Source organism: Crinia signifera, chromosome 1 (assembly GCF_055691185.1).
Source record: "Crinia signifera chromosome 1, ASM5569118v1, whole genome shotgun sequence".
In the NCBI taxonomy this organism is placed as follows: domain Eukaryota; kingdom Metazoa; phylum Chordata; class Amphibia; order Anura; family Myobatrachidae; genus Crinia; species Crinia signifera.
In genome coordinates, this window is record NC_139217.1 from 201,828,691 (window position 1) to 201,972,869 (window position 144,179).

At 45.1% G+C, this 144,179-nt stretch overlaps 2 protein-coding genes across 3 annotated transcripts in view; one reads left to right on the top strand and one right to left on the bottom strand.

Annotated features, from left to right (window-relative positions):
- Positions 1-41,968: 41,968 nt before the first annotated feature.
- Positions 41,969-109,887, top strand: LOC146067386 (excitatory amino acid transporter 1-like). Of its 2 annotated transcripts, XM_083179179.1 has the most exons (11): positions 41,971-42,105; positions 80,093-80,145; positions 80,504-80,759; positions 83,208-83,345; positions 84,972-85,176; positions 87,060-87,102; positions 95,737-96,071; positions 98,643-98,876; positions 101,093-101,287; positions 104,160-104,294; positions 105,549-109,887. In XM_083179179.1, exons 3-11 carry the CDS (start codon positions 80,540-80,542, stop codon positions 105,745-105,747), a joined length of 1,704 nt encoding a protein of 567 aa, XP_083035305.1. In that variant the 5' UTR covers positions 41,971-42,105; positions 80,093-80,145; positions 80,504-80,539; the 3' UTR covers positions 105,748-109,887. The 2 variants fall into 2 exon arrangements, with proteins under 2 accessions (XP_083035304.1, XP_083035305.1); XM_083179178.1 differs by lacking the exon at positions 80,093-80,145 and having other exon boundaries at positions 41,969-42,105.
- Positions 109,888-123,666: 13,779 nt separating this feature from the next.
- Positions 123,667-144,179, bottom strand: part of RFX2 (regulatory factor X2) — a 47,860-nt gene continuing 27,347 nt past the window's right edge. Inside the window, exons 8-18 of the mRNA XM_083176338.1 lie at positions 143,528-143,738; positions 143,300-143,415; positions 143,060-143,178; positions 140,884-140,993; positions 140,289-140,440; positions 137,435-137,532; positions 136,887-137,036; positions 129,563-129,771; positions 126,757-126,910; positions 125,132-125,174; positions 123,667-124,481 (exon numbers count right to left, since the gene is read on the bottom strand). Coding sequence (XP_083032464.1) covers positions 124,372-124,481; positions 125,132-125,174; positions 126,757-126,910; positions 129,563-129,771; positions 136,887-137,036; positions 137,435-137,532; positions 140,289-140,440; positions 140,884-140,993; positions 143,060-143,178; positions 143,300-143,415; positions 143,528-143,738 — 1,472 coding nt within the window. The 3' untranslated portion in view covers positions 123,667-124,371. The remainder of the gene's footprint in view (positions 124,482-125,131; positions 125,175-126,756; positions 126,911-129,562; positions 129,772-136,886; positions 137,037-137,434; positions 137,533-140,288; positions 140,441-140,883; positions 140,994-143,059; positions 143,179-143,299; positions 143,416-143,527; positions 143,739-144,179) is intronic.

Below are 144,179 nucleotides of genomic sequence, written 5' to 3' on the forward strand. Positions count from 1 at the left end.
GAACACCTAAATCCCTTCCAATGCACCAATGCTATTTTTTATTTACAAATATCAATGAAAATGCTAGCTGCGAATAAGAACTATTTCCATCATTGCTCATGCTGCTCTTGAAGAACCTAAAACTCCATTCATAGAACCTTGTAGTATTCATATGAATGTATAGGCTTTGTTTAGCACATACATGGGGAAATTTACTAAGATGTGTATACTACTTCACATGTGATGTTGCTATGGGCAACCAATTAGAATCTACTTCTTATTTATTTAGCACCCGTCTAGAAGATTCTAGACAGGATCTGATTGGTTGCCCATAGCAACTTCCCATGTGAAGTAGAATACACATCTTGGTAAATTTTCCCCGCAGTCTTGCCAACTCTCTCTGAAAATCAGGTAGACTCCCTAAAATAGTATGAATCTAACCGACGAGCCTAGAAATGTCACTGATTTATCCCATTATGCAGCTGTTTTATACTTAGACAAAAAAAAATCAGAGATATATTCAAGTGCCATTTGTCTGTACTCTGCATTGGTTAAGGCACAATAATGCATATGAAAAAATGGGTACTTATGTATTATCTGGGCTCCCATGTTAAACGCACCCCATTTTTTCATACCCCTACTATCCAACTACGCATGGAGTTTATTTTATATAGTGTGGCGAGCGCAGCGAGCCACCGTGCCCGAAGCGTGGCGAGCGGACACGGTCTCATAAGAAAAACGGGAGCCCAGATATTACATAAGTACCAAAAAATGCATTTCAAATAATTGTTCGGTACTTGTGTATTATGACGGCGCCCACGAAATCGGGCAAAAATCGCAAATCGCATGGAAAAATCGGATGCGATTTTGCGGCCGATTTTCGGCCGATTTTTCACTTTTTCCGCCCAATTTGCATGCTGTTCCATTATTGCACACCTTGCACACCCCCGATTTCCATCGTAGTGCATCGCATGCAATATAGTGGCATGTGATGCATGCCATGCGATGCATGTGAAGCGATTCGATTTGTAATTGTACAATCACCCTGATGGGTGCTTACAATGTTAAATGCACCGCCATTGTTAACGCCACCCCCACTATCAACGCCAACCCGAAGCGTGGCGAGCGCAGCGAGCCCGCGAGGGGCGGCGGTATGCGTCCTCCGACCTTTTCATACCCCCACTATCCACGTCGGCGTGGAGTTGATTTTAGATAGTGTGGCGAGCGCAGCGAGCCACCGAGCCCGAAGCGTGGCGAGCGCAGCGAGCCCCGCGAGGGGACGCGGAATACATGTAAAGTAATCCGGCTGCGCTCGCCACGCTTCGGGCTCGGTGGCTCGCTGCGCTCGCCACACTATCTAAAATCAACTCCACGCCGACGTGGATAGTGGGGGTATGAAAAGGTCGGAGGACGCGTACCGCCGCCCCTCGCGGGCTCGCTGCGCTCGCCACGCTTCGGGTTGGCGTTGATAGTGGGGGTGGCGTTAACAATGGGGGTGCATTTAACATTGCAAATCACATCGCATGCCACTTGCTGGCATGCGTTGCTATGCGATATTTAATTGTACAATCAGGGGCATTTTCCCGAAAATCACATCACATACCATCGCATAGTACCTGGGGGTGTGCAAGGATGGAATAACATGCAAATCATCAGGAAATGGCCGAAAATCGGCAAAAAATCGGCCAAAAATCGGCAGAAAATCGGCCGCAAATCGGCCGATAAATCGGATGCGATATCGGATGCGATTTGGATGAAATTGGGCGCCGTTATAATACACAAGTACCAATTGTTCTCTTAACTGAAACAACTCGTTACTAAAACAAGAATTAAAAATTAGCTGTATTTATGTCAACAAGTACAGTAGATCTTACTGAGTAACAACCCTCAGACAGTAGTATACTCACTTTGACACCGTGCAAATAGCTGTGGCTTTCACAATCACCCTGAGATGTAGGTAAGTATGGTTCTATCTATGCATCTATCTATCTACTGTATATAAAAATGAATGAAGAGGTGTGTGTGTGTGTGTGTGTATATTAAACATCATAGCATCTTACGTGTGTTCCTCTAGCATGTTCAACATTTCACATTTCTTAACTTACATAACAAAACCTGAAATAAAGACTTGGAGACGTTGCAGAAATTGTTAGCTTAAAGTTTGATAAATAAATCAGCTATCAGCCAACAACCCCCCCCCATAAGCAAACAGGGGAAGGGAGGGCGGGAAAACTCCACCGGAAAGAAAGGAAGACTCCTCCCTTTCCTGCCCAAATAGCTCAGCTACCTCTTCCATTCATTTTATCCTTATTGGATCCCTGAGTCACATGCTTCCCAAGGGTTATACACAGCCTTGGATGTTAAACCCACTCCACGCCTATTGCTGGCATTACGTTAATCTAAACATCCTTGCATATTATGTGTGTTCCTCTAGCATGTTCAACATTTCCCATTTCTTAACTTACATAACTAAACCTAAAATAAAGAGTCGAGACTTAGGTTTGGCAGAAATTGTAATTTGTCAAACTTTAAGCTAGATTAATTTCTTAAAACAAATTAAATAATGGTGGCCAAGAAAGAACGGCTACTTAACTAAACTCCACCCCAGGCCACGCAAACGTAATCAAAACTACCCTAACAAGCGTTATCCACTCAACCTACTGCATTGACTATCCACCCGTCCGGGTGGGGTCGCTGCCTCCGAGCGGGTGATCGAGCGAAAGGCCTAAGTCAATCATGGGCAATGCACCGAAAACAAGCTATATATGTTGCATAAACACATAATGAAGGCTAAAACAATTAACCTGCCGTTCTTTCCCGCCAAGGCGTGGACTCTGATCCCAGAGCCCCTGTCTCGCCACCAGCCGAAACCACCGTAGCTACTACCAGAAACAGATCCTCCAGAAACATAAACAAACCTTCCTTAACTAAATGAACCCCATCAGGCCGGAAGAGATGACGGCACTTAAACTTAATCCACGCATGCGGAACAACTGCACCACCGGCAGCAAGAACCCACCATGTAACAGTGGAATTAAGCTTCTGCCTGGCCTTGTCAATCGCCCTAGCATCTGTAGCTCCTCTCCAACAAATCCGGGGAACCACAAAGGACCAAACCAAAGTGCAGAATGGCCATGCTGCTTTAATGGCTGCCAGATCACTCAAGATCATGGCCCGCAGTTTCATCTTCCCAAGGTCATTGCCACCTAGATGAAGTACCAAGACCTCAGGCAAACCATACCTGCGGACGTTCACCATTAGGAATGCCTTCAAAGCACCCCAAGACATTCCCCGAACACCCAACCACCTAATGAATCGGTAGCAATCAAATCTAGGCCTTTCACCCGAGGTAGCTAACCTAGCAACCCAGTAAACAAAGGAGAGCCCGACTAGCCACACTCTGAACCTATCATTCCCCACACCTACAAAGGAGAGAAATGTAGAAGGCAATTAGTATGGAATTGAAAATGTAAGGGACACTGCATATATTAGGAGGATCTGCCAAAGGCAATGGGGCACACAGCCTCAGGAAGTGCTGGGCCCATGGACATCCACTTACCCCTGGCTCCCTGGTCAGTTTTGGAACACCTGATCCTAACCCACAGTGTGCTGCTGTCTTAGTGACCATCTGACTCCGGCAGCACCGCAGCTCGACTTTTCGAGGGAGCAACCAACTCAGAAACTCTAAAAGCTCTGTAAAAGGCCATGGAGAATCGAGGCGGAACACCAGGGCCTGGAATGCAGAGTCCGTGCAGTGACCCACCCAGTCCAGCAACAAAGGAAGGAGGGTGGCATCTATGGGGCACCGGCAATCAGGGGGGACGGGAACCACCACGGACCAGCCTTTTATCGCAATGCTTATTAAAAACCCTTTCCTAAAGTCGGGATAGCCCTTAAGCCTAGCAAATATGCACGCTAAATAACACGCCGCCACTGCCCTGGACTTGCCTGTGCTGAACAGCTTCCACAGAAAAGACAACAAAAGCCTTCACCCCTGCCTACCTGGCTGCACAGCCCCTCCAGAGAAAGATTCCCACTCAGTACATGCCTGCCGATAGGTCCTAAGAGTAGCAGGTTCCACAGAGGTCTCCGATAACCCCTACAATCCGGCCCGATCACCAGCCAAACAAAAGAGGGGCAGGGTACCCTGACATGGTCAGCATCAGGTGCTAGCTCCCTAAAGCGCCGCCACTGAAAACGGAAAAGCACATCAGCCACTTCATTCTCAACGCCTGGAACGTGCCACGCCTTAAACAGAATATTAAAATGCAGACATTAGAGGGACAGTTGTGCTAGTACTCGCAGAACCGTGAGTGACTTAGCCTTCTGATTATTGATGGCATACACAGCGCTAAAGTTATCGCACCAAAAAAGCAGGCTTCTGTTCGCCAAGCGCGGACAAGATTTCCATGGAAACCATAATGAGGAACAGCTCTAACAGCATCATATTCCTGGTGAGCCCCAACTCTACCCAATCAGCGGGCAAAGACTCGGCACACCAGCTGCCGGCTACAAAGCAACCAAAACCAGTAGATCCCGCAGCGTTGGTGTAAATCGACTAGCGTTATCGACTCCGGGAGCCAGCTAGATCCGCACACCGTTGAAATCCTCCAGGAACGAGGCCCATATCTCCAAGTCGCACCGGATTTCGGTTGATAGTCGGACCAGGTGATGCGATCTGACCACGCACGCAGTGGCACGCTCTAGTTCCTGCAGAAAAGCCTACCCTTAGGGATCACCTTACAAGCAAAGTTCAGCTGACCTAACACGGATTGAGCCTAGCGCATTGCGATCTTCCACGCATTCCTAAATAGCGCAATTGCCTTGCGGAGTTTGGACACCTTATCCTGTGGTAGGCTGCCGCAACCATGGACCGTGTCGATTTGAATCCCCAGGAAGGACAGGCAGGTGACTGGACCTTCCATTTTCTCCTCAGCAATCGGCACCCCAAAAAAGAGAACGGATGCTAAACAGGAGGTTGGCGCTTTGCTCAGAACCGGCCGGCCCGACGCACAAAAAAATCATTGAGGTAGTGACCAAGCCCACTCTCTCACGATGAATATTCCACACACTAGTGCAAAAAGGTGCTGAACTTCTCGAAAAACGCATAGGCTACCAAACACCTCATTGGCAAACATTTGTGGATTAACCCCTTCCCGCCGCAGCCTGTTTTTGCCTTCCTGACAGAGCCCTTTTTTTCAAATCTGACATGTATCACTTAAGTGGGGATAACCTTTTTTTTGCTTTTACTTATCCCAGTGATTTCGAGATTGTTTTCTCGTGACACATTGTACTTCAAGTTAGTGGTAAATTTTCGTCGATACAGTCTGTGTTTTTTTGTGAAAAATACCAAAATGTCGTAAAAAAATGGAAAATTTTGCAATTTTCAAAATGTTAAATTTTCTGCTTGTGAGACAAATAATCATACCACTCAAAATAGTTAATAACTAACATAGACCATATGTCTACTTTATGTTGCCATCATTATTTCAACCTCCTTTTAAATTTTTTGGACACTAGGAGGCTTAAAATATGAATAGCAAATTCTCAAATTTTCAAGAAAATTTCAAACACTGATTTTTTTAGGGACCAGTTCAGTTCTGATGTGACTTTGAGGGACTTGTATGTGAGACACCCCCATAAATGATGCCATTTCAAAAACTGCACCCCTCACAGTATTCAAAACAGCATTTTGGAAGTTTGTTAACCCTTTAGGTGTTTCACAGGAATTAAAACAAAGTGTAGGTGAAATTTCAAAATTTCATTTTTTTTGCAGATTTTCAATTTTAATACATTTTTCTAAGGAACACAGTACATTTTACTAGAGAAATGTGACTAAAAATTGATTCCCCCAATTCTTTTGTTTTCATAAATATCCTATATGTGGCCCTAGTGTGCACGTTGACCAAACCACAGGCTTCATAATAGAAGGAGCACCTACTTGATTTTGGAGCCTCCTTTTTATGAGATTATTTTTTAGGCACCATGTAGGTTTCTAGGCACCATAACATGCTAAAAGTTAGGAACCCCCCCACAAGTGACCCCATTTTGCAAACTACACCCCTCAGGGAATTCATCTAGGGGTATAATGTACATTTCAAACCCCCAGGGGTTTCACCAACTGTGGTACAACTGGGCAGTGAAAATGAAAAATTAAATTTTTTACACAAAAATGCAGTTCTGGCTCAAAATTTTTCATTTTCACAAGGAATGAAGGAGACAAAGCACCCCAAAATCTGTGCCCCAATTTCTCCCGAGTACGGCAATGCCTCACATGTGACCAAAAAATACCATTTGGGTGCATGGCAGGACTCAGAAGGGAAGGAGTGATTTTTGTATTTTGCAGCTCAGATTCTGGTGGAATTTTGGTGGGTGCTATGTCGCATTAGCAAGACCCCCAAAGCACCAATACAGTGGAAGCCCCCCACAAGTGACCCCATTTTGCAAACTACACCCCTCAGGGAATTCATCTAGGGGTATAGTGTACATTTCAAACCCCCAGGGGTTTCACCAATTTTGATACAACTGGGCTGTGCAAATGAAAAATTAAATTTTTTTACACAAAAATGCAGTTCTGGCTCAAAATTTTTCATTTTCATAAGGTATGAAGGAGAAAAAGCACCCCAAAATCTGTGCACCAATTTCTCCCGAGTATGGCAATGCCTCACATGTGACCAAAAAATACCATTTGGGTGCATGGCAGGACTCAGAAGGGAAGGAGTGATTTTTGTATTTTGCAGCTCAGATTCTGGTGGAATTTTGGTGGGTGCTATGTCGCATTAGCAAGACCCCCAAAGCACCAATACAGTGGAAGCCCCCCACAAGTGACCCCATTTTGCAAACTACACCCCTCAGGGAATTCATCTAGGGGTATAGTGTACATTTCAAACCCCCAGGGGTTTCACCAATTTTGATACAACTGGGCTGTGCAAATGAAAAATTACATTTTTTTACACAAAAATGCAGTTCTGGCTCAAAATTTTTCATTTTCATAAGGTATGAAGGAGAAAAAGCACCCCAAAATCTGTGCACCAATTTCTCCCGAGTATGGCAATGCCTCACATGTGACCAAAAAATACCATTTGGGTGCATGGCAGGACTCAGAAGGGAAGGAGTGATTTTTGTATTTTGCAGCTCAGATTCTGGTGGAATTTTGGTGGGTGCTATGTCGCATTAGCAAGACCCCCGAAGCACCAATACAATGGAAGCCCCCCACAAGTGACCCCATTTTGCAAACTACACCCCTCAGGGAATTCATCTAGGGGTATAATGTACATTTCAAACCCCCCGGGGTTTCACCAATTGTGGTACAACTGGGCAGTGAAAATGAAAAATTAAATTTTTTACACAAAAATGCAGTTCTGGCTCAAAATTTTTCATTTTCACAAGGAATGAAGGAGACAAAGCACCCCAATATCTGTGCCCCAATTTCTCCCGAGTACGGCAATGCCTCATATGTGACCAAAAAATACCATTTGGGTGCATGGCAGGACTCAGAAGGGAAGGAGTGATTTTTGTATTTTGCAGCTCAGATTCTGGTGGAATTTTGGTGGGTGCTATGTCGCATTATCAAGACCCCCAAAGCACCAATACAGTGGAAGCCCCCCACAAGTGACCCCATTTTGCAAACTACACCCCTCAGGGAATTCATCTAGGGGTATAGTGTACATTTCAAACCCCCAGGGGTTTCACCAATTTTGATACAACTGGGCTGTGCAAATGAAAAATTACATTTTTTTACACAAAAATGCAGTTCTGGCTCAAAATTTTTCATTTTCATAAGGTATGAAGGAGAAAAAGCACCCCAAAATCTGTGCACCAATTTCTCCCGAGTATGGCAATGCCTCACATGTGACCAAAAAATACCATTTGGGTGCATGGCAGGACTCAGAAGGGAAGGAGTGATTTTTGTATTTTGCAGCTCAGATTCTGGTGGAATTTTGGTGGGTGCTATGTCGCATTAGCAAGACCCCCAAAGCACCAATACAGTGGAAGCCCCCCACAAGTGACCCCATTTTGCAAACTACACCCCTTAGGGAATTCATCTAGGGGTATAGTGTACATTTCAAACCCCCAGGGGTTTCACCAATTTTGATACAACTGGGCTGTGCAAATGAAAAATTACATTTTTTTACACAAAAATGCAGTTCTGGCTCAAAATTTTTCATTTTCATAAGGTATGAAGGAGAAAAAGCACCCCAAAATCTGTGCACCAATTTCTCCCGAGTATGGCAATGCCTCACATGTGACCAAAAAATACCATTTGGGTGCATGGCAGGACTCAGAAGGGAAGGAGTGATTTTTGTATTTTGCAGCTCAGATTCTGGTGGAATTTTGGTGGGTGCTATGTCGCATTAGCAAGACCCCCGAAGCACCAATACAGTGGAAGCCCCCCACAAGTGACCCCATTTTGCAAACTACACCCCTCAGGGAATTCATCTAGGGGTATAATGTACATTTCAAACCCCCCGGGGTTTCACCAATTGTGGTACAACTGGGCAGTGAAAATGAAAAATTAATTTTTTTACACAAAAATGCAGTTCTGGCTCAAAATTTTTCATTTTCACAAGGAATGAAGGAGACAAAGCACCCCAATATCTGTGCCCCAATTTCTCCCGAGTACGGCAATGCCTCATATGTGACCAAAAAATACCATTTGGGTGCATGGCAGGACTCAGAAGGGAAGGAGTGATTTTTGTATTTTGCAGCTCAGATTCTGGTGGAATTTTGGTGGGTGCTATGTCGCATTAGCAAGACCCCCAAAGCACCAATACAGTGGAACCCCCCACAAGTGACCCCAATTTTGCAAACTACACCCCTCAGGGAATTCATCTAGGGGTATAGTGTACATTTCAAACCCCCAGAGGTTTCACCAATTTTGATACAACTGGGCTGTGCAAATGAAAAATTACATTTTTTTACACAAAAATGCAGTTCTGGCTCACAATTTTTCATTTTCATAAGGTATGAAGGAGAAAAAGCACCCCAAAATCTGTGCCCCAATTTCTCCCGAGTACGGCAATGCCTCACATGTGACCAAAAAATACCAGTTGGGTGCATGGCAGGACTCAGAAGGGAAGGAGTGATTTTTGGATTTTGCGGCTCAGATTCTGGTGGAATGAATGGTGGGTGCTATGTGGCATTAGCAAGACCCCCGAAGCACGGTGAAATGATGAACCTAATAATCCATAGATGTGTGGTATATTTTAAAACACTCCTTTATACATAGGCCGGGTTTGTCGGGGCAAGTGTCACACTGGAAAATAGTTTGCTTTCTTATTCCCTTTTTATAGCAAACTTTGCACCTTTTTTGTGTCCTGCCCTTTTTTCCAGTGGAGGGGATTTCATCAGGAAAATGCTGCCCTGGTACAATACGGGGGCCAGTACTAGAAGTACTGGGGCCCTCTGCCTGCTGGTTCCCAAATATTAGGCCCTTTATGACTTCCTCTTGAAAGTGCATAAATGTCCCCCTCTGGCTGGTAGAACGGAATAGCACGTAAGCGTTATACAGTGCCATATGGATGATATACACGGCCAGCTTCTTGTACCAGATTTTTGTTTTCCGCAGGGCACTGTACGGCTTCAGTACCTGATCTGAAAGATCCACTCCGCCCATGTACCTATTGTAATCCAGGATACAATTAGGTTTTGAGGTGTGGGTACTGGTACCTCGTACAGGGACGGAGGTGGTACTGTCTCCGTGAATTGTTGTCAGTATAAGGACATCCCTCTTGTCCTTATATTTGACCAACAACATATTTTCGGTGGATTGTGCCCTGCTTTCACCCTTTCTCATTACTTGGGCAATGTGCGTTTTTGGGAGGCCTCTTTGGTTCTTGCGCACAGTACCGCAAGCTGCTGTACCTCTTGAACCAAGGGCCTTAAACAGGGGGATGCTAGTGTAAAAGTTATCCACATAGAGGTGATAACCTTTATCCAGGAAGGGGTGCACTAAATCCCAGACAATTTTTCCACTAACACCTACGAGGGAGGGGGGGCATTCTGGCGGTTCAATTCTTGAATCCTTCCCTTCATATACCCTAAACCTGTGGGTGTACCCTGAGGTTCTTTCACACAGCTTATACATTTTTATGCCATACCTTGCCCTCTTATTGGGAAGGTACTGGCGGAATTTAACCCTTCCTTTAAAATGTATAAGGGACTCGTCTATGCAAATGAATTTATCTGGGATGTACATCTCTGCAAATTTGGCACTGAAATGATCAATGACCGGCCTGACTTTGAATAGCCGGTCAAAGGTGGGATCATCTCTGGGTGGGCACTGTGCATTATCGTTGTAATGCAAAAATTTAAGGATTAACTCAAAACGAGTCCGGGTCATGGCCATACGGTAAAGTGGGGTGCTGTACAGAACATCTGTACTCCAATATTGCCTAATTTCTGGCTTTTTTACTATGCCCATATGAAACACCAGACCCCAAAACGTCATCATCTCTACTGCATCTACAGGGGTCCACCTAGCAAATGATGACGTGGGGTTTTGAGCAATAAACTGCTGGGCATATAAATTAGTTTGGTCCTCCATTAAATTTATAAAATCATCAGAGAAAAATAATTTGAAAAAGTCAATTTCTCTGAGACCTGTGGAATCAAATTGGATTCCTGAGATGGCCAAAAACTCAGGAACCTGGGGCTCAAAATTGTCTGGTGGTGGGGTCCATACGAGATCAATTATTGGGGGGGGGGTCTCAGCTGCTCTACGGGGGCGTCTTTGAGGGGGTCCCTCATCACTAGAGGAGGAAGAGGAGCTTAAGATGAATCCTTCAAATTCCCTGCTTGCATCACTGGCTGTGTCAGTGTCAGAGTCAGAGGCAAGCATGGCATATGCCTCCTCCGCTGAATACATTCTTCTGGATGACTGGGATGACATTTGGGATGACATTTGGGATGCCATTTTTATTTTTGTGTTTCTGGTAGTGAAATGTTTCAACACGTGTATAGTGTAGGGGGGGTACAAACTTTATTTCAACCCGGGGGGGGGTATGTAGTGTGTAGTGTGTAGTGTGTAGTGTGTAGTGTGTATGTAGTGCAGAAAAAAAAAAAAAAAAAAAAAGGTCCTGCGCCAAAAATTAAGCACAGATGTTGGTCAGTAACATCCGTCACTGAACAGCGCTCAAAGGCAACAGGAATTTGATAAAAAAAAAAAAAAAAATAGATCAACCCTGTGCCGAAAAAGCTGATCAGTGATGTACGTCACTGATCAGCGCACAGTGGCCACAGGACACCCACAAAATCACAGTGTGTGTAAAAAATTTTTTTAAAAAGACCCCACAGCACCCTCAAAAAAAAAAAAAAGGTGATCACTGATGCGACACTGATTACCAGTGAGGGGCAGCAGGTGCACAACCTTTGGTGCAACTGACAGTGCAACTGGCAGCAACTGACAGGTATCTATAAAAAAAAAAAAACCCTGCACCCCCAAAAAGTTGCTGATCAGCACAGATATACTGATCAGCACAAAAGGGGGGGGCAGCAGACACAAAATATAGCACTCTCTATCACTCTCTGTCACTATCTCTCTCTATCTCTCTATCTCTCACTATCTATCACTCTATGACACTGCAGCAGCAGCACTGACAGGTATATATATAAAAAAAAACTCTGCACCCCCAAAAAGTTGCTGATCAGCACAGATATACTGATCAGCACAAAAGGGGGGGCAGCAGACACAAAATATAGCACTCTCTATCACTCTCTGTCACTATCTCTCTCTATCTCTCTATCTATCACTATCTATCACTCTATGACACTGCAGCAGCAGCACTGACAGGTATATATATATAAAAAAAAAAACTCTGCACCCCCAAAAAGTTGCTGATCAGTTAATTTATACTGATCAGCACAAAAGGGGGGGCAGCAGTCAGTTGCACACGCAGCACAGCTGTATATATATTTAAAAAAAAACAGCACCCCCAAAAAGTTGCTGATCAGCACAGATATACTGATCAGCACAACAGGGGGGGGGGGGGCAGCAGACACAAAATATAGCACTCTCTGTCACTATCTCTCTCTATCTCTCTCTATCTCTCTCTATCTCTCTCTATCTATAACTCTATCACACTGCAGCAGCACAACACAGGAAGTCACAAGAAGTCACAAGAAGTCACAAGATCCAGGAAGCATCCAGCACGCTACAAGCAGTGATCAGGTAAGTATTTGCAAGGATCAGGTCAGTATATCACGGCAGATAGGCACGGTGACCGCACTGCACGCAATTCCAGACCGGAATGGCGTCTGCAGTGCAGTCACCGTTAGTTTAAATCACCCTCCATGGCTGTGATTGGTCCGTCGGTCCGACGGACCAATCACGGCCTTTGGGGGCGGGTGGGGTGAGGTGGGGTGACACCAGTATCACCCTTACACCCCGTGGTGATTGGTGCTGTACTTTACAGCACCAATTACCACCGATCCCTGTGTCACCGGCGAACGTTATTCGCCGGTACACAGAAAACGCTGTAATTGGCTGTTCACATTTGAACAGCCAATCACAGCGATCGCCGACGGGGGGGAGGCATCGCCGCCCCCCCTGGACATGCTGGGACATGTCTGCTGTCAGGGACAGCAGACATCTCCAAACTGTCACCGCGTCTATAGACGCGGTGACAGTTTAAAGCCATGACGTACATTTATGCCATGCGTCGGGAAGTACATCCCGGCCATGACGTAAATGTACGTCAAATGTCGGGAAGGGGTTAAATACTCCTCACCTATGCGGAAGCCCATGAACCTGAAAGCATCAGGGTGAAGCGTAAGTAACCTGAAGGCAGATTCTACATCGATCATAGCCATAAGGGCCCCCGTCCCAAAAGACCGAACCATTGCCAAGGCATCATCGAATGACAACGAACAACACTCCACGGGAATGGTGTCACTGACAGAAAGCCCTGTTGGATAAGAAAGATGTTGAATTAAGCAGAACTTCCCCGGAGCTTTCTTCGGGACAACCCCCAACGGAGAAATGACCAGGTCCGCCACTGGGGGCTGTGGGAAAGGCCCTGCCATGCGCCCTAATTGAACCTCCTTGTCCACCTTATCCCTCAAGAGGGGAGACCGTAGGTTCTGAAAGGAACCCCCTCTAACTTCACCCTAAACTGGCAACTGAAACCCTTGAACAAAAAATTGGCGATGTCCCTGTCCGGGCACCGGTGAAGCCATCTGGCCATGGCTTCCATGTGCACCGGAGTATGCACTCTAGCGAGTGAGCCCAGCGCCGGTGAGTTTCTGGGTAGATCCCGCCCCTCTAGTGGGACGGCCACCTCAAAAGCAGTTAGACGCCAGGTGATTACCTGAGCAGTATATGCAAATATCCTTGAATCTGCAGCGCTGTCCCAGCTGACAAGAGGAGTTGTTGAAAGCATAACATTTTCCTTTTGACGAGCCAGGAGCCAGCGCACGACCCCCCACAGTGCCTGAGGAGCTTCTGGCACTGCTCGCTGTGGAGTGTAGGTCCGGCGCAGCGGCAGTACTGGCACCTTCCACCACATCTAAGAGCACCCTGGCAACCTCCAGATCCAATATATGCAAACAGTCCTGCTTGTGCCGGAACGGTTTGTCGTATGTACGCCAAGCCATGCCGCCGTACTTGCGCTGCATGTTATGCACCATGTGAATGTATCTTATGATGTTCATATGTTCGTCGGGTCTGTCCTCCAAGTAACAGGCCACGAACACACAAAAAAGTCAGCCAGCCAATTATCATAAGACCTATATGCCTCGGCGTCAATGTCACCTTTCGCCTTGGCGTCCTTGAAAGCCTTATTGGATTCTTTGGTCAAGCTAAATACATCCACAAAATCCCCCTTTTCTATCTTCACCCTACAGCTCTCGTGCAACTCCCTTAGAACGGCCATATAGTTGCAGTGAACCACCCCTGGGAGATTGAGCCTCTTCCTCTCTCTACGCAACACTTTCCTATGCTTGGCATGCCGCGCCTGCCTCCCCACCTCCTTTCTAGCATACTTCGCTGCCCGTTTGTGAGCCTTAGTGACGCTGCCCACATTGGACCCACCGGCTGAGGAGGACGAAGAAGTGGTAGAATGGCTAACCTGAGAACTTGCAAGGGAGGAACCCATATCAGACCCCTCCGTCACACCAGAAACCTCACCTGACAACTCAGGCTGCGCAGCCAAGTATCATCATCATCATCATCATCATCGTCGTCCGTGTCAGCACTGTTGATGTCACAGTCATCTGTGAGGTAATCATCGCCTGTGGGGATAGGTAAAGGGGGGCCCGAGAACCGGTTACCCGGCCCACGAGACCTCGCACGCCTCCATGCTTTGCCAGCATCACCTTCATCCGGGTTAGATCTCCCCTCCATGACAGGCACCGCTGCACCCATATCCCTAAACGCCCTTAAAAATTGGGAGCAACCAGGGGCAGGATCCCCTGTGGCCCTCGAGGACCTCATCCTCCATGACCCGGAACCCCCAGCATCCAGGGGTATGTTCTGCACCAGCGACGCCAGGGCCCCAGCGACAGAGGAGAGCGCATCGGAGAGTACTGAAGGGTCAAAGGCGGGAGCGGTATCCCCCACTGCAGGGCCCCTCCTGGATCCAGCAGTGGACCCTGTGCAACCCCCACGGCTGGTGGCCATCTGCCTCCCACAGCCAGTACCCCCAGCAGCCCCCACTGTCTCATCCTCCTCATGCTGTGAGGACACCCTGTGGGGCCAGCTAGGCTCATAGCCTGCCATGGCATGTGGGTAAGCTTCCCACCACCACCCCTGACCTGTACAGCCCCTTGCCTCCCTCACATCTCCCGCTGTAACCATGTCCCCTACGTCTGCCAGTGTTCGCCAAGAAATAGGATGCACTACTGGAGCCTCTGGGGCATCTCCGGATGCCACCCTCGCACTCCCATACCTCCAGCGAGCAGGGACTGAAGTGCTGACCTGCGGCACGGCACCTGCACTGGTGCGACCAGATGACCTGCTACCCAACTCGCGGCACCGATCCCCTCTGGTCCACTGTCACTCTGGAGGTAGCCGGCACTGCCGCCACAGCCCTGGAGCCGGGATCCCCCGGCACAGCCCCTCTTGAGTGACGACCAGGAGCGGGCTGAGTGTAAGCGGACGCCGCAGGCACCATGTCAGCGGGAGCTAGTGGACTGTCCAGGCCCCCGTCAGCCGTGAACCTGGCAGGCGGCCAGGCAGATCGCCTCGGACACGGAAAGGGGGTGACCGGAGACCTGGGCATAATCAGCCAGGGGGGCAGAACTAAAATCGCTAAATTGAAATGCAAAACAAAACAAATAGCTGACAAGGGGGAGTTCAGGTAAAAAACAGCCACTCACCAAAACTCCACAGGAAAGAGAGGAAGACTCCTTCCTTTCCTGCCCTAATAGCTCAGCTACCTCTGCCATTCCCTTTATCCTTATTGGATCCCTGAGTCACATGCTTCCCAAGGGTTAAGCTGGCCATACATCTACAGATCGATTGTCAGATTGGGCTGGTGAACAAAATCCTGGTAATGGGAGCAAATGACAGTTGACCATTTGCTTTGAAATGCTGAAAAACTGCCAAAAACTGTCATTCAGATATGGCCAGGTCTTTGTTCCAACCAGCCCGATCCGAAAATCGATCTGTAGATGTATGGGCACCTTTACACACAGCCTTGGATTTTTAACCCACTCTACGCCTATTGCTGGCATTACGTTAATCGTATGTTCCAGGATAACTCTGGAATGCCTGGAGAAATTGACACCAAATTTAGTACACATATGACAATCTGTAAAAAAAATACTGTAGGGGTAAGACACTCCTAGCACCCCTGTGGGGGTCCCGGGACCCAAAAAGGGGTCCGGCCACTACACAAAGTGGGTTAGGGAAGCAAGATATGGCAAAGTTGCATAACATAGAGGGTAGGTTGGCCAATCCCGGGATCAAGATCGGCGGGATCCCAGGATTTGGCCCCCAAAACAGCGGGATTTCGGAATTAGACTGGGCATGCGCAGTCTAATGCCAGTCAGCGTCTGAGCACCGCTCAGACACTGCCCAGCATCCCCTGTACCCGGCAGTGCGGCCCTGCGCAGCGTGACAAGGTCATAGGTCACGCTGCGCAGGCCACACAGGCGCACAGACAGCCTAAGCCACCTTGACCTACATTGTCCTGGCCACATCCTGCCCGGCTTTCGGAAACTCAGTCTACTCACCCAGCTCCTGGAGAACTCGCCTAGTACCCACCCAGCTCCCGAAGAACTCTCTCACCCACCTGGCTCCCTGCTCCCGATGTCCACGCCCACCCGCCCAGCTCCCGGCAACATCACCATGCCCAGCCACCTGCCATGCGCCTGCCCGCACCTGCCATGCCCTGTAAGTAAACATGCGGGGCATTTTTTTTAGGGAAGCCAATCCCGGGATCCCGGGAATCTCGGGATTGAGCATTTTTCAATCCCGAATCTCGGGATTGAAAAAATGCCCCGGGATTGGCTTCCCTAATAGAGGGGGTAGAGGACATTGATTGAGTTCAGTTTAGGTTCACAGTCACTAACATCCGCAATCCCGACACCGCCGGGGACCCAAAAATGGTTTCTTTCCACTACACAAAGTGGGTCAGGGATGCAAAATTTGGAAGAGTTATGAAACATAAAGGGGGTAGAGGACATGGGGTTTAAGAAAAAAAAACTCAGCTTGTAGAAGAATTAACTGCATACACATTAGACAACAATGCAAATGATGCAATGTCATTAGGCATGGCGGTACTTGTGTATTTTGGCGGCGCCCATCGCATCGCATACCATAAGGCATACGATGGTATGCGATATCGCGCAATATTGTACAATGGCATACAATTTTAAAATTGTATGCCATTGTATATGGCATACAATGCAATGCGATGTGATTAAACATTGTATAAGCTTTTTGAAATGTAAATGCTTTTCTTTAAAAATAATAAAATTACTCTATTGAAAAAAAAAAACATTGTATAAGCACCCTAAATGGGTGCTTACAATGTTAAATGCACCCCCACGCCACCCCCCCCCACTATAAACGTGAACCCGAAGCGTGGCGAGCGCAGCAAGCCCGCGAGGGGCGGCGGTACGCGTCCTCCGACCTTTTCATACCCCCACTATCCACGTCGGCGTGGAGTTGAGAATAGAAAGTGTGGCGAGCGCAGCGAGCCACCGAGCCCGAAGCGTGGCGAGCGCCACGAATAGGGGGCAAAAATCGCGTCGCATCGCATGCCATCGGGTGCATGGCATGCGATATGACGCGATGTACTCATTGCGCGATGGAGATCGGGGGCGCCGCCAAAATACACAAGTACCGGGATGGCCATCAACGCATCTTCCATAGATGGTTCCCAGAACCATATAAACCATTCTATCTGCAGCCCTCAATGGTTCCCACCATCGTCTACTTGCGCATGCGGCCCGGATGCGCGCGCGGCGCGCGCATGCACAGAAGAAACCTCATTATCCAGCGCGTTGGGTATAGTTCTATCGCGCATGCGCACACCTCCCGGTGGCGGCCGCCCCGTTCTTCCTCTGCGCATGCGCAAGTAGACGATTGTGGGAACCATCGACCACCCGGCTCCTGATTTACAGTCTAGGACTCGGAGAGGGTAGTATAGCCGGGCAGCTGGCCAGCAGCCAGCAGGGGGGGGGAATCGCCATCGGATGCCATCCCTAACGATGCATTCATTCACAAAATAATGCTTGCACACTAGGCGATATGAGCAGAAATGTGGTTATGACTTGTCGTTATCGAGCATATGGTTTAGAATATTGACTAATGTGTACACAGCTTAGGATCAACCTGCATGCACAGATGACTAACACTACCTAGGGAGGGCGCTCATACAGTGTGATGTACAGAATATGTGTTAAGGAAAACCTGAAGTCTGTAAGTTCAGTGCTTCCCTGTGTTGTGACATACAGTAAAGCTAGTGCTGTATAAACGGTGTCATTTAATCCCCTGTGCTGCTAGCTCTGAGCTAGAGTGCAGTCACAGTGACTAGAACTACGTGTATCACTAAGGATTGCATGGAACAGTTGATTTTGCAAATACTAATATTTAAAGTAGATCAGATACGTAGTTTGGCGGCAAGAGGGTTTCTTCCCACCCCCATTCACACTCCTCCACCCTTTTGCTTCCAGCCATACAAGTTCGCTTTCTTTTCTCAAACCATATGGTTTGTGCTCCCACTATACTGTAAGTATACGGCTTTGTTTTTCCTGTACGATGGAATTTTGTTCATGTGTTTCCTGTATATGTATTTATTTACACTATGTTGTGTGGTTTGTGCATTCAGAGAGAGTATTTGATGTATGTTAATTACTATCGTACCAAGAATATATATACTGCTGGTCCGGAGGATTGCACAAACTCACTTATTATTCATTTTAACACTTTCACTGCTGATTTTCTGTGACAAAGTGCTGCATGGCTGCCGCAGCTGTTACTACCCAGCCAGCTATGTATAAGCACTCAGATGGTAACTTGCAATTTTCAGCTCTCTTAGGGCCGCATTTATCAACTAATATTTGCGGCTAAATCCCGCAAATATTAAGTATCCCCCTAATAATCACAGGGGACCGCAGCAGGAAGTATAGCCTATTGTAGCCTATGGCTACACATGGCACTGCCCGAGCGGCAATGCGGTCAGCAGGGTCGCGGGGGTCAGTGCGTAACCACGCATGCGCAGACCCCCCGGCTTCCGGCTCCGGGCATCGCAGTGAGGGGCATTTTTCGGAGCCCTGTCCCAGCCCCCTAGCAGGTGATACATTCGGGTGAAATGATCGCATTTTACAATGCGATCCTGGGCGGTAATATTCCGCCCAGATCGCATTATAAATGCGATCAATGGTAAATGGGGGCCTTATACGGCATCTAACTAATCTAAATGAATGGTTGTGCAAAGTAAAAGTAATGAAGTAATTGTGATGATGAGGTGTAATTGAAGGGATCAACTTGGAGCCAGCATTTGAAAGATAGTTTGTTTCATGAAACATACCTCCCAACATGACCCTCTCCAGGAGGGACAGAATGCTCTATTTCTGGGCTTTCCTTTTAATTTAGGATTAGCAGCACTTGTGTTGAAACACTTTTCTGAGCAATTTACCTGTTTAAAAGAGGTGATGGCAATCATACATTAATACCCCTTTCACACCAGAAATGCAGAGACAAACCCGGGAATTACATTCCTGGGACAACCAGGGACATTCCCGGGTTGGGACCCATTCGCATATGCTTTTGAAGCAGGGACAACCCGGGTCGGCACCTTTCACACTGAACCCGGGATGACCCTGCATTTCTATGAGAATAGCATTGAAAATGGGCTTTTTTAGGCTCACATTAGATTATTGATTATTAATAATTAAGACACAAAACATTTGTAGTGTTTCAGCCTTTGTTTACTTGTATAAAACAAATTAAAAGGCATATGAAAGCATCTTCCCCTCTAATGATTAATAGCTCTCTTACCTCCTCATTTGTCCAAGACATGGCACACATTGCAGGCTTTCAGGGGTTAAAATGCACTTCTGGGGTCTGTGGTGCTACAGAACATGCACAGTGTCTCCCTGCAAGCTGAATTCTGTCTCTGGGCGTGTCTGAGTGTCCACCACAACAGGAAGTTGCCCTGCTAGCAAATCGGCACTAGCAGAGGCAACTCGGGAAGCAGGGACATGTCCCTGCACCTTTCACACCAGCCAGTAACCCTGGAAGGACCCGATGGCATCCCTGCTACCTAGCAGGGTTGAATTGCCGGCAAATTAACCTGGAATTTGTCCCTGGAACCTTTCACACCAGAGCTAGTCCTGGGTTGTTCCCGGACCCAACCCGGGAATTTAGGCTGGTGTGAAAGGGGTATAAGAGAGAAGTCCAGAAACAGAGCATTTTGTCATGTTGGTAGGTATGCATGAAACTTGCATACATCGCATGAATGCATGCACCCGTGAATTGTGCATTGCAATTAGAAATAACCATGACTAGGTTGCACAATGTCCCTACAAAAGTAAAATGGGAAAAGTGCACAACCCATTAGATTACTTTAGTTTTGCAACTGTAACCATTTAAAACTGTTGGATACTGACTATAGAGATGCAGTGGTGTAGCTAGGTGCCACGGCGCCCGGAGCAAGGGCATGTTTCGCGCCCCCTCAATTTGTAGTAGGTGAGGCTCCTGCGCAGTGAAAAGTGGGCACAGACCAACATTATACCACACACCGTAATGCCCATTGCACATTTTAGCGAACTTTGTAATTCCAATTACACATAAGCCCACACATGATGCCCATGACATACTATATAACACTCTGCAATGCCCATGACATACTATATAACACTCAGCAATGCCCATAACATACTATATAACACACCGCATTACCCATGACATACTATATAACACACCATACACATTTGACACATAAGTGCCACTTACCTACATGCTCAATGCCAGGGGCTTCATGCTCGATGCCAAGGGGGACTGAATTTGCTCGTTGCCAAGGGGAACAGAACTGTGCAGTGGCCCACTCCTGGCTCCCCGACGCTATTTTCAATTTAATGCACTGCCAGTAGTGTGTAGCAGGGAGGGAGCAGTAGTGTGCAGCAGGGAAGGAGGGTGGGAGCAGTAGTGTGCAGCAGGGAGGGAGGGTGGGAGCAGTAGTGTGCAGCAGGGAGGGAGGGTGCAGCAGGGTGGATTGCAGTAGTGTGCAGCAGGGTGGGTGCAGTAGGGTGGGAGGGTAGCTGCAGTAGGGTGGGAGGGTGGCTGCAGGAGGGTGGGTGGCTGCAGGAGGGTGGGTGCCTGGCTGCAGGAGGGTGGCTGCAGGAGGGTGGGTGGCTGGCTGCAGGAGGATGGGAGTACACGATGGTTACGCACCCCCCCCCCTCCCCTTTGGGCTCTGATTACTTTGAGGTTTTGGGTTCTAATGGGTTTTGGCAAAACACCTCCTAAGTGTTTTGTGTTTGGATTTTTTGGGTTCTGATTTTTTTTTTTTGCTCCTACGCTATATAAACCTCAATAACATTAATTTCCACTAATTTCCAGTCTATTCTGAACACCTCACAATATTGTTTTTAGGGTAAAAGGTTGCACCGAGGTAGCTGGATAACTATAGCTGGTTTCTGCACCAGCAGAATTTATAATAATTAATTTTATTATTAGGTACTGCTTGGCACTCAGTGGCACACGTCATTGCACCAGCAGCATGGAATTATTTTTTACAGTGCCACACAGCACAAGTATTATTTTTTAATTAAATTAGATATAGCAGCCTAGTATGTAGTTGTACTACTAGGTAGGTACACTTAGGCAGTAACACTGCCAATGGAAACAGTGGACTGAGTAAATAATACTGGCAACCTCTATTCACAGTATTCAGTGCAGGCAGCACCAGTGGACTATATTTAATTCAATTAATTAAGTATTAATAATATAGAAGCCTAGTAGGTAGAGAAAATAAACTACTAGGTAGGTAGGCAGGCAAGCAGGCAGTAGCACTGCCAGTGGTCACCACAAAAGGTATTATTCATATAATATATATTACAGCACAGCACCAGAGGGAGGCCCCAGCACAGAGGAGACAGTAGTACTACAGGTACACAGTTAAGGCCCCCATACACTATGCGATTTGGGCACGATTTTACCAGATTCGGATGAATCGGGCCGTGAAATCGGCCCAAATCGCACTTGCAGACACCCCGTCCGATCCGATGCACGGTCCCGTGCACATCGGATCGGGGTCGGGAGGTCGGACGGGCTGCACATAAGATTTGCTAAATCTTATGTGCAGCCCAGCCCCGGAGCCATGCGGGGGATGACAGTGGGCGGGGGATGCCGGCTATTGAGAGCCGAGCAGGGGGAGGCTGCATAGGGAGCCGGGCAGGAGGCACTTGAAGCTGTTGTGTTGGGGTGACAGCGGGAGCAGGGCGCCGGGCAGGGAGGATGACGCTGGCTTCAGCGGGAGCCGGGAGGAACAGATAACTTGAAAAAAAAGCCCATACAGATGACTAGCAAGCCATTGATTGGCTGAGACCCCTCTCAGCCAATCGCTGATTGGCTGAGAGAGGTCTCAGCCAATCAATGACTTGCTAGTCATCTGTATGGGTTTTTTTTTTTTCTTCAAGTTATCTGTTCCTCCCGGGACGGCTCCCGCCGCTTCCCGGCAGCCAGCGTCATCCTCCCTGCCCGGCGCTCTGCTCCCGCTGTCACCCCACCGCAACAGCCTCCTCCTGCCCGGCTCCCTATACAGCCTCCCCCTGCTCAGCTCTCTATTAGCCGGCATCCCCCGCCCGCTGATGGCTCCCTCCTCCTGCAGCTCCCCGGGGACTGCATATGATAAATCCATGCGATTTATCATATGCAAACCTTGGCACATCAAGTGCCTAATCGTGTCTCCCCCTCTCGGGGAGCTGTAGGGTGAAATCAGGTCCGACTTGTCCCTAGGACAAGTCGGACTAATGTATGGGGGCCTTTAGACTGTCCTCCTTGCTAGGGAGAGCCCACCCTAAGCAGAGAGGAGAACAGAGTACACAGCAGCACTGAGGGAGACAGCCCCAGCGAATAAAATAATTACAGCACAGCACACCAGAGGTAGACCGCACAGAGGAGACAATAGTACTACAAGTACACATTTAGACTACAGAGCAGCACTGAGAGACAGCCCCAGCGAATAAAAAAATATTGCGTTCAAGGTCAAGCTCAATTTTAAGCCCCAGCAGCAGCACCAACACACCCTCTCCCAACCCACTACTAGACTGGAGTGAAGATGGCGGGCGCAGCAGCCGCTATTTAAAGCCTCGCGAAATCCGGCGCCGGGAGATGACGTCCTGACCACGCGGACGGACCCGAGTCAGGCGGGAAACTCAGAGCGCTGCTCGGAACCGGGCTCGGAATGATGACGTCCGTGGGGGCTCGGATCTCTGGAATCCGAGTCTGCACATCTCTAGTAAAAACTAGGGATGTGCACCGGCCACTTTTCGGTTTTTGGGTTCTAATGGGTTTTGGCAAAACACCTCCTAAGGGTTTTGTGTTTGGATTTTTTGGGTTTTGGGTTCTGATTTTTTTGTTAAAAAAAGCATAAAAACGGCTAAAATCGCAGAATTTGGGTTTGGGTTGCCAGTGGTCACCACAAAAGGTAGTTACGCACCACCAGTAGCTTTATGCAGTGCACCAGCAAAATTTATAATAATTAATTCTATTATATTAGGTACTGCTAGGCAGTGGCACTCAGTGGCACACGTCAGTGCACCAGCAGCATGGAATTATTTTTTACAGTCACACGAAGCACAGGTATTATTTTTAAATTGTACCTACCTAGTATCAAAAAAAAAAAAATGTAAATCAATTGAGGAAAAACATAAGTTTGCCAATATGCCATTTACGGCTAAGGCCCTGGCCTATGTTCATGAATAGTGGTTCAGCTTCACACGACGATCTAAGCCTCCCAAACCCCCCCCCCCCCCCGCTAGAAATTTTAAGAGAGTTAAGGGTACTTATGTAATATCTGGGCTCCCGTTTTTCTTATGAGACCGCGTCTGCTCGCCACGCTTCAGGCACGGTGGCTCGCTGCGCTCGCCACATTATATAAAATCAACTCCATGCGTAGTTGGATAGTAGGGGTATGAAAAAATGGGGTGCATTTAACATGGGAGCCCAGATAATACATAAGTACCGAGTTAAGCTGTCATCAAAAACACAGCAAACAACTGTGCCTTCTAAAGACATGGTATCACAAATCCGCAAGGAGAGTCCAAGGGTGTTGGTGGTTGTGATGCCTGACCTTCCCATCACTGTACAGTGACTTCTTCCACCATTTGCAGCATGCCCTCTGCATATGCTGGAAGGATCACCCACAGTCCAGTTCCTGATTTTGAAGGTGTCAATGTTGTACACCAGGAGGAGGATATTGATGTAGCTGGCGCTGTGGAGGAAGTGGACGAGGAGGATGCTACTGAAGGTGATGTGGTTTGCTTAAATGAGACAGTTTTTGATTGTGGGATGCAAAAGGCCATCACCATGCCTGGGCGGGTGCCGGACGGGTTCCCAACAGTCGGGATCCCGACAGTCATTTACCCGAGGTCAGGATCCCGACTGTCAAAAAGCCGACAGCCGGGTGCCCGACGGCCACCCACCAAAAAAATTCACCTCTTTGGTCTGGAATTATTTTTATCCAATTGTCTTGCCATATGTAGCTTATGTAAAGCTGCAACAAGCAGGGGTAAGGCCGTTGGCCGCTTAGGGACATCCTCACTTATGCGTCACCTGAAGTTAGTTCAACTCTTTAGTCCAGAAACTGTGGCTAGGACCGTAAACAGTCCAGGGACACCTAAATCACTTGATCCTGTTGTATCCAAGCACCTAAAAACCACACCAGCAAGTCACTCCATCAATTTCCTCCTCGATCCGGATTGGAGGTAGTCCTGCAGGCCATGTCACAGGCATGACTGACTCCTCTTCCATCTGGGATTCCTCCGGAGGATCCTGCAGCACTACAATATGCCTGCTGCTGCTGGGAGTCGTTCATTATCCCAGAAGGGAAGTCGGAACACTGCTACATCTTTCACTAAGCAATTGGCCATCCAACAGTCATTTGCTATGAAGATGAAGTAAGACAGCGGTCATCCTATAGCAAAGCGGATAACTGCGGCCTTGACAGCTACAGTATGTGGGTGTTAGACGTGCATCCGGTGTCCACCATCAGTGTGTGGGATTTAAAGAATTGATGGAGGTATTGGGGGAAATTTACTAAAGGGTGTATTTGTATTCAGAAATTCACTTATTTTTGACATTTACTATCCCGAAAATACAGCAATTCGTATTCGTATTGATAGCACATCATTACGAATACAAATTGCCGTATTTTCGGCATAGTAAATGTCAAAATTAAGTGTATTTCTGGATACAAATACACCAATTTTTTTTACAAATTTCCTTTAGTAAATTTCCCCCATTGTGTCCCCAGTACCAAATAGCATCTAGATTCGACTTCACTAGGCAGGTGATACCCAGGATGAACAGAGGACTCAGAAAAAGTGTCCTCAGTGTGGTTGTACCCAGTGTCCACAAGTGGTTCAGGGCAAACTAATGACTATATGACTGTGACAAAACACTGGGTAGATGCATCACCTCCTGCAGCAACAGCAACACCTCCAAAACGCCAGCTCCTTCCAAGGCAGGCTACGCTGTATATCACCAGTTTCAGTAAGAGGCACAACACTGAAAACCTCTTAGAGAAACTGAGGAAAATCCTCTCGCAGATACAGATCCAAAACACTTTTTCAGAACACACTAAAATCAGTGACCACGCCCTAACGCGTTTCGTCAGAGACTTCGTCAGAGGGCGAAGTCTCTGACGAAACGCGTTAGGACGTGGTCAGTGATACCCGTACTGACTGTGTCCCGGCGCTGTCTCCTGCCTGCGTTTCCCTAACTCCCGGCTTCCAAGTCCGGCCAGCGCAACCCAGCGCCTGATTGTTCCTGTGGATCGGATGTCAGTGGAGCGGCGGTTGGAGCAGTTTGCCGTGGTATTTGTTTTATATCATGTGGTAACCAGCCCACAGTGTCTTTTATTTCGGTACGAGTACCAGCTTTTATCTGTCTTCTTTTACATGCACCATGGAGCGCCCCTCTATTCTTTGTAAAAAAAAATATATATATATATCATTTAAAAGAAGTAGCGTCATGCCAGGTGCTTGGAAAAATAATTTACTGTGCGATGTCTACAGTATTTCGGGCCGGAGCCCGTCTTCAGGACAAGAACTTGAAGACGGGCTCTGGCCCGAAACACTGTAGACATCGCACAGTAAATTATTTTTCCCAAGCACCTGGCGTGACGCTACCTCTTTTAAATGGTATACATGCATTGGAGTTCTCCCAGTGATCAGCGGGCACCCAGGCTAAGGTGAAATAGTGGAGCAGGAGCCAGCGTGGAGTGCCGGACCTTTTTGTAATTATATATATATATATATATGTATGGAGGGACACATTGCACTGCTGCTGCACTTCGCTCTTAATTAGTAATTGCCATCACCTTTGTTAAAGCACTTTTCTTGTACAGCAATGTACAGGTGCCCATACACGCACCGATTTTGTGTGCTGTGCGTTTTGAACTTCAAGCTGCCATGCGATTTTGACACTTGAAGTGGATGCGATGAACTGTATTTTACTATTTTGCGGGTGCGATGCGATGAATTTCAGCCTCTTTTTTTTAAGTTAATAGTTACAAATGTACATCGCATCGCATGTACTACTAAAGTGATGCGATGCGATGCAATGTAGCACTAAAAGTACTGCCTGCAGATACTTTTTGTGCTGTACAATATTGTACCCACGGGGACGCACATTGCAGCGCATCGCATCCCTGCAGGTACATGGTGCGATTATTGCACATGCGATGTGTTTTGAACTTTAAATTTCAAAACGCATGCGATAATCGTAGCATGTACGGGCAACAAAGATGATAGCAATCATACAGTAAGACAGTGGTTCCCAAACTTTTGGAATCACGGCACCCTAAAGTATCAGAATATTTTTCACTGCACCCCTAGGCCAAAAGTTAATTACTAATTTCAGGAAATATATTAAATTAGTTGTGATTTAAATGTTTTCCTTAGGTCCATTTATGTGGTGAGAAACATGATTCACTTCTGTTTACCCACATATTCTTGACAGGGTATTGTCTAATCGCTGTGCCCAATTATCCCCCCACAAATGACATAACTCTCTTGTTGGATAAAATTGGCCACAGCAGCCATCTTTATTGAAACAATACAAAATTAACAATAATCAAAAACATTCCCCACGGAAGGTGGTCCCCGAGGCCCTCAATAAATCAATCCACACCTCTAAGCACTTCCAGGAGTTGTTACCCCCAGCCGATAGCGATTGGCTCGAGGGCACCAATTGTCAACACCCAGTGCTCATTAATTAGCCTCACCCAGGGGAGTCCAGCCCCCTCATGGGGCCCTCCCCGCCGCATAATTAAGCCTCAATGCCACTAACCTCGAGGACCCCCCTCCGCACAGGCCACTGTGACAAAAGACAACCTATCAATAATTCTTCCTAAAATTTATAAAATTAGGGAGGTGGGTGGGAGCTGTTCAGAAAAATCTCCCAGTGACCCCTATTTCCTGCCTGCATCATGCTTATATACCCTTACTACACCCCGTTAAGCCCCTCCCCCTATGACCCTCTCCTTAGACACCCCTTCTATGACTGTCCAGCTAGTCAGCTCCCTACAAACCCTGTCAGGGGAGCCTACCCCCAGGCTTTGCCTCCAGTCCGGCTCCTACATGACAGGGTATTGTCTAATCGCTGTGCCCAATTATCCCCCCACAAATGACATAACTCTCTTGTTGGATAAAATTGGCCACAGCAGCCATCTTTATTGAAACAATACAAAATTAACAATAATCAAAAACATTCCCCACGGAAGGTGGTCCCCGAGGCCCTCAATAAATCAATCCACACCTCTAAGCACTTCCAGGAGTTGTTACCCCCAGCCGATAGCGATTGGCTCGAGGGCACAAATTGTCAACACCCAGTGCTCATTAATTAGCCTCACCCAGGGGAGTCCAGCCCCCTCATGGGGCCCTCCCCGCCGCATAATTAAGCCTCAATGCCACTAACCTCGAGGACCCCCCTCCGCCACCAAGCACGGGGTTAAACCCTTGACCCCGAGCGACCCCCCCACATCCGGAACGCTGTTTCTATTCCTTCCTGTAGTCCCAAGGACCAAACATCGATCCCTACAGCGTTCAAATGCACACCGTCTCCTCTCCAAAAAGCACCGGCACCAGACTCAAGTTCCTTGTGCCTCACCACCACCGCGCCGTTTCTAGCCATAAAACGCCCAATTGCCCTGTTGACTTTTATCCGTGCCTTATTGATCTTGTCAGCCGACCTTGCATCCCTCCAATAACGGCGCGGCACAATATCCGACCAAACTGTGATCACCTCTGGAAACATTGCCCATAACCGTAAGAGATCAAACTTGATATCCCGTATCAACTCCCTAAATGGTCTGCTCCCAAGGTCATTCCCTCCCACGTGCAAAACTAATATGTCGGGAGCCCTATCCAGCCGCACAAAACGGTGAAATTCCTGTAACACTCCACTCCATACCATACCGCGCTTCCCCAGCCAGCGAACCACTGCCTCCTCTCTATCCAAACCCAGCTGGCGGCCGTTCGGTCTGACATCAGCCCGCAACGCTCCCCAAAAGACATATGAATGTCCTAAAATCCAAATCAGGCACGGGGAATGCCCTAAAATTAGAAAGCACACCATCAGTCTCAACAATCCCCTAAACGAACATATGAACGAAAACGAGACGATTCCCATCGCCCAATGCGCTTAATCAGCTCATCTCCCAAACCCAACCTAGCAGCCTCAGTTGCGGCCCCGATGCGGAAAGAGTGACCCGCGTATTCCTCCCCCTTTAGGCCCAACGTCCGCAGGACTGCTCTAAACACGCTAGTGAACTGGAACCGTGATAAAAAGGACCCATTCGCATGCATCAGCAAAGGATCACTTTCTCTGCCCACTCTGACTTCCTTAAATAACCTTAGCCGTGCCACCGGGCACATATCCGAGCCTAGTACAGAGAAAAGAACCACCTTCTTCCCCCTCCCTAATTGATCCGTCTTAGACCTCCTCACCACTAGCTCCACCCTATCCGAGTATAAATCCACATCCTCCCCTAACAAACCTCCCGGCCTGGAGACGCTTGGACTCACGAGTTCACCAATCCGCAGTGCCCCGAAGAAGGCAAGCGAAAAGGCTACCCCGAACAACCTTTCCTCGAAATTGGAACTACAGACCTCACCCAACTTCCTGCCCATATTCTGCAACAACTGGAAGGACACCGGCCTTCTCTGATCCTGTACTACATGGCCTTTTCTCCAGCCTTTTAAAGCCTGCGCAATCAGGAAATTCTTTGTGACATCAGGCCTCCCACCTGCACGAAACCCAAAAGCTAAGCCCGCCATACAGCGCGTGATCTTTGCCACTGACCAACCAATCTCCTTACAATGGCCTATGTATAGCAAGACAGCCAACTCGTCATCATCCTCCTTCAAACCTACTACCTCACGCCATTCTAACCAGCTCCGCCATTCCTGATTGTATGCCGACCATGTATTTGGGGCCAAGGATTCCCTGATGAGCTGATCGACTACCCGTCCAGCAGAGCCCAGAGCCGACTCGGGAACCCGGTCCCCTCCCTGTCCGCCTCTGGTGCCAACTCCCGGAATCGTTCCCACTGTGAACGAGATAAAGAATCCGCAATGCCGTTAGAGACACCGGGAACGTGCCTAGCCACAACCCACAAATTCAAAGCCAGACATTCCAATACCAACTGCTGCAAAATAGTAACCACCGGCGGTGAAGATGCCGACAATTGATTAATAGCCATGACCACCCCCAAATTATCGCAGTAAAAACAAATCTTCCTATCGCGGAACAGCTCACCCCAAACAACCACAGCAATCAAAATAGGAAACAATTCCAACAATGCTAAATTTTTAACCAAGCCTCTCTGCACCCAAGACTCCGGCCACCGGCCCACACACCAATGTCCCTGGCAATAAGCCCCAAAACCGCCACTCCCAGCGGCGTCTGTAAAAAGGTCTATCTCTGTGGCCACGCAAGTGTCTGACATCCACAAAGCCCTGCCATTAAAGGTTTCCAGAAAAGATGCCCACACCCGCAAGTCCCCTTTCAACTCACTACCTAATCTGACAAAATGATGAGGAAGAACCACCCCTGCTGTCGCTGCTGCCAGCCTCCTGCTGAAAATGCGGCCCATCGGCATAATGCGACACGCAAAATTCAACTTACCCAGCAAGGACTGTAATTCCCTCAATCTGATTTTCTTCAACAGCAACGCCCTCCCTACCTCGGCCTTCAAACCCAGTAATTTTTCTTCAGGCAAGCGACACTTCATATTCACAGTATCAATGACAATACCCAAAAAACTGATCACAGTCGCAGGGCCCTCCGTCTTTCCCGGAGCAAGCGGGACCCCAAAGTCTGCCGACACCCTTTCAACAGTCCTCAACAATAAATCACACACACCGGTCCCCCCGGGACCAATACATAAGAAATCATCTAGGTAATGAATAACTGAACTGCACCCAGAGACATCCTTAACCACCCACTCCAAAAAGGAACTAAAGGCCTCAAAATAAGCACACGACAAGGAGCACCCCATCGGTAAACAACGATCAACAAAAAACTCCCCATCCCAACAACATCCCAACAACCGCAAACTGGTTGGATGAACAGGCAGCAACCGGAATGCCGATTCAATATCAGTCTTTGCCAACATGGCCCCTTTCCCAAACCGCTTCACCCACTTAACAGCCGCATCAAAGGATGTATAAACCACCGAGCAGATGTCGGGGTCAATGCCATCATTGACCGACGCCCCTTTTGGGAAGGATAAATGGTGTATCAGACGAAACTTGTTCGCCTCCTTTTTTGGCACCACCCCCAACGGAGAGACTATCAAATCTGGCCACGGTGCCGCCCTAAACGGTCCAGCCATACGACCCAGCTGCACCTCCTTAAACAGTTTTTCCTGCACCACTTCAGGATGCTCCCTAGCAGACTTCAAATTCCTCCTAAAACTTCCTGACACCTGCACGTCAGAAGGTATCTTAAAACCTTCCCTAAACCCCTCCTCCAACAAGGCGGCTGTCTGCTGGTCAGGATACCTACGCAGATAACCCAGCATCCTTTCCAGCCGAACTGGTGTCGCCCCCTTTTGAACTACTGTCTCGGGACTTCCCTCTGAAGCATTTATTTGCCCCATGGTTCCCTCCACATGATGAACATTCATGCTTGAATTTGCATTTTGCTCCAAACCGGCATGACCCGTCGTTGAAGGCAAAGCAGAGTCCCTTCTGCATGGCCGTCCCGCTTGTGGCCTCTCTCGGCCCCCCCCCCATCCCCACGAAAGGGCTGCCCACTTTTTATGGGGGCCGTTACCTTTAACCATAAAGCAATATCCTTATGATCCCAACGAATGTTGGGGCGAACCGCCTTCCTCTGCCTAAACTGCTCATCATACCTGAGCCAAGCCATGCCCCCGTACACACGGTATGCCTCTCCTATCGCATCCATGTAACAGAATAAGCCTGAACAATTGTCAGGTGCCTTCTCCCCAATCACACTAGCTAAAATAGCAAAAGCTTGTAACCAATTTGTGAATGACCGCGGTATCAGCCGATACCGCCGCCGTTCCTCCTCCTCCTTTTTCTCCTCCTTGCGGGGCCTATCCAGGTTAAAACGCTCTAAGGGTAGTAATGAAAATATATCCACATATTCCCCTTTCCAAATCTTCTCCCTCACCTCCTGCTTCAGGTGGGCCCCCAATGGCCCCTCAAAACATACATACACCTCCCCTTTCGCAGTGTCACTAAGCCTCCCACTCTCATCCTGCGTCACCACACTGCCCCCTTCAGCCCCTGCCCTGCTGCTGCTTTGCTCCCCGCCGGATACCAGCACCACGCTGCTCCCCGGCACCCCACTGCTAACCGGCACCCCACTGCTAACCGTCACCCCACTGCTAACCGGCACCCCACTGCTAACAGGCACACTATTACTGACCGGCACACTAATGCTAGCTGGTGTGCCCGAATTCTGCGGTGCCCATGCTGCCGCCGGGGACGGCCCCGCCCCCTGCCGCAAACCCACCAGCCAATCTGCAAAACCACTCAATAATTCGGTAAAGCCCCTACTCATTTTCCCCTGGGGGGCTAACCCTCCCCCCCCCTGACTTTGTGCTAAAGCATTAATAGACATAGAGACAGACTCACCAGGCTGCCTGGGGGCTGTGAACCCAGCAGCCGCAGGTCCAGTGTCCTGACGGGTCCCAGATGAAGAAGGACCAGGTATCTCTCCATCGTCTGCTGACGCTGCCATCTCTCTTCTCCTGTCATCCCCACCTTCAGGTATAGCACCAGCCGGCGTGACCTCATTGGAGGCGGAGCCAGCTGTGCGTCTCTCGCTCCGTGTACCAGGCCTGCGGTCCGCAGCCTGTACTTCTGCCCCCCTGGCACGACTCACCCCGCGCTGGGCAGCAGCATGCCCCGCCGCTCCAGGTCCAGACCCACGCAACGCCGGATCTTCTTGCACGTGGGGGGGGTTCCCCCGCGCGGAGGGTTCCGCCTGCATGTTGGATTCCTCCCAGACCTGGTCCTGCGGGCGGAAGGTGCCCGGCCCGCAGCCTGGCCTGGAGGGTCCCTGACGGGGCTCCTAGAACGGCGCTGAACCCTGGGGGACACAGATGGGCTGAAGCGCTCCGGAGGCCTGGACCTCCGAGGCCGTGCGCCCGCTGGAGCAGCCTCCTGCGTTGCTGCTCCCAGTCCCCCCAGCAGACCTGACATCTGCTGCTGCAGCCACTCTGTCCCTCTGGTGCCTGCTGCCTCCCTGAGGGCAGCCAGCGCTGCAGATACCTCAGCATCAGCGTTTGGGGAAGCCATGGGAGATGCAGTGCTGCTTAGCTGTTCAGAAAAATCTCCCAGTGACCCCTATTTCCTGCCTGCATCCTGCTTATATACCCTTACTACACCCCGTTAAGCCCCTCCCCCTATGACCCTCTCCTTAGACACCCCTTCTATGACTGTCCAGCTAGTCAGCTCCCTACAAACCCTGTCAGGGGAGCCTACCCCCAGGCTTTGCCTCCAGTCCGGCTCCTACATAACTGGAAGCCACAAGCACTGATTTTGCCTATTTCATTGACCATAAATAACTTGAATTGGTTCTGGACCACCAACCTGAGGCACCCCTGCAAGTGCTCCATGGCACCCCAGGGAGCCTCGGCACACAGTTTGGGAACCACTGCAGTAAGAGGAAAGTCCAGGAGCAGTGCATTGTGTCCCTCCTGGAGAGTAGATAGATAGATAGATAGATAGATAGATAGATAGATAGATAGATAGATAGATATTGGGTTGCATAGATAGATAGCATATTTGGCAGGGCAGCTCAAATGGAGGGAGCGCCGGTCATTTAAAAATGGGGTGTGGCCTTGAGGGGGATAGGCCACCCCCATATTTGCATAGTATCGTCTCTATATCTTACCATAAAAAATTTTGACTGATTGCCTCTGATTGGTTGGCCACCCCTGATATAGATGGATAGATAAAAAAAACTGCACACCAGGGGCATAACTAATTACTTGTATGCCCCATAGCAAAAGTTTGAAAAGGGCCCCTATTTAGCAACTGATGGTGATAAATGTATGTAAAACATATTACTTTAATAGACAGTAAAGTAGTTACCCTTCAGCTCTGGGCTCCATAGCAGCTGCACCCCATGCACCTATGATAGTTACGCCCTTGCCGCACACCACTTCAATGATTGCTGGTGGGTGCTGAATCACGTAATCCAGATTATATGTAACTTTTCCAACAAAGGCAAAAAGATTTGCACACCAAGATAGTACTTGTATCAAAAATGATATTGCATGCTTCCAAGCAACAAAGGTAATAACACATGGCAACATATTGGGGGAAAAAGCTACCTGTTACTTATCAGGTGATAATGTTGATTTGGGCACTGGAAGTCTGTATGCCCACTGAATTTCTTCTTGGTAAGTGCTCATAGAGGAGAAAAAAGACAAAGAAAAGGGAAAGATCACTATGGATTCAGGAGAGTGATTTTCAGGGATGATAAAAGAGGGGATACCAGCAGCAGAGTATCCTCACTTACACTATCCTCACCACTGGTACATGACCGGGAATCTCCCTGTACTCCTATAGGATTACCACTTGTCGTGAAACAGGGAGGGGTATCCTTTCCTCCATCAAATAAATATGATATTGTACCATACTCACAGTATTGAGAGATGGTAATTTCTTCTTTACATGAAAGTCCCGTCTTTCAATACTGTGAGTACGGTACGATGGGCTCAAATATAAGTCAGTCTCCACTGTTTTGTATTTGAGTGGCCTGAAGAAATCATTCGATAGTTGGCGACCAACAAATGATGTCCAGTAGGACATGCAAGGTGATGTGTCTTTGTGACACATCCCCTTGCATGGTTGCGGGGGGATAAGACAGCTGGGGGGGTGATTCGGCCGGGTGTGCCTTGTGGGAAGCTCACAGTTTACCGAGTCAACCAGAATCAGGGCCTATGGGGGGCATGAATCCCGGGTCACGACTATCGATCCGTCCCGACAGCCATGACCCTGGCCCATTTTTGTTTTGCTCTACAGCATATCGCCAGGTGGGATTCAATGTCCTGCTTGCGATCGTAGAAAAGTGCCATGGATTGTTGAGATTCGTCTGTGATCACGACAATTCACGGTCGTTATCAGCAAAATGGGCCTGACAGTTTTTAAAGTCGGGCCCGTTCAGTCTATCTACCTCTTCAATGCTGTTGGGAAAGACAGCATTGAATAGGGGCCCGCCTCTATTTCCCCCGTTGAAAATAGCGGCGGGGATTGAATACCCCCTATATGTGATACAAAACTCAAGGAAATTATTTTTAAAATTATTTATAAATAAAGTACAAAAAAGTTTAATAATTTATTCTGTGGAGGGAAGAGTGCGTCCCCTTTGAGTTGGTTTCCCTTGCTTTCTGTTTATTAATTTTGTACATTTGAAACCATTGTACTGCACCAATTGCAACTTGTTTCGTTATTAAAATGCATCTATAAAATATTTATCTCTCCTTACTACTATAACTTGGAAACATGACCCTGGTTCGATAATCCTTTATCTCATAACTCTTGTAGACTACCCAGATCAGCCTATTTAGGGGATATTCATTTAGACATGTAAGGGAAGCAACATTTTGTTGCATCGACAAAATGGGTCATATACTGGGTAATTCTAGTTCACTCTTTCTGACAAAATCCTTCTTAGATGGACAAAACCATGTGCACTGCAGGGGGGCAGATGTAACATGTGCAGAGAGAATTAGATTTGGGTGAGTTATTTTGTTTCTGTGCAGGGTAATACTGGCTGCTTTATTTTTACAATGCAATATAGATCTCACTTTGAAATAAAACCCCACCCAAATCTAATTCTCTCTGCACAAGTTGCATCTGCCCCACCTGCAGTGCACATGGTTTTGTCCATCTAAGAAGGATTTTGTCAGAAAGAGTGAACCAGAATAAGGCCCATAGTACCTTACAAAATCATTGTAGACTTAAGATGCCCATACACGGTGCGATTGCACCGTGCGATGCGATGCGCGCTCCCGTGGGCATCTCATCGCACAGTACAAAAAGTATGTGCTGCACATAGTTTTAGTACTGCCTATGGATCACATAGCACGCAAATCACATGTGATTTGATCGCGTGCAATTCGATGCCATTTAGTACAAAACGCACGGGAAAAATCTCACCATGTATGGGCACCTTTATAGAATATATTGTATAAACCTTTTTTAACAACAATTTTGTAGCACAAAATAAAGTTTATTTTCAAAGCTTTAACTGACATTTTTGCATGTATATAATATTGCAGATGTCAATGTAATGACCTATAATGGCATATAGTGAGTAAATTGGTTTTATTTGATAGTTTTCCCAAATGCTCATTTATCACTTTCTTGGTAACGCTCTAGAACTGAGCAGATTTTAGTAGTGGTAGGGTACATCGCATGTGTATTACCGTCTCTGGCACCCTTAATAGAACAGATGGAGCCTTAAAGGGAAATTATCAAGAAATATCTTTTTGTATGGCAGTATCATGGGATACATTGTGATGACCAGTGGTGGGGAGGCCAGTGCTCAGTATACCGAAGCTGGCATCCCAAGGGAGGGAATCCTGGCAGGTGTTAGGTAAGTATACTCACCTTCTCTCTACACCCCCCCCCCCCCCTTACCCTAATCATACCTCCCCCAACCCTACCCTAACACCATACACTTAATGTTATCAACTCGGGGATTGCCCCAACTTCAACCCTTGCCTTGGATGCCGAGGAGGGGCCCTTTATTGGGTCCCATTGTCCACCCCCTCTAACCCCGCCCCCCAAAGCTGGTATATTGTTTTGTTTTTTGTTTTTACTTTTGTTAAGGTTTTAGGTGGTATGTGTGTAATCAGGAGTGTAAATAGATATTCGTGGGCCCCATAGCAAAAGTTTGTAAAGGTTCACCATTTAGCAACTGATGGTGATAAATGTTTGTAAAATATATTACTTCTTAGACAGTAAAGATGGGCCTCCTTCAGCTCTGGGCCCCATAACAGCTGCACCCCTTGCACCTATGGTAGTTACGCCCTTGTGTGTAATGTCAAATTAGCTGGATGCGAATTTTGCCAGTGTAAGTTTTGGGATTGCAGGAAACATGCGAGTTTGCATGTTTCCACACCCTCTTACAATTGCGATTTTGCCAAAACATGCAAATTTACAGCTAAACTCGCATTTTTGTCTGATATCCCACTCCATTACATGTGGCCCGTGGTGTTATTTATTTTAGTTGCGATACTGAGGATACTGAGTAAGCTGGGTACACACTATAAGATTTTCTTAACCGCCGATATTGTTAGCTCTTGGGGGAACAATCTAGTGCATACACAATGAACAATATGGGTGATGATATCGTTCAGTGACGACACCCAGCCTCATGCAGTCTTTGATGATATAGTAAAAATTTGACTGCATGTTCAGAAGATGGAGCATATCGTTAATGAACCACGAGAGCGTGCATCGTTAATGATAGGGTATTATTCAGACCTGATCTCTGTTGTGTGAATTTGCAAGCCAATCGTATATCAAACGTACGGATCGTAGCGTGCATGCATGAGGCCAAACAGTGTAAAAAAAACAGTGATTACTTTTTCACAATCCCCTCTCAACCTGACTGAAAGGAAGCCGCCATTTGGGGGTGGTAACCGTCCATATTCTGAGAGTGTGAGAAAAAAATCGCAGGTCTGTCTATGTGTTTTCAGGGAGGGTGTGTGACTTCAGCTCCGGCCTCGATCAGCCTGTCTCGGTCATGAAGTTGTGGAAGGGTCAGAGTTCCGCACACTTGCATAGACTGGGAAAATCATTTGATGGCGAGTTGTGAATGGATTTGCAGATGCCTGCGATCAGCAATCTATTCGCAAGTAATTTGCAGACATGCATGCAGTATGATTTCACTCTGTCTGGGCAGCAGTTATCTGATCGCAGGGCTCTGAACATTTGCCCAGCAGCAATGAAAGTCTGATTCAGGCCCATAGTGCGTACACACTTAACAATATGCACGATATATCATTAACAATATTATCACTGTGTATATCAGTCATGATATATTATTTACTGTGTAATCAATAGCAAAATATCGGGTACTTGTGCAGTTTCATGGGTTCTACGCTCGCCACAAACTATGTAAAATAAAGTAACTTAACTCCATGCCAACATGGATAGTTCATACCCCCACTATCCATGTTGGCATGGAGTTGATTTTAGATAGCGTGGCGAGCGTAGAAAGCCACCTATCCTGCAGCGTGGGTGAGCTAAGCGAGCCCCGCTTCGCTCCGTGAATCTACACAAGTACCAAATATTGTATAGTGTGTGTGTACCTTTAGGATTACCTAAATAATGTAAGGTGTTGAGTCTAACACATTCATATCATGTAATTAAGTGGTCAGGAAAAGGTTAAATACCCGATAATAAATATGCAAACATAGTATAACCAGTAGCAGTGAAAAATTAGTTTTATAAGCACTCAAATTACTTGACAAATGCTAGTGTCAGGGCATAACCTCCACAATGGAGTGTCCTGGGTTCCAAGCCCTGAAGGGGCACCTGCATATGCAGCAGCACCTGTGTGGTTCACAGCAGGATCCAAGGATGACCACTGCCCTTCCAATGAAGCTCTGTGGCACACTTGCTGCAGAGTTAATTGTCTCTGTCCCACAATCAATGGTAACACCTGCGATAGGGGACAGGACTACTCTTACCTGGTACAGCTAAGCCTGCACTGCAGCAAGAAATGGTGCACCCATTGCTGCTGCTGGAATGTTTTATATTGCATCAATGAATGTTGATTCTGTAGACAGCTGAAAGAGCTTAAGGGGGGCAACTGGGATAAACTTATGCCCCTGGCTAGAGTTGGTCTACAGCATGTCCAAACTATGGCCCTCCAGCTGTTGTGAAACTACACATCCCAGTATGCTTTTCCAGAGTTTTTGCATCCCCTAATAGCAATACTGGCATGATGGGACTTCACAACAGCTGGAGGGCCATAGTTTGGACATGCATGGTCTACACACTACAATTATCTGGCAGGTCCACCATCAGCTGATCTGCTAGATAAGTGTAGAGAGTGTATTGATGTGACCAATCTGCGCTGATCGGTTGGCCGGCTATACTGAGATCTTCCAACATACCCAACTGATTTGATCAGCACTGGCCAGGAATTTTGAGCATTGTGCAGTGTGTGGTGTTTTTTTCTCACAGTCCAACATCTGCACAAATACACAAGTCATATTAGTAGGCCTGTGTATACAGGTGCTAGCGGGAAGTCTGGCTCTGTTGTCCTGCCCTTCTGGCCACTGCTGATGCCCGAGCACTTCAACCCCACTCACCCCACAAATGCTACCTTATCATTGCCCCATTCACTTATCAGAAAAGCCATAACCGACCACCTGTGTGCAAAGTTGGAGGCATGATGTCATAAAGGCACATTTGAGCCTAGTTATGGCTCTGGGACCATGTATCAATAATTGCATTTGCAGTGCAATGTGGGCATGATTTCAGTACCCAAAATGACATTACAATATGAGATGATACCATTAGAATGAACACACTCAGGGACTCGTGTGCATTTGCAGTCTGCGGACCATGGAAGTGCAGCAGTTTTTCTAGAGGAGGGTTCAGAGGAACCCGCTCCTGATTATTCGCAAATTGTAGCCTGTAGTACACAGTCAGTACCTTCCTTTGTTCTTATGGTGACCTGCCCATTATTTCAAAACACTTCTGACTGGAATAAAACTGCAGACATTGTAGTCTGATAATTGGTTGATGGGAAGATAAATATCTGTCAATGTATGGCCAAAATATCTTACGGTGCATACACTTGACCTAGGGGTAACGATGTGCAAGATAACAACCATTGTTAACAATATTTTTGTGCATATTGTCAAGTGTGTAACCTCTAAATTGTTAATGATGTGCCCTCCAGTGAGTTCTAAGCGATATCCTCCATTGTCTCCACATGCAATAATGCTAGCATGGAACATATCGCTACCGAGAGCCATGTAGCATGGTTCCCGCTGATCATCATCAGATTGTACCCAGGTCCCAGCATAACCATTGTTCATGTCAAAGAATTGGTTTATCAATCTGAGTGTATGCCCACCTTTACTCACAGCGGATTGGTTGCTATGGGCAACTTCTCCATGCTTTTCACTATTTAATGCATCATCCCATTGGTAAGAAAAACTGCTGTCTCTGGACATGCATAGTGGCTCCAGGGTGCCGGACGGGTTCCCGACAGTCGGGATCCCAACATTCGTTTACCCGACGTAGGGATCCCGACTGTCAAAACGCCGACAGCCGGGTGCCCGACGGCCACCCGCTATTTTCCCTCGTGGGGGTCCACGAACCCCATAGAGGGAGAATAGAATAGGTGGCTCGTGTAGCGAGCCACCGTGCCCGCAAGGGGCTTTTTGCGCTCGCCATGCTGTCTGACTCCGGGCAGTTGGGATCCCGACTGTCGGCGTCCCATACCACACCCGTGGCTCCATTCATCCCTCATACTGCATGTTTTGGCTGGCTGGTAGTATAATAATATTATATACTACAATGAGGCAATTCAGAGCAAATCGCATCCTCACTCTGCCCATTAGCGGGTGGCAGGGCCGGCGACAGGGGGGGTCTAGGGGGACAAGTGTGACGGGCCCCAGAGATCTGAAGGGCCCCATAGCTTCTATGCCCTGGCACAGCCGCCAATGTACTAGCTGGCCTGTCAGTGACCCTTAGTGACCCTCTCAGCCCTGCCATCTACTGTGCACCATCTGTGTGTGTGCGCGCGCACGGCCTGGGGCCACAGGCGCACCAGTGCCGTCTTTCCCATTGGGCACGATGGGCAGTTGCCCGGGGGCCCTAGGACCTAGGGGCCCCCGGCCCAGCCCAATGGGAAAGATGGTGGCCGGGGTCCGGGAATCCGCTCACCCTCGCTGGGGGATCCGGGCAGGGGGATCAGGGCGGTGGCGGCAGAGGCGTAGCGAGGGCGGTGCCGGTGGAGCACCAGCTCCGGGCGATGGAAGCTATCCTGGCGCCGGAGCCGTCCCAGCACCGCCAGCTCGCCCGCTCCATCTCCCCCGCTAGCTCCCACCGCGGCTCGCTGTGTGCGGGAGATGTGATGCTATTTAAAATTCACGTCTCCCTCTGGACCGCCAGCCAATAGGCGTTTGCGGTCCAGCAGTCAATCAACTGGTGGCTGCTGGACCGCGAGCGCCTATTGGCTAGCGCGGTCCAGCGGGATATGTGAATCTTAAATAGCAGGCGCAGCAGCACACACTAGTGCACTGTTACAGCGGGGACTGGGAGCGCCTGGGCAGCGGACAGCTGGGGGGTACCCACTGTCAGATGTCGCGCGCAGGGGCGATCCGCGGCACTGCTCCCCTCTCGTGACAGCCATCACAGCCGCCGCAGCTAACATCATCATCCCGCCCACCCGGCTCCCAATGTGCTGGTAAGTTGTGGCCATCAGAAGGGGGACCATGCTCGAGCTCCAGTATAACAAACCTAAAAGAGGTCCAGACTCACCACCCTGGTGTTGGATGGTATGGGTATGTTGGGGACAGTGAAAGAGTAGGGTGTGTAATTGGGAGTGGTGTAGAGGAATAGGGAGTGAATGTGGCACAAACAGGGGGACTAGGGTGTATATGTGAGTAAAGCTTTATAGGGGGTCTCTGGGTGGAACAGGGTGTTTGTGGTGGGGATAGAGGGTTATGGGGTGTATGTTGGGGGACAGGGTGTTTGTGGTGGGGATAGAGGGACGTGGCAATAAGTTCTCTCCTCTTATATGGAATCAGTATGGGAATTCTGTAAGGGGCAGTAATATGGGCAATGTTTAAGGGGCACTACAAGGGGAATTATGTGTAAGGGACATTACGCCGGAAGCTGACTGGCTGCCGCACGGAGCCAGAGAGGTGAGGGTTGGGGAGGTGACTGTGGGCTCCTGGGCAAACTAATTTGGGGGGGGGTCCAGTGAACTAGGTTGCCCAGGGGCCCTTCCTAATGTTAAGACGGCCCTGAGGCGCACAGCCGTACTTGTCGCTGCTGCTGTGGGCTCCGGCTCCTGTACTTTTACTGCGCATGCGCGGGTCATCTGTTCTGCACTCTGCGAACAACCTGCCATGCCTGCTCTTAGTGCTTGGCATTCTTTTGTAACAGGCCAGCAGGATGCAGCAGCTAGGAGCGAAGTCCGCACCTGAAAGCAGCGAAAGTTTAAATGAGGCTCAAGCAGAAGAGGGTTGTGTGGATTTGGAATTAGGTGGGGGGCCCCATAAATACAGTATCATTGTACAGGGTCCCAAGAATTCTGTTGCCGACCCTGGCGGGTGGCTGCATATATACACACACCAACCAGTCCGATCTAACTGCTGTCTCGTGCTGGAGCGTCACAGGGTGCCTACAACCACTACCCTAAACCAAACTTGTATGTGGGGTCCAAAGGAAATGGTGGCAACTGTGGTGTTCCTGTATTTTGGATGATGGTGTTTATGCAGTGGCCACAGGTATTTGAATTAGATATAAGTAATCAATATATGGAGTGTTAACCTGTTCTGTGCACATTTTGTATTTTGTTTGCATTTTGAAAAAGATTGGTAATAAATATCCCCCCCCCCCCCCATTTAGCAGTACCCTGGTTACCTCAATTATTTTAGTATAGAATAATCTTGTAATGCACACACTATTATATTTTCATTATTTGTATTATATAGATTATACTATACTATATTCCCATTCCCTGTTATTTTATCCCACTCCTATAATGCTTAATGCTTTCCTCTTTTTTTTTTCTATCACCCACACACTTTGTTCCTCCCCTCCTCTGAGACAGACTCTCTCTGTAACACCCCCTCCCACGTAAGCAGCCCTTGCTCTCCCTCCTTCACACATCTCTGTATTATTTCTTTTCCAGCTTCAGAAAGTCGCAGACCCTTCTGGTGACACAAGTGGAGAGCAATACGAAGATCATCTTTGGAAAAGGTATTTGTTGAACACTATTTAATACAAGATGTATTGTTATAGACAAACACAGACCTCTCTTCCAAATTTGAAACTGGCATCCATGTGCATACCTGTGACATTATCATACATAGGCTTTAGGGCATGTACTTTGTGTTACTATCATCCTTCTAATTCACAGAAGTCAGGACATGTAGCTCTGTAGTTGCCCAACACACAGCTATTATTTCCTTCCACAAGGGAAAGGACAGAACAGAACTCTTATCTCTGCTCCATACATCACACCTCTGACTATGACCTTTTCCTAATACACTGACATGGGAACACGTAGCTCTCACCTCCTCCTAATACTTACACATTAGAACATATACTGTAGTGCACAAACAAACAAACAAAAGCACATACAAACATAAAATCACAAAATATATTTATATATTCATGGTTGCCTACCTGACCCTCTCCTTCAGGGAGAAAATGCTCTGTTCCTGGACTTCTCTGGTAATGTATGATTGAAATCACCTGTGGTGAAACTCCTTTCTTATCAATTACCTAGTTCACCAGAGGTGATAGCAATTATACATTACCAGGGAAGACCAGGAACAGAGCATTTTTTCCCTGAAGGAGAGGGTCAGGTGGGCAACCATGATAAATATCTCACCTCTGCATGTGCCACTCACCTCACACATGGATCTCAAAACAATCCTCTTGCCTTCCTATTAATATACACATTGCAAGAACTCCGTACACCATCCTATAACCTTCTCCTAATACGCAAACCTCAATCAGGATGTACCTATAGGCTATATTATGTTACAGTGTGTATGTATGTATGTGTATATATATATATATATATATATATATATAATTATATAGGCCTTAGAGGTACTCTCTGAAGACTAGCATTAATACTGCTATATACATTCTCTTCATTTCTTTGCCAGTTGATCCATGTCAGCTGTCCAGTCACTACTGGACACTGCACAACTACTAGCAGTAGCTAACTACTGAGCAGTGCTAGGATTGCGTGCAGGCCAGAAAGACTAGTCCAGGGTGTTTTTATATCCGGTATCCTAACATAACACTGCCTACAGGAGCTGTAGTGTAAGCAGTATATTGGGACACCTGACTGCAGGACACTAAGCAATCTTTTAAGAGTGTGTTTTATTTAACAGGAGATTCGACCTAAAACTGAATTTCCAAACTGAATTTTATATGGGACCATCATTTGAAATTTCCAAGTATACCAAGAAAGTGAACGAAAATCAAAAAGTTATTTTTATATATTCCTAGTACACATACAAGATCTATACAAGCCCTCTTGTCTTTAAACTTGTTAATTAGATTCAAATATATTGCTGTTTTATTTTACCTATTGAATAAATCTTTAGTGACTAATTTTGGCAATTAAGAAGCTAATACTGCTTAATTAGGTCTTGTGACAAATGCCTAATACATGTATTCTGCTGAGAGAACCAAATACCATTCTAAGAACAATACAAGTGTGTGTGTGTGTCAATTTAACTCTTGTGTTTTTATGAGATTATCCAGACTTGCCTACCTAACCCTCTCCATGAGGGAGAAAATGCTCTGTTCCTGGACTTCCCTGGTAATGTATGATTGCCGTCACCTGTGGTAAAACACCTTTCTTATCAATTACCTAGCTCACCACAGGTGATGGCAATCATACAGATGGAGCCAGCTTCATGCTTGCAGGGGCTGTCGATTCCATCGGCATCCCACGGAAGCCGTTGGAAATGGGCGCACGCACAAGGCGCCCAACTAACATATAAGTACCGAAAATGTTCTGTTCCTGGACTTCCCTGGTAATGTTTGACTGCCATCCCCTGTGGGGAGCTAGGTAATTGATAAGAAAGGTGTTTCGCCACAGGTGATGGTAATCATACATTATCAGGGAAGCCCAGGAACAGAGTATTTTGTCCCTGAAGGAGAGGGTCAGGTAGGCAACTATGTTTTTCATGGGATAACAACAAGATAAGATATATATACAGTATATATATATATATATATTTTTTTTTTTCTTCAGATCACTGATTAGTGGAGATTGGGAGCATATCTAGTGCTGTCTGCCTGCACATGGTGTTATTCAGTCTCCTGTGACACCTGATTCTCACTTGGTTGTATAATGCCCCTTTCAGACCGCACTAAAAAAATGGTATTTTGCCGATTTTTAACCGTTTTAAAACGGTAATACTGTATGTGCGGTCTGAAAGGGACAGAGTGATTTTACCGTTTCCAAAAAAACGCAGGGTTCTACCCCTTTTCAGACACTTTTTTTTGGTCTGAAACTGTATTTTGGACCCCACACAGGTCCCCCCCTCCCCTGGTACCTGGGCAGCTTGGTCCAGCATGCCTCGCTGTGGACAGGGGAGCCGGGATCAGATGCTGTAGCAGGGCTGCAGGGGCAGACACTCCTCCAGTCCCCAGTGCCACATAGTGTATGGTCCCTTCGGGGAATGGGAAATGAGCGGCGGGGTCCCTGGGGCGGATGGGAACTAGCGCCGCAGGGACCCCGCCGCTCATTTCACATTCCCTGAAGGGACCCTGCACTGTGTGTTGCCCGAATTTTCATACAGCGCAGCCCGTACCCCCGGCCCGTCCCTGGGCGGTGGAGGCTGCTGCGGGTCGTGGCCGCCGCCACCGGGTCTGTGCGGCCGGAAGATGGGGGGCAGGATGCTGGATCCCCGGGTCGCCTCGTCGGAGCTGAGCTTTGCGCAGTCCAGCAGCAGCATCCCCAGCACCGGCAGCGGGGAGAGGGGGAGCGGGGCTGCGGTGGTTATGCCGGGAGCTGCCAGCGGGGACACCGCACTCCGCAATGGTCTCTGCCCTCTGCAAGTGTCTGTGTACAGGGCACCGGGGCATATGTATTACCAGGGGGGAACGCACTGGCAAGACCCTGTATTTGAATAGTGTACAAAAACGGGTCTGCCAGGTAAAAAAACGGCACTTAAACGGTAATATACTGTTTAAGAGATGCAGTGTGAAAGGGGTTTTACCTGGCAGACCCGTTTTTGGAAACGTTTTCAAATACAGGGTCAAAGCCAGTTATGCGGTCTGAAAGCAGCATAAGTGATGTGAAGTGGTCCCAGCTGTATAAGTACATCCTATCTGGGTTATCAAAGACAGAGCTATAGGTGAGTGACAGTCAGCTGTAAATATTGAGGACAGAGTGAAATCAACTTGATGATATAATATGATTTGGTACTTCTGTAGTTTCACGGCGCCGCCGCGCGCACACTCTGGCTCAGAAACTTGGCAGACTGCCAGAGGCTCTGAGGCTCTGATTAACCGTGCGCGTGCCGCTCTAGCAGCTCAGACAGAGTGTGCTCGCGCCGCTCTAGCTGTACTGACAGCTACGTAAACAGCGTGGCGGCCGGGCAGCAGCAGCAGCGCGCTGCCCAGGCGCTGGCAGGTCACTGTGGTACTTGTAGTTCCACAGTGAAATAGGTAGCGCCTGGGCAGCGCTGACAACAGCGGGGGCAAGTGGACACACCCCGGGCACAACGCTGACGTGCCGGGGCTTGTAAAGTACTCACCCCGGCACAGCGCAGTATCCCCCATGTACACGCTAAATCCAATGGCTTGCAGCCTAGATCTAGGCGCTAATGCCCCTGGATTCACACTCCCTGCAAGCCGCTAAGAAGGAGGGGGGCGCCTGGATTTAGGCGCAAAAGCCAGGCTCCCTGGGAGCCGCAAAGGTGGTTTAGCATCTAAATTTAGACGCTAAAGCGCCTGGATTTAGTTGGGTGGAGGGGTACATCTAAATTTAGACGCAAAAGCATCTAAATTTAGCTGGGTTTAGGGGTACACTATTAAAGCCCGTCCACAGTGGCAGTAGTCGACGCAACAGCTGTCGACTGTGTAAATCCCACTATCCACGCCCACCCGAAGCGTGGCGAGCGCAGCGGTACGCGTCCTACGACCTTTTCATACCCCCACTATCCACGTCGGCGTGGAGTTGAGAATAGAATAGTGTGGCGAGCGGACGCGGATACCTTCACAGGTAAACGCGTCCCCTCGCGGGCTTCACAGGTGTCCGCGTCGCTGCGGACACCTGTGAAGCCCGCGAGGGGACGCGTTTACCTGTGAAGGTATCCGCGTCCCCTCGCGGGGCTCGCTGCGCTCGCCACGCTTCGGGCTCGGTGGCTCGCTGCGCTCGCCACACTATTCTATTCTCAACTCCACGCCGACGTGGATAGTGGGGGTATGAAAAGGTCGTAGGACGCGTACCGCCGCCCCTCGCGGGGCTCGCTGCGCTCGCCACGCTTCGGGTGGGCGTGGATAGTGGGATTTACACAGTCGACAGCTGTTGCGTCGACTACTGCCACTGTGGACGGGCTTTAATAGTGTACCCCTAAACCCAGCTAAATTTAGATGCTTTTGCGTCTAAATTTAGATGTACCCCTCCACCCAACTAAATCCAGGCGCTTTAGCGTCTAAATTTAGATGCTAAACCACCTTTGCGGCTCCCAGGGAGCCTGGCTTTTGCGCCTAAATCCAGGCGCCCCCCTCCTTCGGCTTTTGCGCCTAAATCCAGGCGCCCCCCTCCTTCTTAGCGGCTCGCAAGGCGCCTGGATTCAGAGGGTTTTGCGCCTAAATCCAGGCGCCCCCCTCCTTCTTAGCGGCTTGCAGGGAGTGTGAATCCAGGGGCATTAGCGCCTAGATCTAGGCTGCAAGCCATTGGATTTAGCGTGTACATGGGGGATACTGCGCTGTGCCGGGGTGAGTACTTTACAAGCCCCGGCACGTCAGCGTTGTGCCCGGGGTGTGTCCACTTGCCCCCGCTGTTGTCAGCGCTGCCCAGGCGCTGCCTATTTCACTGTGGAACTACAAGTACCACAGTGACCTGCCAGCGCCTGGGCAGCGCGCTGCTGCTGCTGCCCGGCCGCCACGCTGTTTACGTAGCTGTCAGTACAGCTAGAGCGGCGCGAGCACACTCTGTCTGAGCTGCTAGAGCGGCACGCGCACGGTTAATCAGAGCCTCTGGCAGTCTGCCAAGTTTCTGAGCCAGAGTGTGCGCGCGGCGGCGCCGTGAAACTACAGAAGTACCTATGATTTTTACCTGCAGCAAAACCACAATGCATTCTGCAAGTGACACAATGATGCCTATTTTGCAAATACACATAGTACATAATATTAGATGGTTAAGTAAGGAAAGTACATTCCGTAATAGAGACATGGGGCGAAATGTAATAGGGTGAGATTTTTAGACATGTGCGATTTTTGGGCAAAAACGGCCAAAATCGTACATTTTCCGAAAATCGCACATTTAATAGGTTGAAAATCGCTGTAAAAATCGCACTTTTTACCGCGAAATCGCACTTTTGAAAGTGGCGATTTTTAGTCACATTTCAAATCGCATCCAGATGTTTTCCCATTATAAAGTATACAACTCGCAAATGTAATAGGGTGCGATTTTTGGTAAATGTTACCAAAAATCGCAAAAAAAATAGACCAGGTTCTGACAAGCGAATTTGACAGAACCATGCACAGATCATTGAGATCTGTGCATGGTCCTGTTTATAAAAATGTGTAAAAGTGTTTTTATAAAAAAAAAACGGCGTGGGGTCCCCCCTCCTAAGCATAACCAGCCCCGGGCTCATTGAGCCGGACCTGGTTCCAAAAATACGGGGGACCCCCAAATTTTTTGTCCCCCGTATTTTTGGAACCAGGACCGGTCCAAGAGCTCGGGGCTGGTTTCAGAATTACGGGGGACCCCTATGCTTTTTGTCCCCCCGTATTTTTGGAACCAGGTCCGGCTCAATGAGCCCGGGGCTGGTTATGCTTAGGAGGGGGGACCCCACGCCGTTTTTTTAAAAACTTTTTTTTTTAGCACAAAATCACATTTATGAAAATGCACACATTTTCATGACTGAAAATCGCCCGAAATCGCGGCAAATTGCATTTTTGCCGCAAATTCGCATCTCATTACATATGCGAATTCGCGGCAAAAAATGCGATTTTTAAAGGTGCGATTTGGTGCGACTTTTTTTTTTGTCTAAAAAATCGCACCCTATTACATTTCACCCATGGTCTATATAGGAATATATGGTGATGAAAAAACATTTCCTGTCGATGCTTTTCTTGCAACAGTAGAAAGTGTTTTGTTACAGCAATATCTGAATAAAAGTTTGCTAGAACAGTTTACCATCACCCAACGATACTGACTGGCAAAGATCAGCAGACTCCTATTACTATGCCAGACAGTCCTGGGGCCTTCTGCCGGTGTGGATTATTAGATAGACCATGTCTAGATACACAGTTAATAGGTCTACCCCAAATGGTCCTCATGGTCAAAAGAGTGACATAGACAAAATGTCAAAATGAAAAATGTAGACAAGTGAACAAGGTAGACTGTCAACATGGACTCCCAGTTAGTATTATGCATACCCTTGTATGGGTTGCTGCACTCGCCATGTATCAGGATCTGTCGACTTATTGAATCAACCTTTTGGGGTTTGTCTATCTAGACCAGGCATGCCCAAACTATGGCCCTCCAGTGGTTGTGAGACTACACATCCCAGCATGCCTTGCCATAGTTTTAGCATTCCCTTATAGCAAAACTGTGGCAAGGCATGATGGTACTTGTAGTTTCACAACCGCTGGAGGGCCATAGTTTGGACATGCCTGATCTAGCCACTGTCGATCTATCAACCAGAACCACTTTGGCACAGCATATTAGTCGGATGTCAATTTGCCCATGTGCAGTGCAACTGTTAGTATACCTTCCAACATGACTGTTTCCAGGAGAGACAAAATGCTCTGTTCTTAGACTTCCCACTTACTATGTGATTGGCATCAGCTGTGTAGAACTATTTCATTGATAACAAAGGTGGTTCACCACAGGTGATGGCAATCATACATTAAGAGAGAAGTCCAGAAACAGAGCATTGTGTCCCTCATGTTGGGAGGAATGGCGTGAGGTAGCTATTGCTGGCTGGGTTCTTTATAAATAGGGAAAATCCTTCTCTCCTAAAAACGTGTTCGGACATCATTTTGGGCTTTTTTTTATCATAAATGTGTTCACAGAGAAAAGCAGATGAAACAAACTGTAAGGCAGTGGTAGCCAACCCTAGCCTACGAGAGCTACCAACAGTTCACATTTTCCAGACAACCTAGCTGCTGCACAGCTGCACTCATTAATCACTGACACATTTTAAAAGATACACAGATGGAGCTAATTAGCTCACTTGTGATTCTGTGAGGAGACCTGTTGGTAGCTCTCGAGGACTAGTGTTGGCTACCCCAGCTGTAAGGGGATCATCAAAAAAAACCTCTTATTTCTTGACTGAAAATTTAGCAGTGGCACAGTGTGTTTTATGGAAAGTATGTTTTACATTTTCAGTGGGTTCTAAAGAAAGATTTTGCAGCAAATATATAACTTTCAAGATGCATCCACAAAAACTGTATAGAAGCAATAAAAGAGGGAGGTGCACACCTGATAATATTTCTATGTATAATAAAGTGTGACAAATTATACAAAAACTGGCAAGATTGTGGGTGGCATGCAGAAAAGCAAAAATGTGGTGAAAACCCTGTTTTTGCGGTTTTTACCACATTTTTGAATACTATTGTACTAAAGTCCGCATGCTGGGGCTTCGCTGCGGAGGGAATCTTCAGGAACAGCTGTCGATACCATACACTAGCCCATGGGCTTCTTTCTGCAGCACTATTTGAGGGATCTGTCATCGTCACAGCATGCCCCACAGCGGTACTCCCGGGGCTCAGACCTGGACGTCCGCACCGGAGCTACTTCGCAAGGGACAGCTCTTATTGGAAGAGCTGTCCTTTGCATTAATAATCACATATGTCAGTGTATATGCAATTGTTAACAATGCGGTAGCCGTCGATGTGGGGCGGCAAATGTTGTGGTATAAGCAGGGCCGGTGTAAGCTGTACCCTAAACAAAACTTTAACCTACTGTGCCCCCCCTCCCTTTCAAGCCCCACATTGCCACCAATAACCACTTCCAGTTCCTGTGCGGAGGTGGCATCTTAGAAGTTCAACAGCAGCCACCTGTATTATGTACAACAAGGATGTCTTCCTCATGGATATCCTTAAGTTTGTGATAGGCAGACTCACTGCAGCCCCTCCCAGAGCCCGGCACCCCAGGCAGTTCCATTGGCATCTTGAGTTCTGCAAATTATTGTGACCTTCTTTTTTCAGTTCTAGTGTTAAATTACTGATATTCCCCTGTCCCATTTTATTTTATGCTGTGGATAATTTGTTCTCCTGTTCTGTTTCTATTTCTACAACATCTGTACATCTCATTAGAAACTGACATAAAATAACGTTCATACAAATGCATAATATAAGAATACATGATTCATTAAAATGGTGGAAAAAGCACATCGCTCACCTCTGCTTTTGGCCTAGTTATTAATAATGTGTGAATATAATCCTTATTGCTGCATTTTGGAATGCTTTAAATTTCCTATCATCAATCCAAGTTTCCTCATGGAATAGCCCTGGTCCTAACTTAAGTGGCGTTTTCATCCTCCTCGCCAGCAGACATTGAAAAGGTCAACGAGGTTAAAAGGTTGACGTGGTCAAAATGTCAACATGAGTTTTTCTTTTTGTGTGTGTCAGTGTTGACATGGACCATCAATTAGTGTAATGCTTAACGTCGCATGGCTCGCTTCGCTCGACATGCTTCGGGTTCGGGGCCTCGCTACCGATACGCTCAGCACACTATTATATTCTCCCTCTATGTCAACATGAATGGTGAAGCATGATAAAGTGAAAAAAAAAATGTTTAAATTGAGGAAAAATCATGTCGACATTTTGAATGGGAACCTTTTGACGTTGTTGACATTTTGACCCTGTCGACCATTTGATTGTTTTTGCTTTCGACCTACTGACTGTATATATAGACCCCGTAGATCTATCAACTAGATACCACAGGGAACATGGCTTTTTTTGTTACCAAATGGAGAATGTGGCAGTTATTATAGTTTAATTATGTTCATGCCCCAGCTGGTATTATATGGAGGATATGTGCACACTTGCTTACCTGTTATTACTGTGTGGCTGAGGATATGACACATACTTTCACATCCCAGCTAGTGATACGTAGAGGATTTGGCACAAACCTAAAAATAGAATAGGCACCAAACAGGATGTTAAGTAAATAAAAATCCATGAAATAATTGTAGGAGCACAAACCATAAACTGAATAACCCCCACATATATCCCTTTATACACAGCACACACACACGGAGAACATGCACACACATGCAGTATTTAACATCTATAAAAATCATCTTTACACCTATAAAGGTACCAGCCCTCTTCATTGCTTATGTGTGCAAAATAAGTAAGCTAGGTTTGATTTATTTTACTTTAAATGCATATTAAATGTAGACGCACACAATCTGGGTTCTGTTCTCACAGTTATGTTTCACTTTTTACCACATGTTGACTAATCTCCTGTTTCTTTGTGTTTCTTGTGCCAGATTATTATTAGATATAGTTTGGGGTACTGTACAGCATAGCTGCCTACCCTCCTGCATTCTGCAGGAGACTCCCTGAAATAGCAGCAATCTCCCTCATTAGTCTAGCAATCTCCCTCATTTCACCTAACCCACATAATACTAGAGATGTGCGGCGGCCACTTTTTCGGGTTTTGGATCTCCCTTTGTGTTTTGGATCTGGATTGGTTTTGGCAAAACCACTCTTGCAGGTTTTGGATCTGGATTTTTATGAAAAAATGCTAAAAATGGCTAAAATAACAGAATTTGGGCCTGTTTTTGCCCCTAAAGTATTATTGACCTCAATAACATTAGTTTCCACTCATTTCTAGTAAATTTTGATCACTTCACAGCTCACAAAATTGTTTTCATTTACTGTAGTTGGGCCAAAAGGGTATACCGAAGTAGCTGGATGACTAAGTTAAGTGACAGCAGTAGGCATCACATACATGTGGACCTTACACTTCCAACCTGGCACATCTTGGAAGCAGAGCGGCACTGCAGGGGCAGGCAGGGTGGCAGTTTAATAAACTACCCCAAAAAAAGAGAAATGCTCCAAAGAGCAAAAAATACAAAGAGGTATCGGCCTTGTCATGACTGGTGGTAGCAGCTTCAGCACTTCTATCAGGTTGCTGATCTCCCACTATTTTCTCCTCCATCATCCTCCAAAAATGTGTTTTTATTTTATTTATTACTTTTATTTATTTTTCTTACTTTACACTGGACACAGCCTGTCACACTGGACACAGCCCCTGGACACTGGTCACTGCCCCTGGACACAGCCCCTGGACAATGGACACTGCCTCTGGACACAGCTCCTGTACACTGGACACAGCCGTCACACTGGACACTGCCCCTGGACACAGGACACAGCCCGTCACCCAGGACACAGCCTCTGGACACCGCCCCTGAACACAGCTCCTGGACAATGGACACAGCCTCTGGACACAGCTGTCACACTGGACACTGCCCCTGGACACAGGCCGTCACACTGGATACAGCCCGTCACCCTGGACACAGCCCCTGGACAAAGGACACAGCCCCTGGGCTCAGCTCCTGTACACTGGACACAGCCGTCACACTGGAAACTGCCCATGGACACTGGACACAGCCCGTCACCCTGGACACAGCCCCTGGACAATGGACACAGCCCGTCACCCTGGACACAGCCCCTGAACACCGCCCCGGGACACAGCTCCTGTACACTGGACACAGCTGCCCCTGGACACAGCCCGTCACCCTGGACACAGCCCCTGGACAATGGACACAGCCCCTGGGCACAGCTCCTGTGCACTGGACACAGCCGTCACACTGGACACCGCCCCTGGACAGAGGCCATCACACTGGACACTAGATACAGCCCCTGGACAATGGACACAGCCCCTGTACACTGGACACAGCCCCTGGACAATGGACACAGCCCCTTGTATTATGGACACTGCAGCCCCTGTACACTGAGTGTACAGTCAGCAGCACTGCATCCCCTGCGTGTGAGCACTGCTGCACCTAGTTTACAACAAAATAAAAAATCGGTCACTAAATAAATCGGAGCACGGATCCCAACCACCCTCTTCCCTCTCCTATAATGGAGTGAAGATGGCAGGGCGCGCGTGCGTCTTATATGGAATCCGACAGCGCGATGATGACGTTTTGCCTCATTTTCGGTCCGGAATTCAGGCGGGAATTCCCGAGCCGGCTCGGATCCTGACTCGGATCACCATATTCGGATCCGGACCTGCTCATCTCTACATAATACAGTTACATTTTTTGGGGAAAAAAAGGAATGAGAGATAGATACATTTACATTGAATCATCAGCACAATTTACCAGCACTTTACCAAGTATAGTAGGTCTTGCCAACTGCTTTGGGGCTCATCTACATTTGGATATAAGTCATTTTAAAAGATTCCTCTCAGATGTAGTAGTACGCACCTACAATTTATTTTCATAATCTCTCCATATATGGAACTAGACACGCCCTTCAATTGGAGCATGGCATGCCCCCTCAATGGGGAGCTGTTCAAAATTCTGCTGCCAACTATAATCTCCCTGAAACTAAGTTTCTGTACAGCCATGGTCATCCTATAAATATCTGCGCTATAGATAGAGATAGATATATATATATTCTGAATAATAATCTCTGTAGGAAGGAAGCTCTGTGACAGATTACAAAAGGATTAGTAAAGCTAGAGACCTATAAACAAAATGCAGAGAATAAGGACGAGATCATTCTTGGACTGGTAATTTTCTAACAGAATGTGGGCCATCTGTAATAGTTTGACATAAGCTATGACCTCTGTAAGGAACCAGCGCTGGAGATTATAGAAGATTAGAGGTTTGGGATTGTCCCAAATTGAATGGGTTAATTTGATATATGTTTGTAGTATATGTGTGTGTGTGTGTGTGTGTGTGTGTGTGTGTGTGTTTATATAAATAACTAGTGGGGCAGCACAGATGGTGTAATGGTTAGCATTACTGCCTCACAGCACTGAGGTCATGGGTTTGATTCCTACCATCGCACTAACTGTGTGGAGTTTGTATATTCTCCCAGTGCTTGTGTGAATTTACTCCGGTTTCCTCCCACAATCCAAAAATATAATGGCAGGTCAATTGGCTCCCAACAAATTAGCCCTAGAATGAATGTCTGTGCCTGTATATGTGGTAAGGAATATAGGGTGAAATGTAATTGGATGAGAGAATCAGAAAGTGAGACATTTGGTAAGAAATCACCAGTTTTTTTTAAAGCGGCGATCATTTACAGTTAAACATCAAGATCAAACTGGTTTTGCAGTAAATGATTGCTGCTTTAAAAAACCCCTGGAGATTTCTTACCAAATCTCTCACTTTCTGAATATCTCATCCTATTACATTTCCCCCATTGATTGTAAACTCCACTGGGGCAGTTCTGATGGATGTGAATATTCAAATATTCTCTGTAAAGTGCTGCAGGATATACAGTGTTGGTGGGATGTATTAAAATACATCGCCGCCCATCGCGGCCCCCCCGCCGCGATGCCGCCGCATATGTACTAACATATGCGGCTGGCATCGCGATGCGGTGACGGAGGCCCCCCGCGATACCTGGAATGTGGTGTGCGGGGGGTCTCCGTCACCTCTCTGCCCCCTTCTGCATCCCTCACGCCGGGGACAGCTAAGCAAGCTGTCCCCGGCGCCTCCTCCTCCCCCCTGCAGCCGGAAGGACGTCCGGCTGCGTCACTAGGGGGAGGAAGGTGTTACCTTCCGGGTCCAGGAGGACCTGAACCAGTTAAGAGAGGGAGGGGGAGAGGTTGGTCGGCGGGTTTTTCGGCGGAGGCGTCGGGCGGCGAAAAGAAGCCCATAGGCTTCTATAGGGTATTGCCACCCAAAGGTGGCGATACCCTACACTGCGGTGACGTGGCGGTCGGGTAATAGTACATAGGAAAATGCGGTAAAACGGGGGTTTTACCGCATTTTCCCTTTAGTACATCTCGCCCTATGTGTGATATATAAGAAATATACATTTTTTGTTAATAAACTAGTTAAAAGCCCATGACAATATGGATCTGCAATGTACTTTCACTTTGAGCTGTGACCTTCTTAAACTGGGTTGCAAATTCCTTGAATTAAGTCAGTGTCCTATAGATCTAGAGGCTGCTTTTACTATTTTGCTTCAGGATTGGCAAAAATAGTTGGGTACCACAGGCAGCCAGTGGTTTGGATACATTTCATAATCTATATACAGATTGAGCCATGCTCATACTGTACATTTTGCCAGCGTGCCTAGGCGAGAGTTTTGGCACACCACTTTTGTAGCGTGCTCCGACGCATTAAGGTGAGTGCAATATGCGTGCAATACACATCTCCACCACTGGGTGGATAATGCTCCACTAAACCAGCAGTGGATTGATATACTGTACAGATGAAGCCGTGACATTCGCTGAGAATGAGACACGCTTGCACGTCTCATTCTCGGACAATGGAGCTGCAGCTCCATCAGTACAGTACAATACAAGCTCTGGCAAATGGGATGTGTAATGCAGTGCCAGAATAAGCCTTCGGGGGGCCCGGGGCACTTTAGACAATCAGAGCTCAGCACACCTCTAAGCAGAGGTTTAGCTAGGGCGGAGCGGATGGAGTGTGGGCTCCGGGTGCCGACATGTCACCGGGCGCCGGAGCCGTGCACTTTGCCGCCCGCTCCCCCAGCACGCCCGCCTGCTTCCCCAGCACGCCCGCACAGTGGCGGAAGTATGCTGCCTGCAGGGACTGGGAGCACCAGAGGAAAAATCCCACAGTGCAGCCAGTGCAGGGATTCGGGACGACAAATTCTGCGGCGCCGACCACTTTAACCGCTCCCGAACTCCCATCTGCACACACAGCTACACAGGTAGAGCAACCCAGCGCCCAGTGATGTCATCAAGCGGCACACCGGCCACTGGGCAGCTGCACGCTGTTGTAGGACCCCAGCAAGCCTCTGGTAGTAGGAAGATGCTACGAGGGACCAATTCTGCAGCGTGGGACCACGCCAGGAGAACTGGTCTCCCGCAATACACACTGAGGTAATAGCAGGGGTCTGTGCACTGCAGGGAGTCGGGACACCAGCTCCTTGCACCACAGTTCCCCTAAAATGCAGCCACTTGCCACATTGACTATGGTGAATGGCATATAGTGTAAGGTGCATTATGGAGGGGGGGGTGTAAGTGGCACTTATGTGTCCAATGTGTAATGGACATTATGGTTTATTATATAGTATGTAATGGGGGGTTGGGATCATTTGGTCTATTGCATTATGGTCGAAAGTCATTAGGTCGAATCCATTAGGTCGACATGCTAAAAGGTCGACATGACTCTAGGTCGACATGGGAAAAGGTCGACATGATTCTAGGTCGAAAGGTCATTAGTTCGACAGGTCATTAGTTCGACAAGGTCATTAGTTCGACATTGTCTATGTCGACATTCACAAGGTCGACATGGGGTTTTTCACTGTTTTTTTACCTGAATGTCAACACAGTCGACATCGACACAGTTTAAAGTGCACTGCATCCCCTCGCATCGCTCGCTGCGCTCGCAATGCGTCGGGCACGGTGCCTCGCTACGCTCGGCACACTATTTTATTCTCCCACCACGCCCTAGTGGATGGTAGGGCATGAAATACCGCCTGTCGGCACATGTTGGCTCAAAAAACTGTGAAAAACTCCATGTCGACCTTGTGAATGTCGACATAGACAATGTCGAATTAATGACCTTGTCGAACTAATGACCTGTCGAACTAATGACCTTTCGAACTAGACTCATGTCGACCTTTTCCCATGTCGACCTAGAGTCATGTCAACCTTTTAGCATGTCGACCTAGTGGATTCGACCTAATGACTGTCGACCATAATGCAGTAGACCAAATGACCGCATCCCGTAATGGGCATTGGGGTGTGTTATATAGTATGTTATAGTATGTAAAGTTCATACAATATCGCATCTCATAGCATATCGGTTTTGCGATGAGATCAGATGAGATGAGATCTAGTTAAAAAAGTATGTGCTTTTTGTACTAGATCTCATCTCATCTGATCTCATCGCAAAACCGATATGCTATGAGATGCGATATTGTATACAATAATTGTAACGTGTATGGGCACCTTTAGATGGACAAAACCATGTGCACTGCAGGTGAGGCAGGTGTTACTTGTGCAGAGATAATTAGATTTTGGTGGGGTTTTACAGCTGCCTCACCTGCAGTGCACATGGTTTTGTCCATCTAAGAAACACGTGTCAGAAAGAGTGAACTAGAATAAGGGCCTCAGTTCCTGCTGGAGCCTGCTGAAAAATAGCCCTGGTTACCAGAATATGTGTTCTTCCAGGATTTCTCCTGATTGGATCCTGTCCACATCATGACTTGGTCAAGCTAACTGCTCCTGAAAAGAGAGGAGGGAGGTGGCTTTTGAAACTTTTAATGCAAGCAACGTATAAGTGAGTTTGTGTCATGGAACTTGTCGCTTTTTTCAGTAAGTGTTTTACTCCTTATTTACGTTGTCAAAGATAGATGGATTTCTGCTAAGAACTAGTATAGCAGTTGCACTCTTTTCAGTTTCCTAAATATTGATTACTTTTTGTCTTAATTTTGACCATGATTATTGTTAGAATTTTCTCCTTCATCCACTGGGGGACACTGGAGAAAGCTTGGGTATAAATGCTGGCATGTAGAGTCTGGCACCATAAATCTTTAAATGATTTAAACATGGCTCCTCCTCCTCTATACCTTGTGATGTCACGCTGGCAAATACCCCCCCCCCCCCCATCCCCCATGCCATTTCCCCTTGTGAATGGCCCAGAAGCAACATTGTAAATTTCTGAGGCCGTTCGCAGTTGGGGTATGCACATGCGCATTCCCCGACCATTGAGGCAGGGGCTCTGTGTCCAAGCTCCCTTAGTGCTGCTCCAATCTCACACTGGAGTAGAGACAGCAGCAGTGTCTTTCATCTTTTGGGCTATTGGGGGACATGACATCATTGTAAGAAAAGAATGGTGGCATGGCTAAATGTTGGCTACCCAACATTTCTGTATGTCATTTGCCGCACTTTTGTTCTTTCTATATTCATAAATGCAGCCTGCATTGTGCTGTGTCCATTTCATTATTGTGTTACATAACCTTTTACAATTCTATCTGTAAAGGGCAATGCTGCATGGTGCTCCCAAGAAAGTGTGTCACGGTCCAATAAGTTTTTTCGGTACTTTTGTATTATCACGGCGCCAGCCTACGCTACATTTTCAGCATAGGCTAAGCTACGTTGTCAGCGTAGGCCAACGGCTGCCTAGTGTAGTCAGCGTAGTGTCCCCGCGGCAGCCCTGCGTAGTCAGCATATTGTCCCCGTCAGGCAGCGTAGTCACCGTACTGTCCACGCGAGCTGCAGCTCTGTCCCCAGCATCCCTGGCAAGCCTAGTGAGCGCCTCTCACACAACACCAGCTCCCCTTCGCTGGCAGACGCCGGCAGAGAGTCGATCATGCGGGCGCCGGCAGAGAGGCACTCCATCTGCCTTAGACGCACAAGCATCTCAGATGCTTGTGCATCTCAGTAATTCATGCAGCAGGGTACGGCAACCCTGCCAGTGTCTGCTTCAGGGAGACGGGGTTAGGGGTTTGGTAGCACATGCGTCTCGTGCACAAAGGGGGGTGCGGGCTCAAGTGCGTCTCTTGCACAATAAAGGACGTGCTCCATGTTACATACTGGCAAATGCCTCCTTTTCAAAACCCCACTATCCACGCCAGCCCGAAACATGGTGAGGAGACGCGTTACACGTCCTCCCATCTTGTTCATACCCTCACTATCCACATCGGCATGGAGTTGATTTTATAAAGCGTGATGCATAAAATGAGCCCGAAGCGTGGCGAGCGCAGCGGATTAAGGGTGAGATTTACTAAAGGAAGTTTGTAAAAAATAGGTGTATTTGTATCCAGAAATACACTTATTTTTTACATTTACTATCCCGAAAATACGGCCATTCGTATTCGTATTGATAGCACATCAATATGACTACAAATTGCCGTATTTTCGGGACAGTAAATGTCAAAAATAAGATTATTTCTGGATACAAATACACCTATTTTTTTACAAATTTCCTTTAGTAAATTTCCCCCTAAATGTCAAGTTATGCACTTGCCACGCTTCGTGCTTGGTGGCTCGCTGCACTTACCACTGTTTATGAAATAAACTCCAAGCCAACATGGATAGTGGGGGTATGAACAGGCAGGGAGGACACGTAACGCGGGGCTCACTGTGCTCGCAACTCTTCGGGCTGGTGTGGAAAGTGGGGGTGTTTCAAGAAAACATTCACACCTGGCATATCATCCATCTGAAACAGTAATGGCGACATGTGTTAACTGGCAACTGGATTATATTGAACAATAAAGAAGAAAACCGATGAGCAATGTTCAATAATAGCATATAACAAGTCCAAGAAACTCTAAAAACAGTCATTCTACACTTTCTGCATTCCCTTCAAATGCAGCGGATGTTGACGCAGCTGCGTCAACATTTGTGTCGGTTGGTTTGTCGGCCATTGGGACCAGAGTTAGTGGGTGTAAAATGCACAGGAAAGCGTTATTTTGTGCCATATAAACTCCTGCAGGTAGGAGTCAAGGTAAGTGCGCGCAGTGCCCCTCTGTCTCTTGTTCCTCCACTTGCATGAGCCCCAGAGCCTTTCATTATTTGGGGTATGAACCCCAGTGTCTGGGTCAACGAAATTGTAGAGGTGGTTGACGTGCGCATGATGGTACCCCGCCTGCTCAAGTTGTTGTGTGTTGTATGTACGCCAACAGTCTGAGTATATGGTGGTACCCGGTTTAGTATGCTTCTGGATGCCATACATCAGGATGTTGGCATCACGGCTGGCCACTGGTGTTATGAAACATTCACCTGTCTCACGGGATATGCCACCAAAGAGCCACTGCTGATGTAGGATGCGTCCAACATGATTCTTGCGCTGGACAAATAGACTTTCGTCCACCTCTACAACTTTGCCGGATTCGCCAATCCGTCGTTGGTGCTGGGACATCAAATCATGGGTGCAGGCCTCACGCATCAAATTGTTATACAAAATGGTGGTTTTGTTTGATAACTTAAGGTGTCGCTCACAAAATGAAATACTTGTAAACTCCTCTGCCCACAAAAAAATAAAACGCAGAAGGGTCAGAAACGTGATGCGACAGCCGTGAAATGTGTCACACGGAGACTGACCTTCTCTCTGCATGTTTTAATGTGGCAGCGCCACATACACTCCCTTTATGCTCAACGAATTGAGTGGCCATTGAGACAGGTTTGCGTCTGTGGCAGCAAGTGGTGTTCTTGAAAAAATACCACCGACTCCTCCTCCGTAGGTCACAATCGCTTCACCTCTAACTGACTACGCTGACTGCGTAAGTGTTCTGACTGAGTACGCTGAGTGCGTAAAGGTCCGCTAGCTCCGCTTCGAAGCAACAGAATACAGTCACAATCGCATCACCTGACTGACTACGCTGACCCGCTAGAGGGACACTACGCTGACTACCTAACTAGACAGTGCAACTACGCTGACACTATGGGCGCCGTGCTAATACACAAGTATCTGCCGCCGTGCTGAAGGGACACTGCGCTGACTACGCTGAATAGGACAGTACGTAAACTACTTAACGGGCGCCGTGATAACACACAAGTACCGTTTTTTCTTGTGCCATTTCCACTAGGACAGTCTGGGGAACAGTTTGCGACTCAGATTTTGAGTGGTACAGTGTCTTCAAATGGTCTAATGCAGTAGTTTTCAATCTCTGTCCTCAGGACCCCCCAACAGTTCATGTTTTCCAGGTCACCAGGTGCACTCATTATTCACTGAGACATTTCAAAAGATCCACAGGTGGGGCTAATTACTTCACTTGGGATTTTTTGTGGAGACCTGGAAAACGTGAAGTGTTGGGGGGGTCCTGAAGACGGAGGTTGAGAACCACTGGTCTAATTGATACTCTGACTTGGGTGCGGATGCTGGCCCAGGGCAGTGCCAGAGCTGTCTGAACAATTTGCTTCTTACCAGCATGTGGGGGCATTCACACTTAATGGTCTGGTACTTCTACTGCCCTTATACTGTTGTGACCTTCAGAAGGGCCATTTTCAGAGGTTGCTCTGATGGTCAATCCAATTTTCAAGTCTTAATTCACCTGTTTCAGTCTGTTGATTCACCATCAAAATTTGGTATGGCTGAAGCTTCAGTGATGGATGTGAGGAGTCTGAGCAGGTCACGCGCAGTTTTATTTTTTTATAAAAATTACTCAAAAAGCTATCTTTGCTCTCTGCCTATGTTTGAGCTTGGTTAAACTAAACTAAACTAATGTCAGGTGAGGTATGGGTGTGGGGGGTTAAGCCATGCTCAAATCATTAAGGGGTCCATTTTATTATGGATCACGTATTCAGTGCGATGGTGGGATTTTACCAGCCATGATTGCATTACAATACACAATCCCAGCAGGGGCATGCATAGATGGGAACCCTTAGGGACAGGGTCTCAAAAAGGGGGCTGAGGGGAGCCAGACGCTCTGCAGAACAGCAACTTCCAGGGAGGGTTCCAAATGTTGAATGATAAATGAGCTAGGCTCCATGCATCACCACCAGTGTGGTGCCGTTGCCAGTATTTCCGCTCCATTGCACCCAGTGAGACTGGACTAGATTACAATTTACACATGTCTCACCCCTAAAAAACTGGAAGTTACTGAGAAATTCAATTTCAAATCAAATTCTTAGAGCCCTCTAAGCAGAAACTTTATTGTTTGTTTTGGTTGGTGGTTAATCGCATGCACAATCTGACATACTTTCCTGGCATAGTTTAGCATCATACAGTACAGACAGGGCATGATTAAAGGTACCAGGTGCCTTAGGCTCATACACATGTAGCATCCCTTGTAATGCGGTTAAACATGTGTGTGGGTGCTCAGGGACTCGCCAGTCATCCTGCCCATGTGCATGCTGCCCAGCTAGCACCGAAGCACTGTGTACATAAAGTATTGGCTTCATCAGCAAGTTACATTGGCGCAGTCACCTTAAGAATCTTACCCCTCACAGTACATCTGACAGGTAATAGCTATAAGAAGCATTAAATAAGTAAGCCCCCCAAAGTCCTGGTGTCCTAGGCTGCAACCTTAATAGCCTAATGGTTAATTAGGCTATGAGTATAGAACTGAAATATTGTTCCAAAATTTTATAAAACTTACCTGGTTTTAAAATCCATGGACAATATGAACTCCCTGGAAAGGACCTGAAACAATCTCTCCGCACCTAACTTTTGAGATTTGAGAGCTCTCTCCCTCATTCAATACATTGTATGCAAAAGGACGGCATACAATGTATTATATCTGATCCTGCCGCATGCAATACCTTGCCCTAGTGGATGGGGGCCTTAAGTCACATTCAACACTGCTCAGCACATGCTCATGGCAGTAAAGAAAAGGGATTGTGGTAGGGTCCGTAGGATTAGTGATGGGCATGCAGGGCCGGTGCAAGGTATCTAGGCGCCCTAGGCAAACATACAGGATACCCCCTCCCCCCCCAGCTTCTCACAATTGACTTTTTTTTTTACATTTCAGAACGCTCCCCGCAGATCCTGCAGCGCTTGCCACCGCGGGGTCTGCCGCACTGGAGGTACAGTGCAGCGGGCACACATAGAAATGTATTGACAGTCAGTGATTGGCTAAGAGCTCTCTCACTGGCTGTCCATTCATTTCTATGTGCAGGGAGCATGATGCCACACATTTATACTGGGCAGCCAGTGGGCACACAGCTAGTCCCCACCCACCAGCAGCTGCCTACAGACTGATTATATATTATAAATTAAGTACAGGCAGAGTAGCTGGAGATTTACTGTGTGACTCAGTCAGTGACTGTGACCTAGTGTGTCCAGTGCACCGGGGGGGGGGGGGCAGTGGATTGCGGCCAGGCTGACTAGCTTGGGGGGCTGGGGCGGCCACCGCCCGCTGCTGAAGATTTTGACGCTTGCTGCTGAGGACAGCCAGGGAGGCAGCCAGGGATGAGCATGACTGACTGCTGTCAGGCGGCAGCAAGTTACACGGGCGGGCTCCGGCCGGGGGGAAATATCTCACCAAATAGCTGCTGGCTGTAAGTGTAAGTTGTTGCTGTTGGAAGATGATGATCGCTGCAGCTTCCAGTCCAAGTTCCTCCTGCTGCTCTCCTCTGCGGTAGCTTCCTGCTGCTGCTGGCCGGCTGCAGCTCACTACCGACCTCCAGTGGGCCTAGTGGTGGCGCCGGCCCTGTGGGCATGTCACTTTGACATGTGACCACACCACTTTCCTGTGTGTGTGAAGCATGCACTATTGCTCTTCCCCAGCCGTCACAAATGCTGGGAGGCATGAAAGTCCCACATGAAGGCATTCACGACACATTCACAGAATATAATTAATGTTTCAGTTTTTTCCTTTTTTTTTTTTTCTACCCGTGATGAGTTTCCAGATGCATGACATATTTTTCAGTAATAATGTTACAATCACTTATAGCAACAGAAAGACACCCACATAGCAACAGATTGGGTTTCTATAGCAATGTCATGGCAACTGTGTGTCTTCCTTATATTTACTATAGTGTCTTCACATAGTAGATCCACAGATGGAGGTTATATTTTTAGCAACAATGTTCGTTTGCAGCCACAATTTTAATCTGGATTGCATAATTTAATTTGTATAATACAATAATTTGTTTTAAATTGTTTTTTATGTCCTCTTACAGGAACTTTTTACACAATGATTAATCATTAAAATATGAAGTGTACTATGGCCCTTATTCTGATCGGTGCGGATATTCCCGCTTGCGTACGGGCCGCCGATGTTTATCGTCTGCGCATGTGCAGAGGTCACTCTGCGCATGTGCAGGCGATTTCGCCGCATGGATGCTTTATACGCCGCACAGGGGGCGTAGAGGGGCGTGAGGGGCTACTTAGCCTCATTACCCTATGCATACGCCCCGCGTTTCATGGGCGTTCCCATGCAAACGTGGGGCGTATGCATGGTAATGAGGCCGTGACGCGTGGGTACGGGGCAGGCATCTGACATCGCCGGATGTCAGCTGCCCGCCCCCATACAAGATTTCACACGGACAAGTGTCCGTGTGGTCTTGTGTTGCGGGACCTGGTGGAGCGTGCGGCCCTGCATTCGATGTTCAGCGACCATCGAATGCAGGGGCTGCTCCCACCATGGAGGAGGCGTATCCCCGTCCACATTCATGCGGACCGCCACATATCCGCATACGGACGGAGGTGGCGATCCGTATGGAAGGCGGGGATTCGCCAAGACGGACATCACCGCATATTTCTGATCGGGCCGCACCGATCAGAATAAGGGCCTATATTCTAATTCATTTTATTATTAAGATAATACAGATCCAGAAAAGGATTGATGTCTAAATTTGCATACAATTATATATGCAGAATAGTTTATTCTTATAAAGTGGTGATTTCACTTTTGTTTCATTATTACACCTTGGTGTTTAAAGGTCTCAAACAACTTTAACAAAGCCTAGTAAAGCATATAGTGGAAAAAAATGAATAGAACATATTTCTGATTTAAAACTTAAATCCCCAGCATTTTATACTGCTGCTATGTGCAATGCCTACATATACTCTAGGCAGGCCCTGCGACAAAGGGACAGCCTCCTCAGGCCCTAACGAAGCCCCAAACACAGCTGCTCAGACCCCACGCTGCCGCCCAGACACTCATACCTCCCAACTGTCCCGCTAAACGCGGGAACGTCCCGGTTTTTGGGGATGTTCCCGCGTCCCTCCCGCGGCCTTTAGTGTCCCGCCGCGGGAGGGGCAGTTGGGAGTTCCCCCAATCTGAGAGAATAGATGGACAGAATGCGCATGTGCACAGCGTCTATTCAGCGGAGCAGTGGTCGAAAACTGGGGGGGGGGGGTAATTTGCGTGAGCCACGCCCTTATTTGCATACAACATGCCCCCTTTTCGGGCGAAGCCTCGCGAGTGTCCCTATTCTTCAAATGGAAAAGTTTCGAGGTATGGCTCCACTAGTGCACACAGGGGCTTTTATGGATGTACATAGATTTAAAAATGAACCTTTATTACAATAGATGTAAAAGAAAATGTATATCTCATGGGCAACTGTGACATAAAAGAATAGAAGTGATAAGGTTAGAAAAGTGTTTTAAAATCACACTGCACTGTGTGGATAGATTAAGGTAATGGGGTATTAGTGGATTGAATATAATGCTCCTTGGACTGCAGTACTTCATTTAGTTCTAACAATTTAGTTAGCTACATTAAACTCTACGCTGCAGAGCATGAAAGCCGAACTTAAGGTCTGATTCAGACCTGTTCACTAGACTGCGTATGTTCACAGCTTAGCGAACAGGTAAACGCCGCCCTGCCGAACACCCACCCCCCTGCTGCGCAAATTTCCACATTTGCATGTTAGTGGATGTGTACATTTACATAACCACTTGCATGCAGCCGTACTGGCGAAAAATCATTATATAGTCGCTCACCAATGCTTTTTTTTTTTTTCTCGTTTACAGATAAAAGTCAATCTAGACTGACTGTTATCTTGGCCGAAGATGGCTGAATTCGGGGCAGGTGCTGACGTCATGTGATGTCAGCCACCTACCCCAAGCAGGCATCGCCCTCCTGCGCTCGCAGGAGAACGATCAGCATTTCTACGGGGGTTCTCCTACTTCTGGAGCAACTGAGGACTGGAGAGGCTAATAGGGAATGAAAGCAAAAGAACTAAGGAAGCTCTCTCCATGCACAAATAGGCCCTTGGTGAGGGCACCTGTCCCCTACCCCTCCCTAGGTCACCAGGAATCGCACACTAGGCCAGTGAGTGCATTTAGACTGTCACATATTAGTCTGGCACTAGGCCTGTGGGCTCAGTCATTAGGAGGTGGGCTCCTGCAGATCTTCCTAGGTGCATACCTCCCAACTTTTTCATGTTGAGAAGAGGGACAGAGGGAAGAGCATCCGAAAAGGGGGATGTGGCCTATGTATATTAGGGCACTGTATATGCAAATGAGGGTCACGCCCCCATTTTCATCCACTGTGCCGCTGAATAGACGCTGTGCGCATCTATTCTGTCATACTGGGGGACTCCCAACTGAGCAAAATGCTGTGGTCACAAAAGACTGCTGTAGCTGCGGTCAGTGGCCTGGGTGCAAGTGGGGTGACTGGTCAGTTCCACAGGCATGTCGGTCATCCAGCCAGAATCTGATCGGCAGGGCCGGTGCAAGGTTTATAGACACCCTAGGCAAAGCTACGCAATACCACCCCTGCTCCCCCAAATACCCTCTTCCCACCTTATGAGCAAAAAAAAAAAAAAAAAAATTAAAACTAATACTGTTTGCAGGACCACCATGTAATAATAAGAGCATGTATAAAAAAAACTGCTAATAAATAATACAGCTGTCAGGCTATTGGAAGAGAAGAGATACTATGCAGCAGGCCTGCTCCTCTTTTTATGTCCTCCAGCCTGACCCCCCCCCCCCCACCTTCACTGTATATATGTGTGTATATATATATATATATATATATATATATATATATATATACATACTCTCTCATATATACATAAACTGCCTGTTTCAGATACTGTAGTGTATACATAGAGTGTATGTAATGTCATCTGTCTACTAAGTACTGTATTCCTGTGATTTCCTTGTGGGGGGTAAAATGAGCAAATGTTTTATAAGAAAGGAAGGAAGTTATTTTCCCTTTTTAAATGGAAGTGTATAACACCCGCAGTGCCTTGCTTCTTAATAATTCAGAGCTTTTCCTATAAACAGTTCATGAAAACAAGATTATTTATAAACAATAGATCATGTCATTACCAAATGGTATAGTTTAAAATAGGAATTTTAGTTGTCAACAAAATGCCACAATTTGATATTTTGGGTGACCTTTGTTCTCCCTCTAAGGGTATGAAAGCAGATGGTACTGGAGGTATTGTACCTTTTTAATAGGTTATATAAAGTATATTGAAAACTAGTTTGTGCCTTTAGCAAGGCGTACGCAAATTTGATATCTATTCAATCCCAATTTGCAGTCCTGTCCTGTGGCATCAAATTCAAATAGAAAAATAGACTGTGTAGGCAAGACTGTATAGTACAGATCTGTGCTATATAGTCCACATCAAATTAGTTTTGTTTGCAGTTCGATTAGATCCCAATTGAATCGGGATTAAAATTTGCACCATTTTACATAATTTCACCCAATCCTATTGAGTCCTAAGAAAACCACAAGGAAAGCAGCTTTGCAGAATTGGTACAGAGGTGTTTCCTGTTCAAGGACAAACTTTTAACCTTGATTGTTCAGAAATAAATAAGAAAACCATAGGAAGGCTTTCGGTACCACAGACTATACCATCACAGTCATAGGCGAATCTAGGGGGTGGTCCGGGGGTGCACAGGACCACCCATTACTCAATTTTGTAGCTGAGGGATGGGGCATTCCAACGAGCCCACAGCCCCCTGGGAACCGCAGATACGGACAGGCAAAGCTGGAACATTTTCCCTATAGGATAACATGGAACCCGCTAATTACGACCCCCACCCAGTTCAACCGCTGCCAGTTCCCCCTTCGGCATCACTGAAGCTCGAGGTTGATCTCAGTCGAACCCAAATCGCTGGGCTTTCAATCTGATACCAGGCTGGATCCATATGGGTTAATTGGTTCCAGGGATATTGAGGTTAAACCGTTTTTTTTTTTTTTTCATTTCTTAAATGTAATTTAATGACTGTTTATGTTCTTTGAGGGCAGATTTCTCTGGAACCAAACAGCCCAGTTTCACGGGACCAAAATCATTCGAAGCCAACTCAAAAGTTCTTCAATATGATACTGGTCTCATGTAAATGGGTCAGTTGGTTCCGAAGATATAGCTGGTTGGTTAAAGGGGTGTAGGGAGAGGGGAGTGGTTGTCTCTCCCCCTCACACCAGAAAATAAGGGGTCAGCCTGGGAATGTCCCTGCATGATCCTGGGACCATATTCCCGGGTAAATCCCTGCATTTTCTGTTGTGAAAGGGGTATTATTTAATCATGTGGTGCCGGCGCCCGGCGTGCTCCCCCGACGTCATGCACAACAACAGCGCGCACAATATTTCAAATGTCCACTCGGCTAGAGGGGACACCAGGAGGGGAGTGGGAGTGTGCTCTGCCCTGCGCTCTGCTTCTCTCCCCATAGAAGCAGCTGCACAGCTCTCCATCTCTCCCTGCAGCAGCAGCGAAGGATCATATAAAAATTTACAGTAATTGGCACTTTTGGGGGCATCGCTTAAGGGACAAGTGGCGGTATGTAGGGGCATTACGCATAATGTGTGGCTTAATGTGTAAGGGACATTACGGTGTGCAGCATCATGTGTAAGCGGCATTATGTGTGCAGCATCATGTGTAAGGCACATTATGTGTGCAGCATCATGGTGCGCGGCATCATGTGTAATGGGTACTATGGTGTGCGGCATCATGTGTAATGGGTACTATGGTGTGCGGCATCATGTGTAATCGGTACTATGGTGTGTGGCGTCATGTGTAATGGGTACTATGGTGCCATAAAGCAAGAACCCCCTAGCAATGAGCACGTAGGTAAGCAGCACTTATGTGGCAAATATGTAATGGGCATTACGGTTTGTTATATAGTATGTAATGGGCATCATGATGTGTGGCACAATGTGTAATGGGCATTATGGTGTGTGGCCTTATGTGTAATTGGCATGTGGCTTTATGTGTAATGGGTATTACGGAGTTTGCTAAAATGTGTAATGGGCATTACTGTGTATGGTCTAAAGTGTAATACCACACCCCTTTTTGTAAAGCCACGCCTCCTTCCCATGAGGCCACGCCCCCTTTTTGTTGCGCGGCTCTGCCGCGCAAAGGTCTCCCTGCTATTATGTCTAGGTCTGGGACCAACCATTACCATAATTCTAGATTCGCCTATGATCACAGTCACTTTATAACTTATGTTGTGTGACAAGGATCACATTCATGGGGACTCAGAGGAAGAATTTGATGTTTATTTTGAACAGCAGGTCACAGACTACGAGATTAATTCCATATGCAAGTGTAGTTACAGGCAGCAGCATACAGGTAAACCCAGCATGAAAAGACTCTTGCAAATGATCCACTTGGACAATTAATCCACCACCAAGAGCAAGAGCACTCTGCCCTGGAAAAACTTATATCATGCAATCACTGTTGATTACACACCTGGCTTCTGCTACTGCTCCAAAACTTGGTCTGGATCCTCCACAATACTCTCATGGGGAATTATGCTGTCTCTGACACAGTAGATCTTTTGAGAGAAGTGGCATAATTATAAATCTTGCTTCCCCAGCCAAAAAAGTTTGCTTGCTTGTGAAGGCATAATTGTGACAGGAGCCCCCTGTGAGTGCGGTCGGTATCACCACGTACCTGGATCTGGTAATGGCAGGGAATTCGGGTTTCTTCGCGGCCTTTGTTAGTCAGTGATAGACACTGGAGGCAAGAGATGGGACACCCCGGAAAAGACCCACAAAGAAATGATGGCAACCAAGATTAGCAGCAATAAGTATTTATTAATAAAAGTCATAGTGCGGTACCTGCGATACCTTTCAAGTAACTGTGCAAACATCAAATGAAAAGAAAGACATTTAAATTTTCATATCTGAATCTAGTGAACAAATGAACACCTCAGCAAAGTCAAAAGCCAGTCTGCGATGCTCATTTATGATTTTCTTAGCAAAGACAGTAGCATTCACCAGTAGTATACGCAATGACATAACATAATGACTTCAGAAAGATATTACCATAGGACGTAATTAAAAAAAGACACTCTGAGAAAAATGATGTCAAGAAAAATAGGACTAGCACTTAGCCACACTACTGTAATTAAACCCTGACACCTCTAAATGTCTGCCAGGTGGCGCTATACCTTACACAAGTGTATGTTAACACTGTAGTCCCAGCTACAATACACAGTCACTGAGTTCAAGCAAAGGTCCCCCGAAGATAAATCCTCAGGGGGAAGAGTGGGCCCTGCCTTAGTGTGCACACTACTATGAATCTGGCCAGAACAAATTAACAGTCCCCTTTTTAAAGAGGTACAGGCAAGTCCCCGTTATATAGGTTAACTCCTTGCTGGGAATGCAATAGTCTTCCAAGGTGACTTAAACTGAACAACAACCTCTGAGGAGGGACAAGGGAGCTCCCGTTACCGGGGGCAGCTCCTTGTAATAAATGCGCCAGACTGACAGTAAGGAAGTCTTGCTCTACAATGAACCCTGCGATGGGGTCAAGGATCCTGCTGGTACTCTATAGAAACAATGAGATCCCTCAATGGCCTCTCTTTGACTAGGTGTGTGAAGCCCCTTATGCCTTGGGGTCTGTGAGGCTGCGACTAAGGGCGAAAGGCCCGCTTCAATAAATGGCTGGTGCTGAGGTAGTGATAGGGCAGTCTCTGCTTAACAAGGGGGTGAGGCGGAACAGCCTGCTCCCTGTCCCGTTCCCTGGGTATAGCACACTGTCCTGCATAAGGGCTGGGTAATGGAACAGGTGGGCCGGTGGCCTAATGAGGTGCCCTGGGAGGCCTTAGGCTACTTTGTGTGGGGTTGAACCCTGGGTACCTGCTGCGTCTGCTACAGATGCCGACTCCGGACGGTAACGATTCTCCCAACTCTCGCATAGCTACTGGATCCTGCTGTGACACTTCTCTGCGCCCGGGTCCCGTCCTGCGGCTCTGCTGCCTATGGCCGCCTCCTAGATCGGTGTGCGGTCAGCGTCTCCTTCTCCTCTCTGCTCAGCTACGCTGCCCGACTCTCTCCACCCGCTGTCAATCACCAGCCCGGACTTCGCGATGGTGGTCGCTCTTCTCCCTGCTGTCTCTGGCTGCACGCTGCTCCTCTCCAGATGCCCGCTGTGCACAGCTCTGCAAAAACAGGTTAGCCGCGCTCCTCTTCTTCCTCTCAGCACGCTTCCTCCTTCACCCTGCTCAGCTCTGCCATCCCCTTCACCTCTGACCTCCTCTTCTCCGCGCTCTGTAGCCGGCCAATCAGGAGCAAGACATGCTCCTTGCATGTGAAAGAGAGCTGGGGCGCTTGCTGGCCTGGTTAACCCCCTCAGTACTGGACAGTAGGAACAGAGTCCCACCAGCAGCATTGGCCACCATTGCTGAGCTCCATTTGGGGTGCAGGGGTAGTTCAGGGGCACCACTGCAGTGGGGTGCCACGTAATTACCCCCATTTCCAGCAAATTATATATCTCCTCCTAGTGCTACTGCTTCATGCAGAGTAGGCATAGTCTGCAATGTCATGAAAATCTTGAATACCTCTAGCTGCTGATTGTAGAGGTTGGTATAAAACGACACCTTAAGTAACATCAATTATTCTAATTACCACTGTTTGAATACAAATAATTTAATTGCATAGCTGTCTACTTTTCAAATCTCCTATCAGAGATAATTCATGTAGTGACTTTGTCAAGGGGGGCATGCTCCGCTCCTTTCAGCATGTCTAGTGCCAGTCAGCGATGCTTTCAGCATCCCAAAGTTGAACCTATAAACTCCAGCAGTGGCAAGGACAGCAAAGATACAGCCAGAGCTCCACCATGCGTACTCCACATAGGCAAACGGTGGGGCTTCAGCGATGGCGGAAACAGAAGCTGGGCACACCCCATGTGGGTGCCTGGCGGGGGGGGGGGGGTAAGCTGGTTCCAGCAGAGATATAAATAAACCCAGTGCTGTACTTCCTGGTATATTCTGTGCTCCCTGCAGACCCCGCTGGCAATGGCTCGCCCAAGCCATTGAGAAGTCTGCAGCAATATTGTTTTACCACTGGTGTTTTTTTATGGCTATGTTCTTCAGATGAAATTATGAGGATTTGTTAGTGGCTGATAATTGAGATTAAACACATTTAGGGGTGTATTCAGTGTTGGTCGTTAGGTCCATTCTGTCTAAAACAGCATATTTTCCGCCTGAAAAAAAAGTCTAGATGAATTGGAGTATTCACTATAATTTTTTCTAGACAGTCTAAAGCATTTCACCTGTCAACTCTTTTCGTTTGCCTCGCCTGTCTAAATGTATCATTTAGACTTTTTGTTTCACTTTGTCTAAACTCAGTCATGTTAATCTGATTTAGTCTATTCAGTGTCTGATTGTCTAAATGGATTCTACAGTTTTCAGTCAGGCTTTAGACAAAGTGAACTAGACAATTTCTTCTGTCGGGACTGCTCTACAAAACCTTAAATATTATTTATTTGTGTCATTTTTGACATGAATCAATGTAATTTATTTGGTACTTATGAGTTATCCGGGCGTCCGATTTTTAAATCGGGTCGGATCGGGACATCGCATCGCATCGCATGCGACCATCGGATGCGATGCGATGCGATGACCCGATTTTTCCAGAGGAATCAATGTTAAAATGGACTGAGTCCATTTTAACATGGAATTCAATGGGAAAAAGGGGTCCTTTTCATACCCCTACTATCCAAGTGGGCATGGAGTTGGATATAAACCTGTGGCGAGCGTAGCGAGCCACCGAGCCCGAAGCGTGGCGAGCGTAGCGAGCCCCGCGAGGGGACACGGAATACCGTCCCCTCGCGGGGCTCGCTTCGCTCGCCACGCTTCGGGCTCGGTGGCTCGCTACGCTCGCCACAGGTTTATATCCAACTCCATGCCCACTTGGATAGTAGGGGTATGAAAAGGACCCCTTTTTCCCATTGAATTCCATGTTAAAATGGACTCAGTCCATTTTAACATTGATTCCTATGGAAAAATCGGGTCATCGCATCCGATGGTCGCATGCGATGCGATGCGATGCGATATCGCATCGCATCGCATCTGATTGTATGCCTTAACTTAAGGCATACAATCAAAAAATCGGCAGCCCGGATAACTCACAAGTACCATTTATTTTCATTTTGTTTGTAAATATATTTTGTATGTTTACTATTGCCCATATGAATATATTTTGATTTTTCTAATTTTTTTTTTTTTTACTCTACCCAGTCTGGCCAGAGGACAGCAGGTGGGCAATAGGAGAGTGCAGGTGGGCATTACATGGGCTGTAGGAGAGTGCAGGTGGGCAGTACATGGGCTGTAGGAGAGTGCAGGTGGGCAGTCAGAGGTTGCAGGTGGGATGTAGGAGAGTGCAAGTGGGCAGCAGGGGGAAACAAAGGGTACAGAAAATAAAGTCTTGTTGGCCTAAAAAAGTAGAAAATGACCTGCCTGTTTAACGCGTCCCGATGACATCACATCACTGAATGGTGACGTTCAGCCAACCACAGTGGGATGTGGGGTGGACAGTGGAAGCGGTGGGGCACGGGAACGCCCAACGTTTCATGGGCATTCCCATGCTAATGCTGGGGGTTCCCATGCAAATGGCAGCTTGACGCGGGTGCCGGGGACAGGCGTCTGACGTCACATGACATGACATCAGCCGCCCTGTCTTTGGCAGAATGACCGCAAATATAAGTCAGTCTACACTGACATATTTGCATGAACTGCAAAAATCATTCCATGGTCGCCGACCATGAAATGATTTTTTCTACCAGCAGAACATGGTTGCCAGGGGAAAGGACCGCGCGGGAAGGGGGGGGGGGGATTCGGCGGGACATCGGGGAGTGTCCTCTGGGACACGGTAAGCTGTGAGCTTTGCAACTTACAGAGTCAACCAGAATGAGGGCCAAAGTGTGTAAATCATGGATATGGTAATTGTATATTAGGTTGACAATGTCTAGGTCAATCCAAAAAGGTCGACGTAATTAAAGTTGACACAGGAACAAAGTTTCAGGGGGATGCAGTCCATAGGCCAACAGTAAATAGGTCGACCACTTTTGGTCAACAGTCAAAATGTCAATGCATGAAGATGGTTGACATGCATTAGGTTGACACAAACAATATGTCGACACAAGCAATATATCAACATGAAAAAGGTATCGTGACCGAAGCATGGCAAGCGGACATGGTACACTTATATGGTGTCCATGTTGACTTTTGCCAACATAAACACGATAAAAATGCATGTTGACCTGTTTACATGTCGACAATTTTTACAAGTCGACCGAATGTATGTAAACCTTTTGACTCTAAACTAATCACGGTCGACCTATTATGGGACATTTAATAAGGCAAATATCCATAACAAAATTGTATTTGTATTAGAAAATAAGAATTTTTTAGACATACTCGTATTTTTTCAATACAGCCGGTAATTATCGTCAATTAGCGGTATCCAGCCGCTAATTAATGGTAAAATACGCATGGAAAATACACTTCATTTTCCAGGCGTATTTGTCAGAAGCCTGCACGGATTAGCCAGATCCGCGCAGGCTTCAGTGTAAAAAATATAGAAAAATAAATAATTTATAAAAACAGCGTGGGATCCCCTACACGGCCGTAACCAGCCCCAGACTCACAGAGCCGGTCCTGGTTTTAAAAATAGGGAAAAAAAAAACAAATAAGGTTCCTCTTATATTTTTAAAACCAGCACCAGGCCCAAGGGCCCGTCCTGGATCCCAAAATACAGGGGGACAAAATTAATAGGTGTCCCCCGTATTTGAAGAACCAGCACCAGGCCCAACCAGCCAGCATTGTAATGTCACAGCCGGGGGACACTTATTATATAAGGTCCCATGGCCAAAACATTATCCCCCCTGACTGATCAGCCTGGGCAGGGGTCCTGGGGGAGTGGGGACCACCCCAAGGAAGGGGTCCCCCCCCTCCAGAATTTACCTGCCCAGGCTGAAGACTGGGGCTGTCCCCGGTACCCCTGGGCGGTGGGTACCAGGCTGATAAATGGTGTAGAAATAGAAGAAACTATTGTATATTGCTGTGGAACTATAAGTCCCAGCAAGCCTCCCCCGCATGCAGGTACTTGGAGAACCACATCAATACAAATAGTAAAATAAACACACACTGACACCAGAATAATAAAACTTTAATACACACGGAGCTCACACATACTGATACTTACCTATGTTGATCATCCGCCGGGGGGGGGGGGGGGGAGCAGGGCAGGGTGAATGTGGGAGGCAGGTGAACAGCATATAGATGCAGGTGGGCAGCAGGGGGTGAAGGTGGGAGGCAGGTGGGCAGCATATAGATGCAGGTGGGCAGCAGGGGGGTGAAGTTAGGCAGCAGGGGGGTGAAGGAGGGGGCAGCGGGAGGGGAGGTGAAGGTGGGCAGCAGGGGGGAGTGAAGGTGGGCAGCAGGGGGGTGAAGGTGGGAGGCAGGTGGGCAGCATATAGATGCAGGTGGGCAGCAGGGGGGGTGAAGGAGGGTAGCGGGAGGGGGTGAAGGAGGGCAGCAGGGGGGGTGAAGGTGGGCAGCAGGGGGGGTGAAGGAGGGCAGCTGGAGGGGGGTGAAGGTGGGCAGCAGAGGGGTGGTGAAGGAGGGCAGCAGGGGGGGTGAAGGTGGGCAACATATAGATGCAGGTGGGCAGCAGGGGGGGTGAAGGAGTGCAGCGGGAGGGGGGGTGAAGGTGGGCAGCAGAGGGGGGTGAAGGTGGGAGGCAGGTGGGCAGCATATAGAGGCAGGTGGGCAGCAGGGGGGTGAAGGTGGCAGGCAGGTGGGCAGCATATAGATGCAGGTGGGCAGCAGGGGGGGTGAAGGAGGGTAGCGGGAGGGGGTGAAGGTGGGCAGCAGGGGTGGTGAAGGAGGGTAGCGGGAGGGGGTGAAGGTGGGCCGCAGGGGGGGTGAAGGTGGGCAGCAGGGGGGTGAAGGTGGGCAACATATAGATGCAGGTGGGCAACATATAGATGCAGGTAGGCAGCAGGGGGGGTGAAGGAGGGCAGCGGGAGGGGGGGTGAAGGTGGGAAGCAGGGGGGTGGTGAAGAAGGGCAGCAGGGGGGGTGAAGGTGGGCAACATATAGATGCAGGTGGACAGCAGGGGGGTGAAGGTGGGCAGCATGGGGGATGAAGGAGGGCAGCGGGGGGTGAAGGTGGGCAGCAGGGGGGTGAAGGAGGGCACTGGGGGGTGAAGGTGGGCAGCAGGGGGGTGAAGGTGGGTAGCAGGGGGAGTGAAGGTGGGCAGTGAGGTGGGAGTGCAGGTGGGCAGCATGGGGGAGGCAGGTGGGCAGCATATAGAGTGCAGCAGGGGCCAGGCAGGGATGCAGGCAGAGATGGCATAAATAATTGCTGGCGGGGTGGATGCGCTCCGCTCACATCCCCCGGCGGCCGGGCAGCGGACGGACATGGGAGCACCGCAGGACAGCTCCAGGGGGACTCAAAGGTTGCTGGCTGGCGGGGTGGACGGCGCCCTGAAAGAACCCCCCCGGCGACCGGGCAGCGGGTGGGGGCAGGCGGCTGGGCAGCGGGCGGGCGGGCGGACATGGGAGCACCGCAGGGTGGCTCCAGGGGGACTCCATGGTGGCTGGCGTGGTGGACGGCGCCATGAAAGAACCCCCCCGGCGACCGGGCAGCGGGCGGACATGGGAGCACCGCAGGATGGCTCCAGGGGGACTCCATGGTGGCTGGCAGGGTGGACGGCGCCATGAAAGAACCCCCTCGGCGGCCGGGCGGACATGGGAGCACCCAGGACGGCTCCCGGGGGACAAGACAGCTGGCTGGATGATTGTATAACAATTAGTTTATTTATTGTGCCATGTGTTATCCGCGGGCGGACGGGGCAGGAGGCGTAGTGGGAGCCGGAGGTACACAGGGGACAGGTAGCCTTGCTGAGGGAGAGAAGGAAGGAGGACACAGACGCCAGCATGAAATGGGAGCGGGGGGTGTTCAGCTAACTCCCCTGCTCGTGGATAATAGCAGGGGAGTTAGAATAAAGCACTAAAAGTTTACTCACCCTGCAAAAGTACCTCTGCAGTGCAAAATGCTAATGGAGGCGGAGTGTGACTGCACTGGACTACAGGCAAATTGGACATCCCCCCTTTCGCCTAGAACAGGCGGAACTGGACGTCCTAACGACGGACACTGAATACACCCCTTAATGTTTTGTGGTTCTGAATCCCCAAGCCTAAAGCTGGCCATACAGCTACAGATTTAGGAGGTGATTCTGGTTGACAGGTAGTGCGGTAAAGTTTGCAGCGCTGGGTGTCTTTTTAAGACCGCCCGCGGTCCCCAGGGAAGTCCGCCCACCCCTTGCATGCCATAATCCCTGCAAAGCTGCAACCATTGAATGATGTGATGACTACACGCAAAACTAAGACACTCTCAGGTGTCTTAGTTTTGCGTGTGTCCTGTGGGAGGACAGGGCAGGCAGCTGACATCCAGCCCCTGGAACCCGCATCATTTGCATGAGAACGTTTCTTACATTAGAAGATCATTCAGCACACATACCAGGACTGTTTTGGTGCTATGTCTTCTCGTTACTCACAACTAGAATGGATCATAAATATCATAAGCTGACAGCAGGGCTTAAAGTGGTCCTGGAGAGTGGTAGAACGTATTTCCCTCTGCCACCTAATCCCCTCTCGGTTCATTCTTTGATAACAATCGTTACATTTGACTAAAAAGATCATGTGAAATATATTTTTTGAGCTATTGTCTTGAATATTTTGTGCGAAGTCAGGGCCGGCGCCACCACTAGGCAGCTCTAGGCATTTGCCTAGGGCGCCGGCACCTGGAGGGTGGCAGTTCGCCCCTCACCCCCAGCGAACTGTGTAAAAAAATTGCTGCCCCGGCGTCCCTGCAGTGCTGGGGCGGTCAGGGGTGTCCGTGCCGTAGGGGTACCTGCGGCGCCGTCATGTGTGTAAAGCTGGCTGCGGCCGGCGGGGTCCCTGTAGTGAATAGCAAATAACTAGCACTATGCGCGCGGCGGCGCGGGAAGCGCTAGTTATTTGCTATTCACTACAGGGACCTCGCCGGCCGCAGCCAGCTTTATACACATGACGGTGCCGCAGGTACCCCTACGGCACGGACACCCCTGACCGCCCCAGCACTGCAGGGACGCCGGGGCAGTAATTTTTTTACACAGGTACCACCCCCCCTCCCTCCCCCCGGCACCGGGGCGCCCCCACCCCGACTCGCCTGGGGCGCTCCGGTGCCTTGCACCGGCCCTGTGCGAAGTAAATGTTGTTTGTGTGGTACATGATATGCTTTTATTTTGATGCAAAGCTTGTCATGGAAACTGGCAACAAACGTTACATGAAAAGACCATTTTCATGGAATGACCCTCCCCCATTAGCCAGGGCCATATGTGGACTTAGAAGTTTGGCTGCCTCTAGGCACAACATTATTAGCCCCTCCCAATAAAAATAATACTTTTTTGTCTTTTTGCTCCCCCTCCATAGAATAGAATGTACCTCCTTATGGTATAGAGTATAATGTGCCTCCCCCTCCCCATAGTATAGAAAATTATGAGCCTCCATTAGTTAAAATTGGAACCCCCAGCAGCTGCCACCCCTAGACACATGCCTCATGTGCCTAGCAGAAATTCCAACACTGGCCAGGTCCAGGTTTTTCGCACCCACCTGAAAACTATAATACTTTTCTGTTAGAATTACTGTGCAGGACCAAGGCATTACAGGTGCCCTCCTTCACACACACCCTGGTTGACAGGCAGGTTTCTAGTTGAGTTGCAACCACTTTCTTAACAACCTTTTCTAGAAAAGGTTTTTTTAAAATTGGTCATAAAAAAAAATGTCTGTTTGCAAAGAGCATTGAACTATTTTTTTGCAAATACAGAGCCAATTATTTCCTACACATTATTACAGTAGAAGCTTGGTTGCAAGTTTGTTGGTGATCGTTGATTTGATATTATCCAATATGTTTGATTAGTTTAACTTCTCCTCTAATAGAGCCTTAAGAGATTAACAAATACTCCTAATGTTTTTCTAGTGAAAATTCATATACTGCTTATGCAGCTCATCAACCTGTTGTAGCTGAACTTGTCTTGCTGCTGAATATTGACCTGTTTGCACTTAGGTTTTGTATTACAATGTCATACCTCCCAACTTTGTAAACATTTGAAGTGGGACTCCTGCGGTGCTCACAAAATGAATGGGCGTGGCATCTGTTAAAAGGGGTGTGATCTCACAGGAATGCCGTGAACATGAGCTGCTCCCCTGTTTTCATCACTATGGGGTCATGCTCAGCATCTTTGAGCTGCTGGCCATGCCACCAATTCCTTTGTCTTCCGCAAATACACTGGGTGCATAGGCACAGCAACCATTCACTGTTGCTCTGCTAAGCAGACAAGGATACTCCCAACTGCCCCCCGGGACCCTGCTGCCAATGCCAAACAGGACTGTCCCATGAAAATCGGAACATTTTGGAGGTATGCATAATCATATTAACTCCGTTTTCCCTCCATGCACCAGACATGTCTGACTTCTTCTCTTTGCATATTGTTGTGTCTGACTTCTTTTTCATACTCTTATCATATTTTCACTAGTTTTTTATACAGCAGGGATGGTGTAATGGTTAGCATTACTGAGTCACAGCACTGAGGTCATGGGTTCTATTCCCACCATGACCATATCTATGCAGAGTTTGTATATTCTCTCCGTGCTTGCATATGTTTCCTCCGGGTACTCCTGTTTCCTCCCACAGTCCAAATATATACTGGTAGGCTAATTGGTTCCCAAGAAATTAACCCTAGAATGTCTGTGTGCGTGCACATGTGGTAGGGAATATACTGGCCAATCAGCTCCTATTTAAACCCAGCCTGTAACTTAACAGTCAGAAGCTGATTGGCCAGTGATAAAGTACCAGGCACTTTATCACTTCTCCTACCTTATCACTTCTTCATATATCTACACCATAGATTGTAAGCTCCACTGGGGCAGGGGACTGATGTACATGTTCAAATATTCTCTGTAAAGCGCTGCAGAATTGGTGTGCGCTATATAAGTAACTGATATTACATTTTTGCAGCACCCATAGTAAGTACATAGGGTCAGCAGCCCTTTAAGATAGTAGGTGGCTATTAAAAATCACTCATGCATTTCCCAAGCTATTGTAAACTGTGAGTTTCAGGTTCCTGCCACGTGTACACGCATTCATTGTTAGACACATGAAATTCGTTTTGCCATTATAACAAGGGACACCAATTTTGTGATTGTTTACCAGCTCTGTTTTTTGTAATCATTCTTCAGTGTCTTTATAAGAAAGCAACATTCAACCAGACGGACCGAGAAGCTAAGTATCTGTATGTGTGCGTGCCAAGCTGCTGACATATCAAGGAACAAACTGTATTTCTGTAGTTATGCCCCCTACGAGGAAAGGATTGTTTTTGTTATTTAATAATGTAACTGGTCAAAAATCTGCAAAATGGACTTTCAGTTGTTTGCGTTATCCCTTGCAGAGATAGCAATGCAATCCTGGTGTAATAGCCCACACTAAGAGCAGAATAGAAACACATTTCTCCATTGTAATTGGAAGTTACAAATGTTTATTCAGCTATATGACATCACACTGGAACCTCTTTATTGCCATAAAGTAACTTTTTATCCATTTATAGAATCTATTAAGTTTTTAATCTGATCTATTTTCTCATTTTTCCACAGCCATACTGTATTTCCTAGATCAAGCGTCACAATTCCATGATGAGTGATAAAGACGGTAATGCTGACAACCTGTTCCTAAAAGAGGACTCTGCTACTGGGGTAAAAGAAGACGGATGCGTGCACAGCTGGCAACATGCCATGCAGAAGAGAGCATCGCGCGCCGGGAAGCGAATGCCTAGAGTGACACTGGCAAGTGTCCGTGGATTTCTGTGTCGGAATGCCTTTGTTATACTCACCATCGCAGCTGTAGTGCTGGGTATGATATTTTGTGCTGTTGTATTTATGATTATTCACAATTGTACCAATGTGCTTTTGGTCATAATGGGACAGTTCTGAAAAGCTGTGTCTTCATGTCATCCAATGTCCGTTTATAAAATAACACTCAGTGGGCCTAATTCAGCATGGATCGTTAATTAAAGAATATACAATCCAATCACATGACTGCCGGTGTGCATGTTTGCATTGCGTATGTGCGACCGCAGTTTGCTAATAAATATCCATAGAGATAGCATTCTCATTGAAGTTATATTTTGATTGACAGGAAAGCCGTGTTTAGTGGAGGAAACATGCCGTTTTCTGGGTGTGTTGTGAAAAGATGTGAACCAGGTGTTTTATGGGTGGGTCTCTGATGTCAGCGATGATCACTTCCAGCCTGGTTCTGTAGTGATGAGGAGGGGGAATGCCTTGCCGCCCCAAGCAGGTGCCGCCCATAGGGGAAATCCGGCCCTGGTGGTGGGATACAACAGTTGGGCAATTTAAGCTATGTCTTTTTATATCCATTTGGTCAGAGTATTTGAATAAAAGTGTTTTACATTGGCAAGTTTGGTAGATTGGTACTATTCTCCTCTCTGGGAGAAACCAAATGTTGGCAACAGATATACGTATACAGATATAAATGCCGACTGCCTGTCACGCGAACAGTGCATCCAACTAGGTGAGCCGCTAAATGTGCCTGTGCTGGTGTCACATAGCACTGAAGATATTTTACATATTGAGATATTTGATGAGATGGTTTTAAATAAAACTTTACCCCTAATTGTCATTTTACAGAAGGCAGTCATTGAAAAATTACAGTAAAGGGCTGATAGGTTGCTACTGTGGGCCAGATGTACTAAGATTGAAAAGTGATAAAATGGAGAGTGTTAAACCACCAGCCAATCAGCTCCTACCTGGCATGCTACAGACTTTGTTTGAAAAATGACAGGAGCTGATTGGTTGGTGGTTTATCTCTCTCCATTTTATCACTTGTCAAGGCTTAGTACATCTCGTCCTTTATCTCTCCACTTTATCGCTCTCCAAACATTAAAGGATCTTCACTTGTGTCTTTAAAAGGAGTCTTGGGGCAGATATATTAAGCTCGGTGAAGTGATAAAGTGTCTGGTTTTTATCACCGGCCAATCAGCACCTAACTGTGAAGTTACAGGCTTGGTTTGAAAAATTACAGGTAGGAGCTGATTTGCCAGTGATAAAAACCAGACACTTTATCACTTCACCGAGCTTAATGAATCAACCCCTTTATATGGCAAGTTGCAAAATTTGGGTAATGCCCCGCCTCTCTTCACAACTTGGAACAATACAGGCCTGTATAGAGTAGGACAGCTGATGGACTCCAAAACTCACAAACCACTTACTTTTCTAGAAGCCTCCAAAGACTACCCTATAATAACTACTCTTAACTTGAATTTTATCAAAGCCCAATCGTACACAGACAAAATTTTTAAACTTATCCCGGAAAGGGATTGGAATAATGATCTCGACAATGTACTTTTAGCCCCCCCCCCCCCCCCCCCCCTTTGCCTAAAAAAGCGATCTCTACTTATTATAAATTTCTCAGAAAGACTATAGATTATTCATCACAACGATCAGGTCTCAACCAATGGCTAGAACACTTCCCCTCCTTGACAATGGACCCATTGTTAAAAACTTTACAGACTTCAATCACTATTTTCCCAATGGCCAAATTCGCGGAAATGTATTTAAACATTTTTCACCGATCATACATATCTCACTCACGAGGGTTTCAGATGCACATTTTAGACTCTCCCAAATGTCCCAAGTGCAACCACCCTCAAGCAGACCTATACCATTGCTTTTGGGCTTGCCCGTTGGTTAAGAGGTTCTGGGTAGAGGTCCAAGACTTTGCCAACGAAAATCTGGTAAATGTCACCCCACTCACCCCGGAGTGGGCCATATTTGGCATCCTCCCGGAGGAGACCAGAGCCCCCAGACCCATAAAAAAGTTTATGCTGGCAATCTCATCTGCTGCCCGCAAAACGATTCTCCAAGTATGGATCCAAAACTCCCCTCCAGTCTTGGCATTTTTCACATGGACTGGTTGGAGGCCTCCCTCCAAAAGGACTCGCGTACCAAACAGTTCTTTGCAACCTGGAACACCTATATGGAAACCTTACCCATGTCGACTAAACAAACTCTTCATCAGTGTTTTCAAAATACCCGCTGGTATGAAGAACAGATGTTACTCAATGACCCTCCGCTAGTCCTGGAATAACCGGCTCCCTTTTCTTGTTAAGATCATAATATTGTATGCTTGTTTCTTAGAGTGTGAAACCTATCACCACTATGTAACCCCATTACATATATTCTGACTTTTGTACTTGGCTTTGACTTAATAAAAAGTTGTTTAAAAAAAGTAGCAAAATCTGATGCTAAATGTCTTGTAAAACGGGATTTTATGATTTTCCAGGTATTGTACTAGCCTTTGCACTAAGGCCATATAAGATGACTTATCGTCAGATCAAATATTTTTCCTTCCCTGGTGAGCTGCTTATGAGGATGCTACAGATGCTTGTTATGCCGCTTATTGTGTCCAGTTTAGTTACCGGTAAGAGACTGTCTTGTATTTATTGTCCACCAATAAAGACCTGGATTAACAGGTCCTGTGATTGCATCTTAGAAACGTAAATGGCAGGCCGAGGTATTCCCTTGGAGGGATGGGACGGAGACAGTCAGGACCCCCCCCCCCCCCCCATTTCCTGGACATGGTGAGACCAAGGACTGTGTCATGTATGCAGTTATCTTGGCGTCACAAACTGCGGCGGCTCTTACCTTATTGGGGAGGGGGACTGCCTCTGGCCGAAGTGGGGGTGCGGCGATTCAGGCACCCCCTCCCCCTGTTGCCGCCGCTGCTGCTGCCCCCTCTTCGAACTGGCACATGCTCAGTACACACGTGTACCGCACATGCAGCCAATTTCTCTGGGCTGCCTGGGCAACAGCCCATAGAAGCAATCTTGGTCCCGGCGCTTGTACAATGTAAGTTACAGGCACCGGGACCAGCGCATGCGCAGAACCTATATGGGTACTGCGCATACGCATCTGCCATTTTTGCACGGCAGCCCGCACAAAGGCGTCCCGGAGGGAACACCTCCCAATGGGACTGCCTTTGTGACTGGCAGGTCAGACTTCCAATTGGAAGTCACTGCCAGTCATAGTGAAGCCAGAGCAGTCTCACAGACTGCATCTGGCTTCACTACAGTGGCAGAGTTTACCTGGGGGGGCTGCAGCCCATAGGTAAAAACCACCACTGGTCACAATGCTACTGCACGCCCTATGGAGACTTTTAGTCGTACATAAACATAACAACCGATGGTCACAATCCCGAACTGCAATCGCATCCCAATTTTAGAAATTATAAATACAGGAGGGAAGGTAGTATGCACCTTCTCTCCTGTATTTATAAGGTGGTATGCAGGAACTTAGGGCCTGATTCAGACCTGTTCGCTAGGCTGCATATGTTTGCAGCTTAGCAAACATGTAAACGCCGCCTGCCTCCTCATGAACACTCTCCTAAATTCTGACCATTTTCCAAATGTGATTCTATGTTACAAGTGGGACCAATGTTTACTAAATCTTTTTTTATTTTTCAAGAGTTTATCAATTATTTAGCTTGGTTCTCTTTGTGAATATGAGTAGAATCCCGCTCACACCACAGGCTGAACCTGGGTTATTGCCGGGGCTTCTCATCTGGCGGCACTTTAAGACCACATGCTTTCCATGAGCCTAATTTACATACAGTTTGAATGGTACCAGGTTCGGATGACCTGGGTTTACCCGTTCACACTGATATGTAACCCGAGTTGATTTGCCGGGTCACTAGACCAGGGTTTTTTTTTTCTTTCAACCTAGCAATAACCCGTCAAAAGTTTGGTGTGAAAGAGGTAAAATGTGTATTTTACCTAATGTCTATTTTAGTATCACTTGTGCTTTGTATTGTAATTAAAATAGACTTACATACATACATACATACATACATCCACACAATTAGAAAACTCACAATATTTATATATTTTGTTATGTAAGCCATAAAATTGGCGTTGTCACTAGTTTAGCATGAACTGCATGTATTTTTGTTTACCTTTTCTGACTGTTACCTTTAGCCAGATTTACTGTATAAGATTGCCATTGATTTACTTGCTGTGTTCATTTGTTACAATTAACTTATCTGTTACAGGCATGGCATCTCTGGACAGCAAAGCGTCTGGTAAAATGGGCCTTCGTGCAGTGGTATATTACACTGTAACCACCTTCATAGCTGTTTTCATTGGTATTGTCATGGTGATTATTATTCATCCAGGCAAAGGCACCAAGGAAAACATGAAGTCCCAAGGGAAAATTGAGAGAGTACAAGCAACAGATGCCATTTTGGATTTAATACGGTAGGGATTCTGAAACATAACACAATAGGAGAGGCTTCTGCTGTTACTAACTGCTAGCTCAGTGGAATTCCTGAAAATTAGTAGTTTGGGCTGTCACTTGCTGTGTTTTTAATTTTTCTACATGGTGGGTCAGTCCAGAACCTCTTCTGTTACAAGACTTTTTCAACTTGGACATATATTAATATTGGGTATAGATTAGCTAACAGGCAATGTCTAGATAGACAGTCAATAGGACAACAACTTGAAATGGTTGACACATGAAAGGTTGACATGAGTTTTTAAATTTTTGGGGGGTGTAAGTGTTGACACCTTAGCACATTACCCCCAATTAGTGGCACTTTGCTTCCCATGATTGAGGCCAATTTACTGTTCCCAATGGGAGTCCACGTGGATGGTAAAGCATAAAAAAATGCACAAAAATTGAAAGAATTTTTATAAACTCATGTCGGCATTTTCATGTGTTGACCATTACCATGTCTATTTTATGACCTTTTGTCAATGTTGACCTTTTGGTGTCGACATATTGCCTGTCTTTCTAGTCTGTGAGCCATCAGGGTACCATTTATTTTAAGGCATACTGAATACACAACATATCGAATAAAACAACATTATATTCCAATGTTTTCATGTTCACCCTATGATCTGCAATAACATGTCAATATAAAGACGAGGCATTGTCCAGCTCCTATGACTTGTAGTCTTGTAGCGAGAGCAACATTCAAGGGTCTAAACAGTCAGTGGTTTGATTTTTCTGCTCCATATAAATGTAATCAGATTTTTAACCCTGTTTTTGGGTGTGAGAAATAAGGGATTACTTCATTGGTAATACCAACAATGACAATAAGTGAAACAAATCTGTCCTCAGCAGTCCCAGTTCTTCTCTGAAGCAGACCTTGGGGGTCCCCTAAGGCACCAAGATTTATTAGGCCCTGAAATATACAGTATGAGTAATATGTCACTTATTTACATACCTCCCAACTTTCGTCCGGAGGAAATAGGGACACTCGCGCGGCGAAGCCGCGCGAGCGCCCGAAAAGTGGGCGGGGCGTATGCAAATGAGGGCGCGGCTTATGCTAATTAGCCGCGACCTCATTTTCATACGAGAATAGACGCTGTGCGCATGCGCACAGCGTCTATTCTACTAGATTGGGGGGTCTCCCAACTGCCACCCCCCGCAGCGGGACAATGCCTGCCGCGGGTGGGACGTCGGGACAGGACCCGAAAATCGGGACTGTCCCGACGGAATCGTGACAGTTGGGAGGTATGTATTTATTTGTTTTTATTTTCCTTTATGTAAGCCCACCCTAGCATCAAATATTTTACCATCCCCCATGAATCCATACATCATTCCCCAAAGGGCCCTCAAATACTTATTTGGGCATATACTATGAAGTAATAGATAATATCAATGTAAATTAAACACACCATATTTTAGCATCTGTGCAGCTAAACATATTGCACTTCTTAGCAGCATCCACTACACATCCAAGAGAAATAAACATTTTCACAATTACAGGGTAGTGTGCACAAATCAAATGTAATTTGTTGGCAAGGGCAAGAACAGCTGACTTTAATACCACCAACTAAATGTTAAATGAATCAATAGCTTGACTTGACTTCCCCCTGCTGTGCTCCTGCAGAGAGACACCAAGCCAATGAACACATTAATCTGCATTCATCATTAACTGTTACAGTGCTGTAATCATACTGTACTGCGTGTCATTCATCTGGCTCTTCTCCAGTAATTCATGCTCTTCTCCAGTAATTCATAGGTTCTATGTGCTGGCTTAGAGGGGAGGGAGCAAGCTGGGTGGTTCGTAGGCTGGGTATGTCACCATGGGTTTACTTTATTTAGCTTGTAACTATCTTTTCTTTTCTTCAAGAAATATGTTCCCTCCCAATTTAGTGGAAGCTTGCTTCAAACAGGTATGTATTTAGTAAGAGATGTGGTTTTCAGTATGTCATTTCCTTGATGTCACAAACCTTCAATAAATAAATATTTCCTTATTACTGGTTATATAGAACGTCTTCTATTAGTCTCTGAGCGCTAAATGTGACTTGCCTTCTGTATTTATATATGTAATATTTTTATAAAACTGTTGAACAAAAGCACACGTTTTTCTCTCTGAATCCTTTTATTGCATTCTCTATATTGGTTCACATTTTTTTTTTTTACATCTCTATACTTCCACAGTATGTTGTACAATCCATTGGGTTCTCTGCATCATCTCCAGAAGCCCAGTTATAGCATAATGCTTTCATATATATCATACTTGCCTACCCTCGCGGATAAGTTTCCAAAAATTGTGTTCCCCTCCCAGTCCCCCACGGGAAGGTGGGCAAGTCTTACTCATGTTCCCCAAAGCCCCCGCCTACCCCGTACCCGCTGAAACAAATTCCAGAATTTGCCGGTCCGCGGGAGGGGGTGGGACTAAAATGAAGCATTTCGCTGCTTTTTAGCCCTACCCCTCCCCGTGGACCCGTGAATTGCGGAGTTTGTGTGGCTTGGGGTTTGGGCTTTGTGACATCAGCCCTATCCCTGCAGGAAAAAGGGAGTGCATTTAAAGTCCTTTAAAATGTATAATTGAAACCTATGAGCTATATAGGTAACGTCACACTTTTTTTTAGTAACGAATGTATTGTTTGCAAGCAAATTATTGTGCCTAATTATTTAGTTCTAATGTTTGGTGTAGTTGTATGCAGCAGGTTACAGAGAAAATACTGCTGCATATAAATTCCAAGAATTGTTTACATGAAATGCAGGGGCATAAATAAATTCCCACTGTTACTTTTTCAAACAGCCTGGTGAGTGCTGCTGCATGTGGTTGCCTTTTTGAGAGAGAGAAAGAGAATTAGTTTTACTCGCTGCCAACAGATGGCATTGTTTCAGAGATACATAGAGACTATATATATATATATATATATATATATATATATATATATATATATATATATATATATATATATATATATATATATATATATATATATTTATATTATACTCACGCTGCCCAATCAGCAGCAACAGCAGCACACGGCAATCCAAATGTAAAGGAACACGCAGGAGTCAGCAACGTTTCGATTTTATTACAAAATCGTCATCAGGCACAAACATACAGAGAAAATGCTCACCTTATATCCCCAGACTCACAGTGCACGCTGGCCTCCGTTTCCCGCGCCCCGGGGCGTACGTGACACCCACGCGTCATCCAAAGCGTCCCGCTGCCCGGCAACCAAGCCTATCCACGTCACGCCAGCGTCCATGGAAACCGTCTCACTCCCATGACGCGGTGCGCACAAGCCGCCGGCGGCCAATGGACGTCCGCATCCCGTGCCCCCGTCATCATAGAGATGACGCGGTGTGCACATGACGCTGAACAACCAATGGACGCCAATGACGTGCGACCCACGACACCACAGGGACTGTAACCAAGACAACCAGGGACATAAGACAAGCCCGTCGCCTTGGCAACCCAGGCACAGCGGGCGACATAAACAATGTATTCAGCAGGGGGAACGGAGCAGCGAAATGAACATATATAAACATATTAAAAAGGCTGAAATGTGATTCTAATCTGGCGGTGGATACCCCAAATAATAGCAACTGGTAACGAAGTACACACATATTAAAGCACTTTCAAAGTGAGCAGTAAATATCACATGCATAATGTACTATGTATAATGTACAGTCTCCAATACAGAGTCTCATAATACACAAAAAGGAGTATAGTATCATGTCATGTAGCCAAGAAAAAGCATACATAAAAAACATCTGTCAAGATTACATATGAAAATACAAAAAATACAGAAAAGATTCAAAGGAACGCATGAAACCCCAGATGATCATTAAGACCAAATGGGGTCATGGTTCTTAGTCTGTGAATCCAACGGGATTGACACTGTAAAAGGGACAATGACCTATTGCCCCCCCCGAAGTTTCTGGGGGATATGGTAAATGATAATATATTGTAGATTGGCCATATTATGACCAGCCTGCGCAAAATGCCTTGCGACAGGCTGGTCACTGGTCCCAGAAATTAGAGCTGCCCGGATAGCCGCCCTGTGTCCTGCCATCCTTTCACGGAGGTTACGATCAGATTTACCAACATAGTGTTTCCCACAGGGGCATGAGATCAAATACACTATATAGCGGGTGGTACAGGTAACCCTATGTCTAATCAAATATCGTTTGCCACTGTAGGGATGACGGAAGCTGTCACCCACCGTCAAGCTCCTACAGGTGATACAATTGAGACATCGGAAGCAACCGTTGCGCCTCCCCAAAAACCCAGGGGCCGAAACATTACATGTAGTTGTAGTAATATCTGTTCGGACAACCCAGTCACGAACATTCTTACCGCGGGTATAGCATGGCATAAGTGACACATTGGCCAAACCCAGTTCTTTATCAGAGTCCAACATACGCCAATGTTTTTTGGCCACACCTCTAATGACATTACTGGACAGATTGTAATGATTAACCCAAGGCATTTTCTTATTAGTGGAGGTATCTTTCTTGTCTTTGGTCTTTAACAATGCAGACCTAGGGATAGATAAAGCCTTGCTCTTAGCCCTTACCAAAAGATCCAGATCGTAGCCTCTAACCAAAAATTTATTAATCATGGTATCAATTTGGGCAGAAGCATCAATACGGTTGCTACAAATGCGACATGCACGTAAAAACTGAGAAAAGGGGAGACCAAATTTAAGCGGTCTTGGATGAAAACTATCAGAATGTAAGATGGTATTTCTGTCCGTCTCCTTCCTGAAAAGTGAAGTGGAAAGCACTCCTTTGTCCAAACTTACAGCTACATCAAGAAAGTTGACCTTTACAGGGTCAATAATGTATGTAAATTTCAAGGGGGAGACAGATGCATTATGACAACCAATAAATTCCTCAAACTCTTTTTTAGTGCCGGTCCAAATGATAAAGATATCGTCGATGTATCTGGCATAGAAATAAATCTTGCCAGATACATCGAACCTATCGAAGAAAATCGCCTGCTCTTCCACAAACATGTACGCATTGGCGTACGATGGGGCCACATTGGACCCCATCGCACATCCAGAGCGTTGCAGAAAAAATCTGCCATTGTGGATAAAAAAATTGTGGGTGAGCAGCATGTACAGCAAATCGCATACAAAATTGGCAGATGGACCCTTGTATAAAGGGTTATTGCTAATGAGGTCTCGAACAACCTGTACACCGGCATCGTTGGGGATGACAGTGTACAGGCTGGAGACATCCACAGTACACAAAAAGCTATCGACAGGGATGTTGGTAATCGCCAATAGCCTGTTAATGAATGACGTGGTATCTAACAAGTACCTAACATGATGAACAATGCATGGCTGTAAGAGAGCATCCAGGTACACAGAGCAATTTTGGAACAAGGAGCCATTGGCCGCAATAATGGGCCTGCCGGGGGACACAGTAGAATTCTTGTGAATCTTTGGGAGGGTGTACATTACGGGAGTTATAGGAAACTTAGGTATCAGCGCCTCTCCTAAAGGTTCACCAATCAGACCATCACCAACAGCCCCAGACACTAATGTTTTAAGCAGAGTTGAATAATTACCTGTGGGGTCATGATCAAGCTGTTCATATACCAAAGGGTCTGAAAGTTGGCGGTCTATCTCATTTACATAATCAGAAAGGTTCTGTATCACCACCGCCCCACCTTTGTCGGCAGGGCGGATGATGATATCAAAAAACTCAGATAAATGCTTCAATGCATGAAATTCATCAGTAGGTAAATTACCACGATACTTATTGACATGCTGTAATTTTAACGCTTTAAGCGTTAAAATTACAGCATGTCAATAAGTAGCGTTAAAATTACAGCATGTCAATAAGTATCGTGGTAATTTACCTACTGATGAATTTCATGCATTTTTTAGAATAAAGGGTTCTTCAACTGGAAATTAAGAAATTAAGAAATTTTATTGTATCATAATCACAATCTGTTGGAAATTGTGTGTCACACATGAAATTTATCCCACTAGATCCATGATTAAGTATGTTTTATGTCATTTTATGAAATAATTTTTTTAAGAAAATCTGTCATTATATATTCGTGTGCACACACAATCGGTGAAACTATCAGCGCACCTCTATACCCTTTTCTTGTCTTCATATATATATATATATATATATATTATAGGGGTTACTCATTATCACATATACATATGGAGTTATTGCTGACCGATTTTGTCAACCATCAACCATAACCTTAAAATCCCTACCTAATAATGTATAGGTCCCCCACCAAAACAGCTCTAACTTATCTAGACATGGGCTCCATAAGACCCTTAAAGGTGTCCTGTGGTATATGCCACCAATACATTAGCAGCAGATCCTAGTAAGTTGTGAGGTCGGGCCTTAATGGCTCAGACATATTTACCTAGCACATTCTACAGATACTGAGTGCTGAGAAATTTAGAGGCCAAGTCAACACCATGATCTTTTTGCCATGTTCCTTAAACCATTCTTGAACAATGTTTGTTGTGTAGCAGGATGCATTATACCGACGTACATTTCATTGTCGTTCGCGCCAGTCGGGTAAGCTTGCAGGCAATGTGACAACTAATTACTGGATGCCACAGGCATCAGTTTATTGGGTCTTGCTTGGCATCATCAATATGGAAGTGCAATGGTTGAAGGTCTTGGGCAATGTTTTTTGCCATGTTCTCTTTGGCGCATCATGTGCTATTTTCCATCCATCAAAGCAGTGTTATTTAGACACAGTTCTGCAGACATGATTCAATTGTGGGTTGATCTTCGCATAGATTTTGGATGTTTTCATTTCACCAGCAGACTTGTACGGTTCCTAAAGCACCTCATTTGGAAATGTTTCAACCTTGTTAGCTCATTTTCACAGATTGTACATGATTCTGAACTATAAAATAATATGGTTCTAACCAATATGTTGAATACTTTAATTGTTGTGGCAATAGAAATTTCCTGTTTTTTGTTCCAGATGTCATTTTTCATATATGCCAGTGGTTCACAAACTTTTTTGAATTACGGCTCCCTACAGTATCAGAAATTGTCGTGACACCCCTAGGCCAAATAAATCTTATGAAGTAATTTAGAAATCTATATTAAATTAAGTAAACTGTGCTTATATGTCATCTTTAGGGTCAGTTGTGTGGTGAGTGACAGGATTTGCTTCTGTTTGTCCGCATATTTTATGATTGGAAGCCACGAGCACTGGTTTTGCCTATTACATTGACCATATTGACCATATTATTCACCATTGATGAACAGACATCAATATTAAAACTATTATCAATCCGTGTGAGGTCATGATTGCTAACCAGAGATGATTCATGGCCATTGCCATAGCCTAGAAGCATGGGTCTTCAAACTGTGGCCCTCCAGATGTTGTGAAACTACAAATCCCAGCATGCCTTGCTACAGTTTTGCTATAAGGGTGTGTTAAAACTGTGGCAAGGCATGCTGGGATTTGTAGTTTCACAACATCTGGAGGGCCACAGTTTGAAGACCCATGGCCTAGAGTAAACTGTGCTACTATTTATCTGAGGTAATGAGGTAACCACTAGATGGCGCTAATAAATTAAATAAATGATGCTGAATAACACTTGCTTTTGGAGGCTGGTTAAGAACACATTGCAGACTAACTAAGACCACTTCAAGCAAAAGTTTCGAAAGCTAGTCTGCTACTTTGTGATTGCCACTGTGTTTATGCATATGTGAAAGAGAAAGAGATGTAGTTTTACTAGTTGCCAGCAGATGGAAATGTTTCGGTCACACATATATAAAACATAAGATAGTCTATGGGCAGTATTCAATGGGCGGTATTCAATGAGGCTGATTCGCCAGGTTTTTATGGCGATTTTGTGCTGTAAGGCGAATTTCTGACTAAAACGGTGAATCACCCTATTCAATGACCAGATGGCGAATACATTTCAAGGTTTTTTTCGCCATGATTCACCGAGTAGCAATCGCTATCTTTTTATGGTGAAGTGGAAGGTGAACTTTTAAAATAAAGTGGAATTTTATTCTGAGGAGGGGCATGTTATTTTTATTCATGTGCTGTAAGCACATGAATATATATTTAATTTGAATTTTTTTTTTTATTTTTACACAGACCAGCCAGCAGGGGGCCGGAGCCGAGCCGCTCATTAGATATTCATGTATTCACTTCACCCGATCATTACATATGCATGATCGGGTGTAGTGAATATACCCGGTCCCCTGCTGGCACCCCCGGGGGGCAGCCTGTGTTGCCTGGCTCCCGGGGAGCCCACCTCCCCCCCACAAACGTTCTGGGGCAGGCAGGGAGACTTCCATCTCCCTGCCTGCCACCGTCCTCAGGCTCCCTGCGGCGTCCGGAACGCAGCGAGCAGTGGCGAATGTGCAGCGAATCCTAAACAGGATTCGCTGCACGTCGCCAGTATTCACATTGAATACTGCCTAATGTAGGGGCGAGTGGCCGGTGAGGGGTTTAACCCCGCGCCGGCCGCTCACTCTATTCAATGATGCGGGGAATCCTTGCTGTCACAGGACAGCGAGGATTCCCCCAAACAGCGAGGCTCATGGCTAATGAAGGAAGACTGTTGCATTTAGCTGCGAAACTCTCTGCTTCTGCAGCCGCATACGCTGATTCCCCCTTGCTCCAAAAATGGAGCGAGGGGGAATTGGCATATGCGGGGGGGGGTCAGTTGAATATTGACCAGCCGAGCGGTGACCGCTTTTGCTTTTGTTGCAGTTAGCACTTTACACCTTCATAGGTTTTCCCGATGAAGGGGTGTATACCCCGAAACTGTCAATGTTAAGTATCTTCATTAATCCGGAGAGTGCCGGCTCGTGATTACCGTGAGTGATCTACTCCTACTATATATATATATATATATATATATATATATATATATATATATATATTGGATAAATAATAAAAGGAGCAGGTAACTTTGTTTCTGCTGATTTTCTAGATACTGCAGGTGCAGCCAGGTGCCTTCCATTCCAGCTGCTTCTGACTGCCTGTGGCTCCACTCACTTTATTTACAGTTCCACCCTCCCTATTCCCGACAGCCCTGCTAATCGCAGTAAATGACAACGAGTGGGCAAGGCCTAAACCGGAAAGTGAGCCGTTGATCAGCAAAAAAACACCATTTTGCCCATCGGGTGGTTTCTGGGTACACAGAAACCCCCCTGTGTACGCTACTGCTAGTGTGTGCTTGTACATGGGCAGGTTATTATGGCTAATTCTTATCTGCAGTCAAATTCTATGTTTCTTGATACAGTTTGAAGGATGTTTTTGTTCCATGCTTTATGTAGTGTACACACCAGAAAGACCATGATCGTGAAACCATCGTACGATGGTCGCACGATCTATTGGACCACACGATCTGCACACGATCTGTTTCCAATCTAATGATGATGTCATCTTAGATTGTACCCAATCTAAGATGACGAAACTTTAGTGCAGCAGGTAAAATCTCCAAAGTGGACAAACAACTGGCGGGGACGCGCATCGGATCAGAATCCCTTTGAAAACATGCCCAATTCTGCTATATTTACATACAATTGGTTGAAATTACTTGGAAATTGGGGGAATTGAGCCCAAATTGTTCTGGTGTGTACCCAGCATTAAAAAGCGGAGCATCTCCCAACCGCCACATGCTATACCACCCTCAATACCACCTATAACTCTAACGCCAACTAGTGGAATGCTGTGGAATCTCCCAAGTGGCATACCTACAGGATAATGCTGCATGTGCGTGCAGCTTACACTAATCATTTAATCTTCCGAATTTATTTCAAAACTTTTTCGTTTTATGTTATTATTGATAAAAATCTGCTCTCTCCTAGACATAATATAAAAGGTCCTGTTGACTTGTTTTCACAGTTCAAGAGGTTGTGTTTTGTGAATGCTCCCTGCTGATGGTCTTTTCAGGACACAGTACCAGAAGCCATATGGTGCTGCAATGACATCCATATCCCCCAGTCTCCTTTTTTTCTTAGAATTCACCTATCAGAGGAAGGTTATAAGCAGCAGAAACCAATCTGTGTATCCTACCATTTCAGTCATCCCTGACTTTACCTTCACTAGTTGCTCTTTTTTATTCTTGTTTGCAAGAATCTCTGTATTATAAACTGTCTAATGCAGGGCTGGGCAACACCGGCCCTCCAGATGTTGATTAACTACACATCCCAGCATGCCTTGCATCAGTTTCAGCATGGCCACATAGCAAAACTAATGCAAAGCATCCTGGGATGTGTAGTTCACGATCATCTGGAGGGCCGGTGTTGCCCAGCCCTGGTCTAATGTGTACAGTCAGTATGGTTAATGATGGGAGCTTCTATGCATCGATTATGATCCTTACTGTCTGCTGGACATGAAGGTCGATTTGGCTATATAGCCAATGACCTGCATGTTCAGTGGGTCCCGCTGACATCACTGAAAGATGAGTGGCAGGATGCAAATGTCAGCTGGTCTGATGCAGTGTATGGTCATTTGTTGACTTATAGAGGATGAAGGAAAATAGATGGTCCTCATGATTAAAACTGAATTTATTCCGTTGTTGTTTCAGTATAAAACACATTACAACACAAGAGTTTACCAACTGCCTGTCCCACCAGACCATAACCTCACAGTACCCACAGAACAACCCACTGAAGCAGTCAACATCAGTAACATTGTTGAGAATGTGACCCGAGCAATAGGAAATCTGCAGGAAATGATGAATATGGAGGAGGTGATACCTGTGGCAGGCTCAGCAAATGGAGTGAATGCATTGGGTCTGGTGGTTTTCTCAGTGTGCTTTGGGCTAGTGATCGGGAAGATGAAAGAACAAGGAAGAGCTCTGAGAGAATTCTTTGATTGCCTTAATGAGGCAATCATGAGGCTGGTGGCGATCATTATATGGTAAGGACTATATCTTATAACAATGATATTAAAAATATATAATTTAAGGATACATGCAACATCATTGACTAGTGCATCTACTTGATATATGTATTTGCTCATAAATTATACATAGTCATGTCATATTACCAATATTTCAGTTAAGAGTAAAGCATGTGTGGGGTTGAATTGTCCCGGGAGTGAATTATAATCAGAGTATTTTAGCTGGTAGACCTGGCCCAGTGCTATACAGCTCAGTGTTCCTCATACCAGAGAAAACTGTACTGCAATGCTTATATATTAGAAACAGTAAGGTTATGTCAAATCTTTAGCCTGTGTACAGTATGTTCCAATGACGCTGGTTATGTACTTGCTGTATATTGTAATTTAACATGCGGTATGATATCAACTTTAATACAGTTCGGATGAAGGGCCTCAAAAGAATACATGGGTTTTTCAGTAGTAATAAGGGATATTTTTAGTAAGTGTCAGGCTTTCCAAGCTGATGAATTTCTACCGTTTTACCAAATTTTTAAAATCGCAGTTTTATGTTTTATTGCTGCTTTTGAAAGTCATCGTCTTTAAAAAGCTGCCACTTATATTGTTGAGTTTAAGGTCTATAATTACTATTTATATGGTCGTAATGTTGACATTCAGCATGATGACATTGACTGAGCCAACACTGACTAAAGTGTATATATTGTGCATGGATATAATCAATTACTTTAAGGGGGCACATTACATGCATGTGCACCTCACAATCATGCAGCCAAGTTTAAACCTACAGTAGTTAAAGGCAGAAAAAAGTCACACTTCAAAAATCGCACACTGACATTACCAAAAATAGCAGTCTCCATGGAGATGGATACATCCAATCATGTGGGAAACCCTCTGAAGGTTAGCCCTGATTGGCAGAGAGGAGTCCCAGTGACTGACATCACTGGGATTCCCTCAGCAGCGGGGTAGAGCTGCACTGTAGCCACCCGAAAATGGTGCTGCCGCAGACCCTCCTCTGCAGAATTATAAATGCCACTTGGGGTGGGTGTTGTATTGGGCACATTGAGGCTCGTTCATTGGGCTGATACACACAACTACATAATGTATATAGATAGGGCAAGGTAAGACTTTACATTGACCTGTAGCAAGGTACTTTTCTTCCTCTACTTGACAATTCAGCCTCTGCATTCCTCCCGCATCAGCAGAGTTTCGCAACATTTTAGTACCCTGCTGCCAACTGATCCCAGTTACTGAGGGGGTGTGGGGTGTGCTTTAGACGATGGAGCGACACAGGAGGTGGAGCTTTAGATTACTAGGGGCAGAGCTTTTTAGAAGTCATGAAGGGGGGCTTCAATTTGCTCCTTGGGTTCTGCAAGCTTAACTCTGATACTGAGGGAGGGGTGAGTGAATCGGGTTCATGCTACAGAAGGACACTATTTTTGACATAGGAGGTGGCGTTAACGGCAGCCAGGGGGCAGAGCTTCAGTCTGCATTGTGGGTGATGCCAACTGAACTCAGGGGTAGATTTATTAAGCTTGGTGAAGTTATAATATGTCTGTTTTTTTTCACCTTCCTGTCATTTTTCAAACCAAGCCTGTAACTTCGCAGTTAGGAACCAATTGGCCGGTGATAAAAACCAGACACTTTATCACTTCACCGAGCTTAATAAATGTGCCCCTCAGTTACTGAGGGATGAGTGTGTGAATGGGCTTCATGCTATTGAAGGATACAACTTCAGACACAGGGGCTTAGAGGAGACAGGGGGTGGAACATTTGACTGCTCTTTGGGTTGATAAGACTTTTGCAGAATTTGGTGGGTGAGTGCTGAGTGGGCTGTCTTTGGTTGTGTCATGATTTTTTTCTCACGTCAACACAGGCTGCACTGCTGGGGATCTTGTGGGACTATTTTTATGAGTAGGAGCAGAGCTGCAGCCCCACCCACCCCATTGCTAATCTGGCCCTATGTCTCCCCCTCTACCCACCAGTAAGCATCAGCTGCTGCATCTCTCCGCTCTGCTATTCGCCAGAGTATAGCGTGATACATTTTCAGTAGAGCTCATAAGCCCTGTGGACCCACTGGGCCCTAGGCGGCAGCTTTGGTTTCCCAGTGCTAAATCCGCTACTGCCTCAAGGTAATGGATTTTTAGCTTATCTGATTATCTTTATTTGGACGAAACTCCAGGTAGCTTGTCTCAAGGGTCATAGTGCTTTTAGTTCTCCGCAACTGGTAAAATCTACAATACATACCTGTAAAATAAACTGGTAGGTTAAAACTGCTATGGAACATGTATGTATGTAAGCTAATAATAATATTAACAATATAATTACTGTCTTGGTTAGACAAAAAGTGACAATTCTTCTTCCCAGACTGACATATCGCAAAACAAGTTGGGCTACTGAAGGTCAATTAATTTTATTTTTAATAATCTCTTGTAGAGGACTTGTAGAGGAAAAGGCTAACTCAGACTACACCAGTCCTACACACACGCACACACAATACTATACTACTATATTACTTCTCGTAATGTTTTGGCGTTTAAACTATGCATTATGCTATCAACTAATGTTTTTAATTCTGTATATTTTGGTTCACAGGTATGCTCCAGTTGGCATCCTGTTCCTGATTTCAGGAAAAATACTTGAGATGGATGACCTACTGGTTATGGGTGGGCAGCTGGGCATGTACACCATCACGGTCATAATAGGACTTCTCATACATGCTTTGGTGGTACTCCCATTGTTATTTTTCGTTGTTACCCGGAGGAACCCCTGGCCATTCATTGGCGGACTCCTTCAGGCCCTTGTCACTGCTTTGGGAACATCATCAAGGTAGGTAAAAATGACTTGGCCTATGTTCTTTTAAATAGTTCTTGATTCTTACATGGAGCCATTATGTGAGCTTAATTGATATTCATGACCGATACCACTGTCCACTTAGCATTGGCATTTTTACAGTAGGTGCAGTGTGTGAGGTGCACCCATGTTTAATCAATTACCTTTCCGAAGTCCCACGTTGATAATGCAGATGAAATTGCATGGAAATAGCATAGCTGACCTTTTTGCCAGTGATTTGTGATTTAAAAGTACAGATTTGACTCCAGGAAAATTGCAGATGCTTTGCTTTTAGAGACCCGTGAGAACATGGCTGGTGTACACCGCACCACAGAAAGGAGGGAGCCCACATAGAAACTACATACAGGGCCTCTTAAAATGGCACTGCCTCTAAGTCCTTATAATTTCTCTAGCAGTTTGAAAAAAAGTGTTTCCAATACTGAACGATAGTATAAATTAGTGATTGCCCATTTTGGGTTCAGTTGCTGCACTGATTAATGGACATTCAGAGTAAACAGAACACAGTAAAAGAAAAAAGATGGGGAATTTGCATAATCCCTTTCACTGCTTTAGCTTGATCAATACTATAATCGGGCTTGACCACATATATTTTTTTAGTTGTGTTCCAAACAGAGGAGTAGCTAAGTGACATGGGGCCTTATTCTAGTTCACTCTTAGAGGAAAATTCCTTCTCAGATGGACAAAACCATCTGCACTGCAGGGGACAGATATAATTAGATTTGGGTGAGGTATTTTGTTTCGGTGCAGGGATACTAACTGAGGGGCAGATTTATTAAGCTTGGAGAAGAGATAAACTGGAGATAAAGCGGAGAAAAGGTAAAAGGAGATAAAGCACCAGCCAATCAGCTGTGTTTGAAAAAGACAGTTGGGAGCTGATTGGCTGGTGCTTTATCTCCTTTTACCTTTTTTCCACTTTATCTCCAGTTTATCTCTTATCCAAGCTTAATAAATCTGCCCCTGACTGCTTTATTTGTACACTGCAATACAGATCTCACTTTGAAGAAAAACCCCACCCAAATCTAATTCTCTCTGCACATGTTATATCTGCCCCACCTGCACTGCACATGGCTTTGTCCATTTGAGAAGGAATTTACCTCTAAGGCTGAACTAGAATAAGGCCCATGGTGCCTGGAGCAAGGGTATGTTTTGGCACCCCCATGCCCCCCCCCCCCCCCCAGTCATTTTTCCTTCTTATAGTAATGCCTCTAACACATGCCACACAAACCGTAATATCCATTACACATTATGCCACACCGTAACGCCCATGACACATTATGCCACATAACGTAATACCAATTGCACATGACACACACCGTATTCCCCACTAGTGCTGTTTTCACACTTATACATATAATTCTCCCTAAAGTGCCACTTAGCTACATGCTTATTGACAGGGGGTTACTTGCTTTTTGCCAGGGGGGTTATGAACTCATTACCAGGGGGTTATTTGCTCGTTGCCAGGTGGTAACATGCACATTGCCAGGAGGGGTGGTTACATCTTAATTGCTTGGGAGTGTTGTATGCTTATTGCTAGAGAGGGTTACATGCTCATGGCCAGGGGTTTCAGGGGTACTGCTAGCCAGCACTCTGGAATCTGCACTTTACGGGTAGTGCTGGGGTTTCTGTGCTCACCTGACAGACACTAGAGGTACAGGAGTACATCTAGCATTTGTCTCCTTTAAGGCATTGGTAATTTTTTTAGGGGCGCAGCGTCTTCGTTGGCACTTGAGCGCAGACTCTGCACCCCTGCGGTGCAACTACCCCCACCAGCATCTCCTGGCGCAGCGGAGGAGGGAGGAGAGGGGGCTGGCAGCACACCGTCTCTCCTCCTCTGCTCCTGGAGCTTGAATTCCACCTGAACCACCCTCCCTATTCCTCTATTTCCAAGCAGAATGCAATACAGGAAAACCCTCTAGAGATATTACAAGGCAAAGGGATCCATTGATCTGTGGGGTGAGCCACCTATGCTAGCTACACAGACATCAGTAATACGCATGGTTTAGACGTTAGTGCTGCATTCCATTTGGAATTTATGAAAATAAACTCTTTTGTGGATTTGCTATTAGAAAAGTTCCTCTAAGCCTACATTCAGGTTCATAAAGGCCTGAATATCTAACTGAATTTTATCCTTATTTATAGAATTAGATAATGTTAAAAGCATGTATATAATTCTATACGTTTAACTTTCTCAGTTCTGCTACCCTTCCCATCACTTTCAAATGCTTAGAAGAAAACAATGGGGTGGACAAGCGGATCACTCGTTTCGTGCTGCCTGTGGGAGCCACCATCAATATGGATGGAACTGCATTGTATGAAGCATTGGCGGCCATTTTTATTGCACAAGTAAACAATTATGATTTAAACTTTGGTCAGATCATCACCATCAGGTAAGTTGCTGAGCAAGTACCATTTTGGTCTCCTGCCATTGATTTAGGTATGGTTCCTCATCAAACGATTTTGGCATCTTGTCTTTAGTTATCTGCTTCACATATCAAAAATGCAAGCATTAGATAGTCTAGCATTATCTTCTCTCTGGATATATTATGTTAGAAAGGATAAGTGGCACACATACACAGTACTAGTAAGCCCGCTCAAAGCTAATGCTTCGAAAACTAGTAGATGTAGTTTCACTTGCTGCCAACAGATCGCAGTGTAAGCCCACTCAAAGCAAATGCTTCCAAGGCTAGCAGATGTAGTTTCACTTCATGCCAACAGATGGTAGTGTTTTAGGGACACATGGACACTAGACATACATATAATAGATGTGTAGTCACTTGGCACAGGTTAGACTTCTCAGACAACATCCATACATAATATTTCATACATAATATTTTGTGCATATTGGGCCGAATTCAGACCTGATCGCCCCACCTGCAGTGCATATGGCTTTGCCCAATTACATGCGATCAGGTCTGAAATTAGGCCTATTGTACCAATATAAATGTATCAAACATCCGCATCAGTAATCCTTATTTTTCTGTAGTTGTAAATGTAAAAGCTAATGCAAATCACTGTAGCTAAAATAAAGGTAAAGCATACCTCTCCATCTGTTCTCTGGAAAATCTGGGGAGGTTCTGATTGAGAGACAGGGCTATTGTTAGGAATCACGGTCTGTCCGCCTTGATGAAATGCAGAAATTAGCTGCATTATGTAGCAATGTGAAGAGCTACAATAACATCATTTTAGCAAATCACATCATTGTGCCCCTCTTTCCCGCTTCACATGAAAAGCAGGTGGCTGGAATTCTGGAAGCTTAAGCAACTAGTACTTACAGTGAAAGCCATCATGTTGACTTGATAAAAAAGATATGTTCTTCACAGTTAAAAAAGTCCAAAAATACATACTGAATGGTCTAACGTAGTAGCTGCATAGAAGTTAGAAACACTGGCCTTATTTCATTGCAGGAAGAAACGTAATTCAGAGCAAAGGGAGACCATACAAACTCCACACACAGGGCACTGGTCAGAATGTAAGCCACTAGCGTCTTTTCCAACACTGCTGCCTCGGATGCATTTATCTGTAACATTTACATAATGCATATATAATGTTTTATAGAACACTTCTATAATGTTTTTTAGAATGTTTGGACATTTACACCAGTACAGCTATCAGTACAATCTATATTCCCTACCACAGGTTCAAATAATAGGGCATTTTTGCCAGGAGCCAAATAATCTACCAGTATATTTTGGGGCTTTGTGGAAGGAAACCCAAGCAAGCATGTAAGAATATAAACATTCTGCACAGTTAGGACCATGGCAGAAATTGAAACCAACCTTGCAGCCCAATTTCTATCTAAATTATTTTATCGTAGTAGATCTAGTTTCTATATTGTAGCAATCCACTGGCAGGGGATATCAGATGTAGATTATATGTCCTGAGAGCTTTCTGGCCCATGTCTTTTTAATCATGGTGAGAATGAGAAACTGTCATTGAGAGAATCAATGAAGGGAAAAGAACTCAGTAAACTTATTTAGTTATCACAAAGGTCAAAGATTGCTCTGTCCTCTGCTTCTGCACACCTGGAAAACGTCACATACAGTATAAACTTCCAAATCCCACTTATAAAGTATATTGATGTAAAGATGTGTGCAAGAAGTACCACAGAATACATCACTACTTTGAGTACCATTTTGGACAGCTCATAATAAGGAAGAAAATCTTGTATCATTTTCCTTGGAATCAAATGTGTTTTTAGTAATGCAGAAAATAATCTATTAATAGTCGGAAGAAAGGTGTGGCAACCCAAGAACAATATTAATAAGAGGGTAGTTAAGGCTAATTAAATTGCCCAATTTAATTAAGCTTGACTTGAGGCTCTCAAGCAAGAAATGGTGTATGTAACTATAATTAGTAGAGGGCTTTACACATGTAACTGGCCTATTTATACAGTTGCAGTTTTTGGTTTCATAAGGAAATAGTTTATTAACTTATTGTCAATTATTAAACTGGCATTTTGAATCAATATAATTAAAGTTTAAACTCTACTTACTATATTATGTGGTATTTACAGTCATTGTCATCTCACCCATGTCTATTTGCATGTGCGACGTTCATGGGCATGGAAGAACAGCATCAACCATGAACCATAGGAAACTCATTGGGTGATTGCAGGTGTGACTAACACCCAGGCATCTGTAGCCAGGCATATGCACATTGCAACACTGATGAACATTACTACTGTACCTCTGTGTATTAGAAATGTTATAAGATGCAGAATTAAATCTGGGTAGTTTTTCAAGCTGATTTGCAGATATTGGCAGCTATTGCTAAAAAAAAGTGTATGTTTTATTGTATACATTTTTTTACTCTAGAATTACAAAAAAAAAGGAAAAAATATGTTATTTACTGGACTGAAGTACCAACACTGAGGCACAAAATTATTCTTAGCCAAACCAACTTAAAATATATCAAATAATCTGGCCAAATGAAATACAAAGCACTGCAGAACATCATTTTTTTCCTACATTGCCTGTGTTTGATTAAACTGTACTGGTAATATAAACCAATGAATCTAGTGTTATTGTACACATCAGTTTTAATGCGATCAGTGCATTTTTCACTTGTACTAAGTCTATAGTGAACTTTTAAGGACTATTTAAAGGATAAAATGTGGACAAGTAGTTGGAGGTGTGAAGTATAAATCCGATTGGACGAGGTGCTTAATTTTCATTTTCCATTAGGTTATACGATGTATTACTTATTCTGCTTTGTTATTTAAAGATGTTAGATGAAATTTCATCTTTATTTTCCACACAGTATCACAGCAACTGCTGCCAGCATTGGAGCAGCGGGCATTCCTCAGGCTGGGCTGGTTACCATGGTTATAGTGTTGACATCGGTGGGGCTCCCCACAGAGGATATAACGCTCATTATCGCTGTGGATTGGTTCTTGTAAGTATCTAAACAGTGGGGTAGCAAAATATAGGACAGTTACCTGACTTGATACCAGAAATTGTTACTGAGGATGAAGCATTTCATAGACCATTAGAATGGTTGTTCTAATAATAGTGCATTGCAGAATAAAACACACAAAATAACAATAAATAATAGTTATATATAGCAAATACTTGACTTTGAATGTACCAATCCAATTTGTTTTAAAAGTGTTTTTTTTTATCTATTTTTTTTTTTAGAAATAGTTATTGTTGTGACACTATTATAATATGACCTTCATCTTCCTGTTGTAGTTTGGGTACTCTTTACCTAGCACGGCGCCCATCGTGGTCATCGCGGGCATTGAATGCACTAAAAAATCGGGTGCGACGCGACCGACGCGATGCCCGCGATTTCCCATAGGGAACAATGTTAAATTTCTCAATTGACCCGATTTTACTGTTCAATGCCTCAATTGACACGATTTTTCCATAGGAAACAATGTTAAATGGCCCACAGAGGCCAAACACCCACCCTGAAGTGTGAAATGGCCCCCACAATTGTTAACGCCACCCCACGATCAACGTGAACCCGAAGCGTGGCAAACGCAGCGAGCCCGCGAGGGGCGGCGGTACGCGTCCTACGACCTTTTCATACCCCCCACTATCCACGTCGGCGTGGAGTTGAGAATAGAATAGTGTGGCGAGCGCAGCGAGCCACCGAGCCCGAAGCGTGGCGAGGGGACGCGGATACCTGTGAAGCCCGCGAAGGGACGCGTTTACCTGTGAAGGTATCCGCGTCCCCTCGCAGGGCTCGGTGGCTCGCTACGCTCGCCACACTATTCTATTCTCAACTCCACGCCGACGTGGATAGTGGGGGTATGAAAAGGTCGTAGGACGCGTACCGCTGCGCTCGCCACGCTTCGGGTTGACGTTGATCGTGGGGTGGCGTTACCAATTGTGGGGGCCGTTTCACACTTCAGGGTGGCTATTTGGCCTCTGTGGGCCATTTAACATTGTTTCCTATGGAAAAATCGTGTCAATTGAGGCATTGAACAGTAAAATCGGGTCAATTGAGAAATTTAACATTGTTCCCTATGGGAAATCGCGGGCATCACGTCGGTCGCGTCGCACCCGATTTTTAGTGCATTCAATGGCCGCGATGCCCGCGATTTTTTTACCTGCGATGCCCACGATCAAAATCGTGGGCGCCGTGCTAGGTAAAGAGTACCGTAGTTTGTACTATTCTTATTTTTGTTACTGTGTCTTCTAGGGACCGTCTCCGTACAACCACTAATGTCCTAGGGGATTCCTTAGGAGCTGGCATAGTTGAGCACCTTTCTAGACATGAACTTCATAAACAGGATGCAGAGCTGGGAAACTCTGTTCTAGAAGAGGATGAAAAGCCCTATCGGCTAATCTGTACTGAAAATGACATCCAGAAGCAGCCCAATAGTGAGACATCTATGTGAGTGGCATACATGCCCTTCACCCAGTGTCATCTTCTCCCCATATATGTGAATTGGATTCTTGGAACGTGTGGCTTAATTTGTTAGTTTCCCACTCACCATGTTAATGCTTTAGCAACACAAAGGACACTACCACATAGCAAACTAGGAAACCTGCGTTAATGTCCAGAAAGGAGATGAGGTATATTTTAGACAAATACAGTGGATATCTTGTCTTCATTTGCTGGGATGTTATCGGAATCCTGGCAGCATTCTTATTGCTGGGGTCCTGGCTGCATGCTCATTTGCCAATTCTGCAGTTACAATGGAAAGTATTACTAGTCTTCTGAATCGGAATGGGAATGCTGGAAATCCCATTTAGCGGGACATTTTCTTTTGTGTATGACAAACTTACTGCTTCTTCTCTTAATGAGTATGGTGATTCTTTCAAATAACTTAGTTTTTTGAAGAACAGGACAGTTTTTCAAGTAATGGCAGCTTCATCAGATATCTGACATTCTTTGGGCATTTCCATATTTGTATTTTTCTTTTTAAAGGAACTCCACCTATTTGCACTAGATTCTCAGATGTTCTACGGGTGACACCAACACTTCCATATTCCATTCCATTCCATAGATGTTACATGCTTTTGAGAAAGATACATACTTAAGAAAACCTGGAAAATTTTGAAAATTGTATGACCTACAAGATCAGACTGATCTGTTGCCGAAGTACATAAAGGAAGAATAACTTCAATTTGCCATTTCAAAGACCTCTAACTAATGTTCTTAGAAATGCTTGCTACAGATGACATTACTACTATAATGATGAGAAATACTAAACAGAATGTCAAAAGCTTCATTAAATGCTGTTAATATTCATGTCCAATAAAATATTTACCTAAAGCAGTGGTTCCCAACCCTGGTCCTCATGTACCCCCATCAGTGCACATTTTCCAGGTCTCCATACAGAATCACAAGTGACATAATTAGCTCCACCTGTGGAGCTTTTAAAATGTGTCTGAATAATGAGTGCACCTGCTGGGTGACCTGGAACACATGCACTGTTGGGGGTACTTGAGGACCAGGGTTGGGAACTACTGACCTAAAGGGACCCATACAACTAGCCTGTATAAAGGCAATTCTCTGTTTCACTAGTGCAGGTGTAGCCAACTCCAGTCCTCGAGAGCTGCCAACAGTTAACATTTTGCATGTCTCACAGAATCACAAGTGAAATAATTAGCTCCGCCTGTGGATCTTTTAAAATGTGTCATTCAGTAATGAGTGCACCTGTGTACCTGTGAGGTGAGGTGAGCTGGGAAACGTGAACTGTTGGTAGTTCTCGGGGACTGGACTTCGCGACTCCTGCACTGGTGTCAGGGATTCAGAAAATCCAACATGATACAGTAGGTCTCCCGAACTCTCAGATTCCAACCAAAAGCTGGTTGTGATCAGCAAGTCAGGGATTTCTAACCTGTTATATTTCCCCTATTTCTTGACAATTTGCCAATCTTTGATGCCTGGTGATCATATGTATGGGGAATTGTAGGTGTAGATGTATGAACAGCATAACTTTACTTGACAGAGCATAAGACAGTCTTACTTTCTGTTGTTTAGTCAGCTGACAACATGAGATACAAAGCAATTAACATTAGTATTTCATATAAGCCAGAGCAGGCAATTTCATTGCCTGTAAATAACTAGTCATGAATAGAGTTTTATGTTAATAAAGTTAAGTTAATATTTTTAGCATGGTGCTGGTTGCAACAAGTATTTGGTACCAGGGTTTTTAAAAACTGTTTTACGATCTAATTAAACTAAGCTATCAGAGTTAACCCAAGACTTTAATATGGCCCAGGCACTGCAAAATGTGTAGGTATATTGAATATACATCAAGCAAAGTAGAGAATACTCTAATATTATATTTGTAATGAAGCTTACCTGGAATAGAAAGACTGTGGTATGCATACCTCATCATAATATGGTGTAATCCTTTTACTTGTATTGCACTGGTTCCTGGAATTTACTCTGTTGCAGATTAATGTTTGTTTTTGGTATACTCTGTGTCACTGGGATCATGACAGGCTACTGCTGAGGAGCCAAATCCCCTACCCCTACACATTTGCTGGGATAATGGAGTGGGAAGAAATTAGTATTGCATTAGCCATGGTCTCTGTGGGTTGGCCAGGCTACACTATTTCATAACCATCTGCTTGTCTTGGTATGCCTGACACACTGCAGGATATAAAGAAGAAAACCAGGTTGGCATGACCAATTTGAAGCCCTACGCAAGATTCAGGCTGACCTGTACATCCCATCAGAGGACAGCCACCATCACACAAGTTTTTGAAAATTTAGAGCTGGCGGAGCCATGCTTGGATGCTCAGGCTGCACAGATGCTGCTAGGCATTTGCCTTAACTACCTATGCCTTAGACTGGCTCTGGAAATATTGAATTCTGAAGATACAATAACGACTATTGGGTGTATATCATTTGTTCAAAAATAGAGTGCAGTCTTACATAGACCACAATCCTGAATGGTATGCATCTGCAATTGAATAGACTTGTGCTATATAAATGTTAAGACATCCATGAATTGAGCAGCTGAATATTGTTAGATCTCACCCAATGACTTGCCTAACGTCATAAAACAATCCTTTGGCAAGGTACACAACTATCTAGGGTGCATACACACTGTACACTTTTTTGATCAATTTGGTTGAAAGACATTTCCATTGAACCCAGTGTCCTGGACTAAAGATGTTGACGAAAAATATTGACGACAGACGAAAGAAGAAAGATCTAGCTACAGTTTATAGGCTCTTTTTGAAAGATATTCAAATTGAGCTGCATGCACAGTTGACGAACAATCTTGATGAACAACTGGCGGGTATGCGCATCATCATTCATCGTTTGTTTGTTGACAATATCTTTTGTCAACATCTTTCGTCCAGGACACTGGGTTCAATGGAAATGTCTTTCAACCAAATTGGTCAAAAAAATTGTACAGTGTGTATGCACCCTAAGTATTTAGAGCAGTTCAACTGTACATAAAATAACATGAAAACGCTTATCTCACTGTTATAAAAATGCAAACTGCTAGAAGGGTTTCTGCTTAAAAAACCTCAAAAACAAAGTACTTATTGACCAGCCCTATTAACAAATGTCCTAAATTACTGGATACCCAGTTAAAATATGGTACAATAACTCCAGGACTGGATTACATTTTTGAATATAACTATTAAAATGCATCAGGATTAATAACATGGATTTACTTGTAAATAGTGACTGTTACTGATTTATAAATGTATAATTATTTTGTTATTAAGATTAATTATTGGCCATGTTATTGCTGCTACCTGGGATCTGGATGTCTGTCTTTAAATATCTGCATTTATATTTATTGTGCTATGACTTATGATTACTTTTGTTTTTCACTTTATTTTTATTAATATTACAGAAATGCATATTTTTTATGGTTAGGGTAAAACTAATTTGTTGCTTCTTATTGTTTATTAAACAGCATACAGTTGAGATTTTGGAATTATATACAGTATGGATAAAAGGGGGATGAAAGCGTAAAAAGCTTAGTTATTAAACTAAAAAATTAATTAGATCTGAACAAAACAAAGAGTTGCTCCTAAATAGGTCAAGTATTTAGAGTGCCATTAATTCTGAATAAAATAGAAAAAAAACACGTACAATTTAACTCTTAGAAAATGCATCTTGTAGCAGTGATATTAATTCTCCCAATAAAGAATCAGGTCCTTTTGATGTTCGTAATGGGCTGTGTATGTTATTGAACTGCAGTAGAAGTCACATTGGGTTTGCTTGGTTTCGTGTAGTGTTAATAAAACATACTTTGCCATGGGTTTTTTTGTGGGGAGATTATGGTTAGCTTTTAATTATATTTCATTTATTTTTTAATTGAGTAGATTTGTGTATTGAATGTGATAATCATTGAATTTACACTATTTAACATTTTGGTTTTAATCCTTACAAAAATAAAAAATAAATTTGAACCACTCATTTCTTTATTGTTACTTTTCAGAACTTCTTTAAATAAAATGTGTAAACATATAGGATTAAGGTTATAGATACATTTTATATGGTGACATACTCTAGAACATTCTCTGTTGGAAGACTTTACTGATAACTACATAATTGTTTTTGGATAAATAAAAGTTTTTTATCAATTGTATATCAATTTATTTAATAAGGTGTTATCTTTCATGACTATAGGTAATATGTTCATTAAGAACCACAAGTGGAATTTATGCTAATCCAAACAAATGAAATTGCGTATTTAAAACGTTGCTTACTAAATTTAACATCTGGTTTTTTGTTTTACTTCAATGTATATTGGTACTTCATTTTTGTACCTGCTAGGCTTTTTTGTAGCCTTACTCTTCAGAGCTCCATATATGAACTCATTTTGCATACATAGTTAAGTGGTTCAAGTCTGGGATGATGTGTTGACAGTCAAAACATTGACATGGGAATGCTGGCATGGTTATGTTAACATTCATCATGTACTGCATATAATGATGAAATGTCAAAATGTTAGAATATATATATGAAAAAATTCAGACTTGCCTAATGGGACTGGAGCAGTTCCAGAGCAGATTCTGATCCTCCAGTCATTTTCCTATCAATTCTGGGTCAGTGAATAACCCTCCCTCCTGACCAAAGCGTAAGTAAATGTTGATATTATGACAACATTCTAGTGGTGCTGTGTGACCATACTTTATGTGGAATTCAATGTTAAGCAGCCCATACATGCTGCTATGAGGGCGTGCTTTCCGTGCTGTACTAGCACGGATCACATTGCATTGCATGTGCATCCGTTGTGCATGCAATGCGATGCAATGTACTTAGGTTTCATCACATTGCATCGCATTGCATGCACAACGGATGCACATGCAATGCAATGCAATGTGATCCTTGCTAGTACAGCACGCCCACAAAGCAGCGTGTATGGGCTGTTTAGATCTGACTGAAAGCATGGTGCAGACATTTGCAGAAAATAAACATATGACATTAATTTGGATTTTCTTTCCATCGATAATGATAATGATTATATATATATATATATATATATATATATATATATATATATATTAAAAAGAACATAACATATAGATAAGAAAATATAAAAAAAGGGGTTTATGAGATCACTTAAAACCTGCGAATCTGGTAAAATTCAAAAGACTTGCAAGAAGAAGTGAAAAATGTGACCGTAATGAAGCAAACTGTAATAGGGTGATTATTATAAAGCAAGCAGAGGTTAAATACGACATTGCACAAATGATCTTACTATCCAGATTTTTGGGACACTTGGTACAAAAGGTAGCAGAAATAAATTCTAGCCATTAGTGGTAGAATTGTGTATGGTTACTATAATGAAATATTATCAGTCATGCAATATTAAAGCAGCCAATGAGCATGAATGCTTAACACATGAAGTGTAGTGAGATACGTATGTATGCAAAGTATATGATTTGGGCAGTCTAGGCAGGGCCGGCGCCACTACTAGGCAGCGCTAGTTGGGGGAGCGGTAGTTGGGCAGCGCCACTGGGGGAGCGGTAGTTGGGAGCAGCCTCCCTTCCCCCCTGGATCAGCGCGCCGGCCGGGATTGAGCGGCACATGTTAATGCTGGGCAGCGCTGAGAACTTGGCTCGCCCTCAGATGCTGCCCGGCTGTACGCTGAAGATGTCTGCACCGGGACGGAACACACAGCGCAGCGAGCCCTCCCTACTGCCCGGTGAGCGAGCCCCCCCATGTAAAGCAGCCATATTAACCCCCCACCCACCCAGGCATACAGTATGTGCCTGCAGGGTAAAAACCTAAGGAATTCCCAAGAGAGCAATGGGATTCAGCCATTGAGCTAAACCCAATTTGCTTTTGCCTTGATAAAGAAAATCCCATAGGAAGTATACTTATGTTTCAGTGGCTTGAGTAGTAAAAGGGAGTAGAATGACTAAGTCAAGGCGAATGCAGAAAATTCTCTAACTTACTCGCTTATATGCTGGTGAAACAATAGATGGGTTGAAGGGTGTAGTTAAATGTGTGTCGGATTTTACTAGAAGCAGCCACTTGATGTAATCCCAGCCTCTTGCCCATGTTATGAACGTTAGCGTCCTGGAGTAAGGGGGATGCAGTTATAATCCCGGCATTCAAAATCCCGACACTTTCTCCCTCTGTGGGTGTCCACGACACCCATAGTGGGAGAATAAATTAGTGTGCCGAGCGCAGCAAGGGAGGGGGGGCAATCCCTTGCGGGCTCGCTGTGCTCGCCATGCTGCGGGCACAGTAGCTTGCTGCACTTGCCACCTATTTTATTCTCCATTGCATCGTATACCATAATACTAATTATGGGATGCGATGCAATATTGTACAATAAAATATTGCATAAAATGGCATACAATGCGATGGTATACAATATTTTATTGTACAACCACCCTGATGGGTCCTTACAATGTTAAATGCCCCCCCATTGTCAACGCCACCCCCAGGATCAACGCCAACCCCAAGCGTGGCGAGCGTGCGAGGTGCGGCGGTACGCGTCCTCCGACCTTTTCATACCCCCACTATCCATGTCGGCATGAAGTTTATTTTAGATAGTGTGGCGAGCTACAAAGCCCGAAGCGTGGCGAGCCCCGCGAGAGGAAACGTATTACTTTACATGTATTGCGCATCCGCTCGCCATGCTTTGGGCTCGGTAGCTTGCTGCGCTCACCACACCACAGATTAATAATTTTGTGAAGTTTGTTTTTCTGCATTTATATGTATTATATTTTATTTATGGGGTTATAATAAACAAACTTGCCCAGCAGCATATGTATAACCTGCTTAAGGAGAATGCCTTACTAATGGTGAATGCTAAATATTTAGAATTAACACTGACTGCATTTATAATAGATCCATGGTTGCTCCAAAATATACAACAGTTATATGCATAGTCGTGCGCAGTACATTTTATTAGGATGTGCCTAGCACCACCTATTGGGCAGGACTAACACCGCCAATCAGGTATTGTGTGTACAAGTATCTGACTGTATGTGTGTGCATAAGTATGTATATATGTATGACTGTATATCGTGTGCGACACTATGGATGTAGGGTTTTATTTGTGTAACTATGGGCAAAATCAGATGAACCCATTGCGAAATGCCATATTCCCGATTTGAAAATAGAACAAACGTTTCCTTAATCCGCTAAATTAAAAATGTAAATAAAATATATATACACATTACCCACCCTAACTAGTCAGCCCAGGCTAGGAGTTCTTGGGGAAATAGGAGCCCCTTCCTCAAATAAAGGGGTCCCCCCTCTCCTCCAGGGCACCCCAGGCCTGGGCTGAAGATCAAAGCTATCCTCACACCCTTGGGCAGTGGGTGTGGGGTTGATAGCTTGTGATTACAGGTCCCAGCAAGCCTGCCCCACATGCTGGTACTTTGGAGAACCACAGGTACCAGCATGTAGGGCATTAAAGGCCTGCTGCTCTCTATAGCCCCTGTAAAGGAAATATATAAAAAAATCCCCAGTTTTTCAAATATTTTAATAATTTGCTTTCTATTGACCCAGGGACACTGTTAATGTAGCCAGATCAAGGGGTGGAGTGATGATGAGGTCAGCCACGATTGGCTGGCCACAGCCATTTTGAAATTGAAAAAAAATTGCAGCTGTCTCACCCCGCCACTACCGATGAGGGACCCAGACCACCCCCGATGCTCTGTGCCCATCGGATTTAAAGTTTAACACAGTGTGGTACAGCCATACTGTGTCGCATACACTGTAATGTATGTGTTCTCCTTGCAATCCAGTCATCTCACCATCCTGTCCAACCACTAGGATCCGGCAGCCATTAAAATGGACAAACTAAAAAGCAATCTGTAGCCCAAGACTAAATCTGTAGAAAGGGTCAGTTAGGAATGAATGAAGCATGTTTGAAATCGTGTGTAATCACTACACCCATGCACCAGCTAGGTGGTCTGGAAGACATGAACAGTTGGTAGATCTTAAGGAGTGGTTTGGCCACCCTTGCACTATTGGTGAGTACATTCAAAATGTAACATGATTGTTTTTGCCATGACAATTTTAAAACTTTTTAGTCCATGTGGGTAGTATGTAGGAATTCTGCCGAACGCAATGGTAGTAGAGCACTGCACCTGTCCCCAAGCATGGCAAGCAGAGGGAGTCATGCAAGGTAAGCAGTACACGAATTGTGGTCTTAAGACCCATTTACTCCCATACATTAGCAGATATTTCAACCAGATAAACACAGAATCTTAGTGTGTAACCAACTTAAGGTTTTGATGATTTAAGAACAATTCATGACCACAATACCGGATAACCCGCTTAGATTCATTTTCTTGGGAAAAAGATTGTGGTAAAACACATCTGCTGTATCATGGCCTGCTCCTAAATTGCTAGAAATTGGAAAGAAGAAAAAAAAATGCAGCTGAACTAAGTATTTTCTGTATGCTCACTGTTCTAGCATGTAATAATTGAATCTATAAGTTTGTTTTATAACAAAGTCCAAATATTCCTTTTGGTCTGAGAGCCCTATGTCCTTTAAATATCTAGCCTTGGCATTTTAATATAAACTTTCTGACAAATTCAATATTTTCCCATGATTAAACGCAGTCATCAATTTGATAATACATGTGACCCATTAAACATGATTTTATAGTGACTATATTCATTACTAAAATGCCAAGGCTAGATATTTAAAGGACACTATTTCAGACATCATTCCATAAAAAATGGACATATCTGCTAAAGTCTGCAGAAAGACCATAACAAAAACAGGTACTTGTGTAATATCACGGCTCCCATCTCATTGCATACCATAAGGCTTAAGATGGTATGCAATGAGATGAGATGTGCTGCGATGGGACCTGATCTTATACAATTTAAAATTGTATACCATTGTATATATATATATATATATATATATAGTGGTCGAAGTGGGGCGGTATACGGGGGTATACCATACCGCCACTTTAATCTGAAGATTAAAAAAAAAACTTTTTTCCCCCCCTCAGGATGCTCTCTGATCACTCAGCAGCGCATATTGTGCTTTTGTAATACCCCTGTACAACAGGGCAGTCTGGCAGGGGACGTTGATGGACAGGGGGGTGTCCGAAGGTGCGCACTATATTCACTCTTTACATTTCCATACCCCCACTTCAAAATTTCCACTTCGACCACTGTACATATATATATATATATATATATATATATATATATATATATATATATATTTATATTTAATTTTTTTATTGTATAAGCACCCTAATGGGTGCTTACAATGTTAAATGCACCCCCACGCCACGCCACCCCCACTATCAACGCCAACCCGAAGCGTGGCAAGCTCAGCGAGCCCGCGAGGGGCGGCGGTACGCGTCCTCCGACCTTTTCATACCCCCACTATCCATGTCGGCGTGGAGTTGATTTTATATAGTGTGGTGAGCACAGCGAGCCCGAAGCGTGGCAGCCCTGCGAGGGGACGCGTAATACATGTAAAGTATTATGCGTGCGCTCGCCACACTATATAAAATCAACTCCACGCCGACATGGATAGTGGGGGTATGAAAAGGTCGGAGGACGCGTACCGCTGCGCTCGCCACGCTTCGGGTTGGCGTTGATAGTGGAGGTGGCGTGGGGGTGCATTTAACATTGTAAGCACCCATTAGGGTGCTTATACAATTAAAAATCTTATAGGGGGGCCAATTGACCTTGAAAGCACCCATTAGTGTGCTTATACTATTTAAAATCTCATCTCATCGTATGCCATATACAATGGTATACAATTTTAAATTGTATAAGATCCCATAAGATGGAAATCGTGGGAGCCGTGATAATACACAAGTACCCAAAAACATACTGTTATTCTGTTCTTGTACAGAAATTCTTTTATTTGCACGGATCGATATAACACCTCAGAAATCCATTTCCAATATAAACCAGAATTATTCCCAACTGGATCATACCCAAAAATATCCTTTTAATGGTAAGCAAAATTATATACTCCATCAAACTTTTTTGCTAGCTCCTCCCCTCCTTTTCCTTCATTATTGACAAATTTTTATCATTATCACCATTTTTAGAGGTGTTTTTATATTATTGAATAATGATCAGCAAAGATTCTCATTAGGACCGGCTCTTCAGACATTATTCCGATTGGGTATGTAATACATCACACCAAACAAATATGTTTTATAAATTTTGAAATGTACTATGAATTTACAAGTTCCCCTCTTTTCTTCTGTACCATCCCCAGTTTTACCCCTGATGAAGTTTTAGAGACGAAACGCGTCTGTTTTTGTTGAAATAAAAGACTATTCATCCTGAAACGGACTGTGCATAATCATTGCGAATATTATTAACACTGAAAACAAGGAAATGTATTTCAGAATGTATCTGATTTTGTCATGATATAATACTAGGAGATACACCGCAATTGTGTGTGTGTATATATATATATATAAATAAAGTCATAAGAATATATGACTTTAGATTAGACCCCTTGGAGGAATATGAATATTGTAATTTGTATTATACAAATACATTGTATACTTAACACAAATAGAAATAAAACACGAAAACACATGTACACATTAAACCCAATATAATCCAATAGTCACTTTACAAGGAAAATATAATAAGGTCACAATTTTTCTTCTACTTTTAACAAAGACCAGAACAGTTAGCATGGTTTCCAAATGGGCATTATTGGGATTGCACATGCATTGTGTGTGTACAATCCAGGTTAATGAGATAAGAGCATTTTATTTAGATATTGAAGAATTGTAGTATTTCCATATGTTAATTATTGACGAAAAAAAAAACGTATACAATTCTCAGGTAGCACCTAAATCTAAAAACATTTATACATTAAAAGTAATCCCATTGAAGCCTGGGAAGTAACTAAAGGGTATGAACAATTTTATTCATAATTTCAGATGCTCATAAACTGGTGGGAATATTTTCTGCTGAAAGTTCTAGAAACCACCAAATAATTCCAATGGAATCCAAGCAGTGGATAAGTGATCAGGTCAAAGAAGTTGTATTTTAATCAAATTAAAAAAGGTCTGTGTTTATAAAATATTGTACGTAATTGTATAGACTACAGTTGTGGAAACATTTCACATTGTGTGGTTTGCAAAAATGTGCAGTAACTTGCAGGGATCAAGGGGTTAAGTTTGCTTTACAAAAAGCAAGGATTATACTCACGATAATACCTTTTCTTCGGAATACTTCATGGCAGCCATTACATTGGGTTCATCCCTCTCTCCTCTCCAATTAGACAGGTAGTTTTTTCCCCTTAGGATCCAGCCCCTTCCTCTATATAATCTGGCACCTCCCTTCAGACCGTAGTCTTTGACTGTCTCCGTCCTGATCCTAGGGAAAAAACACAAACAGGGAGGGCCAACAAACTTTTGGGCTGCCATGAAGTATTCCGAAGAAAAGGTATTATCGTGAGTATAATCCTTGCTTTCTCCTTCATACTTCATGGCAGCCATTACATTGGGATGTACCAAAGCAGTAGGGTGGGTTATACTATACCTCAAGCCAAGACTTGTCTAAGGACCTCACTTCCAAAGCTTGAGCCCGCGACATCCAATGCATAATGCTTAGAGAAGGTATGCAAGGAAGACCAGGTGGCTGCTTGACAAATTTCTTTAGCTGAAACTTTGGCCTCTCTCGCCCAAGAAACCGCCATTGCCCTTGTTGAGTGAGCCTTAATGCCTTCCGGAACTTCACGACCCACTTTCTTGTAAGTGAATGCAATTACTTCCTTTAGCCACCTTGACATTGATTGCTTTGATGGAGCCAACCCTTTCTTTGCCCCCTGGGGAATCACGAATAACGCTTCTGACTTCCTGAACCCTGCCGTCCTGTGTAGATAAATCTTGATAGCTCTCAAGACATCTAGGGTATGCAATTTTTCCTCTTTCTTCGTCAGAGGATTTTGGAAAAAACAAGGCAAAATTATTTCTTGACTTAGATTAACTGAGGAAACCACCTTGGGTAGAAAAGCCGGCCTAGTTCTTAGCACTACCCGATCCGGGAAAATCTTCAAATACTGTTCTTTAATGCACAGAGCATGAATCTCTCCCACTCTTTTTGCTGAAGTTATTGCAACTAAAAATAACATCTTCCATGTTAGAAACTTTAACTTTGCTCTGTCCAACGGCTCAAACGGAGCCTCCATTAGTCCATTCAAAACCAAATTAAGATCCCACTGGGGGATTATTGACCTAACTCTAGGCCGGATCTTCCTGAGAGCCTGACAAAACCTTTTAATTAAACTATGTTCTGCTAGTTTCTTGTCTAGCAGCGCACTCAGCGCCGAAATCTGGACCTTGAGTGTCGAAGCCGACAGCCCTTTGTTAAGACCATCACAAAGAAACTGTAACACTTGAGGAATATTTGCTTTAGGAAAGGTAAACTTGCCCTTGGACCAATTTGCGAACACCCGCCATATTCTGTAATAGATCTCTGACGACACCTTCTTTCTCGCTTGGAGAAGTACTTCAATGACTTCTGGGGATAAATTCTTGTCTTTTAGTTGCCGCCGTTCAATTTCCAGGCCGCTAAATTCAATTTGTGAGGCTCTTGGCAGTAAACTGGGCCCTGCCTGAGCAGATCCTGAGTCACCGGAAGAAATACTGGACCTGCAATCGCCATGCTCTCTAACATGGGGAACCAAGCCCTCCTGGGCCAGTAGGGAAGGATAGCTATGACTTGGACCCCCTCCGTTCTGATCTTCCACAATGTCCTGTGAATGAGGGAAATTGGGGGGAACACATACCCCAGGTGAAACTCCCAACTCTGTGATAGGGCGTCCACTCCGCTCGATCCCCAGGCCGGGTACCGTGAGTAGAACTGTGGCAACTTCTTGTTGACTGCTGACGCCATGAGGTCCACCTCTGGTTGACCGAATTGCTCTACTACTTCCTGAAACACTGAGTCCTTCAGTTCCCACTCGCCAGGCACCACGCTTGTGCGGCTCAGATAGTCTGCCAGCTGATTGTCTTCCCCCAGCACATGGAGCGCTGATATGGACAACAGATTTTCCTCGGACCAGCACATGATGTTCCGCACTTCTTCTAAGAGCCCGTGACTCCGTGTACCTCCTTGTCTGTTGACATAGGAGACGGTAGTGGCGTTGTCCGAAAAAATGCGCAGATGCGCCCCTTGGACTTCTTCGCTGAAGAATTCGATTGCCTTCCACACGGCCCTTAGCTCTCTGTGATTTGAGGAGAACTCTGCCTCGTGCCGGGACCACTGACCTTGACATGTCTTGCCCAGACCATGAGCCCCCCAACCTGTAGCGCTGGCGTCTGTGGTGATCACTTTGTAACGGGGACTTGCCAGTGAAGATTTTCTTGGCACCAGCTGATCGGTCTCCCACCATCTTAGGGACTCTTTGGCTGCCTCTGAGATCTTTATCCTCCTTTCTAGTGGCACCAGTCTTCTCGAGTAACCTAGAAGGGACCACTGGAGAGGTCTCATCCTCCATCTGGCCCATGGGATTATGTCCACCGTGGATGCCATCATCCCTAAGAGACTCATTGCTGACCTGAGGGACACCCGATCCTCTTCGTAGATTCTCGAGATTAGCTGCTGGATTTTCTCGCACCTCTTTGTGGACAAGGATACTTGAAACCTCACGGTATCCACCAATACCCCCAGAAACTGGAGACTCTGCGTTGGTTCTAGACAGCTCTTCTCCCAATTTAACAGCCATCCGTGTTTTTGGAGAAACCGAATTGTGTAGTCTCTTGCTGTGACCACCTCTTCCTCCGAAGGTGCCACGATCAACAGATCGTCTAGATATGCCCATATCATGACCTTCCTTTTCCTCAGTTCTTCTATCAGGACCACCAGGACCTTGGTGAAGACCCTTGGTGACGAGGTGAGACCGAAGGGCAAACAGGTGAACTGGAAGTGATCGTGACCTACGCAGAATCTCAGATATTTCCTGTCGTCTGGGGAGATGGGAATATGGAAGTAGGCGTCTTTTAGGTCGATGGAGACCATGAAATCGTTTCTTTTTAACCCCATTAAGATTGACCTTGTAGTCTCCATGTGGAACTTTCTTTTCTTTATGCGCAAGTTTAATTTTCTTAAATCTAATATAGTTCTGTAACCTCCAGAACTCTTGCTGACTATGAAGAGACGAGAGTAAAACCCGGTTCCTTCCTCTTCCTTCGGGACCCTCACCACCGCTCCTGATGCGACGAGTCCCTTTAAACTTAAATTTAGAGCTTCCCTTTCTATCTTCGAAACTGGGATCTCTGAAACACAAAATTTCGCCATTCTTGGCTTTGACATGAACTCTAGGTGATAGCCAATCCTGACTACCTCCAGAACCCATCTGTCCCGGACGGTTTGTTCCCAGACGCGAGCAAAGCCCAACAGCCTTCCTGCTACCTGGGCTTGCTCCACCACGGGACCACCGTCACTGCTTCTGTGTGGTTCCCGAACTTTCGCCTCTTTTCTTGACGTATTGCCGAAAAAAGGCTCTGGACGTCCCCTGCGTATATCTGTCCCGGGCAGACCTACCAGGCCTGTAGGACTTGGCTTGCCTATACGCTTGTCTGGAAGAATTTGAGAAAAATCTCCCTCTTCTGTCCTGTGGTAATCTGACTGATTTACCGCCTGACATTCTTTGAATCATCTGATCCAAACGACTGCCGAAAAGGAAAGCACCCTCATAAGGCAACGTTGCTAGCTTGTTCTTCGAATGGGAATCTGCCGCCCATGATTTAAGCCATAAGGCCCTACGGGCCACCAACCCTGATGTCAGGGATTTTGCTGCAAAATCAAGACCATCTAGGGAAGCCTCACACATATAGTCCACTGCCAGCTGCACCTGGGTAAGACTTTTACTGATTTGATCACGGGAAACCTTTTCCTGTATGTCCTCCTGCAATGCCGAACACCAAATCCTGAGTGCCCGAGACAGGGAGGCCATAGCCACACCCGATTTTAACGAGACTGAGGCAGAGATATGTAGTCTCTTTAGAGCGCTCTCCATTTTTTTATCCATAGCGTCTTTCAGTGACGCCCCATCCTCAAGAGGAATGGTAGTACGAGTCGTCACTTCTGACACTGCTGCGTCGACTTTAGGTATATTACACCACTTAATGAACTCTTCATCCTCAATGGGAAACATCTTTTGAATTCTCTTAGTCGACCCCACTCTCTTGTCGACACCCTGCCACTCTTTAGCCAGGATATCCTTCACAACCTTATGCACCGGAAAAGATCTCCCTTTTTTAGAACGATCCTCAAACAATGCGTCAAACTCGGATTTTGCAGGCTGCTTATAGTTAAGTGTCCTGTAGAGATTTTTAAGCACTGCTTCTACCAACTCCACATTAAATAGACGCTCGTCCTCCAAAACTTCGCCTGACTCAGCTGATGAGCCCCCAGACTCCTCCTTGTCCGCATCATCATGTACTGACACATCACCATCATCTTTATCAAGGCTAGTCTGGGACCTGGACCTCTTATTCCCTGCGTACTCTTCTTTGGAAATAAAGTTTTTCTTCATCCAGTCTCTCATTTCAGCCAACTGGGCAGATATATTCATACCAACATCCTTTTTTGTCAGACACTCTAAACATAGTACTGTCTCTCCCACAAAGGCTCTATCACATCCTGGACAGATTTTAGTATTCTTGGTCTTAGCCACTTTCTTTCTGGGCACTGAAGGCACACTACAAGACAAGAAAGAAAGATACTAACTACCTGACTGCAATATGGCATGCTAAAACAGCGTGTCCTCATTGAGAGGACTTACCTGGGCGGCGGTGTAACCCCCTTCTGAGAGGCATCCTCCATGGCAATAACCTGGCTTGTTTCCAAAAAAGCGCTCCTGCAGCCGACCAGCCTTGCGCCTGTAACACCGACCAGGCGCCTTTTAATACACGCTGCCGCAGCAGCAGCCGGCGTCCCCCTCTCTGCTGCTGGCGCCAACCCGGCGTGCACTTCCGCCTAGCTGGAACGCACGCGGCCGTGACCCGCACGCCGCGTGCATCCGTCGGAAGTGACGCGCTCGCCACTGACGCCGTCCTGACTGCCGGGGAGACTCAGCGCTAACCAGCGCAGGAAGCCGGAGCCTGCATCCGAACGCTGGGACCACGCAGGAGCCGGCAGACAGGTGATACATACATGCAGTATGCAGGGAGGGACGCTGTGGGTTCTATAATGTCCTTGCCGCCGGCCCACGGACATATTTTAGGCTTAGGCACCGCCAGCCTGCCCGCCCAGGTCTCCGGTCGCACAACCAGCCTACCGGGTATATAAAAAAATAACAAACTAAACTCTAACTGACTACCTGTCACAGACAGAAGGAGACAGGAAAAAGACTACGGTCTGAAGGGAGGTGCCAGATTATATAGAGGAAGGGGCTGGATCCTAAGGGGAAAAAACTACCTGTCTAATTGGAGAGGAGAGAGGGATGAACCCAATGTAATGGCTGCCATGAAGTATGAAGGAGAAAAAAATATATATATAACTTTAGAACAAGTTACTGTACAGTTCTTAATCAAACCCTTTGTTTTTTTTATTTGAAACCATTTAAAAAGATAAAATGATCCAAATTGAAGTTCAAGAAATCAATGACCAATATCTAATAATAATAATAAAAAAAAAAATCTATTTAAAAAAATTGCACCAGCTTGTCACAAATATCCAGACCTCTTAACAGAAAAAAAACCTAAACAATACTATTTGATACACTCAGCCAGCCATATGGCACTTCACAAAACATACCTTTAAGACAGATTTATATATATATATCACATGGAAACTATTACCACCAGAATAAAGTATTTAAAATCACATTACAAGTTAATACACATTTACTGTAAATATATATTGTTTTCTGAACAGTTATGGTCTTAAAATAGCTTCTGAAATTCCCAGGCTTGAAAGGGTCAACTGGAAAGGCAACTACACAGTACCAAGGGATGGGGTACAAGGCCACAAGTTCACACATTCAGAGCACATAAATCCAACAGTGCTATTTTAGGAACCATGCTATGGTTAACAGAAGTCCCAGTTTGCTTTTCCATTTTAAAAAAGGAAAAGAAGCCATTTTGAACTTTCAAAGCATATGAATTTCAGTTCAGTATTTTGTGCAAATTATTGTACATTTCAGATACAGTAAGTGATACACTTCTACCAATTTCTGCCATATACTATTGACAATTTATTAATCACTCAGTTACACTCTTACTAGTCAAACTACTGAACATTGTGCAACTTTGACTATCACATGATGCCTGCTTTATTCATCAGGTCAATGGACACTTTTACATTTAATAAAATTGGTATTGTAAGTTGGTTTAGGTTTAAATGAGCCAGCAGTGCTGTGGAACCAAAATGGTCAAAACATACATATATATATACATATATGAAAGCATGAACATAGAAGGAAAGGGGAATTGTGGCGAGGCAGGTTTATATATACTAAGGCACTGAATTGCTAAAACTCTTGGTTCTTTAATGCCAAAGGGAAGTTGATGCTGGAGCCAGACTAGAGGTGTTGCAACAGACCAATACAAAATTTATATCGCGTTACAGATACTTGGTCAAGGGATTTTTTCCATCAGTCCAAACATGAAGAGGAAATAAAAAATAAAATAGATAAATCCATGGCTGGATTCTGAAGGCACCAGAGCCAAGGCAAAAAAGGGCCTACCTCAAATTCAGAGCACTACCATATCTCAAAGATAGGCTTTGCCTATGCGATGCTTTGGTATCTAAACTTAAGACAGAACAGTCATAAGTGTACATCTGACACACTGTAAAATGAGCCTATAACATGTATTCATTACCTAACCATTAAACTGGCAACAAGCCAAAAAGTACATCATATTATCAAAAGTTAATAAGCAAACATGGAAACAAACCAAAGTTCATCCTCAATTTAGTTTTATGAACAGTATTAAGAGAAATCGGTCATTGTCTGCATACACTCCACAATCTCTTACTACAGAGGAACAAGATTTGCCCTTTGTGTTACCCACGTGTGGGCATTCTGTGTAGGTACTCACTTCCTTTTGTTGTCTAATGCAATGTGATTTGGCAAACAAAAGCAGCCCATTTCGAGGATATTATAGAAGATATAGATATATATACACATTTCTTTTTATATATTTTGAGGTAACATAGCCACAGTGTGTACCTTGCAGAAGTTATATTGTGAAACGTGAAAGCTTCGGCCACAATCTATAAGTCTTTTAGAAGTCTCTAACTTATTATAAAAAAAAAAAAAAAAGTTGTGTCTTTCTCCATATTCCTAGCTCAAAAGATTTGATTTTAAAATGAACTTAATATAAAGGATGCGTGAGAAGGTGGCACATATGGCTGCAGTGAGATTGTCAGGTTTGCATTGATGTCACATTTGCCCTGTGTGGTTTTCCTTTATTCAAAAGTGGAACATTGAATGTTGGGAATATAGGTAAACTCTTCCAAAAATAGAAAAATGCTAAAAACATAAAACTTCTAAAATGTGGCATGCAGGCACTGGTTTCATCAAGTTCTTGGATGAAGGCAGACAGACTCAGAAGTTAGGAGACCCCATCTCAGGGAGCAATAAGGCGCAGATAACTTGTGTTCTCTACATTTCCTGCATGGAGCTGTTAATATCCAGACGCTCTCTCTTGACTTGAGGTTCACCAGAGACACGAAGATCTCCATCTGTGTCGCTTCCCAGCTCACTGATGTCATCTGTGGGGAGGGGGAAATGCTTTAACGATTATAAATAACAAACAAAAAGAAAAAAAAACTGGCAACAAAAATACTGTCAATGATGCAAAACCATGCTTTTTGTTTGAGGGAAAAATTGTATATGCGTTATGTATAAATGTAAAAGTGTAGTATCTGAATTAGGATTACAGTTAGCAAAAATATTTAGATTGTGATAAAAGTGAGGAAGCTCTTATGGGGTACAAGGCCACAAGTTCACACATACTACTTTGCACAAGACATTTTTGCTTGAAGTCTAACAAAAAATTGTTCTCTTTAGCCCTTGGTCAGGTGCAATGTTCAATATGATAAAATTTGCAGAATGCGCACAATAGGCACAACCTTAAAATAATGCGTTTGGAACCTAAAAATGTCTTCATTTTCATAAAATTATCCATAAAACATTTCTAAGGGGTTTTACAAAAATTGAATTGTTTAAGGAAAACCGTGGCATTTTAATCAAAGTAATTTTGATAGTTCTGAAACTTCTATGTACACCAAGTAATGATAGAAAATCGTGAAAAGGTTCAAACAAAAACGGACCTTTATGCTATCCAACATTAGATAAAGTGACAGCTACACAACACCACGAGGGGCTCTAGAAAGATGCGATTGCAGAGTACAGAACTCACCTTTATCCATTAGTACAGGGGACATTGAGGACAAGTCACTGAACTAAAAAGAGGAAAAAACACAAAACATACATTCAATTTCTGGGTGTTTTAAATAGTTTTAGTAACTGTAATTATCTAGTGGTCACATTAGCAAAGGGAGGCATTCAATCCTGGAGGATATTCCCAGTGCTTGGATATATCTGCCATTTTCGCATAGAATAGATAGAATTCACATTTGATGTATTCAACTTTTTTGTGATTCTACATCTTTTTGGACGGAAACTGCTGCTAATTCGCAAATTTAGCATCAGTTTCCGCAAATGCTGCTGCAGATTCAGCTCTTTGAAAAGCTGAAGCTGCAAGTCCCTGCAGGGATTCAATAGGTTCTGGCCCTTCTTGCCAAGTATTGGAAATATCAGTCAGCATTGAATACCCCCCAAAAATGTTTCAAGATTTGAACAGAGCGAGATACAATAATTATTAAATTGAAAACACATTGTGAACAAGATAAGCAATCCCACCTAAAAAAAAAAAAAAAAAAAAAAAAGCACTTTTGTATTATCACGGCGCCACCTTACACTACGCTGTCAGCATAGCCCAACGGCAGCCTAGCGTAGTGTCCCTGTGGCAGCCCTGTGTTACATACTGGCAAATGCTTCCATTTTAAACCCCCACTATCCACGCCAGCACGAAGCATGGCGAGCCCCGTGGTACGCATCCTCCCGACCTGTTCATACCCCCACTATCCATGCCAGCGTGGACTTTGTTTCATAAAGTGTGGCGAACGCAGCGAGCCCAGTGCGCCCCGCGAGGGGACGCGGAATACACGTCAAGTAATATGCGTCCGCTCGCCACGCTTCAGGCTCGGTGGCTCACCACACTTGATAAATTCAACTCCACACCGACGTGGATAGTGGGGGTATGAACAGGTCGGTAGGTCCCCTCGCGGGGCTCACCATGCATCGGGCGGACGTGGATAGTGGGGGTGTTTCAGGAACACATTCACACCCGTCATGTCAGGCAGGTTAAAAATGGTCAATGGTTTCCACACAATGTAATAAGCGCTGATGCAACGCTGACTGACTACGCTAACTACATAAGCGCCGGCTAGCCATGAACATACTGACTACACTGGCTGCGGGAACACGACGCTGACTACGTAACTGCCGCCATGATAATACAAGAGTACCAAAAAAAAAAAAAACCCCACACTTTAGGATGGCATGCCCACTGCATTTTAATGTGTATACCTACTCTCCACACTGCATCAATAGAATTATGAATCAAGAGTCCAACCTATTACTACTTCTGGGCAGCTTTCCGCACAAAAAACTTTGGCCTACTGTTTTTTCCTAATCTACCGCTCAGTCTATCTTTACCACAAGTCATGGGCATTCAATGTCAAGTTTGGGTCCAAACCGGGGGCTAGCCATTTTCCCCTCTGTAGTAAAATCTGGTAGAGAGGTTTAACATTAAAAATGAACAAAGGTAGATCCAAGACACAAAATCGCTTCATTAAAATCTCTACACCTACTCCAATCACGAAATGATCTGAAAAATGTATCAATTTACATAGGAAAGATTTATTTGGAGATATTAAATACTCTTGTAGGAAAGGCTCTGGATGGTACCCTTAAGCTTACCTCTCCCATCACTGCAATAGGGGTTTCTCCAGTTGCTTGGGCCACTCTGTGTTCTACCAAATAGAACATATATTCATCATATAGTAACCGGATGAGGTGAAAAGAGCCAAAACTGGCAGCACTGCGAAGGGTAAGGTCTCGAATAACCATAGAACTGTGGAAGAAAGAGATTAAGCTTTAAAAATATATAATACTTAAGAATCATAATAAAAAATAAATTGTGGAGCAGATAGATTTCCATTTAGCATGGCTGATAAAGTACTGATAAAGCAGGAAATACAAATAAAGTTTTTTTTGTTTTTTTTAATACTTGTGTTAAATCCTGTTTGCTAAATACATCGGACACTTCCAGGAGTCCATACAACTCCTGCCACTTCTATATGGTGCCCCCATCCTAAGGAAAATTCACAGGAGGAATAAAGAAGAAATGGATAAAAGAAAAGCCAGCCACAACCACTTATTCTCCAACATTCAATTACATCCACTGGGGACTCTGATGCCAATTATGAGACTTTGGTATCACAGGGGTCTATGCTCAGAGGAAGCACCTTCTCTCAAAAGCATTGCAAATCTATGCACAAAACCATTCCCAAAGCTTCTCAGACAGTGACCAACCTAATAAACCTAACCTAATAAAGGGCGTGCCATCAAAATGTACCAATCACATAAAAGTCCTATTTACAATGGTTCTTTGAAGTAGGACAATGCAAAAAGCCATTAATACAAATAAATCTATTAGGCATTGTGGTGGCCAAACTAGACATGAAAATCTGCAAAACAAAGCCTGCTTTCTCTGAAACCTTTTACACTGTGGAAGTGTGAGGAAAAAACATTTTCTATTTAAGGGATACATCCACTTAAAACAATGGGCTTCCTAGGGATGTAGCACCTGTGGCAAAGGGATTTTCAGACCAACGCATTGGGGTGCAATGCGTTGGTCTGAAAATCCCTTTGCCATAAGAATCATAATGCCAGATTCACCAATCTGACAAATCTGAAAAGGCTATGCCTTAGACAACACCATGAACAGGCTGCTGTGATCTTGAGACTGTTCATGTGCCACATGTTCTTGGCCAGTCTGGATCCATCTAGCAAAATCAGTGGAAACATTTGTACTGGAGGCAACATTTTAAAATGAGTTGAAATTCCCAGGGACATTATCACAGCTGAACTGCCTCATTCTCTGAAGTTCCACAAGAGGCAGTAGACATGTAGACCTGTTCGTGAAGAGGTATAAAAACAGGTGGAGGCTTACGGATTAGATCTTTTGTTAATAAGATGGCTTTCACTAAGCAGCCAATGGCTGCTTCAAAAGAAAGCATAAGAGTGAAATGCATTACAGATGTTAGGAACATCTTTGAATCCACTGTTTCTGCCCATTAATGGGTGGAAGAACAGTCACTGCAGTAATGCACCTCAACCTGGAAGACATGCAAAATTGCTATCCAAGGAATAGAGAGTGCGAACCAGGGAGCTGCAGAAGAATGGGGGAAATCCCATGCATACCACTGCACACATGTTCCAAATGGCTACTATTGTGCCAGTTACGACTAGAAGACTTCATAGGGAGGCAAATGCAGCGCAGAACTTAAGATGGTGTAACTAGTGCCAAAACAGTGAACCAATAGCAGTGAGCGTTATGGAGTAGGGATAAAGCACGAGTTACCGTTTTCAGATCAGATGGACATGTTTGGTGATTGCCAGGAGGAGGACTGATGCCAGAACATACAATAACCTACAGTAAACTATGGTAGTGGAGGCAAATCACATAAAGCCACAAATGTTCCCAGTGAAGGGCTGCTACACCTAACCTGCCTCCCTAACACCAGAGGTACTGCACTGAAAGGAGCAGGGCTTCTCCAAGGAAGTCATAAGCATCAGAATGAGGCACAAGAGCGGCAGCTCGTTAGGCTGCTCCCAGCATCCTGTTGCCCTGAATGATGTAGTGGTGCTGTGTATGTTGAAGAGTTTAATATAATCTTTTTAAGTAATTAAGGCAAAGCAGTTCTGTAGAAAGAACTCTACTCTTGTGGATACTCAAATGACCCTTTTTTTACACCTACTCCCACTACTTCCCAGGATCTATATCTAAATAAAATGTAATTGTAGGAAATATACTGTATGCAAAACTTGCTTTTTCTTTTATCTTTTTTTAGATCATTCTTAAAATCAGATCACAGGTTCTCAAATCCAGTCCTCAGGACCCCAGACAGTGCATGTTTTGCAGGTCTCCTCACAGAATTACAAGTGAAATAATTAGCTCCACCTGCCGGGTACGCACACTCTACAATTTTTTTTACCAACTTTTTTGACCAATTTCTTTCATTTCGGCCATTCTGAACGAAATTGGTCAAAATATCTTTCAGTGCGTTTGTGACAGATGAATGATTATGTGCATACCCGCCAGTTGTTCATCAAGATTGTTAGTCAACTGTGCATGCAGCTCAATTTGGATAGCTTTCAAAAAGAGCCTATAAACTGTAGCTAGATCTTTCGTTGTTCGTCAATATCTTTCATCAACCTCTTTCGTCCAGGACACTGGGGTTCAAGGGAAATGTCTTTCAATGAAATTGGTCAAAAAAATTGCAGTGTGTATGCACCTTTAGGATCAAGTTTGAGAAACCCTGAATTAGATTAACAATAGATACAATTTGCTGAAAATTAAAGAAAAACACAACCCTAATTAATCAAAGGTTTTATTAGGTAGAAGAAAGTTTTAAATTTAAAGAAAAAAGAAAAAAAAAGTGTTCTGCATAAATGTAATGCAATATACTATAAGCATGTACAGCAAATAGGCTCTTCTCACCTGTAGAAGGACCACTTAAGCAGGAACTGCCTGGCAGCCTTTGGAAAGCTAGGGCTCCCTTCATGTGGCTTCAGGACTTGGGTGACCACATTATCCAACCAATTTGCCCACTGGTCTAATGAGCTCTGCTGCTGAAGAGTTAGCTTGAAGTCTTGCTCCAGTTTTTGGACCATGCCTTCCTCGCACTGACATACCCAGGATGCTTGCTCCTAGGGACCATAAACAAACAGGATCAAACATGTGAAAAGAAAAAAAAACGACTTTTTTTTACTGTTTAATTCTTTATTAAATTTTCAAAACAACCCATGGACAAACATTACATACAAAAACAATACTCAATACATATACAAACATATACAGACATATGATTCAAGTGCTTACAGTGCAAAATCTGATATGAAGGCCAGCATGCTAGTTCCCAATAAGATCGTACTAACTCATCGACTCCTAGATATCTCCATAGGGAATGAAAGGATACCAAATTCTCTCACATGATTGATCCTTTTTCTGCGATAGCTAGCGCTAAGGCATCTATGACCGAGCATGATACATAACTAAATTTCAAATTTCCACTACTTAACCAAGTGCTTATCTTGGTGAACAGTGTATTTCAAATTAATAAATAAATATAGAAAACTGAATAACAAATCACAAGCAACCAGGATATTATAATAAAGTGCATATCGATTAAAAAAATAAAAATACAAAATTAAATATCACAACTAAAACATACAAGATATTATGTGGTAAGTTAATAAATTACGAAATACAATACTATAACGCATTGCAGTAGTGTCAAGTGCAAGTAAATTTCATTTTTAAATCTAATTCCTAAGAAGTACCTACAAAATTACAATATTGTACTATACTGAGAGCTAATCCATTTCCCCCATATCCCATAAAATTTCTTCACCGCATTACCCGTGATATAGATATATTTCTCATGCTCGATCATATTATTAACCATGCTATACCATACCTGGATATCAGGTCCCTTTTGCGACATCCAGGATTTAGCAATTACTGCTTTAGCAATAGCGCATAGATTAATTGCTAAACATCTATCCTCTTGGTTCAATGCGTTAGTAGGCCAGATACCCAACAGAAGTGCTTTAGGAAGAATACATGCTCTTGGTATTCCGAGATCACATAGAGTTCGCTCCACTCCCTGCCAGAAGTATTGTAAGGCCTGGCAATCCCAAATCAAATGCCAGAAATTACCCCCCGTTATTTTACATTTAGGACACTTATTACCAAGTCCGTCCGAGAACTTGCTAATTCTATCTGGTGTATAATATATCCTGTGAAGAATATTCAACTGGATTTGTCGGATCCTAAGTGACTTAGTAGCCATGACTAGGGCTTTCATGGCGTTTGCCCAATTGAGTTCATTAACTTCAGGGATATCTTTATTCCACTTAACCCTTAAATCCTCCAGATTGTCTGTTACAGCGAGGTCCAACAGGAACTTATAACATCTAGACAGACGTTTACCACGAGATAGCTTCCCAAGGAATTCTTTCACGGGGGATTCTACAATTTGGAAGGGCCTAGTGCGAGATAAAGACTGAATAGCGCTTCTCAACTGTAAAAATCTGAAAAACATTCCTTGTGGAAGCCCAAATTCTCCCTGCAGCTGAGAGAAAGATTTTAAATTGTTGCCGTCAAAAATCTGACCCAACATAGTAATCCCGTAATGTGCCCATATCCTACTTCCCTGTTGAGTTTTCAGATTCTGTAGTTGGGGGAGCTGGAAAATATAGGATTCTGGGTCTAACCCCTCAAATTGGAGCTTTTTCTCAACCTCTTTCCAAATGATCCTAGCTTGTTTCAGTAATGGGGGAAGACATTTTGGAGCATTTCTCATCAGAAGGGCCTGAGACGGAGTTAGCCCAGGAACAGCCTTTTCAATAAATTCTAACAGATCATCAGTGCACTCATTTTTACTAACCCACCCAACAAGGTGACACAATTGAGCCGCCTGATAATAGAGTTTAAAATTCGGCAATGCTATCCCTCCCATAGTAGTCGGTCTACGCAGTGTAGTCAATTTAATTCTAGGGGACTTGTTGCGCCAAATAAATGTGGAGACAATCGAATCAAGCCTTCTAAAAATAGAATCCCTGATATGAATAGGGGAATGCGTAAAGATATAAAGCAGCTTAGGCAATGCAGACATTTTAACCAAATTGGCACGCCCTATTAAAGTAAGTGGGAGTCTTTGCCAACTTTTAAACTTGTTTTTTATCTCCTCCAGGAGTGGATCTACATTATCTATTATATAATCACAAGAGTTTTTGGAGATCATAATCCCCAAATATTTGATTTTTTCCACTATAGGAATTCCTAAGCTAGTGAACATCCCACTTCTTCCAGCTGGTCCCTGCACTAATAAATGGGATTTATTATAATTGATTTGCAGGCCAGAGTAAAGGCCAAATTCACCAATAATCGCCATTATTTCAGGGAGTTTTATAACATAATCCGCCATTCCAACTAAGAGGTCATCGGCATAGAGGGATATAATATTATGGCCAATACCCACCCTCCCTATCCCTTGCCTTAATTTACAGGCCAACGGTTCCATAGCCACCGCAAAAAGGAGGGGGGATAGTGGGCATCCCTGTCGTGTGCCTCGAGATAATGACAATGGCTCCGAAACGAAGCCATTTACTAAAATGCGAGCAGTGGGATTGCTATATAAAAGAAAGACTCTATCAACAAATTTTCTACTCATTCCGAAGGCTAAGAGAACTTGTTCTAAATAGGGCCACTCTACGCAATCAAAGGCCTTGTTTGCATCGAACGATGCTACCCCCACTTCATGACCAACCATATCTGCCATTTGCAGATATGTATAGACCCGACGGAGATTATTAGCAGTGGACTTTCCCGTCATAAAGCCATTCTGGTCCGGGTGGATTATAGTGCCGATCACCCTGTTGAGCCTGTTTGCCAACATTTTAGCATAGATCTTGGCATCAACCGTCATCAGGGAGATCGGCCGAAAAGAATCCACCCGGGAAGGATCCTTACCATTTTTTAAGATTAACGTAATAATGGCTTCTGACATGGAATTGGGTAGGACACCTCCCTTTTCCATATTCTGGAAAAGCTGTAACAATATAGGGGAAAGTGTACCTGCCAAGGCTTTGTAGAGTTCCCCTGGGAGTCCATCGATTCCTGATGCCTTATTTGTCGGCAAGGAATTAATCACCTCCCTCACCTCCTCTAACGTGAAGGGGGAGTCTAATACACACCTCTCCTCATCAGATAGTGTGGGAAGTTTAATATCTTTAAGATAGTTAACCAAAGAATCCATCACGATGTTACCTCGGGTTTTGTTGATAGAACTCCCTGAAGGCTTGAGTTATATCGCTTGGAGTTACACATGTTTGACCTGACTCGGAGGTGATTTTTACTATAACATTAGAGGGTTTGTCAGCCTTAACCAAATAGGCCATATAGCGTCCCGCCCTGTCGCTGTTTAGGTAGAACTGATGGGATTGTTTCAACAACTTCTGGTTGACCATAACCTGTAGATGCTCTACCCACCTTTGTTTTGCAGCTAACCAATCCTGTCGTGCAACTTCAGTCTTTTCCTCTAAATATACTTTTTCATTATCTAATGTTAGTTTTTCCAGATCTGTTGCTGTTTCACAGTTTTTCTTTTTAACCCCAGCAACTTTTTTAATCAGACTACCCCTCAGGTAGGCCTTCAAGGCGTCCCATACTAGATTAAATTGAGCCGTTCCCTCATTAAACCCAGAGAATTCTTCTACCAACCCTCCAATTTCATCCCAACCATCCAGTTGGGGAATCCAGGACGGATGTATTTTCCAAAAAGAGAACCCACGCTGTTGTCTAGTATCTATCTGCATTATGATCGGGGTATGATCAGAAATACCTTGTGCTTTATACTCAATTGCCTTCAACACATTCTCAGAGACCAGGATCATATCGATTCTCGAGAAAGTATGAAATGTTGCCGAATAGCAGGAAAATTGCTTAACTGCTGGATATCTTTCCCTCCAGGCATCTCTCCATCCTAATTCCCGTATGAAGTTAGCAAAATTACTGCTTGTTTGACTATAACCCCCTTTAGGACTCCACCTATCTTGACTAGAATTCATAACAGCATTGAAATCTCCAAGGCATATTACCCAACTGTCAGGTCTTTCTATTATGAATTCGACCGCAAGCCTCAACACTTCGAACGAAAAAGGAGGAGGGATGTATATAGCAAGGATACAAACTCTAGTCGAGTCTACACAACCTTCCACAAACACGTATCTTCCATATGGATCGATTTTTGAGGACAACGTTTCAAACTTAACATTTTTCCTTATTAACACAGACACCCCTCGGGAGTGGGGGGAGAAACAAGAGTGAAAAGACGCTCCTATCCACGATCTATCAATCGCCTTCACCTTCTCACCAACCAGGTGAGTCTCCTGCATACAAATTATGTCGGCCTTCAAAGACCTACATTGACTTAGTACCAAGGAGCGCTTTATTCTCTCGCTTATCCCCCTAACATTCCACGTTAGGATCGATATCATATTTCTGGTGATAGTTCATTTCTCCCCAGGTCTGAGTTATTCCCTCAAGCATCAAGCCTAAAATATAATGCCTAGCATACCTATATTTAATATCAATGCAAGCACTTGTATACAGAACACGAAAAACACAACACATACCCCCCTCCTTCCCCCACCCTGTATAGCCTACCCTGTTAGGTATACCTAATCCCATCCCCCCCCCCCCATACAGCTACCATACAACAAAAAAAAAAAAAAACACAAAACAAACAAAAAACAACCCAAAAAAACCTATCCAATCGCCTGAGGCAACTTACTCTAAGTCACTAACCCAATGGCGTGCCTGCCCTCCGTACACCCCACCAGAGACCCCCCCGCACCCCTCACATTAGATTCAACCGGATTGACATTACCCACAAAGATCCTCCTCCAACATTTGTAGTTGCCCACCATAAACATTAATAATAGAGCATAGTGCAACCTAGAAAAGTTAGAAGAGAAGAGACCCCCCCTGGACACCCTAATGGACCCATGAAAGCTTCGACTTCCAGCACACTATTCAAGGGGCTGAAGGAAGAAGACCTTACTAATAGAACCATCGCAGTATTACTAGGCCCTGAAGGATTTAAGGAGAATAAGAAGAGCAATAAGAGACAGGGGTTATGGAAGAAAAATCTAAAGAAGAACACTATTAAAAAGAACTTTCTGCCAACAATTAAAACACCATATTTGAGGATGTTTATGAATAGTAAGAGCTTTCATAGTTCATGCGAGCCGATCACAGAATTCAAACACCAAGGGTGAGTAGCCGACCGTCACCACTAGTACAATTACTGAGGGGCTACAGGGCCAAGACCCCTATACAGAAAGCTGCCGCCCCGCAGGGTGATGTCTGTCCAGCCACTCCGTGGCTTCGCCAGGACTGAGAAAAAACTTTGTTTCATCATTCGTGACAACTCTCAGCCTCGTTGGATAGAGCATCGAGTACTTGATGTTGAGCTCCCTTAACCTTGCCTTTATATCACGAAACCGAGCTCTGTCCCTTTGTACATCCAATGGGAAATCAGGGAAGATAGATATCTTATTCCCGTTGTGAACCAAGTCGCCTTTATTTCTAGCATTTCTCAGGATATTGTCCCGGTCACGAAAATGAAGAATTTTTGCAATAAGTGTACGTGGTTGCCCATCAGGAATCGGTGGTTTAGATGGGACGCGGTGCGCCCTCTCTACTGCAAAATAGGGCGAAAGGATCTCAGACCCCAGATTTTGCTTCACCCATTCCTCCACAAACTTTTCTGGAGAGGACCCTTCCACTCTCTCCTCCAAGCCCACAATTCTGATATTGTTACGGCGCATCCGCCCTTCCAAATCAATACTTTTACTTTGAAGCTCTTTAACTGCTTTCTCCAACATTTTGACCTGGGTTTGTAGTGGAGGAAGGGTGTCCTCAATATCCGAAACCCTGGCTTCAACTTCAGTAACCCTGGTTCGGATCTTTTGGGCATCCTCCCTTAGCAGGGTTATATCCGATTGAACTTTGCCCACTTGGACTGACAATCGGGCCTCGCTGGCATTAACAGCATCTAGTACTTGCTGCAGGGTGACTTCCTTCAATGCCTCAGCCCCTCTATTCTCTTTTGTGGGGGTATTGAGCGGGGTAGTTTCCCTGGAGCTACTGGTATTGCGCGGTTGGGAGCGTGCAAACTTTTCAAATTTGGCTGCCGCAGAGTTCTGGTTTGCTTTCCCCATCTCGATCCAGGGGGATGTACTGCTAGGCACAGGAGGGAATAACGGCCCTTGGAACTTCACCACACACACACACACACACACACACACACTCAGACCGTTCTGAGCGAGATATTAACTGCAGTTATTTTTATCAATCCAATAGGAAAAGGATTTGCTTCAGGTGTTATTAGGAGGAGAAAAGGTATCAGGGCAGACTAAAGCAAAAGGAGCAATGCGGTTCCAACACCAACCGTGCACTCTCTGGTTTAACCAGCAGGGGACCACGCTGCAGCCCACTCGCAGTATAGGGCGTTCCAAAACTTATCTTCACTGCCACTGAGTAAATCTTAGAGCAAGCTCAACTCCTATACACCCCTGGCTTCCACGGCCCCTTCTCCAGCCTGCGGATGCCGTCCGCGTGTGCGTGGATTTATACAGGCAAACACAGTATCTTATTGCACGCGGCACCTCCCCTTGCCTAGACAGACCAGCGTTCCCAATAGCACATAATTCAACACACAACCGCCTCTTGTGTCAGGTGTTATGCTCACCAAACACCACTGCCAGTTCGTTCTCGGCCAGCTTTACCGCAAGCACCAGAGCCTCCTGTAGCGTCAGGTTTACCCCGTCATGTTACCTCCAATGCGCCACCTCAATCCGGACACTCGCTTCTCTCGCGGCGTAGTATCACCTCACTGCGCCCGGAACTCTCGCGATGATAAGCTTGGGAGCCTCCGCGTCACCCTCCCGGCCGGTACACAGACCGCAGGTATCGGCTAGCGTCTCAGAGCCCGCTCCAATCTGTTAAAGGACTTACATCCACATAACGCTGCTTGTTGGGTAGATAGCTTAGGTGGGTAGTTTTTAGAAAGGAGGGGATGTTTCGGGGGTTAGCGTTCCTGCATGGAGATGCCGGAGGGCAGGAACCTCCCTCAACTCACGCACGCCGCCGTGACCACGCCTCACATCTTCTCGAAAAAAAACGACTTTAATAGCTCAAACTAAACACAGACATTTACCACTGTATTTCAGGCTGTAATGTTTTGCCTATTTACCTGAACATTGGCAAAGTCCACACGATTAAGGTCACTAAGCATCTGATTAATCTGTGATGTATTTTGCAGGACAGCCCGAGCTGCTTGTGCCAAATGATTTAGAGATGTGTATCGGCGCAATGTTTGGGCAAATGCACTGACAACCCCAACCTGCAAACAGAACTAAAGTTAATATATAAGAAACAACACAGTCACTCCTTGTTAATAAAGATTACTCAATGACAGATTGGGTAGGTTCCTACAATGTTAATGTGGCACATACTACACCCTCCAAGTACTACACATTTATAGGGGCATTTTGGCCAAAAATGGGAGAAAAATGGGAGAAGAATGGGGGAGGGGACAAAAAACAAATGTGCCCCATAGGGACTTAGTTGATCAGCAGTAAAACAGGTGTTGAATTATCTGAAACTGGTGGTTCTAGAGAGATGAGAGGACTGAGGTAACATTTGGTGTAGCGTGCCACTTCTATTTCACCATCTCCCCACCATTTACAGCATGTGCAAACAGAGACCATTGTGAGCAGACAACCAAGGATTTAAATTTACCTTTGCCTGGACAATCTGCTGGGGAAAGTCACTCATTGCATTGGTCAACCATCCCTCTAGACTCTTTGCAAAATTTCTTATAGCCTGTGTAAGAGTACCTGATAGAGAGTGAGAGTGATGGAGAACTATAATTAGCAGTACAATGTATGCAAAAAACCATCGTTAACAAGGTTCATCTACTCCTAAAGATTACTATTACAAGTTTCTAAGTATTATGGAAGTAAGACACAAAACAATGCAACAGTATATTGCCATTAACAGGTAACATCATTTTAACCATTTGAAGAGCGGTTGGAACACATCTACAGTACAGTAAATAAGCTAAGCCTATAATAAAGAAAATACACAAGCAGAGAAGTCCAGTTCTAACAATCACACTTATAGTAATGCTACACCCTACAAGGCGGCTTAAGATCTTGTTATTTGGGAGGGGGAAGATATACTGAATTGCTTCCTGTAGTATAGTACCATAAACATATGGACTGAAATTGTTGAATGCATAAAGAACAATTAACCATAAAGGGTGTTAAAATGCAGCACTTCACAGCAACCAATCATTCTCACTAGAGACTAAAGCCAACTGCTCATTGATTAACCCCAGAAGTCATGGTTTTTCTAGGATGCCATAGCACCATCTTGTGTTTAATATGATCAGTTGCGCCTCCTTTCGATAAACTACCAAATCAGGTGACAAAATATAGCTTCAGAAACAGGAAAATTGGAAAAACCAAAAGCTAAGAGGTTTTAATAGTTGTTGTTTTTTTTGCAATAATGTTTTAAAAAATCCTGCTGATCATATTAATACTGTTAAACATTGCTATGCTAGCCTAAACATTAATGCTGCTTTCCCACTGCAGACCCGTTTTAAGTACTGGTATTTTTAAACGGTATTTAAAACGGTATTAGCATTCCCACTGCAGCAGATTGCCACTGCAGCAGATTGCCGTTTTAAATACCGTTTAAGTGCTATTCCCATCGCAGTGAACCGTTTAAAAAAAAGAGCGCCTGTCTTTCATAACCTCCCCTGGTACCTTTCCTGGACCCACCCTCCCTCCCCTGGTACTTGCCCTGCACCCCCCTCCCTCCCCTGGTACCTGCCCTGCACCCCCCTCCCTCCCCTGGCACTTACCTGCGTGGGGGATCCGGGCAGCGGGGTCCGGCATCATGGCATGGGCACAGCACTTCAGGTCCCTCCCTGTGGTTGGTGATGGATGCAGGGCAGTGGGGATGCAGGTGGGGTCCATTTGGGATCCGGGCAGTCCCTGGGGCTGATGGTAACTAATAGTTCCCACTATGCGCATGTGTATTGAGCGCCCTGCATATAAATGAGCCGCTCATTACATATGCGCATATGGGATGAGCGGCTAATTTATATGCAGGGTGCTCAATACACATGCGCATAGTGGGAACTATTGGTTACCATCAGCCCCAGGAACTGCCCGGATCCCAAATGGACCCCACCCCGCTGCCCTGCATCCATCACCAGCCACAGGGAGGGACCTGAAGTGCTGTGCCCATGCCATGATGCCGGACCCCGCTGCCCGGATCCCCCACACGGCAAGTGCCAGGGGATGGGGTGGGTGCGGTGCAGGTACCCTTCCAGGAAAGGTACCAGGGGAGGGGGAATTAGTGTGGGATTTTTAAATACCGTTTAAGAGGCATTCCCACTGCCTTAAAAACGGTATTTAAACGTGTAGGACTCTGGCTTTTAAAACGGGTTGAAATACCGGTTAACTTTAACCGGTATTTCAACTCTGGCGCTTTCCCACTGCAGCCTTAAACGGTAAATTGTGGGGAAAAAACGTCAATATACCGTTTAAGAGCTGCAGTGGGGAAGGGGCATTAGACATACATGTTTAATTGGACAGAAAAAGAGTGTCTTTTCTTGGTGCACCTGGAGAAGAGTATTAGTAAAACATTACTTTTATTGAATTCATTTAAAATAGTTGCGAATATAAATAAAAAATAGACAAGACATGAGACAACATATAGTGATTTTTAAAAAAGGATAAGAATCCTTCACCTAGTGGGACCCCACTGCCCACTATCCCCGTTATATTTAATGATTGTTGTGTGGCGCAAAAGATATGGTTATATTACCAATTCTTTTAACGTGGATCAAACAGGATTGTTACTATTCCGAATACAGTGTTTCAATGTAACCCTGGGGAATATAACGGGGATAGTGGGCAGTGGGGTCCCACTAGGTGAAGGATTCTTATCCTTTTTTAAAAATCACTATATGTTGTCTCAGGTCTTGTCTATTTTTTATTTATATTCGCAACTATTTTAAATGAATTCAATAAAAGTAATGTTTTACTAATACTATTCTCCAGGTGCACCAAGAAAAGACACTCTTTTTCTGTCCAATTAAACATGTCCTCTCCGTGTCTATGGTAGCACACCCTCGCATTTATTAATATTAAATTGTTGATAGCATACAAGGAGGGTCCACCCTTACATAAAAATTAACTCATTTTTGTGCGACTGACAAAACAGTCTTCAAATTCTCTACCAGCATTAGACATACAAAGTACACTCAGAGATAGAGCATAATATAAATGAGAATAAGTTGATTTAAGCATTAGGCTTACTTATAATTAAATAAATCTGTAATACAAAATGCAAGTCCACCCTTCAGAAAAACACTGAAAAAAGGAAGAGTAATGATTTAGTACAGGCTATACCACTTCCATTAAACGGGATGAATAAAACATTAAAAAAATATATATAAAACATATTTTTTTAAAAAGGAGGAAGAAAGTCTGCCATACATGGCCATACTTCAAACCGATTCAAAAAAAGAAAAACAAAACCAATCAGACTATTAAAAATGGAATTATGTGGTACTTACTAGGAACAGGTCGCAAGACATCTGGGATGAGAATTTCCACCAACGCTTGATATAGGATGTGGTCACAGCCCCTCATCCACCTCATAATGGGCTCATATTTACAAAGAACCATCAGCTTGTCCTTCGGGATGAATGCTTCTTGCTCCTCCTCACTGTCACAAGAGATAGCATCAGTCACTGCTTACATTGACACTTATCACTGGAGCATGAGATTGTCCTGTTACAGGCAGCAACACAGGCACGTTCATAACCATATTGTCCTACTCATTTAAGGAAGGGCTGTGACTTCTGCATCAAGTCATCTGTTTACAGGTGCAAAACGCCATAAACTAGATTATCTACAGTGTGTACCATACAGTTTTAGAGGCATATACTTCAAAAGTATTATACATAACTACAGTCCTCAAGAAGGGAGAAAATAAGTGGCATGTTTTGGTGATTGTGGGCACCACAATCCGGGAAGGCTGGAATCAAATTGCCCAGAAAAAGGCCTACCTTTTTGATCTCAAAAACATTTCATGGCAAAGTTCTCCCTTACACATGCTATTCTGTTCACACTCCCAAATATTTACTAGAAGATGTATTTATAATTAACCTGCTCAGTGTGGTAGAACCATCAGGAGAAGATGGTTTAGAATTCCAAAATGCTTGCCACAACTTCTCAATATACTGGAATTGCAGATTCATTACCACATCTACTGTTGCCTGTAGAGAAAGGAAGAGAATATGGAATAAAATATTGGTAAGTAATTTAATCAAAACCTGTGCTATCCTGGGGATTTTTAACCCAACAGTCTCGATGTGCAGATGAGCATGAAACCGGGAAGTATATTTTAGGTTTAACATTAATGGTACAGCAACTGCAATATTTAGATTATGAAGACTTTGGTGCAGTTGGTCACTGTAAAAACTACAATTGTAAAGAACATTCACCCTTTATAAAATAGAAAGAACACAGCTTAGAGCAGTGGTTCCCAAACTTTTATGAATCACATTACCATAGAGGGGTTGAAATCGTTTGGTCTACAGCAAGTTGGTAGACACCACTAGGTCAACATGGTTTTTCACAGTTTTTTTGCCCGAATTTCAACACAGTTTGAAGTGCACTGCATCCCCTCACATCGCTCGCTATGATTTGGGCACGGTGCCTCGATGCGCTCGGAAAACTATTTTATTCTCCCACCATGCCTTAGTGGATGGTAGGGCATGAAATACCACCTGCCAGCGCAAAAAAAACACTGAAAAGCCCCATGTTGACCTTTTGACTGTCGACCTAATGACCTATGTCGACCTAGATCCATGGCAATCTACTGCTTGTCGACCAAATGACCATATAACCCATAGAGTAGAATGGTTTTCATAGCACCCCTAGGCCGAACAGTTAAGACATTTAGATGAAAGCTGGATACACATCAAAAGGGTTTTCTGTCCAATCTATCTCGTAGGAACAAATATCTGGCAAACTATGGGAGAAAATAACAATCTATCATTGGCTCCCAAACAATGAAAAACAGACAATGGTCGTCAGACAAATTTGTCAAATTCATTTGATCTAAAAGACTTGTCCAAATAGTTTTGTCCATTTTCCAGCATTTGGGAGTAAAATGATCGAAATTTATATGCTTTCATTCATTACCAGATTGGACAAAAATCTATAGGTGTGTACCCAGCTTAAGTTTAACTATATGGTCAGGTGCAGGATTCAGCACTTCTTCACTTGTCCACATATGTAATGATTGAAAGCCACAAGCACTGTTTTTTTGCCTATTACATGGACCATAGATTTGAATTGGTCATGGGACACTAACCCAAGGCTCTCCTGCAAGTGCCCAAGGCCCCTCAGGGTACAAAGCACAGTGTTTGGGAACCATTATCTTAGAGTGTTTATAACTTCTATAAATAGTGAAGAACTTATATTTTATATATATTTGTTTGGTTCTTGTGTATTTGCAGGGCGCACAATTTACATACGTACGGCACCGTAGGAAAATCTATTGCATGCAATTTTGCTGTGCAATGCGATGCAATTTTCTTAGTTAATGTTTAGTGCACCCCTGCCCGCGGATCGCATTGCATGCCATTTGTGGTGCGATAAGATTTTTCATTGTATAAGCACCCATGCGATGAGATGTGATGGTACTTCATTTTAAAACCACCCATGCACACCCCCACTATCCACGTCACCCCGAGAGGGGCCACGGTTACACATCCTCCCAACCTTTTCATACCCCCACTATCCACGTCAGCGTGGAGTTGTCTTTATAAAGTGTGGCGAGCGCAGCGAGACACCGAGCCCGAAGTGTGGCGAGCCCCGCGAGGGTACGCGGAATACATGTAAATTAATCTGTGTCCGCTTGCCACGCTTCGGGCTCGGTGGCTCGCCACACTTTATAAACTCAACTCCATGCCGACGTGGATAGTGGGGGTATGAAAAAGTTGGGGAGGACACGTAACCGCGTCCCCTCGCTGAGCTCACCACGCTTCGAGGTGACGTGGATAGTGGGGGTGTTGTGCTAAATCGCATGCGATCCTAGGCCAGGGTGCAGTGAATAAATTAACTAGTGAGATCGCATCGCACGGCACGAAAACTGCGTGCAATGAGATTTCACTACGTAGAATAACCCACTAAGCAAATAACTTAGTGGGCGCCCTGCTAATACACAAGTACCATTTGTTTTTCATTTAAATGTCAATTGATTTCATTGTAACCAGCTCAAATCCCATACTGATGTCTCCCAGCCCGTACAGTGTACAAAAGTGGTAGCCCTCACCTCACAGTGCCGCCTGTACATAAGATGCAAATTCTTTATATCTGTCATGGTAATGCCATCTGGTAAGATGACCGTGCTCACATTTGGCATGGGGAAGTCTGGGAACACGTGAGACATATCTACAATGAAGGGGGAGGAACAAAAAGAACATTAATGCCACCCAATTTCTGGAACACAATACCTTATTTATGTAACAAGCGAGAAAAAGCACCCAGGATGCAATAGATTTGCCCCCATTACCTATGAACTGCTGGTGATGCTGGCTCTGGGCAGCAACAGACTGCTCTGGAGAGGTGTGCTGGCTGCTGTTCATAGAGTTGTCTACCATGCCATCCATCTTCTGTGTAGGTCTGTACCTAGCCAAGCCACAGTCAGTGAATAAGAATAAAACCACCCAGAAAGTACATTCAATATGCGGACTGAAAACCTCACTCTGTTTGTACAACTGCGGAAGAACAGCCCACTAACCTTTGTTTCTGGTGGATGGGCTGCTGTCTCATTGCCATATACTGTGTATCCTCTTGAAGTCGGTTTAAAGGTGAATCCGGTTTCAATCGGATGCCGTAGTAGTGGTATTTCGAATTACCCCTGTTACATACAAAAAATAAATAAGTTTTGCTATAATTCGGTTGCACAATATTAGGTCGTAAATTAAATAAGGTTCTAGTTGGGTCCCGTTAGCCATTTTTGAGGCAACTCAAATAACTTTTGCAATTCCAAACTCGCATTGGTTTTTTCCAGAACAAAAATTCACCTTTATGCACACCTCCCTGAGCAGGTGAAAAGGTAGGGGAATGATATAGTTTAAGCTAAAATGTCAACACCGTCCCAATGAATAACCAGGTCTGTTTTCAGGTAAATTTTTCCAGAAAGCTCAATAAAAAAATAAAAAAAAGGCTAAATTATGTGGGACAGGTATTTGAGTGTTACAAGAGGGGTTTTTGGAAACTACAAAGTAAAGTGGGTTTTCCTCCAACTTTTTGCTAATTGTATTGAAAACTTTGTGCCCCAAAAATGTTGGAAAGAATTTAATGAAACAGTTGCTATCATTTCTCACCATTACCAAGTATTAAAAATCAGAGAACAAAACTTAAGAACCTCCATACTTTTTACTTATGGT

What these genes read in the sequence shown, in the direction of transcription:
- LOC146067386 (XM_083179178.1), top strand. Translation starts at nt 80,540, where the DNA reads ATGATGAGTGATAAAGACGGTAATGCTGACAACCTGTTCCTAAAAGAG. An exon ending in TGTGTCCAGTTTAGTTACCG is followed by an intron (nt 83,346 to 84,971) that starts GTAAGAGACTGT and finishes TATCTGTTACAG; the next exon opens with GCATGGCATCTCTGGACAGC. An exon ending in GCTTTGGGAACATCATCAAG is followed by an intron (nt 98,877 to 101,092) that starts GTAGGTAAAAAT and finishes TAACTTTCTCAG; the next exon opens with TTCTGCTACCCTTCCCATCA.